Below are 124,195 nucleotides of genomic sequence, written 5' to 3'. Positions count from 1 at the left end.
ACTAGCGATTTACAAAAACTGATTACCAAAGGCACGCTTCCCTCACTGACATCTGATTGTGCACTGTGCTGAATTTGACATTGCCACGCAAGCTTTTCAAATCAAGTCTTATCAGATTAGTAACGGATGATGTAGAACTTAAATTTTGCCGTTCCAGGGCGACCGCATGTGTGATGCCGGACCATCACCGACGTTGGCAATAAACCCCTTAACTCCAACGTAGCATCAAGCAGCAGTCTTTCCCTTTGTTGCAGTACTGGACGCATGGGGGATCTCTCTACCCAGCATGCACACCAAGTTGCTCGAGGGTACGCGTTACATGCAATAAGAGTACTTATATATCCCTAGTGCATTACATACTCATTTTCCTGACAGGATCTGGGAAGCCACAGAGAGAGGAGCCCACACTGGAGCACATTTGCTGGCAGGACTTGGGACTCCACGGGGGTCCCACGCTGGAGCAGGCTGTTCCTGAAGGACTGCATCCCATGGAAGGGACTCACACTGGAGCCGGGAAAAAGCATGAGTAAGGCCTGCCCCTGAGGAAGGGGGAGAAGAAGAAACGTGCGATCAACTGGCTGTAACTGCGATTCCCTGGGGGTGGAGAAGAGACAGGGAAATCAGGAGTAAAGTTAAGCCCGATCAAAGCAAGAGCTGAGGGTAAGGTGTTTCAAAGATTTGGTTTTACTTCTCATTCTCCTACTCTGATTTGACTGCTAATCGATTGAACCTATTTCCCAGAGTTCCGTTGGTTTTTCCCGTGAAGATAACTGCTGAACGATCTCTCCATCCTCGCCTACGATTCACGAGCTTTTCATTATATTTTCTCTCCCCTGTCTGGCAGAGGAGGGGGAGAGATAAGGGGAGCTTTGGTCCAGCCTGGGTCAACCCATCACACAATAAAATTACAGCAGCAGCACAGGAAAGAGAAAGGGCCTCAGGAGGGGCAGGGAAGGCCTGGGACGCACAAGAGGAGAGACAGGGCCTGAAGGACCCAGGGCTCACCACAGCTCTCACTCTCAGCGGTGCCAAGAGCTTGTGACAGTTCAGACACTTATTTCTCCTTCTCCCTTTGCCTTCTGTAATGACAGTTGCTTGGCTGTCCTCCACCTAGGAGGAGCATGGCAAGAGTAGAACACCTAAGAGGGCAACAGCCCTGGTGGGCTTCGATAAACACACAGGAGATGGCATCACACCGCGATAGCCCCAGTGAGCATACAAGTCCCACTGGCTGGCAGGAGAGGCAATAAAATAAATATTACCTTTTTCTCCCCTCCAACAAATACATTCCAATCACCATTGAAAATATGGAACCAAATGCTAAAACCCTAGGTTTTACAGTGAACAATAAAAACCCCTAAAAAGCACCTCCGTACCATTTCTCCTTTGCCATCCCATGGATGGAAATTTCCTCAATAATTAAGCGTACACAACAACAAAAATTATCTGTGTTTATTGTGCGTGAAAGCAAGCAATACTTTTTCAGCTGGCCTATACGTTCAGACACATATCCAAAGAAGCTCCATTACTGTAACTCACAAAGAGCTCTGTGATCTTAAAACTTTACCTATAGTCCCCGTCCCCCTCCCCCTTTCCTCCTCCCCCAAGAACTGCAGAGCTGTGGACTCTCAGAAATACTGGGGCATAACTCCTGGCCCACCTGAGATGTTCAGGGGGCTCCCAGAGATCTGGGCAGAAGTAGAAACCGTTCCGGTTTTAGAGCCAGGCTGACTACAGCTGCAAGTTTGCTTTTGCATGCACACACCTGGAAGCCAAACCACAACAACTACACATGCAGCGAAATGATTGCTCGGCACGTCTACACCAACAGAGCTCCCCCAAAGCACACCTGGAGTAAATGATATCCCAAGCCAACATTTACAGTGCAACCTGGACACCAACTTTGAAACAATGTCATTTTGGGGTCAGAATGTTCCAAGCCTTTTCTCCTTACAAAACCAAAAAAATAAAAATAAAAAAATCTCCTTGGCCACATCAGCTATAGCACTCCTTTGGTTCAGCTGTAGCCGCATTGCAGAAAGAACACAACAAAGCCAAACCGAGAAGACATAAGCACAGCACACTCCTTAACAAGCACATCTGAACCTTAGGTATTCAAACTTTAGGAGAAGCCTAAGTAAGGGGAGGGGAGGGGAGGAGTGTGGAGGGGAAGGGAGGGGAAGAGACAAGAGTGGAGTCGAGGAGAGGAGAGGGAGTGGGGGGTTAGGTTCACTTTTTACTGTGTTCCCAGCAAGAACTATCTGTTTGTAATAGATCTTCCTAGTCTAATGACGTTCCAGTTACATGTCAGCTTTGCATAGCTTTTCTTTTCATATCAGTCGTTGTTGCCAACATAGCAAAAGACTTCTCCAAAGAGTTTTTTTGGAGGAAGAGCGCATAGCAGCATTCTTGCCTCATTTGAGGCTACTTTATCTTTGGATAGAGCAGGACCAAAGCAATGAAAGGGAAGGAAAGGTTAAATGACTTAAGAGGTACATTTTAGCAGCCTTGGATGATGTGCTTTTTTTCAAGGAAGCAGCTGCATGAAAATGTTCCTGAACATCCTGCCTCCTGCATGAAGAGGCCTCTTCCCTTACAGATTGAGTGTCAGTCTTTTGCAGATTCTGTGGTACCCCATGAAATGTCTCTTTGTGTGATGGGAGAGCCCTAGCAAAGTCTTTATTTTGGCTGGCTTTGCCAAAACTTAGTGTTTTGTGAATTTGTGAATGCTTTGTCCAGTTTGGTTGGAATTCTCTGCTGTGTTAAAAAATCACATACAAGCAAGGCACCTAGCCTGATCTGATTTCCCTTACTCCCTTTACTATAGAGGCTAAAACCAGGATGGGAGTGTATTTTTTTCTTCAAAAAGACAGAACTTGCTTTCAGCTTCTTGCAGCATATAATGTATGTAGAGTGGCTCAGGAACAACTCCAATTAAACTAAATGTTTCCTCTACATAATGATCCATTCGCAACAGTAATTTATCAGTATTAACATTTAGAATTTATTTCCAGAACCGATGTTTTAAAGCATGATTAATCTTCAACAAGATTAAAATAATTGCTTGTAACATTTTAACAGACTTTGCCAGGTGACAAGAAATTTGTGAATGTCAAATTACCATCAGAGGTTCAAAATGCACTCACTTAACTGTTTCTACAAGTGCAAAACAATCTTAAATAATAAATGCAAAATGTCAGTACTACCATCTATCAGCACATAAATTGTCTTTAAAAATGTCATTAGCTATGCCATTAAACTTTTTCAGGAGATCTGGAAGCAGGGTTATTTATCACATGTGGAGTCCACATTTGAGAGAAGATATCACAATATTAGAACCCTAGAAAGTGAGTTCCTCTGTTGTACTTGAGGTTATAGCTCTCAGAGTTCAACCTTCCCTTATTCTGCAAACTCCTGACTTTTCCATGTCACTTCCCATCTCACCTTGTGCACTGCATCCCTGAGCAAGTAGTTCTTATTTATGTCTCCCAAAGTGGGACGTTCCCATTGGACTGATTTGGAAACCATATTTAGAGCATATTATCCTGATGCTTACTCTGTCAGCTTTCATGGGCAAGAGTTTGAGACTTTTTTCTGTATTAGTTCTTTGAAAGCACAAATCTTGCTAGTCCTGAATTCTTACTATCATTGGTGCAATTGTAGCTTTCAACCCCTATGCTATCAGTGAAGTGAGATTTTCCTTCCACCCTCTTGAGCTACACAGCAGATAAAATCCCAGTCCTTTTCTACGTCAGGACCCTTGTACTGTTGTATTCTGCAGAACTAGGGGCAAAGGATCTAGGCTTGCAGATCCTCCATGGTCACCTCTGACTTCACTGAGTCAACATAATGCAGTGTCTCTGCTCTGTCTTGGGCAGAACTTTGATCAGCACATTTGCAGAGATAGCAGAATTTCAGATTGACATCTTGCTGATCTCTGCTGGACTTCCAAAACAGGGTATGAGTCATAAACTATTCCCTGTAAGGTAAGCCTCACTGGTTCGCGAGCTGTAAAGGAAGCCTGTGTTATTTTTTAAGGACAGAATTTTTCTTTCATTCCCTCCTCCCCTCCAGACACTCTCTCTGTTTATTTTTCATTCTGCCCCAAACCTTCTTTGTTTATATCCTACATTTTGGAAATTTCTTTTTTCTCCTTCATCTAACTGTTCTTTTATTCCACATGGTTTCTCTGAAGAGGTGAGCAAGATCTGGAAAGAATCAGACATTTACATTGATAATGTTCCACTTGGATTAGCAAATGTTTGGAAAAGACCTCGCGCTTTGGGCACCAACTTCTCTCTGATTGGGGTAAAACACTTTAATGACTGGGGTTATTGCTCAGCAGAGGCTTTTTTCCTTTACGGTATCTGGTGCTAGTTATTATCAAAGACAGATTGCTGGACTATGTGGACAGACACTGGGCTAGTCCAGTCTGGCAATTCTCATCTCTCTATGAATGTGAGTCCAGACACATTTCAGTCTAAGCTGGGTGTTCTTTTTGATGCATGCAGGATAAATAATGAGGTATACTCAGTAAAATTATTTTGCCACAAGAAATAACTGGTGACCTTTGTATCCATCAGCCCAGATACTTGCTGAACTGAATCCCCAGTTCCATTGGAAGAGAAGGAGCCACTGAGCTTTCCACATATTTTAAAATATATGTAATCACAAGGAACAAAGACTTAGCAGAATGCTTCAGTCATCTGGGTTTAGACATAAGGCAAGGTTAAATTCAAAGCCCAGACAACACACTCACAGCTAACTTTTTGACCTCATTCTATATGTGGGTTTTCTTCATTGCAGAATCTGTGTCATGAGGCTGAGAATGCCACACTTTTAAGATGGGGAGTTGATCCCTTAGGCACTTACCTAGCTGAACTGGAGTAATTGTTTCCTTTCCTCTTGTATTTCTTCAGGCATTTTTATATGTCGTAGTCTTAGAGTTTCTGTTGACCAGAGCAGGAAGTTGCAGCCAGATTTCAGGGACAAAGCTGATTAACTCTGGTGAAGCTCTAATGCAAATCCCATCCCATTTAATTCTTTAGCTCGCCTTCACACTGCATGGTATTCCCTCCACAGACACAGTCCTACTTTATACCGAGTGACAGAACACCACCAGCAGCCTCACATAAATCTTGCAGAGCTTGGGGCTACTGGTTCATGCCACACAGCGTTGAGGTGAAATTCCCTTCTCAGTACAGGGCTAAACAGATGCCGTGTGATGTTCAAGTCACTCAGGGCTCTGCAAAGCAAAGAGGGCTCCTGCTCTGCAAAAGGGAACTTACTGTGGGTGGGTTCTGTCATTGCTGGAGTGTGCTCACTTACTCTATGGCCTGGATAATGATTTAATAAATGTTGTAGTAATGGTGTGCATGAACACCATTTATAAGTGCACACCTATACCTAAGCAGTATATTCTATTATATAAAGTCTGCTCTGATGACACTGGTTAGAACAAAATTGAACTGCTACAAAAGTACAAATCACAAGGTTTCTACTGTTTTCAGGGATGGTAATATTTTTCTGCAAAGAGCTTTTGTGATGGCAGTGAGCTGCTAATACAGTAAGGAAGACAATGTAAAAACAAAAGAACCCCAAAGCTCTGCTGACATCTCTACATCCACATCAGCATAAATTAAATCAGAATGTAACTTCAAATTTTCAAAAGGTTATTAGGCCCATGTTTAATAGAAAGACCAATGTTGTACTCTGATTTTGACAAGGTTCAGGTTAATACCAGCTAGCTGAATTCCACAGACATCACCACACCTCTGGGAGCTGCATATTCAGACAGAGATGGTTTGACCTCATCCAATTTATACATTTGATCTAATGCACTGGAGGTCATTTAAAAAGAGGAATCTGTAGAGAAAGGCGGCTAATGCTACTGAGCCACAGACCAACAAAAGCAGTTCTCCCTATTCCAGTCTCTTTTCTCTGTCTCTACTAGGCTTCAGCTCAAACTTCCCTACAGTAAAAAAATTGCTTTTATCACAGATCCCCTCAGAATAGATAACTTCACGCTTAATAAGTCTAAAAGAAGATTTGTCAGCCCTTCATGAATAACCAGATGTTGGGAAAAGAATGGTGTGTCATTTCCCTGAACAAACATTCTTAGCATTTATGCATTTCCTCCCATATCTCCTGAAAAAATGACTGTGTGTAAATTTAGTGCTGACAAAACTGAGGGCCTGGGAGAAAATGGATTACTCATTCATTTGGTAATTATAGTTGGTCAAGGCATGGAATTTCTGTTTGCTGGGAAATTTGACATTGAAATATTACTTTTCAATCTGATCTGGAATATTTAAAGCAAAAATATTACCATACAGCCAAAATTCCAAGATAGTGTTGTTTCAGACCCCTTTTTGTTTGAAAATTTCAAAGCTTAGTGTTTCTTTCACAATATTTTTAGTTTTCATTACATGATGAGACTGATGGAAACTTGCTTTTAAATCATCAAATGCCACTCCTACATAGTGGGCTAGAAAAGATAAGATGTTTCTTTCAGTACTAAAGAGCATCTGGCAGTATTATTTTGAAAATGTGTTAAAATAGCATATTTCAGTTGTCCTCAATCATATGCAATCCTTCAGTTACATGATAACATGCCAGTAATAATGGTTCATTTACTCTAGCACAGCTATTGAAATAACGGGAAGGAAAAAAAGTTATTTTTAAGATCGCATTTTAAAACTGCCAAAACAAAACCACTTTCATTTTAACATTTTCCTGAAAATCTTATATAATCAATACAATTTCACCTGTAACAAAACAGTGGATCAAAAATACTTTTACAATTAGAAAAAAGGTCAGGAAGTCATTTACCTCTGTATTTCTAGAATTCTGCTCATGTCCAAACAAATGTTTGGTGGTTTATGTAGTTTTATGTGTATTTCGTATATATATATATATATATATATACACACCATATATCATTTACAGGCTTCCCACACAGTCATCCCCAAGATTACTTCTTTCAGTATTGGTATTTTACTGATAATTTCCACAGAGAGATCAAGCAATTAATTTACATGGGTGGTGAAATACTAACCATCAAGCTTCAGTAAATGAAACCCCAATTTTCTCATTTTATATCTGGGGAATAGAACAGAGTTATTAAAACATTGTCTATGAAATGAAAAACATTTCTGTGATTCACCTATATAGCAAAATGATTGAACACAATAACTCCCTTGGAACCAATGTACCATTTACCTTCTTCTGAAATGGTACTTGTCTTCCTCTCTTAATTTTGAGCCTGATTTGAGAAGGATGCAGTGCAGCAAATCCTGTATGGCTCTGTAGATTTAGTAATCTACTCGCAGAACCATCTATTGTAAGGATAATTACTCTCTCTTCACTGAAGTAGGCACAACTTTGTGACAGAAAGGAAGCAGAGCCAAGATTGCAACTGATAGGTATGCCTATTTTTTATGTGTGTGGATTTATCTTCCATGGGATTTTGCACATTGCATAACTTTTAAAAGTTGGATGTCAGAGAAAACCCCTGCCCAGAGCAGTTCATTAATCTACAACTGCCTCTAATAACTTCTCTCAGAGAAGAAAAATAAAAGTTAATGGAGCAGATTTTGTCTTCTGTTAAAAGTCACTACATTGGGAGTTTCCACTGATGTAACCAAGGCTACTGTATCTTTGCCAGGGTTTACGATGTTCTCATATATTTACATAAACAGATAAATTGATTTGAAACAAGACACTAGAGCAGAGCGTTAATATTCAGCTGAAGCTGAATCAGCAGTTCTGCTCTACTGATTAAAACAGTGCCCTTCACTCGTGCAATGGACGTGCTTGATGTGGTTCAATGGTTAGCAGGGGAGCATAGCCATCCAGGTGCTGTCCTGGTGCCAGATGGCACACTGGGCCGGGTACGTACTACCCTTTGTGTATCTTTTGTGCATCTTTGAAATATATTTTCCTACCTTGTAAGAGTATAATGATCTTCGGATGAGACATAATGTAACTATATGAACTGCTGGAGTCTCTGTTGTCAGATATATGCTGCCTAATGCTGAGCTTTGGATTTTTACTCAGCAGTTGAGATGAGTGCCAAGTCAAAAAAGCACTGCTGAAATACTACATTCACATTGCTTCCTACTCTGCACTTAAAAAAAACCTTTTTTTTCCACCTTCTTCCTAAGCTGACATTTCTTCCAGTGAGGTACCTGCCGGCAAACTCCCTTCATCGATCTATTGCCTGGTGACCCACAACTATCTGTTTGTCCACGTGCAGTTTCCCGAACACTCCAGTGGCAGCTCTTACCGTAAGTGTAAAGCGAGGCTGCCCTCTCCTGTTCACTCTTGACCGGAATGATCTGCTGCTAAGCAAAGGCTGCAGGACCAACCGTGCAACCGTGTTCAGGACCCCCTCAAGCTAAAATCATGGCCCAAAGAAAGTGTCCAAATTTTTCCTGTACTTTTATCAGTCTTTCACCGTCTGCATAAATAGTACACTATGGAAAGGTTCTTGCAAATTCTATTCCTTAAAATTTTTCCCTTCCCAACATTCTTTCTCTTTTTTTTTTTCCCCACCCACCCTTACATTCTTTGTTTACAGGTTGTTTGGGTTTTGTTTCATCCAAATAGCTCTTACCAGTCTCTTCTTCCCTCTCAGAGATTCTAAACACACTCCTCCACCAGACCCAGCTAAAAGAACATGTGCTAATTGCAATAAACAGCTCATAAACAATCAGAGGAGACGGTCAAAGCTTGGTTCCATTATTCGGTCCCTGAGATAAGAGTTTGACACAATAATTGTGCTAGCTCAGACAGCTCCCCAGAAGAGCCCATCAGGGAGACAAACCCCGCTTCAGGGGAAAGGGCAAATGTATGACAGCACTGAGGTCTAGAAGAGACAAAATAATAATAATTTGGTTTTCCTATTGTTCTTGTTACCACCCTCCTACTCAATAAGTTAAAATATTCACACAGCTCCTTTTAGGAACAATGCCCCTCACCCCCATTCAAACCGCTATTGAATGCATGTATAGTTCAGTCATTCTGAAACCAAATTTTCCAAACCATGGGTTGTGGGGAAAATTCAAAAGGAGCACGGAGGGCTTGAAAAAAATCTTATTGTTAATGTAATTGTTTAAATTATGATTGATTTAATATCAAAAGAAAACAGATAACTTAATTTCTGTTGCTCTTTTTCTGAAGTTTTATGCTGACAGCATCTCATTTTTCCCAGGGTAAGGGCAATTGAGAAGTGGCTGTAAATACTGACTGCAAGCGGTTATACTAATCAGCCTTTAAGTGCTGGCTGCAGCTCAGTCCCTCCACTACTGGGGAGAGTGTTCTGTGCAATCGGCCTGTAATTACGGCCAGTTCTCACTCTGCCCTAGAGGAGCTGAACTGCTCCTGCCATAGAAAGGTAATTAGCAATTTCCTGCCTAGGGAGGGGATGGATGAGCTCAAAAGCCTTAAATATCCACAGCACTACATAACTGCTGTTCTACTCCTTGGACGTCCACAGCACTAAATGCTGCTGTTCTTGGATGTCTACAGCAATAAATACTGCCGGTTTAATCCCTGCCCAGGGTCTGTGTGTCACTGCCTCGCTGGCACTGAGCATTTCTAGAGATGGGTTCTCCAGCCAGCCTTCTAATACCCTCAGGTGGGGAACTTAGTGCTGCCAAGTGTTGAACATCTCTGCACAAAAGCTGAGGAGTATCAATTAGCTCACCTGGATGAGAGTGTTACCCCTCTGCAAGCACTGTAGAGCTGGAGCCCTAGACGTGTCCTGACATCTATGATCATGTCTTTCCCTGGTAGCACATGCTAATTTAAACAAGAAGGATGGCTGTTGTGGCTGTTGTCTCTTTCTGAGCTCTTTTGAGGAATGCAATCATCAATATATAGTTCCTCTCTGATAGCTACTGGATTTTGTTCCTTTAAAACTGTGCAGGTCCTGGTGTGTGTTTTGATTAAAATTTCTTCAGAATACTCCTGTTTCCTTTCCCTCTGTATTCACAAATACCCCAAAATCTCACACACCTTTGCCTGTTTCACAAGGAACTCAGATTTGCTTCCTGAGCTATGCACAGGCACATCTCAGAATACCTTACCAACTAATCTTTCATTCACCTGGAGGCCACATAACAAGGCTGACTTCCCTGAGCATTCGCTTTCATCTGTCAGCATTGCTCTCAAGGTGTTCAGCGCTCCAACAGCATCGACTTCAATTGCAGTCTTCATTTGAGGCACGCCTGCAGGTCCTCTAACGCGCTGCAATGGAAAACTTTTTGCTTACATCTGGAATCATTGTTCTTGACATCTCGGATGGGGGTGAGGGGAAACCTTTATAAAGAGAAAAGGACAATGAAGCAAGATGTTAAGACAGCTAGTCGGTCAATGAGTCACAGCTACTAAACGTTTGGCACCAGCCACAAAGCAGCTAAATGTAACCAGCTTTAAAAGGCCCACAGGATGTCTCTTGCTCATTCACTCACACAGACATGCAGACACACACACACAGAGTTTGGACAAGCAATTCCTGGCTTCACATGCTCTTAAGACTAACTTTGTAAGCAGCCTGGGCTGCACAGGGTTCAATTTCCACAGGAAAATTTATTTTGCTTTCCTTCAGTTGATTTTCTAACACCCTGATGGAGATTTCTAATGGTGTCTTAGGGTCTGACTCACAGCCTGCTGAACCCAATGTGAGTCTCTCTTCGATGTTCAATCAAGAGATGACAGATTGAGCCCTTAGCGATCAGTTCGGGCCACATGTCCTGATGGCTCAGAAGGTAGATGCTGACAGTGTAAAACAATAGTAGAGGAGGCATAAAAGGGAACTTACTATCTATGTCCCATGCTGTATGACAGCTTCTAACGTCATGTCAGTTGTGGCCTCTAGGTGTATCATATAGTCACTACCGACGTGGCAACAGCTTTGAAGGGGAGAACGTAATAACTTGTACTCCATAGAGGAGGAAGACAAGAGAGACAACAGAGTGTTGAAAAAGAACGGTCAGGAGGACCGAAGGTCACCATTTCTGAAGGAAAGCAAAGTGGAATGTGTGGAAGCTGCAAAGGAAAAAAATTACAGAAACAGAAACCAAGTTTTCCTAGCCCCCCCCAGGGGTAAAATGCCAATAACAACACAACTAACAACAACAACGTATTTTCTTAAAAAAGCATACAGCATGGTGCGTAAATAAAAACAATTCTTGCAGTGATACTGTAAATAATTATACGGTGTTGGTAGACATGTCTAGCCAGAGCAAAAAGGTTTCTAAAAGCCCCAGATCACATACTCGAATGGGGTACTTGTGCTGGCTGTGTCTCTGTTTTTTGTAAGATTTCAGATCCTTTGAAGGGTCTTTTAAAGAGGAACTTCCTCAGTTCCCTTTCTATGAAATAAGAATAATTGAGGAATTATTATTTAAAACCTAGATGAATAATATGCTATCAAATTCAAGTGTTCTTTATTGTGACCCTGAGAGCTTTTTGTTTGAAATGTGCTGCAGGTTGGAGAACAGGTTTTAAAAGTCTAAATCTATTCCAACACCACCATGAATGGTTTTCTGGGAAGGAAAGATTATATATTACACTTGGTTCCTCTCCAAGATTTGTATGTCTTACATGAATGCTCCTCTGTCTCCTTCTGTGGTGACATATCTGAGATCAATTATGCCAACAGTAAAGTCTGGAATTTTTATAGTCCAGCTCTTTACGAGCATTTTCATAAAGAACTTATGAAGGCTGAGGCATAGGAAAAGTCCAATAATCCTGGCCTGTTATCTTCATCATCTCCAGCCCTGTGTCTTTTCCTCTTTACCCTCTCCAAGTGAAAATACTGGCTCACATGATACACATACTCCATTGTGGTGGTTTAAATGGCCATCTGTATGTTTATCTGAGGCCTCTGTGAATGGGCAGCCTCATTAGTGCTTGTGTCATGGACGGATGGGCCAACACAAATTCTGTTTGTGTAAGATAAATTCTCCTCTCCTGCCTTTATCTCTTTTGTTCATTTTGTGGTCTCCCATTTTTCTTTCCTCTCTGGGAGTTTGTTCTCGCTAGAACTCACTTCCCTTTTTTTCTGAGGTTGGATCCTGATGCCTTTACTTTCTTTTTGCTCTGCACATGCTTAGGAGAAATCTATCTGAAAAGATATGCATTTTTAACCTGACTGGCTTTTCCTGCAGGAGTGGTATTACTGAAATTAGTGTGAGTAATTGGAGAAAAAGGTGTTTTTCAGGATGAGAGAGGCTATCAGGAGTAGTTCCTAAGTAATAACCTTAAGCCATGACTAAGGACCTGAAAGTCTGAAGGCTGCCCTTGGGATTGCTTACTTTTTGAAATGATGAGAAGCGGTGAATCTGTTTTATTTGTCAATCATTGATATCTGCTTCATGTCATCTCCTAAAACTACAATGTCTGGATTATAAACAGTGAGGGAAGGTTTATGAATTATAAGCAGGAGGTTTTCATTGGACTGATCTTCTTTCATTTGGCTTTAGATTTTGAAAAACTTGTTTACAGGCAGGATGCTGAATCTGTCATGCTTAGTTGCACTGAGTAGCACTTGAATGCACATACTCCTACTGGGTGAACTGAGTATTTAATAAATTCTAAGGAGCAGTGTTGTGCTTTGCTGGCTGGGAAATCGGGAAGTGGAGAGGTAATTGTATTAGTCAATATGAAGGGAGGTCACCATCAGTGTTTTAAATCAAGGCTTAAAGAGAGCACATATTAGCTTTAACTCAGACAAGCAATGGTCCAACTGCAGGTGGGGTTTTGTCTCTGCACAGAAATTACAATAGTGATATACTGGGCTTCCAACATAACATTGCAGAATTTGCTGTATCATATCTGCTGCATGTAGTTCACTGCCTATTCCTAGCGCTGTCTGCAACCCGAACACCCTACTGCATCCTTTCTGGCTTATTCCTCAACATTAATATCAGCTTCAATGGGAATTTTGAATGTGGGTGAGGACTTAAAGAGGTACAGGAATGATAGCTGAAAATCACTGGGAGTCACACAGTCACTTACTCCTAAGTAGTTCTGAAAGCCATCTGCAGAAACTGAGATAACAGAATCCAGTTTTCTCTTTTATCAAAGAGAATGTTCAGGAAGGGTAATGGGACTAAGGAGGAATACATTTGCTTTCAACAATAAGTAATTATCTATGACTGAATATACATATGCAGCACATATGTGGAAGGAGGTACAAGTGTAACAGTCTTTTCCTTGGTAAAAATGCATTTGTAAAGTTTAAAAATGATTCCCCAGACTCACAGAAGGCATTGTACGCTATTGATAGCTTTTTACAACTGAACTTAGGTTTCAGTGTTCGGATTGCTTCAGCATAGCTGTGGGAAAATATAGTCCTGGTCCTAGGAATAGGAAGGAATGTCTATTTTTCATCCTCATGTAATTGAAAACTGACTGAAAACAATTGGCAGGAATCTAAATATTCACATTTAGGCAGAGACCAAACATGGGAAATTTCAGACCAAGGGAATTTTTTGGGGAAGATTATGAAGAAGTGCATAAGAATAGTATTTTTTTTAATGTTAAGTGTTTTATTAGAGGTGACTCAATGTATAAATTGTCCAACCGTTTTTTCCTGGTGCTTATTCTTCAAATGCTTCATTTATTACTTAGTATAAGAGTAACAGACAGTGTATCTTTAAATAGAAATTACATTCCTGTCAGCTTACCCAAAGCCCAAATATGGGACAGAGTGTCAGAGAAAAACACTAACATGAGGGATTTAGGGACTTGACAATGGTACAGGCTCTGTTTCTGCCTGACAAACAACTTACACTGACTTGTGCTGCCTGAACTCACATCTCGGGGCATAAAAGTAAGGGAGAAGCAACCCCTTGATTGAGCAACAGCACCGAGAGAGAAGTAAATCTAATGTAGGGTGAAGAAGTGTGGGATATTTGGAAAGTATAGGGCAACAAGGTATTAATATCCCATTTATTTTGGTATATTGCCACCTTGTGCTGAGGTTGATAAAGAGGCACATGGCTTCACTGGCAGAAAGATTTGGCCATGTGGTGTGAACTGTTATAAATATTACATAGTGTAGCTGAGGAGCTTACACTCCAAATGTCATCTACTATGGTTCAAACATTGAAGAACCACTCCATAAAAATGGCACTTCTCTGTTCTGCACATCTGTTTCTTGCATGTATTTTAAGAGTCAGATCTGCTTAAATAACACTTAAATGAAGGTTTTACTGTGATTTTTTTTAAGAAAAAAGCATCTGTGAGCCCTGCAGAGCCAATTTGACTGTAGGAAAGAGAGGTTGCTCTTCTGCAGTGTGACTTATAACTGCAAGATCATTGCTGCTGTCTATTTCTCCGTGTGTGTGTGCAGTGAAGATGTGGAGTCATGAGGATATGACTTGCATTGGCGCAGGACTGGAGAGAAGGGCGAAGGTTACAGCTGGGATCCTGGAGGCTGGTGTGAGCTGGTTGGGGCCCAGTTTATTTCAGAGCAGTCTCAAAGGTCCTTCCTTCCCTACTAAAATCCTGCCATCTTTTGCTGCTCAGCAGTGCAGGAGACCAGCTATACCCTACATAGGACTGTCCCTCTGAGCACATGCTGCTGGCAGGGAGAGCTTGCGTTACATCGGTGCCACCCTTGTGTTAACAATTCCTGCAGGGAAATGGCAGCAGCCCAGCTAGTGCAACGCTGCGTTCTTTCTGCAGTGATAAAGATTAAACTAAAAGCCTCCAAGGAAGTGTAGCAGTGCACAGTGCTCTGCTGGAGTACCAGTGGGACTCTGCACCAACTTTCTCTTTATTAGCAATCCCAGCTGGGCCCACATGTCTTCTCCCCCACGCATGAGAGATTCCTTCCTCACCTTCCTTCCTCACTCTCTCTCGGATTGGGATGCTTCCTGGCTCGTTGAAGGGAGCCTTGGCTACTCCCGCTGGTGGGAAATACCGTCACACCCTTTAGAGCCTTCTAGCCAGAAACTAGCTGTTCGATCAAATCCCTTTCCCTTCCCTCTCTGTTTTTACCAAGAAGCTCACACCACCACCAGCTTCCAATGTGCTGCTGTGATTTGAACTCGGGCAGCAGGAAAAGCTGACCATCCTGTGCCTGGTAGCTCACTGCGCCGAGCCACCACATCAGCTAGAGTCTAGCTCCTTATTACATCCAGATGCACAAACAGTTTGCCTGCCAAGAGCATGCTTGGTGCTTCATGAAACCCTATCACTGAAACAGATTAGTGTCAGGACTGCCAGGAGCAACTCTCAGGAAACATGTTGGGAGGGAGGAAGCCTCTGTACACATGGTACATCCACCTCAGGAGATGGGCTTGCTTCTGAAAACTGTCTTTCTAATCAGAAATAACTAAAAGCACAGAAGGAGAAAAACAAAGGAAGAGAGGAAGGTTTACCAAGTGATTCCAGATCATTTATAAATCAAAGCTCCACAAATCTGTGGCCTCTTGTAGCCTCACATCCAGGACCCTTCATTTCTGTTCTTGGTGCTCTGCTGTGCAACTCCTTTCACTTCGGCTCCTCAGCTCTGGGCAGTTCCATTTCTGCTAGGGTGGTATGAGTCTTCTTCTGCAGCTCCCATTTTACAGTTCACAGTGCCTCCCACCTGTCCATCTTTCTGTGCTTCTCACTTTGCTGAGGAGGGCCTTACTCTTCCCAAACCTTCATACATGCACTAAGATACACTAAGTATCTGTTGTTATAGTTGCTGCTCAACTCAAAATTTAGAAAATGTTAATTGAATTTACAGTGTTAACTATCTGAGAAACAGACTTAATTGCACTTATCTGAGTAAAACTGATAGGCTTTTCAGCTTGGGCCTTAGAGACTTTGGGACAGAATCTAAGGTTGTTTTCTGTTCTCTGCATAAAGGGTAGTTACCATCATTTGTGCAAAGCTTTGCACACATGTAGCCCCAGACTTGGTTTATCTTTCACTGTGAATGAGAATCTATGAAACAGAACCATTATTTCTGAACTTGTTCATTCATTTTAGTGATTCAGCCACCGAAATTGTGTGAAGTTCAGGCCTGGATCCAGATTTTGCTTGCAAATGGATAACAGCAAAATCCGGAGTGAATGTGAGCAGTTTTCAGGATATTCAAAAAGGGAATCTGAATTTTGAAAATGAAAACTACTTCCATAATAGTTAATTCTAAGGCTTTCCAGGGACCAGTATGCTGTGCAAGAGCTTCCTTCTTCAGCAAAATAAGCGATTCCTTCTTATTCAAGGCAAATGATCTCTTAAATCTGTAGGCTGAGTTCAGGCTGGTTTGTGGCCACAAGGGGACAGACAGTAACAGTCGAATAAGATGACATACCCCTGTCCTAGGTGGAATAAGTTCATTGACGGCAGTCAGTGCCACAGTATTAATTATTTCTGGAAAGTCTACAAAACAAATGTATCCTATGCAGTACAAATCATACACAAAAATATATCTGCTGGGTAGCACAGCTGAGATCAGAGAAATAAAGTACATATATATTCCAGATACAGCATAGGAAAAAATGCCATAAATATTTAAGTGCTTGTAATTAAAAAGTCCTTTAAGTTAGGAGATTGAAGGAACTTAAGAAGTGGTATATGGTACCTGTCAGACACTTTAGTCCTATAAAACAACCTGGAAGGAAAGGCATGAAGAGGAAGACTTAAAAAATAAGGGACAAATAATGGGATTTTAGGACCTCTTGTCTCATGTTCATAGATTCAAGTCCACAGTGCAGACTTAGTGTCAGTCAGGTACTACTCTCCGAGTGTAATCATATTTTTTTTAAGATCTTGTGGCACCATTGCTTGCAGCTCTGTGTCATGAGAAACAGTGGACCTCTGCCACAGCACCACAGGACTAATGTCCCCATCACCCTTTCTGGCTAACACCTCTGCAGGCAAAGAGCTTCATCCAGCCCAAAAACGTCAGGTCAGGGCTCAGTCTCCTTCATCAGTCAAATTGGGCTGCTTTGACCATTCGTTACTCTGTATAGTCACAGGAAAGCTACCTACTGACATAGCTGATTTCAGAGTGATTGAATTCATTTAGGTATTTCCTCTCTCTTCCTTCTGAAGCTGATCACATGAAGACTATCTTCAGTGCTTCCTGCATGAGAAATACCACTATACATACTTCATTCAATTTTCAGTGACCTTTTCTTTATATTTGTTTCATGAAGTACTAGATTCATTCACAGGGCTATTAATTAGTACTGAATTCAGTCATTTTGGATAATTTTGGTTTATTATCATCCTAAGGGTGGAGTACGATCTGGTGCAATAACTTGCTTTTATTTAGGTCCTTGGGAAAATAAAAGCGCTTAAACAGGGAGAGAAGTCAGCTGTAAAATAAAGGGAATAAAAATTGACCTTTCTTGACAAACTGTACGAATTTTCGTGACTTTCTCATGTCTTCATGCTGTGAGTAATGCAAGGAATGCTGCAAGCAGAATGCCTGCAAGCTCAGATAGTAAAAATAAAAGCTATACAAGCCAGTTGCAGTTTCCTCTATCCACTTTGAGTTTGCTCATTCTCTTTTTTTTTTTTTTTTTTTTTTTCTCCTTACAAGAAAGCAAATTCTGGAGATTGTTCCCATATGAAACAGTCCCCAACATGGGTCTGTCAGTGCTGTCGGGTCCCTGACATAACATCCCACTGCTCCTAAGAGATCAGTGAGCGCTTGCTGATACACCTTCGCCAGACTTCTCCTGTTTTATGAAAAAATACGGGTTTATTTAACTCCTTACAGACCAAGGGCTTGTTAGAGAGCTACAAAAGGCTGCAAAGCCCTTCCAACTGACCAAGGGTGAATTTCTGAGCATCTCCTGCCATCTTGTGGGATGGAGGAGAACATTCACTTTGCTTATTATCAGATGTCAGAGCATTTCTTGTGGCCCCCACTGACTAGTGAGCAAATGAGACACTGAGCATGGTGGTGCACCCTCTTCTGCAGGAACAGTTTGGGGGGAACCTGCTGACCTCAATGGGACTGCCCTCAAATTCTCCTGCTATGCCTGTGGCTGGGCTGGCCAATTATAGACACATTATCTAGTCGTTATTAGAGGAAGGGATCAAAGTATGTGGGGGCTTCTCTTGCTGTTGGTCATCTTGGGGGGTGCCCGTGCTGCCCACTGAGGAAAATCTGCAACGGTATTGCCTCTATATTCAGCAAAATTGCCAGAGAGGTCAAATAACTTGAGCTTGTGGTTGGAAGCCAGGGACTCCTGCGTGCAACCCAGCTAACCCGCACTAACCCCAGCTACGGCCGTATGGGTGGCCGTGGACAAGGCTCTGAGCACAGAGAAAGAAGCCAATAATTCCTGAGTGATAATCCCATGTTTGTCCTTTCTTAAAACTTCCCACAGCAATGAGCAACAGGTTTTCTCTGTGTAAATAAAGTAAGAATGATTGCCAGTACATGAACCACGCTGTCCTACAGAGCTCGTCGGTTGTGCAACAATTAAAGCACGGCAAGGCTTGAATACCAGTGGCCGGCCCAGATGAATGCTCCCATCTAACAGTGGGAGACTGGAAAAAGTCACTGTGGCTTGGTGTGACTCCTGAGTGAGTGGCAACAGTATCTTCAATGTGACAAATTTGTTTTTGCACCCATGTACACCATGAGCCAGCCTGTCGGCTTTTTTTTTTTTGGTGTCTCGCTAGATGAAGCTAGCTGAAATCAGTGTGTATATTTGTTTGCTTTGGGCTGCTTTGGTTGAGCTCTTCTGCAGATTTTGGAATTGCTTTGGGGTGATTGATTCTGCAATGTCAAAAATGCTCCTTTCCTATTTTCAGCTCGTTTTAACATTTGCCCTGTTTGAAACCACAGCCAGGCTGAATAGAAGAGATTTCCTGAGACCACTGGTGAGCCCTCACCAGGAAGAGGCTGTCATGGCTTTTGCAGATCAGTAATAGAAGGGGTCAGAACTCTTTTCAAACAGGTGTCATTGGTGCCCTGTGACAGTGGGGAAGCTGAGGTCTTGCTTGCTGTTCCAGGCTTTGGAGAGGAATATTCTTGCGGACATAGATTTATCCATTCATTCTCCCACCTATTTATTACCTTCCATCCCTATTGCTTCCAGACATAATCTTTCTCTGTTAGTTCCCCTCTCTTTCTGTGTCCTTAACCTACATTCCTCCCTACTCTTAGTCCATTGCTTGCCCTCCAATTTCCGTTATTCTCCCTGGACCTTGAAGAGTCCTCCACGAATCTTTGCCCACTCTGTCCCAGGCTATGTTGCTGAGATACTTTTTCCCAATTTACTTTCCAGACTTTATTTCCCATGTTCTTGTTTTGGGTCCTGCTGTAATGAAGAAACATTCCTTCCCCATACTGACTGGCTATCAGCAGGAGGGACAGACAAACTGCCTCCTTGCTTTCCCTTGCCCTTGTACCACTCTGGCACAGAGATGCTGCAAATGGGTAGCTAGCACACAGAAAACACAGAAAACTTGGTTGTCCCACATGTAGGCCTGGGCTGTGTTTTTATGAGGATGGCATATAAACATACAGGTCAGTATAAACAAAGGATCTGTGAAATTTATGCATGAACAGTTGGTCTGCAGGAGTGATGCATGCACAACCTTGGCACACAGAGGAGTTGTGGGAATGCATGCTCAGGATAAAATTCCAGCCATTAGATGAAACAATTAAACAACTGTACTGAAGACAAAGGACTGCTGTCACCCAATGGCTTTGCATTTTATGAAACATGGGCAGATTTTTCTGGGGAACACTGGGCCCAGGTAAAATTTAAACTCTCTTCTTCATAGAAAATGCTTCTCTAGCTTTCCTTTAGTAAAAATAAAAACCAACATACACCCCGCCGAAGAAAACAGCTTTTGTAATTTTTTAACATCAAAACCAACCCTTAGCCTTATTCTTAGAAATGGGTGGATAGTTTTGATTGAAGGTTTCCAAATAATGAGGTACTAAGGCTAATAGTTTTTCACCTAGTATGGAAAACTGCAACGCAGCAGGTTTGGCTGACAAATGCATAAGCAACTGAAATAGTTGCTTTGCAACGGGAAGCACTAGGCAGGTTTAAAAATAAGGAGTTCTATTAATCTTGCTTATTCAAAAGAATGTCTAGTTTTCTCAGGGCACATGTTCATTGCCCTGGTGAAGTAAGTCTGTAACTCCTTTTCACCTAACCTAGATGAAACCTTTTCCTGTTACCCAGGATTGCCAAATAATTGGACCTGCCTGTTAATTGGCTTATTTACAAGTAGTCTGTATTAGATGATGATATTATTATGAAGTTTAGAGGAAATACACAAAGGAACTAGTATCAATCTCCTGCAATAACTAGAGATGTCTGTCCCTTGTTGGAATATCTCCCATTACAGGGGACTTGCGGCATATGTTGCCATGTTTTCACTCATGGAAGCTGACAGCAACAAGGAATAGTTATGAGGCTGGACGATGCATAGGCAGTCTCTTTCTCTGAGCCTGATGTAAATCTAATCCTCACTTTTCTTACATTGCATATTGCCTGACAATGCCATCACTTTATATCTTTGGACAGCACAAGACAGATACTCTGGAATCAGTTTGGCAGCATCTGTCATTCTAATGACTTACCTTTCCTCCACACATACATATTGGGGGAGACTTAGGTGACATAAGTAATACTGAAAATAATCCTAGAAGTTATGATGTCTCTGAGTGCAGCATAGTAGAGGATTGAAGTAAAAGAGAATCTAATCCCAAAGCTGCATTAGTTCTCTGAATTCTATTAAGATTTTTGTCACATAATTTGCTGTATACTGAGAAACTGAAAGGCATCCCAGGAAAAAAGAAATCAGTATTTTAAGAGTTCAAGATACTTAATATAGTCCATACACCTATATATATGCAGAACTTTTTTCCGCCACCTCACAGTAATCAGTGGCTCATTTTTTTTCTTCTTCTAGGAGAAGCTGCCAATGTGACATACTAAGCTGTTGTAGCTTTGCAGAAATACAAGCAGAGGAAATCTGAGCCTGAAATGTTTGCCTGATATAATGAACACCTATGAGTATGTTGATGGTATTGAATCTTTAGAGTATAGATGCTAAAGGGTCAGTTATTTTGTGGCAAGTCTTGAGCAAGAACCAGTTATAAGCTTAATGGCCTAATTTTGCCTACATGCCTGTAACATAGGTGTTTTATGGAGAATTTGTTATCAATGCATAGTTCAGTGATGCAGAGGCTTTGAAGTGAAATGCACACTCTAAGGGAGAACAGAGAGTCCTGATTTTACCTGTTATTGATGAAAATTAATGTTCTCTCACTTTCTTTGTTAGTTAGAAAATACCAGGGCTATCTCTGAAATGAATATGAAATATATAAGTCTTATTGAGAAAGACAGGTAAGTGAAGCAAGGGAATTTAGTCTGTCAAGATCCCCTCACGTTAATTAATAGTCTGTATGGGTATGAACAAAAGATTTGCAATAGTTTTGATGACCGAAAGGTGATTTGAGAATTTAACCTTGGTACAACTACATTATACTTTTTTTTTCCTTTTCATTTCTTCATCTGTACACCTTTTTTAAGTATTTGTCTTTATATTGTCTTTTTTGTACATCACAAATTCATTTGTTTACAGGTTACATTAACCCGATGTGTATCTCGAGGCAGCTGCCTAGTGGCAAAACATTTCCTTATCCCAGAGGATGGTGAAGTTATAAACTGGGTTGCTGAGGCCTAAGTGTTAACAAGCACCTTCTGTTTGCAAGGAGTCTGTGTGGGATGGCTTGTCAGCTGATGTCCTCGGCTCACTTGGGGATCAGAGAGAATCCTTGAATCCCAATGTTCCTCTGGAAGTTTCAATGAGTTTGGTGTGTAGAAACTGCCATCTTACTCAGAAAGGCCCATCCAGTAATGTTGTTTGATAATTAGGAAAAAAATAAAGAAATTATGATTTTGTAAATAGGAACTTTTCTGATGCATGAGCTTTGTAGCAGCCACACCGAAGAAAGTAAAAGTTGTTTCATTGGACGCTATCAAATCTGAATCAGGTCTGACAATCAAACATGTACTTACCTTAACTTCTAGGTAGCATTTTAGCACTGGAGGATAGCAACTAATAAAAACTGTCACCATCTTTACTGCTGGTTCATAGTGTTTAAAGGTTACCCCAAGGCTGGACAGGACACAGTCATTTCCCATTTTATAGCTCATTCTGCTATTACAGTCTAGTGAAGAAACTCTTACAGTTTCAAAAGTAGTAGGTCTGGGAAACTCTGACATTACTTACTCTGGACCTGACAGGCTTTTTAAGGAGTCTTTTTTTTTTTGGGTGGTGGCAGATGAGGGCATATCCATGATGCAGCACTATCATCATTAATTCATCCAGCTCCCAGTAGCTGTGTATCAGGCCCTGGGTTTAAATGGGATGGCAACCTGTAAAAACAATTCAGAAACACCAGGTGGAAACATGACAAGGCAAAACAGGGAAGATAGAGACATGCACCATTATTAAAATGGACAACTATAATGACATAACAGCTCCTAGGGCTTTGATGTATAGGCAGTGTCTGCCAAATGTTGCATGGGCCAGGAATTAAACCTCAGAAATGAAGTAACATTGAGGAGGAGGAAGGCAGGAGGCAAAAAAGCGTTTCAGATGTACTGACTGGGACATGTAGGAATGAGGCCTCTGTGGTTAGCAACTAGATGCAGACTCACGTTTTGTTCTTCAGCTTGCCATAGGCCCCTTGACTGACCTTGGGAAAATAACTTCTTATTCCTCATTTCCAAACTGTCTCAACCTACTTAAATTTCAGTCATTTAGGGCTGGGTCTATGTACTCACAGGATGGAGGAGCTTATGACTTTATTGGAACTTATTGATGCCACTGTGATATGAATAATGCACCGTCCTAATGACAGTTTACATAGATTCCCTTCTTTCTGCAGGGAAGTGTTAATAACCTCTGTGGCAGTGATGGCTCTTTTCAATTGCCAAACTTTGCCTAAAGTTGCTCACCCAGTTTATGACAGGAGTGTGGTGTCTGCCCAGCTGGTAGGGTCGGATAAGTGCTGCCCAAATTAACTGAGCTGTCAGGTGGAGAGGAGTAAATAACTCGCTGGAAGCACGTGTATTTAAATGCAAGGCATAGCGATGCGATTCTTCATAGGGGAAAATAGAGGTCTGAGAAATTTCTGCCACAGGAGTTGCAGCCAAGGCAAAATACTCATGTCGATATTAGAAATAAAAAATAGATGAGAATGACAGGGAAAATGGAGGGTAAATAAGGCTTTTTGTCTCCAGTGGTACTCTGGGGTGACACACGGGCCCTGCTGTAGGTGGGCTGTGTTAGTGACAAATGGCATTCACCTGTATATGGTTAATAAAGGCAGAGGAAAGGGAGGAAGGGGTTCTTTGGTACTTCTGTGTTTTGGTAGGAAGAGCTGTGGTCCCTCTGAGGAGGCGGGCTGAGGGGAGCGGTGGCAGTGGTCCCTGCTGGGGGTCTGGACAGCCCTGTGCTCTGGCATTTGCCTTCTGGCAGCGTCTGTGATTTCTGGGCTGGCTCGGTGCTGTGGGCCACTGCAGGCCCAGGCTGTGTGCCTGGCAGGCTTTGGCTGGTGGGTAAGCAAAATGACCGCCTCATGCTGGCAGGCTGCAGTCCCCTTCCTCCTCTGGGGAGGTTTTTGGTGTCTCTGTATGTGTGAACGTGCTTGTCCTTATTTAAAATGAAACAAAACTCTAGTATATTTTTGTGGTATGTTAGTAGATCGCTACTTACGCCTGGGCTGGGTGCTGTGTGTTTTAGGGTGGAGGTAGGCTGCTTTGGGCGATGTTGCCCACTTGCAAGTAGGGCCAGGGTCTGTGGCTGTCTGTGCCGGGAGCAGAGTGGGGGTGACAGCCCTGCAGCCAGGGTGCGTGTCACCTGGCACCCTCTGTCCGCTCTGCACTGCAGCTCCTTGTGATCAAGGCTCCAGAGGGGCTGCTGGAGGCACTGCTCGCTTGAGGACCAGTCCAGTGGTTCCTGCTGGCTTTCTCCCGGTGTGAGCCATGTCCTTGCTGCAGGGATGAGGTGTGTCTATGGGCTCCTTCTTGGGAGTCCTCCCAGCCTGGGCTGGCCCTGGCAGTGGCGTCTGTGTGTTTCCCCTGCACAGAGCAGTGCCCTGTAAGGAGGTGGGTGTCTCATGTCCTGGCCTTCCAGAGGAGTGGGGCAGAGTGCTGTGAGGTGGTATGTGCCTTCCCTGTGCTCAGGGTGCAGGTCCTGGGGGCTTTCTGTCCTGCTGGCAGCTTGCTTGGTGTAACCTTCCCATAAGTGAGGTTCAAGGTCAAGTGTGTGAGTCTTGGGTCTGAGACAAGTGGTGTGGAGCCTGATGTAATGCTAAAGCTGGCTGGTGCCCTGGTGTCCCTCAGCCAGCAGGCCTGGCTGCTGCACCTGTGGTTTAGCACCCCGTAAGCAGGACCAAAGCCTCTTCCTCTGTGGCTGGTCATGCCCTGCCTTAGATGCCTGCCACAGTGTTGTCAGAAACTTGGCAGCCCTGGCTCTGGTCAAGACTGCTGGCCCTCTCTTGCCTGGTGGGTGAGCAGCCCTGTGGCAGCTGCTGGTGAGTACAGGAAGTTTGAAAGAACAGACCATACAGCTAACTGGTCTAGGTTAGTATATTAGGAGAGATTTGCTAATGTAAATTGATTTTTGCTGTCTGCAGAAGGCACTTTTGATTTCATGGAATTAATCTGACTGCAGTGTAACTTTAATCTGCCTGCAGTGTAATTTTTCCTTTCTTTTTCAGTATATGCTTTTCAGGGCTACCGGAGGACAATTAGAATGTAGATGTAGTCTTTAGGAGCTAAAAGTAAACCAGGCTATTATCTTCCCTTTGAGAAAGAGAGCTGCAGTTGTATTGTCTGACTTGTGAAGTTTCCATGAAAGTTAAAAGCTCAGCCTGCAACCTATAAAGATCATTGGTAAAGTTTTTCTTGATTTTTGGTGGGAATAGAGTGGCTGGGAGAATTAGCAGTATTGTAAAGAAACAGATTGCTCAGTGAGTAAAGATGAGCCCTGACAGCTATGCTCCTTTGTAGTGCTAGATGAAAAAGATTTCTCACCTTCGCTTGCGAAGTTCAGCTGAGGAAAACTTGCCTGATACATTGTACAGGCATAACTACTGTGGGTGCTTCGCAAAGCTCAGTGTTGCTCATTGTGAATTTAATGTTAGTGTCATACTCCAGCTGCTTTTAGAAATGCACTTAATAGGATATGTCTTTATGATAGGCTGGTGAAGTAACACAGTGCAAACTGACACCCAAGGTTCAATACATGTGTAGCTAGAGCAAAACAGAAAATGAAACTGAAGTTTTAAAGGTCTCCTATGCATAATTCCTGTAAACTAGATCCTACTGATAGACTGGTCCTGGAGGAAGTTCATTAGCAGGTCTTTTGGCAATCTACTCAATACTTTTTCTACATCCTTCTAAATCAAAGAATGTAGCTACTGTTGCTGCTTATGTCTTCTAAAAATGTTGGCATGTCTGAGGAGCTGCATGTCATGAATGGCTTACACCTTCACTCTACTTTATACATATTACCTAATCAGATTTCATGGCTAAAGATGCAGCTGGATTCACCTGCTTGGAAAAGTAGTGAGTGGGCTGAACTAATGTTGAGAAATATGAGGAATGATCTTTCTTGACTGGCTTGCTCAAAAAACATTCCCCCCACCCAAAAAAAACCCAACAAAACAACCAACTCAGCAACAGGCCCACAACATTGTTAGCAGTTTTGCTGCCTGACTCACCTGAGCTTCTGACTGAAATTGAAGGGTGAAAAGGTGTCTGAAACAGCAGTGTGTCCTGGAACTTTAGGGCATTCCTAAGATTTTTGATCTTAGATTTATGGGGCAAAAATGCTACCTTAACAAGTTGGAAGGATACTTTCTTAGGGCAAGTGGGGAGTGTAGTCTGTACACTCCACATATACATTCTTTGGGACAGCTAGCAAGACTACCTGAAAGAGATGTGACCAGTGTAGGGTAAATCCAAGCTATGATCTTGTTTTTGTGATGCAGTTTGAAACAGGGCACACGAGCTCCCTCTCCCTTGGCTCTGCTGATGCAGCAACACTTAGGGTGGAAACCAGGCCTCCTGTGTCAGCTGTACACAGCAGTTTTTGTCAGGAAAGTCTTTAATGGATGCGATCTGCTGATTTCTACTGGCTAAAAAGTATTAGCACTGCCACTGCAGTGGATACAGACCAGGGAAGTTCACGGCATCGTGTAGATAAACATCAGATATGTCCTTGCCTTGTGCTTAGCTGCATGCTTAGTTCATGGGAAAAGTAACTTGGAATTTATGGGAACTTGGGTTTGGAAGGGAGTTGGTGGAGTATAGCAAGTGGTTGTCTTTGCAAAGAGCACAACCTGCATAATCAACATGGATGGGTGACAGACTGCAGGGAAGTGCTCTCCTGACGTGCTGTGGTGTCTAGGTGCCTTAGAGAAGAAAATCTGTAATGTGGCGATGATGAAGATATGCTTGCACATGCTTTGATATTTAGAAAAAAATGAAAGGAAAAGCAAGGAGTAGAACAGAAAATTATTTAGCTTCTGAAAGGTAGTATGATTGCCTTTGGAGACAGATTAAATGGCTCAAGTTAGTTCATGCAGGGAGTGCCTGTCTCAACAATACATAGTGTGTCCAGGAAATTCTAGGTCTGACATTTGAACTTGCAAGAAGGTGTGACTGGAAGATTTGACAAGCTCTGCATGGTTGAACACACTTTATGAAACAACCAAGGGCAACCTGAACTAGGAAAATATTCAGTATCAATTTCATCCTCTTTTGAAAGATTTGTGTGGCTTTTCCCCGCACTGTTCTCTTAATCATGGACATAGAAAACTTACGTAATACTTTCCAAAAAAAGAAGAGCATATATTTCCCCAATGTGGTTAATTTAAGTGTTGCAAGGAATACTAAACTAGGGAGGGACTAGATGATAGCACTGTTCCTAACAAACTCTTCCCTGAAGACATAAGATAGGGCGACTGTGACTGCTGTAACTGTAGATAAGGTCACTGAGTTTCATCAGAACATGCTTTTTGTGTTTGGTGCTCATCGTGTTTGGGCAAAATCTTGATCTTCAGCAGCATTCTTAAAAAGCTTTAGTTCCAGCATTTTCTAGTTCTCCCATTTCCCAAGGGGATTAATGACATGGATGTTCCTGTTACAAATAATCCTTAAGCCAGCCGTGTGCTGTGGGAACAGTAAAATGCTTGGTGAATGTTCCAAAGTGCGTTGGCCCTGCTCAGGGTTGCGCCATTCACCTGAAGTAGGGAAGAGGCTGGAAAGGTGTTGCAAGCTGCAACTGATATGTCATCTAGACATTTGCTACACAAGGATGGATCAAGGTCATGATAATTCTTCTCATACTCATCTCAAAACAACAGGTTACTTAAATCAGTCAATGTTTGCTCTTCTGTGATTGCAGTGGGAAAACACACATCTAAAAATGACCTCCTAACAGTGACGTTAGGCTTTCTGAGGTGTGTCTGTCAATTGGAAGCCATGGGAGTAATTTGCTTTTACTGTGGTTAGGCACAAGCGGAAGCTAGTCAGGTAGTAATGAGTGCTTTCATATGACTTATTAAAGTGTTAGCATCAATTATTTATTGCAAATGATGGATTTGTAATCTAAAAAGATCTCATGATAATGGACACCTCATTATGTTCTTTATTAATAGAAGCGGGGGAAAAAGCAGAACTAGTTTGAATTGCTTCAGTCTACTGTGGTCTCACCAAGTGGTTGTAAACACATCTTTGTACGATATTTCACTATCTGAGCTGGAAATAGAATGGACACCGTTACCTGTAAAGTAATCATTACTGGCTTGATGCTGCTTGTAACTGTCTTCATTATAACTACGGAATCAAGTGTCATCTGCACTTCAGGCACAAAATCTCATTGTACTAGTTCTAGAATGACTATGAGTGCCTTATTGATTATATCATTATGAGGATTAGTGAACTTCAGGGTGTTTAATTTGTTACAGCCATACAGAGAATGAATGTTGAGCCTAAGTGCTAAGACCAAAGTTGTATTAGTTGTCCAACCCGGCACATAAAGTTTTATGTGGAACTTCTGAATGTTAAAATTTAATCAAAATCTTAGATAGCATCTTCCTAATTGCATAAGCTTGCAGATTTTATCAGCCCTAGACCGAATACACAGGAAAACTCAATCACTGGTAACCATGGATATTAATTTAGAAGGAGTGGTAAGAAGTACACATCTCCTTCAGGCAGCAGCAAACCTTTTCAGATTCTTAATTGGCATAAATCAATGAAGAGCACTTTGAGTGGGATATGTCCTCTATTTAAAAGAAACAAACTTCAAGAGGCAGAATTGCTGAAATCTGAAGAAACAAAAGGCAAAATTTAATTGCAGTGGAGTTGGTGTAACTGTTAAGGGCTCTGGTTACCTTAGAGGAATTAGTAAAATATCAACTAGGAAATAGTTACCTAAACTTAAGAGGAACACTAGCAGCTTAATTAAGCAGAAGATACTGATTTTTTTACAAATGCTTCAGTTTTCACTTTATTCTGAGTTCTGGCTTTCAACCAGAGACAAGTTAGCACTGGCCCATCAAACTGCAGGAGAAATTTAATCAGCACCACTTTCCAACTATTGTGCAAACAAATTGGCAAGATAAAATGACAAGTAAGTTCTACAAAGCTTGTGCAATTGGTAGTCCCTGGAGCAATTTGTATAACTATTCAGTTTCATGTCCCTTGGTGAAGGCCACCAAACTTTTGCAATTTTTGATTGAATGGACTTTTAATAATCAAAAATTAAACCTTCAAAAGAGGTGTAAACACATCTGGAAATGATCCTTATACATGATGGGAATGTTTGGACTGGTATGTGGACTGGGTTTGTCTCTGCAAGACAAATCTTCCTGGTTGGCCATGTTTATTTCAGGAGCGTGATCATTGCCTCTTGAAAGAATGTGGGGCAGGGTGAGATTGAGGGCTTGCTTTTCCCTGAGTTTGTGCATGCCAGATCTTCCTCTGAGGAGGGCTCTGCAGTGGACAGCTGATGTTCTGCTCTAAAAACGTTAGAGCAGAATAACTTACTGATACGTGGGAAAGTAGAGCTGTAATGAAAAGTCCTAGATGGTCTTGGGTAACATCGAGCCAATGTAATTATTGGGAAAGAGGAAGAATTTGCAGGCAAAAGGGGAGTGAAGAGCTTTAGCTATAATCAGTGATTTTTCCTGTGGTCTGTTGCTGGATCAGCTGGGAGAGTCTGGTGGAAATGTCTTTGTGTAGACTTGTGAATGCTCTGTGTAGACCTGGAAAAATTGTCTTCCCTGCCTGCTCTGCCACAGATGCAGGTGGGAGCTGGAAATGAAATCATGGGAACATTCTTAATTTAGCTCTGCAGTATTGAAGTTTCTGCTTTCTAAGAATTCAAGAAGGAATACTGATTTTTCTTTCAAGAATCTAGAGTAAATGAAAATCAAACCCATCGGAATTGGGTCCATTTCAACAAATTAATTTAAAGCAGTATTTTGAAGTGATAGAATTAGTTGGATGGTCTAGTAACTTTAAAAGCTCCTAGTACAGACATTGTAGAAATGGGAGTGTGGATTGATTGCTTCTATTTCTGTGCTACTGCTGATTTACTATATAATCTAAGAGTTCCTCTTAGTGCCTCAGCTTTTCCTGTCTGTAAAACTGCAAGTAACAACATTACAGGGTGTTGTGCAAATGTTAATTAATGTTCATTAGATTATTTTGGTAGCTCTTGGTAACATAGCAACATGAAGTTATTACAGGGAGAAATAATAATATGTGGCCCAGTACCAGCAATGTGCGAAACCGAATGAATATACCTGTTAAAGTTTTTAAAGCATAGATCCAATCAAATCAACCTTAAACAATGGGTAAAATAGACTTAAAGAAATCCTGTTACTTCTTACAAACTCTTCTCAAATCATTAATATGCACATTGAAGATGTAAAATTTCAGGTTTGAATTGCAACTTTAATTCCAAGCCTTTATTGACTTTGGGAGCTTAATTGGGAAGGTATGGGGTACATAAGGTCAAGTTTATAATTCTCCTGAGGATGTATACCCTACAAAACACCAAATGAAAATAACAATTGATGCTTTGTAGAAAAAAAATTCTGTATGGGGGGGTTTAGGATTTTTTTAATAAACAGTTCAATTGACCAAAACTACCCTTTCATTGAGGTCTGATAAGGTGCTTCCTCTGTGATGATACAATTCTACATCTTTGTACAGGTATAGCTTTGAAGTCACTGTTGTAGTTGGATTGCGTTCCCCAACAACGTCTTAGGTGTAACAGTATGAATAAATAACACAGAAACACTTCCATTCTGTTGTCTTGCAGGTTTTCTTGGCAACTTTTGTGCCCTGATATTTTTTCTGGCAAAGTTTTCTTTGGTAAAATGTCAATATATTTTGTATGTGCTTTTTCATCTGTAAGGTGTAGTTTTTGGTCTGTATCTGTTAGGTAAATTGGGTTACAGTCAGACTGTTTTAAGTTTACTGTTCATATTCTATTAATTTCATAGCTAAACTAGGAGAATACGACAGGATTATGTTGCATTCACAACATCTCCTTTGGTTTGCCAATTTATAAACAGTCCCTGGGTAATTATAAACACTTGTATAAACTTTCCAGAATGACATCATTGACAGTGTACCATTGAGTCATTTGAGGCATCCTATAATATGAATGAGTCAGAGCAGGAATCTTATTTGCTTTGTTTCTAGTATACTCTTTGAAGGATCTGTCTCTAGCATGTGTAGTATCCCACGTCTGACTTTGCAGTTCCTCTGCCATGTCTGTTTCCCAGCTAGGTTTTGTCACATGGGATTGCATAACTTGAGAAGAGGAATATGGTATTTCCAAATATTAATTTCTTCTCGCATCTCCAGTTAGGCTTTGGAGCATTTCTCACTCTGCTCTAGTGGATGATGAGGTGACACTTCAGTCCCTTGCTTTCCAGCAGCAAGGTAGCTATCTTGGCTCATTGAGACTCTAGCTCTCAGTCAATATTGGACTTGGGCCGTCCTGGCAATCCACATACCTCATGCACATTTATTACAATGAAATGTAGTTGGTTGTGGAGGGTTTGCCATGAGTCAAGCATAACTTTCATTTCAGGATTCAGTCAATGTTAATATTTGCTTAACTAGCAAATAGTTAGCGGGGCATTCTTTAATGTGCTTAAAGATTTTGTAATATTGATACCTGATCCTTATGAAAGTACAATAAATCAAGCAATGGGGCAGGTGCTGCCTCCATGCATTATCCTGTTGTTCTGGTATCATTTAGATAGTTTAAATGAACCGGTGCCTTCCTGTAGGTGCTGCCTCACTCCTCAGCAGGATGAGGCCCTTGTCTGAAGGAGCTGGAAACGGGTGTGGCAGACTGCATGATGCCCAAGTAGAGAGACACAAAAGGGAAGTGTCCAAGAATTCTATCAAGAAGAGGTTGCTATGCTTTTGGGGCTCCCACTGCACTGGTTTAACTGATACATCATGTGATATGGAGTGAGACAGAAATGGAAGCTGTAAGTGGTGAAGACGTTCTTTATTAGAAGAAATTGTCTGGGCTAGAGAAATCATACCTAGGTCTAAATTGCTCCTCTCTGAGACTCGCATGCGTATTGGAAAAGTTACGGAGGCTGGGCAAAGCAGGTAGGGATGCTCCATTTCAGGGCTTCCTGTCTAGCAGAGCAGGGACCTCACACACAGAGCTCATGAAGCCAAATATGTGTGAGAAGGAAGAAGCTCATCTAGGGTCTTCTGCTGTTTTATGCCTGAAAAGCTTGCTGTCATCCAGCTGTTTACTTCTAACAAATAGAGAAATAGTAAACTATGCTAGATTGCAGGCTTTTTTTTCTTAAGCTATTAAGAGGTGTCTAGGGTGACAAAAACCAAAATTAACCATTGTTTCTTTGGCAGAGACCGTCTGACAGGTTGGAGAGGACAGCAGGTGCCTATTTTCTACCTCTCAAGGGGTGAAAACAAAGCACTCTGTCGCTGTTGCTGTTTCTGTCTTTGTCTCTGGAGCTCTTCACCTTGCTTCTGGTCCTGACTTGTTGGAAATGTAGTTCTGATACTTTTGTTAAAGAATTCCAGGTAAGAGGTACCACCCAAGGTGAAACATGCCAGTTGGAAATGAGCTACAACAGCTACTGTAGGTGGTGACTGAATTGCAAATGTGGGAGCACATGTTTTTGTCTGCAGGACAATCAGGCTGGAAGAAGCCATCTGGCTTGGTCCTGGAATGCACCCACACTGCTGTGAGGGGGAGAATCCATTGCTTCACACTGAGGAGCCAGACACCTGGCCATCCCGCTTGGCAGATGGTTGTCTTTTCTGCAACCAAGCCTCCTCTCCACTGAGGTCAGAAATAAGAAGGGAGAGGCAGAGGAGCACTCCATATCCAAGGATGGAGGTGCACTGTCTTCACTCTCAAGGAAGTCGAGAAGGGTTAATGATTCCAGACTTGGGTCCGTAAGCTGCAGAGTAGAAGTAGGTGGCTGAGTAGGGGACAAATGTAAAGGGAAACACATCATCACCTTTCCAGATAAAAAGCCTAGCTCAGAAAGGTAATCAACCTTCTTTTGACAGTATGGTCAGAACTTGGAGGCAGCAGTGATCTGCTGTAGAGTGATTCTGCAGGCTAGCAAGTAGCAGATGTGGTCTGGAGAGACTGAAACACATGGCATGTGTCCTAAATCAACCAGGATTTTCAGGAAATCATAATAATCAGTGGAGATCCACAAGATGGATTAGATACTGTAGTGGCATCTGTTCAAGAAACTTCTCTAAGGGAATTGCTGTCAAAGTGTATTTATGATTCCTCTGTTTGGAATCTTTGATGGAACTTTTGAAGTCACAGTTTTGGATTAATCGAAGATAAAGTGGATCCTGAGTAAGAACTCAACTGAAAGGGGTAAGGGTCATGTCATAAGACGATGATTATGAAGGAGTAAGACTAAAAGCTGAAGTAAATAAGAACAAGAAGGAAACATTGAGATTTATCTGTTCCACCCTTTCCTTTCTTGCACTCAGAAGTTCTGTGGACCTAGATGGGAAACTCAAAATACCTAGTCAGAACCATAGATGAATGCCCGACTGTGGGAACACTGTGACCCCTGCTGGACTTGGTCTGTGGACATATTTGTGCAGACAGTCCCCTGTGTTGAACTTGGGTGCATTCAACTCAGTGGAGTGAGACTGCCTGGCTCCAAGAGCCCTTTAAGATCAGTTTCCCTGTTGTGGAACTGCTCAGCCCAGGCTCAATGCTAGGATACCTGGGAAGACTCTTAAAATATAGAATATGACATCAAGTAAGTGTCTTCTGACATGTCACTGGAAAAAAGCTCTAGAACTTTTTTACGTGAAAACTCACTTGGTACCTCTTCATCAGAGCATTGCCATATTTGGAGAACATTGCCTATCTGTGCTTTTCCAGGCATGGGCTTTGCCTTGTTAAAGACTGTGTCATCTGGATGGTTCCTCCTTTCCCTTGAGGAAAGGGAGTTCCAATGCATTGCCATAACTTGACACCAGCTCTTCATTCTGACTCTCACTCTTGTAACTCAAAGATGTTTATTCAAAATAGTGTGTGAAATGTGGGATAAACAGATCAGCAGTTTAATAATTCTGGAGTATGCTGTGATATTGAGACATCCTTTATACAGAAAGGCTGGAACAACAATGCTGGATTTGGTCTTGATAATTTTTTTTGTTGGGGGGGGTCAATTAAGAGCGTTATAAAGTCTCACCAAGCAATAGTGACAAGAGTTTGCTTCTCCAGGTGAGGCGATGAATACTATCAATTGTATGATGATATTTAAATGATTGAACAGTATCCAAAATTCTAAGTGGTCAGTTACAATTGTTTGGAAACTTTGTGCATTGTGGAGCATGCTTCCAGGAGTCTGCATTATCAATACATCAAGAACAATTTGCTGGAATGATTTGTGAAGACTTTTTTAAAAATGAAAAGCATACAGGAAAATTCTCATTGTTTTGCCAGGACATAAATTGAAAAGAGGAAGGAAAAAAGTAATGTGGATTATTTATCCTGGTTTATCTCGATTGCCAGATTTCGGATCCCTTTCAGCTTTTACAGTGGAATAAACAAACAACTGTTTGTGTTAGGTTTTTTGAAGTTCAACATTAGTCAAGCTGTATGACAGAATCTGAATGTGTATTTTTAAAAATGTTTTTCTTTTCTTCCAGCCTAGGAGTTTCATATTTTAAATCAAATTTAGCTTATGCTATGTCTGTTTTTCCCAATGTTTTCCATCTCATGTGTGAAAGCTAGAAGACAATCAGCTTGCTGAGGTGTATTCTGGGTGTCCCGATGTAACACATCTCAATTGCATAAATGGATTTTGTAATCTTTTCGCTCTGTTGCTTGCACAATATGGATTAAGTTAATTATTTATAGCTTGTCAGGGCAGCTGTTGAAGTGTCCCATGCAATGCAAAAGAAATTGATTCTGATAGGAAGCCATCCAACTGTGCCTTGTCAGTGCAGTTAGGGCCAGAAGACTTTTGAATTAATAGATGAATTTAGAAATTTTTTTCCAGAGAAACGAATGTATCCTATTTGTTCCATCGAATAATTTTCCTGTGTTCATAATTTCTTTTTGAAATGCTTTACAAGTGTCTCTGTTGCTCCCTTTAGCGACTGGCGGAGCAGCCGCCAGGTGGCGGGCGGCCCGCCGGGGCGCAGCGTGCCCAGGGACCCCTCACCAGCATCACTTAGAGGAGCGGGGGGGATGCCCCATCACTTTTTTTCTTGCAGGTCCTTTTTCTTCTCTTAATGTCTGCTGATGAGAGGGGTCACTGCATTTAAGCTGGCCTTCACAAACTCTTAGCCTGGAGGAGCTGCCATAAGTGGATGGTCAACTGTATCTCACCGTTGGGGTCCCACTGTGGAGTGAGCAGGGCAGGCAAGAGAATTACCCTGGTGGTGCCCCCCTGGCCATCCCTGCCTGCCCTCACCGGGCACAGGGCCCGGGTGCTGCCTGCCAGGCCCTTGACCTTCTCCCGCAGTCCTGCCGCTGACCTCTCCAGCTGACCAGCTCTGGGATCCGCTCCCCCTCCTCGCCCAATAGGGGCTTGCTTTTTGCAAAGTCGCTGCTGAGTCAGGCTGTCACAGATCAGCAGACACTGACCATGAAAGTTCTTAATTATTTTTTTTCTGTAGTTTATCCTGAACATCGTGTCATCTTTCTGCGTCCAAACTTCCTCTGACGTCAGTGCAAGTAAGGGATCAGGGTCAATTTTTTTTTTCTTACAAGAAATGCTGACCTGAACACTCATCAGGTTAGGAGACCTGAGAAACTTGAAGCGTGAGAAAAATACCTCATAAAATCAAAGATGTCGTCAATGGTGCCCCAAAACTGGTGGGTACTCAATTTTATTTATATATGGGTTTTTTAGTGGTTTTAACGTAAAAACCATTTCTTGTGCTAAAGGGATCTTCCTGAGATACAAAGAAGAGATGTGAATAACTACAAACTAAACCAGTTTGTATCTTAGACTGCAACATTACTTGAGTTGAGTGGCTGCACTCACTACAAATCTTTATCCAAATAAGATGTAATGGACATCTAGGACTTGTGATAACAGATTATACTCTGAACTCTCTAAACTCTCCTGCTCTTGGAAATTCACTGGATTATGCATTATGGAATAAGCTACTCACTCCATAGTTGTTTCTTAATTGAGAAAACAAAACTGTTCCAGGAAAATTGGTAGTACTTGCGCTGTTCTTCAAGCTTATGTTGCTTTCTCAGTGTGGGAAAACAGTCCAATGTGTTTACTTTTGTTTTAATTGATCTTTTTTTGACTTTGCATCCTTTTTTCTGGGACGTCAGTGCTGGGAACTGTAAACACAGTGAAGATATGTACATGTTATGTTTCTGTCAACAGAGTATAGGTTCTGGGTTCAGATTCTAGTCTCAGTGAAAACGGTGGGTGGTTTCCCCACTAGGTGGAATTCAGAAAGCATTTGATGTTTTATTTAACTTCTCTCCCACTGAGTACAGTGAGAAAGGAGCTCAGCTCTCAGTACTCCTGAAAATTTCACCCTTGATGTCATCACTATTTGTCCTGCCGTTTGGTCAGGTTCTCTAACTTCTCTGTACTGCAATAATTTCTTCAGTAAGATAAGAAACTCAAACTAGCTCTTTTAAATCCATGTAGAAATGAGAAGTGTGATGTGTAAAAAGGCTGGTTTTATAAGAATGTTCCTTTTCAAGGGATAGTTTTGTACATTTTATGATACTAGGAAAGTTAGATATAACTAAACTTTTTTTGTCCAAATAACAGTCCTACTCATAGAACTCATACATAGTGCAGACTACTCAATGCGTGACTCCAATAAATGGATCAAAATAGGTGTTTGAAGGCCAGCCTGGTGAAAGTCTGCATCCCATAAAGGAAGAGGCAACTATTAGAAATGGACCTTGCCTTTGAAGAATAAAATGTAGCTTCCAGAACAGTCTAGTGAGAGCCTGTCTACCATCACTTTTTGCTATTTCTAAAGTAACAATCATCATGTATCTAATTGGCTGCCACTCCTTGATCTTATGGGTGTTTGCTAGATTGTGATTCTTCCCCTAGTCTGTAGCTGCTTTGTCTAAAGTGGAAGAAGTGGAAGTGGTGACGCAGATAGTCCGTGCTCTGAACTGCCGAAGAGACTGCCAGAGTGGGGCCCTGTTCTTGATCTTTGTTCAGTCACAGTAGAAGTGACTGACAATAATAAACTTCTGGACTAGGGGGAAAAAATTTAAAAAGTAAAATCTATGAATACAGGCAAATATTAGCTGACCAGTTCAACAGATAAGTTTCATAAAATAAAGATCTGATTAAAAAATTGCTTCTGCCATGCACAGCTGTGATGTTGTGGTGATGGAAAAAGATCTGAGTACTTAGTATCTATGGCTTGGTGTTGATGCTAGAATCCTGTCAGTTCTTACTTATTTCACCTGTCTGTGCAGGCTACTGTTTGTATTTTTGTGCTTAATATTCTGTCATGTGTGGAATCTGCAGGAGGTTGCATGTTACAGACTCTACTGGCTTCTAAAAGCTATTATCTGCTGCAGTAATCAGTATCATAAAAATAACAACTACGTCTTTCCTCTGGGATCTCATAGCCTTTTTTTTTTCCTTCAGAGGCTTTTGGTTTAGTAGTTTAGATTGCAAACTTTGTGGCACAGAAACTGAAATGTCTCCCTCTTATTGGAAGTATTCTATTGTGGTAATATACCCAATAATACTATAGAACCACTGCTGCAACTCTCCTGGGACAGAAATGTCAGAGCATTTATGTATGGAATCCAGTTTAGGATTAGAACCATCAAAGTCTTCAAGGGAGATGGATTTGAAATTCTGGGTTCAACTCCACTGTGTTTCTATTTATATAAAATAGCTTCTACTTTGTTCAAGGGAATAAAAGCTTTCTGTGCCATCTTTAATAAAGTGTCTAATATTGGCCTCTCTGCATGCTTGAGATGCATCTGATTTATCTTCTGGAAGGATCACTGAAAAAGCATTGCAAAGAAACCATGGGTTTACTCAGCAGAAACCAGACAGAGGTGCGATCGCACATTCCTGTATTGCTAGTAAGAGAGATAACAGAGAGCAGAAAACAGCTAGGAGTTGGTTATCAATTTCTACAGTCCCAACCTTGTGTAACCATTAGGGCACACTTACCTTGTCCTGGGAAAAGCAGCTTTGAGAATTCCTATATATGCATATCTTTATACCTTATCTTCTCTTTTATCATTTTTCTCAAGTAGTTTTCTAAGCTGTTTGGTTAAAGCCTATCTTATCGTCTTAAATTAACAAGGTTGGTAATCATGTTTACATCGAGATACATCAGCAGCATTCTCCTGAAAGTACAGGTATATCTGTACTCTAGTTAGGTGTCTGCATTAGTCATGCTGGATATTTTATTGCAACAGCCCTGTAATTCATTTGTTGGTAAATATCTCAGCCTTGTTTTGCTGGCTTGAGTTCTACAAAGTAATCTCCTGCCAACCGTGAAAACTGTCAGCTCTGTCTTTTCTATGCAGATATAAAATAATACAGGATACAAAATAAGTGGGGGAAAACAGTTTTAATAAAAAAGGAAGCCACTCCAGTTCAAAAGGGAGATGAAAACAGTGGTATTTGTCATCAGGTGGTATAAAGGGCAATCATGGTAAATGATCAGAAATATTTTGGGTCTAAGTTCATCATGCAAATATAGGAAGAAGCATAACAGAGGGAATACATTAATTTCTATTTTAACTGGTTTTCTAGTGAATACTTGAAAAGTGGAGGTAACTTATTCTTCATGAATTGGAAAGCTTCAAGAATGATGAAGATGTAAGCTTTCTGTTTAGTGCCTTTAAATGCCCATACCTGGGCACAAAGTCTGTCACTGAAAGCAGCAAGTCTGACTGAGGTACTTATAAATGAAAATAATCCAGGTAATTAATATATCTCTTCTGAGTAGTCAGGGATTTGTAGACATGTTTAAGATGTACATAATTCCAGGCTTTCCATGTGCAGTCATCTTTCTTCCCTGTCTAATAAAATAATTTTGGGAGTATGAAGGCTTTTTTATTCCAGGTTAAGATTGTAGGATATCAGGAACGTGACTTAAGAAAATCTGTCTTTCGGGTGTGAGGTAAGATTGAAGGGGAAACACAGGACTTGAAGTAATTTGAGTAATATTTGTAACTTCTGTAATATATGCACAACATATTATCCAGTTTGTAGGCTGTTCAAGGTTCATTTTGAAAGCAGTTCATCTCTTCTTTCATGCACTGCTCTTGGAAGGGTGTTCTTCAATGTTACTGCTATAATGTTTATGGCTTTTCTATTTTTCACCTTAAATGATTCATGCTGAGTTTGTAGCAATTGATCTTGAGCCAGCACTGCCCATGATTTTCCAGTGGGTCTTCTGCTTTCCTGCCTGATGTTTGTCTGTTAATATTTACGTAGTGGCAAATTATTTAAAATGAATTTGTTTTGAAGGTAAATCAGTCTGGGTGATACAAGCTGACCACAATGGCTGTAATTGAGACAACTATCCTGCTTCAGTGATGATGATGATGGCATCTGCTCTCCTGCATTATACTGGTAACAAAACTCTCCTGAAATTCTCTGGGGGACTGGCTTGCCATACTTGTTCAGTCTAGAAAAGTACTTTTGCCAAGTGTCAGTCTTCTTAATGGTAGAAGCCAGTTGGGACCTATAAGGAAATCCTAGTACAAGGTACTAAGAGGTACAGGTCTGTGCAGGGAGGCAGTCTTTTTCTTAGACAAACTTAAGTAGCTGGAGAATGCTCACAAGCTTTTGGTATGCAAATCCTTCCTAGACACAGCAGTCAAATATTAGGTTGATTCAGGAATCCTTCTTTTGTTAACAGAAGCAGCTGTGGATGATTTATTTTGAACAAACTGTCCACCAAAATACTGCATTCTAAAATGAGAAAGTGATTAACAGTGAGATACACAGGGCAGCCAGAGGAGTTGTGCAGATGCCTAGACAGGTTTAGGACAGTATATTAAATAGAAATTTACATCATATAGCTGGTACCACTGTTTCAAAAAAGGAGCTGTGTGCTGGACTGCATCCGGTGTATAGACAAGAGAAAACTAGATTAAATGATCTCTTGAACAAAATTCACCCATCCCTTCACCGGGACAGAAGAAAATAAGTGAGGCAGACCTCTGTGTAGAGACTGTCTCCTAGGAAGAAAAGCAGTGGAAAATTAGCCATGTAGGGTATGGGGTGGGAACAAGCTTTTACTGACTTAGGCTGATCCAGAAGCTCCTACTTGCCTGCTCAGGGATCTTGGAATATCAGGGCATTATTTGATGCCAGAGAGGAGGTGCTTTAGTAGCTGTTCAGAAGAATGAAGAGCTTTACATGGTTGTTGCAGCTGTCCCCTCCCCTTTCCTCCTTGAAATGCTGGAGATGGTGCTTCCACGTGTGACAAAGAGCAGCCAGTCTCTGCAAGAGGACTCTGCTGCTTTCATCCTAGGACAGAGGTACTCCTAGAATGTCAGCAGATGAAAAGGAAGAAAGGCCAAGAAGAAAGTTTAAAATACCTTACTGATTTTATTGAGTTATATTAGCAGGGCAGGGGTCTGCAGTTTCTCTTTCATGATACCCTGGAAGCAAGTAAAAGATGCCTGATAGGTGTCAAGTTAGCTGCTGCTGCTGAAGACAAGGAACACGCATTAACATGTCTGCTTGGAAAGAAGTTGCCTTTTGGGTCAGATATCTGAAACAACCTTTATTTGGTCTGCTGGAGCTAGGTAATGAAAGAAAAACTGCAAATAGAATTAATGCAAAAGTCTTGTTTCGCTAATAGTTCTGAAAACTAGTGACAACCGGTACTTCTCAACAGAAGGCAGAATTAACTAACTTAGTTCATTTCTTCTTGCTGCCAGAGGAAGCCAGGTGGTAGGACAAGGAAAAGAACTATAATTAAACTCCACCCATTTTCAAATGCAGCTGAAGAGATCATAATTCATGAAATTAATCCATACAATTAGACAATATTCATACAATTATAAACTGAACACTGAATGATTAGTGATTCATGAATAATGAGGTAGTATCCACTCACAAACCTCATGAGGAGATCCAATTTGTATTTGCTTTGTGACCATGATCCTTTTTAAACCTGTATCTGTAACCAGCAAATAATTTAGACACCTCATAAGAAAGTGCATGAAACTTAGGGTTTTTTTTTTTGTTTTTACTCTGAGAAATGCCTTTGCAATAAGAAAAAAAAATCTATGAAATTGCCATATGAGTATGAAAGTAAGGTATTGCGTATTTTTTCAAAGTAGCAAGTTTACTGCCTGGATTAAGATCCTGAAGATTCCATTTCTTTGAGATCTTTTGGGAGACTTTATTGGCAAAGTATGAATGTTCCTATCCAGTCAGATAAAAAGTCCACTTATTTCAGGAGCCAGTCTTCCACAGTGGTCAATAGGTGATGTCAGGGAGATCAGGCATCCTCAGGCAATACTCTGCCTTCACATTCACAGTCTATAATCAATACTATGTGATTATTTTTTTTTTATTTACACAGAGAACGCTCACAAGAAAACGCAACCACCAGTAGTTCATGCTCTGAAGAAGAATCTCTAAGAAGTAAGATATGGTGTGTAAAGCCCTAAGTAGCCTGGTGTGCCCTTATAACTGACTCTGATTGCAGCAGGTGGAGATCTCTTGAGACGTCTGGAAAGAGTGCTAGCGCATGTTTCCAGAAAGGCTATCTGTGCCAGCCACGGATCTAAAGCAAACAAGTTGTTTCCACTGGAAGGTGCTGTACACATGCTTTAGCAACAGTAGATACTTCATAAATTTGTAGAAGTAGTTTGACTATTAGAGAGAGGCAGCAGGCCTGCAGAGTTAATGTGAAAACCCTGGAAGCTTGATGCATGGGATACTGCATCAATGACTTGGGACTTTTTCTTTACTATTTGCTTTACAGAATTGCTCCTCGTAAATCCCTCCACAGAATCCTTTTCAGAACTGTCTGTTCTATTTGTTCTTTCCTTCTATTTTCCACAAAAGGAACAGGAGAACAAAGCAACACACCACCTTACCTTTGTTTTAAACCTTTTCCTTTTCTACCTCTGGCACTGGTTTGTTGTACTTTCATGTGTTTACCTAATTTTGTCAGTAAACTCCTTAGGTAGGAATGGGGTTTCTGTAAATTTTACCGTATTTATTGAGCTACACATATGGTCATCTGCCGAACAGATTATCATTATGATTGCAACAGCCAGGTCTGTGGGATTAATCAGTAAGAATGAGAAAAGCCAGCTGCTTTTTTAAAAAAATATTATTCTTGACTAATATCTATTGCTTTCTGAGCTTTTTACTGAGAGAGACTGCAGAAAATTTTGAGCTTCTAAACCATACCTATCTCTTAAGTTATGAATGGGCAAAGGGATGGTTTCTAAAATGGGAAACCTTTTAGACTTTGACTGACTGGTAAGTCAGAATGCTTTGTCTCATAACCAATTTGCATCTGATTGGCAAAATTTTTTAGTTTTAGCTCACTTGAGTTCTACACTAATAGAGATGTTCTTATGTTATAGAAGTTTACTGAGAGTTGGTGGCCTTCCTTTTTCACTCCTTTCTGTCACTTCTGGCAATCCATTGTTCTGTTTTGGGTGGGTTTCCAAAAATGGCTAGGAGACATCAATAGCACAAGCACTCTCATGCTCCAGAGTTATTTAGAGGATTTGGAAAACTCCTCTCCTAGGTGTCTTGGTTTGCTGCCTGTGAAATGGGTATGGTAATAGACTATCCCATCAGGTTGAGGACAGAATGAATGGATTTGGTACTGTATGATCAGTGACACTGCTGAGGACGGGGTCTGAAGTTTTATATTACGGTGTAATCTGCCTATAGAGGTCACTATTACGGATGTGTTTATTTTTATATTGCATACATCGGAGATTGATGGGTCAAAAATAAACATTATGATGGCATATCACAAGATGCTGTTTCTGGTTTAGCAGAAAGGGGTATTTTAGCTAAGGCTAGGCAAAAATTTGCACATGGGATTCCTTAAAAAAGAGATGACTTGATTACAGGTGTTCTTTAAACCTAAGAACAACATTATGCGTTATGGAAAACACAGATTAGGAAATTAAGTACGTTTGATTTTGGTGTTAATGCTGTAATGGTTAGTTGCTTTAAGATTGCTGTAACACGTTACCTGTGGTTATGAGTAATAATTATTTAAAATATTTCAAAACTACTTATGAGTACTAGGCTTGTACGCTAATTTTGAGATTGATGCTTGCTACGTGAGGGTAGTGCTTGTGTAAATTTGCACAGATAAAAGGCAACACAGCCAAAGATTTCTTGGAGAAAAGTGTCATTTTTCCAATACTCTTACACCACAAAGTGGGAGGTGCCAGACAATAGGTGTCAGCACTAGTTCAGCTATGCACAACTTTACTGCAAATGTAGATTAACAGCTGGTGTTAAGCACAAGTTTGCTGTGAACTATGCTTTCAGCAAACTGAATGCCTGTAAGGAAGTGCTGAGACAATGTTTGACACTTGTTATAATATAGCTTTTCTAAAGGATAAACTGGGCAATAGAATACATGAGTCAGAAGAGAAAAGCTGGTAAAAATAATGTGTGTATTGTATTCACTCTGACACATTTCCAAAATACTGAAGGAAGGACTTTTTCTTAGGCTTATGATGGGACTCAGTGATCTTAAGGGTCTTTTCCAACCTAAATGATTCTATGAAAATAATAATTTGATTAGGTTTTGTTGTTTTGTGAATTGTTCAGAGAGGTTCCTGGGAGGAAGACTTTGATGTAATGCTTTCCCAGGGACTTTAAGAAAACAAAAGGAAACCCACCTAATTGAAACTAACAAGCCTGGTATGCTGAAGAAGGAAAGCAAAGTCACAAAAATCAGAATGGAGCAGACAGGATTAAGTACAGTGCTAGGAAATTTCCATGAAACTTTAGAATTGTTGTTTTGTGGAAGAACTTAAAACTGGAATTAGGGGTTTAGAGTTCTTGTTTGTGAAACCAACACATGCCATATTTGGCATCTGTGGACAATTCTGTGAAAATTTCAGAAGAAAAACCAGGAAAACTTTATGCAAAATGTATGGTTGTGTAATGGAGAAACCAGAAGAAACCACCACCAAGAAACTGAAAGACAAAACATTCTTCAAAGAATTGGCTTTCCTTTTTGTTTCGCTGGCAACATGCAACTAAGTTTGAGGATGTGAGGATTAAGCTGAAAAAGGTAAGCCTAAATGCTTTAAGAACCCAGTGAAAACATTGTGGTCTTAGCCCAGCACCTCTTTTGAGGTGCTGGATCAGAATGTCAGTTCTGTAGAATTGCTTTTATCTGGACAAAAATACATGTTTAAATTATGTCCTTGCAGATAGTGTACTGTAGCTTTAAAACTGTAAGGAAAATAGTGAATTAGTCTTGTAGTCTGTCTCCTGGCTGATGTGCATGTATTGAAGAGTTTTTAGATAAGCAGGCGCTCTTGTTAGGGATCTGGGCATGGTGGATGCCCAGTGAATGGCTATAAACAGAGCTTTTTCTTGTCAATATTCAGTGAGGGATAGTTGGGAGACACACACGCACACCCCTCCTCCGGAGTTTGCCTTGTATTGCAAAATACTGTGAATTCCTGGCAGCTGTTGCAGTGGCACACTGAGTGCCCCAAGCCTGGCAGTATACTCTAAAGGGAATGCAGCTGAATTGTGATCTATTGCTATATAAAAGGGGGCGGGTCATTCTGCTCTTTCCAGCTCCTTTTCTGTCATTACTGCTGCAGAAGCACCAACCAAACGCAGCTGGCACGCCTCTTCGTTGGCTCTTATATAATATGGGGTTACACAGGGCAATGATGTAGAAATAAAGTCAAACATTCTTTAGGCAGACTCATATTACTTGTCGTATCGCTGGTGCTCACTTCACTGTGGGGCATAGGGCTGCTCTTGGAAGGGTGATCTGTGACCCTATTTGAGTGAATTTTGGAAAGGTGTGCAGGATGGCTCCAAACGAGACGGGGGATGAACTAGTGTTCTTTGTGAATGGTAAAAAGGTAAGGAAGATTCCAGCTTTCTGTACGGCTTGCTCCTGGAATGTGGCTTGATTACTTATTTTTTCTAGTCATCTTTTTCCTCTAAAGTTTTCTGATACTGTCACAATTGCCATGGCTTTTAAATATTAAACTGTGAAGACTATTGGTTTGCTAAGTGGCTTTTTTCTCTTCTTTGACTGACTTTATGTTCCTTTTACATTTTAGATTTGTTGGCAATTTTGTTGCAGAATTTACTGCAATTCTGAGAACTACTTTTTAAATAAAGGTGCACTGATTTAATACAGGCATTTCCAATAGAAATAATTTTAGTAATTACAACAGATCTGGAAAACCTAACTCAAATATAAGCATCTATATATAATTCATATGTTCAGTAAGTAATTCTGACATTTGATTTTTAAAAGGGATTTAAGTAAAATCAATGTTTGTTCCGTTTCTGTTTAAGAAGCTAGAAAACTTTAAAATCAAAGCCCATGAACTGATACTGTTTCCTACACCAACTGCTGATAACTACCTAAGAAGGGGCTGTGTCTCACAGGAGTGTGGGGTTGTCCTTGCACATGCTGGACACCTTTGAACAGTTTGTCCCAGAGCCGCCTCTTTCACTTTGGGCTTCCCCTGGCTAGCATTGCAGCCTTGACTCTTCAAAAGCTTGTAACAAGTCAAGGCTGCTTCTTTTATGAACTACTAGTGCCAAGTTCTGTTTCTGAGCTCAGCTCAATGCTAATCTTGCCCCTCGCGCCCCCTCCTTGCCTAGATACTTGGGCAGGGAAACTTATGCCAAAGCAGCTTCCAGCTGGGAAGCTTGGGGAGGGGAGAGGGGTGCATGTCTACTGCGTACTGTGGGGCTCAGAGTTTGTGGACCTTGCCTGTGCCCTGCTTAGGGGTAAATTACATGCAGCACTAATTTTGGGCTACAGAATTTTTTAATTCCTTGAGGGATCGCACAATATCCTTAGTTGGTTAGAAAGCTCTGTGCCCTGCCCTACAGACTGGCACAGGATTATTACCAATTTTGCTTTTGTTGATCTTTCATGCTAGTTTAGTCAAGTGTAAACGTGGATGAGATTGTTGCTACAATTAGGGTATTATAGTTATAAATTTGATCCTAAACTGGATTGGAATTTGAACTTTCCAAGGTACTAAAATATCAAAGTTTTGCTTTATGTAAGTATTCATAGTTAGGTGAAGAATGAAGTTTATCTAGTATGGATTCTAAGTTAAAGAGCTCTGAAATGTAATACTAATGTGGAAGCCAGCCCCGATTCTGAGGTTTTATAAAGAAGGACTGAAGAACTGAAGCTGTGTTCACACAGATTAGTAATGGTTCATATGTCAATGTTAATTGACATATCAGCTATTCATTGTTTCTAGAGAAAGGTGGAAACTTGAACCTCCATGTTAATCGTGACTAGCTAATTGAGTCTGGCAATCGAGATAGTGAAGCAGTGGCACAGGATGATCTGTGAATTTGATGAATTTTCTGCTATGATGGGCACAGATGGTATACCATTAACTTGTCTTCTTGCTCTGTGAATATTTTGGTGACTCCAGATCCCTCCTCTGTGAACATCAATTTTTAGGTGGAAAACTAGGAGCTTTTTGAGTCTTGCAGTAGGAGGCTGCCACAAGTGTGCTGGGCAATCCAGATCCTGATACAGACCAAGTGTGCTATCTTCTTTTCTTTTTCTGGTATGCTCTAATGAAAGAGAATTGTGGTTCTGGTGCTGGACCAGCTAAGATTCAAAACCAGTATGCCACTCACGGTAGGTATGAAGAGTTTATAAACAAATTCCTATATATGTTTACAGCTGGTGCTTCAGCACTGGCTTGTGCTCAGGTATTGCAGGAGCTCTGTGTAAATCAGTAGAAAAGCCCTTCTTCTTGGAGGAGACTCTGGGCTAACATATGAAAATGTGTATTAGTTAAAGCAAAAGAGAAGATGCTGAGCTGCACAGAACTGGATCTATGGGACCCTCTTCTATGCATGTGGGGTGAGGCAGAGAAGGGGAGAAAGAGCAGCCTAGACCCTAAAGGCTAGCAGCAGAAGACAACTAGTTCCTTTTATATCTGTTCTTGCTATGTCCTGGAGCTAATGAGCATGCTGTGAATGGCATTGACCTTGGTGTGTTTCAGCAACTTTATGGAACTGCAGTTCTTGTTTACAAGAGCCACATCTTGTAGTTGACCTTGTGCACGTGTAAAGGGATTTATCACAGTGTGATCTTGCAGTTGTTGGCTAAAAAAATGCACCAGGGAACGATTAATACTACCAACGGTACCAACTCATTCCACGTGTCCAGATTATCTCAGCATCCTTCCCTGCTGGCTCATGGAAGGGGCAGTGCTAGCAAAGGAGCAGGTTCCACTTGATCAGAGAGGAGAGGGCTTCCTGGGTTGTGCTCTGCCCAGAGCCTCTTTTTTTTTTTTTTTTTTTTTTTTTCCTATTCCCTTTTTGGGTGTGCTGTCAAAGTGGCTTGAGGTACACCACCACCACAGCTCCCCAAATGCAGGTTTAAGAGAGAATTGGACTCATGGGGCAATCTGATTTGTGGCAACAAATGTGGAGTTTGTTGGGATATTTCTGCACACGAGAGGTTATGTGATGGAGGGGGTGGTGGGAGTTGGCCGGGCAAGGCTGCTGAAACAGCAGGAAAGCAAGTTAGGGTATGGCTCCATCCATCTGGAGTCCTGACTAAATACTCCAGTCAGTTCCCTGCAAAGAATGTGATAGCATGGCCAGTGGGAAAGGTTACTGCTGTGTGAATTCGTGACAGCTTGACATTGCTAATGGGCTGCTGATATTCTGTCACAGTACAAAACTGCTTGATAAGAGGTGGTTGATAAGATAGGGACTTTCACGGCAGCAAATCCTTCTCCTGCATTAGCTCAGACTGCAATGTTGTCATGAAAAAGTCTCCTCAGAACAGCTGAGCATACTTCACATTCAGGATTGTTTATTTTAAGCACCTGTTTACTTCACTGGGCATAAAGTTTGGCACACTGCTAAGGCAAAGTTATCTTGATAGCCTGCCTAGGCTAGAATGGAAAACACCACACACAATTTAAAGCTAATAATGGCAATTTTGTTTTCCTCAGCTGACGAATCTGTCTCATGCATATGTAGCAAGTAATTTTAGTTCAAACATGTGGAGTCAATATTTCAATTTCTATCCTGAATATTAAGAGGGGTTCCGTGCTGGAAGCCACATTAGACCTCTTTCAGAGCCTATGGATCTTTGATTGCAGATAGGAGCAGACAAAATAAAGGATTTTTTTGAGCTTTGGGACCCTCTGGGTCCTACACAGTGAATTACAAGTTCTCAGTTTGTTGGTTTAAAGCAGACAAAATGTTCTCGTGACCAGTAACAGATTTACATTGTGTGGTAATATTAATTTTTTTCATCTCTGTTCTTATCTTTTTCCCTAGTAAATGAATTTGAAATCTCTTAATGACTTTAGGAATACATACTCACAGATTTTAAGGTCCTAGGAGACCTTTGCTGTCAACTAGTCTAATGCTGCATGGCAGCCTGGTTAAAACCTTTTACCTTCCCTTCTTGCAACTAATTGAGTAACTAGGGACTAGTGATTGAATGGGAGCTTGTCATTCAGAAAAACATCTGTTTCTCATTTATAGACCCTGGCTGATGGAAAGGTTAGTGTGTTGTTTGGTAAACTGGGAAAGTTTCTGTTTTCTTTTCCTTTTTGTTCCTTTATTTACCTTGCACAGATACTGTTCTTTCAAATTAGTATACCCAGAAAGTTAGAGAGGATTTTTCAATTTAAATATGATGCTTTATGTAGTAAAAAGTTATCTGAGTTAGTGAAAAGCTGGTAGAGAAGATGGCAAAGAAAATACTGAGAGCCAAGATTTGTACATGAAATCACGGGGAAGTGAGCTCAACACCTCTCTGGACCACCAATGGGCTCTAGGAGTGTGGAGTACTGCTTAGGAATTTGTTCCGTGTAGTACTTGAAGCCTGAAGAACTACAGAGCCAGACCAGGCTCCCTGCTGAGATGATCTGAGTGCTTAGATTCCTAGAATCAGTGGACGAATAGATGTGCAGTACAGAGCAGATCTGTTGGGAGTCATGACTGTCAGTGCCATCCTGACACTTCCGACAAAGTTTCTGCATTTGATTAATTTTTAAGCTACCACATACAGTATAAGCCATAGTTTTGAATCTGTCAAAATGAAGCCATCAATCTGATGCAATATGAGGTTTGGTTTAAAAAAAACAAAACCAAAAACCTGAAATCCAGTAACTGAGCAAAAAGGAAATATTTATTTAATCACAATATCTAAGGAGGCCGATCCTACTCCCACTGAAGGCAATGGATAATTCGGTTTCTGTACAAGGACACTGATGGAGGTGAGAAAGAATTGTTTTGATGGGTAAGATATTCAGCTGTGAATCATATTGTTCTGGGCATCAGACAAGAGAAGATGTTATCCCCACCCACAGAGTTTTAAAATATTTTAAGAACAAATCACAGCAGGTGATTGTAACAAACCACTGGAGGAGTGACATGTTGCAGGATAAAACCAGCATCAATGACAACGAACAAAAGACAGGAACAGAGAGACTCATAAACAAGCATCCCTCCGTCAGGGATCTGAGGGCAAAGAAATGACCCCTTGCTCTCTGATGTGTGAGATTTGGTTTAATCCAGAACGCTCTCCAAACTCTTACCCCTTATCTCCCTCCTATCCCAAGCCTCTGCCAATATTGCAGATACACAGCTGCAGTGGAGCAGTTTGAAGTGACTGAAGTAGGAATCCTGGGCTATTGGTTTGAATAGGGTAAGAGTGTGGATTTTTCAGGATGTATTCTACTGCATAGTGGGAACCACTTTCTGATAAAGGTGAACAGAAGTTTGACTTTGGGACTTAACACATGCTCAAGTACTTCATTACAAGTCTGTGGAGCTGAGTGGCTAAATGAAGGCTTAGGGCTGCGTTTTCTTTCTTAACTTCCTGAAAAGGAGCCGTTGGACCAAACTTTTAATGGCTTGATTTGAGTACACAATGCGAGTGCTTCTTGAATTCTTTCCTTGAAAACTTCTTGAGACGTTTTCTCTGATCTAAGCATAGAATAATGTCAATGGTCTTTAATATTCTGAAGCTTTTTCTCTGTGCCTGGCTATCTTGGAAGCTGCTTTGGAAGGGTTTGCAATGGCTGTTGGCACAGCCCTGAGGAAGCAACTGAGTTTGACAGTGAGGGTATGAGTTGCTGGTGAAGGGTCTTTGCCTGTGAAATGGCTCTGAAAGACCTTTTGTCCATGGGACATTTTTGGAATTATGTGCTCATGCCTGTTTACCAAACTACTGCAGAGGCATATACATTCTTAGTTTGAAACAGCTGGTCATGAAAGAGCCAACGTATGCTCTTACTTGGTTTTATGCATCCAGAAGGTGAGGGAACAGGAGCAGTCTGCTCTGAATAGCAGCAATATGAGTGCTATATGATTTACAGGGAGACATCCCCAAGCTAGAGGAATGAAATCTTGTTTCCTTGTAGATTATTCCCAGTGTAGGAATCAGATGTGCAAAAAGTGACCAGTTGTGTTTTGTAGCAGTGGCTTTATCAGGTATGATAAAAATGTGAACTCAAATAGGATGTATTAACTATGTCTCTTTAGAATAACCCTGTCACATGTAAAGGAATAAAACTGAAGCAGTACACAGGTTATGGAGGTTTCTTATCGGTAAGAAGAAAGGCTTACACGAATGACCTCTGTTCAATTTGCCCTTCAAACTGGGAGTGATTAATTTAAACAACCCGTAACTATTGTACTTAGGACTTGCACATGCGAGAGCCAAGAACACATGATTACATTCTGGCACACAGTGAATATGGAAAAGTTTCTTGATGCTCTATTAATAACAGAAAAAGGGGAAGACAAGCTCTGCAGCCATTTGGAGGCAAGGGGCAGAACTTTGGTTTCTGACCATTGGGCAGAGGTTGAGGTAAAATCTAATTTTATGTCTAATAGGTAACTACTAATAGTGTTGTTCACTAATAGCATGGAGCAGACTCAAAGTGCAGAAAAAATTTCTCCTTGGTTGGAATTCCACATTCCTACATTTAAGATGGCTACTAATGTCACACTGATTGATTTAACATTAGCAGGGAAGAAAGAGAAAATTCAAGATAATTGGTACTTGCTGGCTGTCCTGCAGCACCTGTATTGGTCATGTTAGGGTTTCCACTGTCATTTTTTTTCTCTGTGAAGTCTACTATTGATGCAGTTTCTGTCATTCTGTTTATCTGGTCATTTTCTCTGTCTCGTAATAGTGAGAAGGAGAAGGGACAGAGGTCAGTTATGCATGGTCAATAAAGATGAGATGCTATTTGGGGAGATGTCAGGAATTCAAAAGTCAAGCACAAAACAGTTCTTTCTCTGCTCACCACTTACTCTGTTTGCCATTTTTGTTGAAGGGTTTTTTAAAATTTGCATCAGTGTGCCATGGCTGAAAACCTGACATATATAATGCTTATACTTTTCTTTGTCACACTAAATTCAGGGAAATGTCGTGTCTGGATACCTGTGCTGAACATAGTGAGGGGAGTTAATCACTGGTTCTGCTTCCTGCTTTGGAAAAGAAGAAAAGGCCAAACTTTCTCCTTCCAACATACCTGTGTTGTAAAGCCTTCTGTGTGTAACAGTGCCTTTCCCTTCTTGCAGGTGGTGGAAAAAGATGTGGACCCAGAAACAACTCTTCTAACCTATCTACGAAGAAAATGTATCCAATGTCAGAAGAAATAGCAGAAGGGTTTAAATGCCTGCAGTATTTCATAATTGTTTACTGTTCTGCCTGTCACTTGAGTGCTAGGCAGAACTTGTGCGCAGAGTTTAACCCGGAAAAGATTACAGCTGGTATTCTAAGCTTAAGCAATAACAAATTTTAAATAATATACTTTAAATAAAGTTTAAAGAATTCATTAGTGTTTTAAAGGGAAAACTCTCCGAAATTCTAGGAATTAGAATATGATGGAAAGAAAGCAATATTGAGATGACAATAAAATTGAAGGGAAGTTTAGTTTGTTCTACGCAAATTGTAAAGAAATTTCTGGCCAAAACATTACAGCCGCTTGAGCTGCTTGCTGTATCATCCAATAACTTGGTTATTACCAGATAGTTAATATCCAATAGCTTGGTTATCCTGTGGCCTGTTTATCAGATGACCTAGGGATGCAAACTCAGAGGCAAGGGTTCCCACCACATACTATGGGCATGTTTACGTGAGCGGATGCAAATGGTCACGTTTCACTCCTGTTTGAAACTGGTCGCCTCATGAGTCAGATTAGCCTCAGGAGCTGGGTAGCTATTACTGTGATGACCAGGCTGGCTATACCAGGTCTAGTTCAGTAGGCAGTGTCATCCCATCTTTTCTGAGTTTTTGTCTGACCAGCTGGGTGTGTACATTTGCCAAATGGTTCACATCTGTGTTGGTGTATTTCTTAAAAAGAATCATGCATATTTCCTTCACCATGCTGCCATGTCCTGTTTGTCTGGGTTCTGAAAGAAGTATGGGGGTGTAAAACACAATCCTCTTTGGGGTTTCCAGCAGATCAACAGCCCTATTTTGTCTGACTAACTTGGGTGGGTAAAGTTCAAGAGGAAAAATAAATGGCATGACTTGTGCCTGTGTGCACTTTTACTGCTAGACCTGTTATGTTTAAGTTCATTATTATCTAGTGCAAACAGCTTTGTGAAGAGGTAGTCGGAGCTCTTCAAAAGCTTCTGATCTTCTACTGACTTCTAATGGCTGGTGAGCTTATTTCATAGATATCTGGTCAAATACTTTGAGAAATATGTTTTATTGGGGCAGATTAGCACTGTTGTCAAGAGAAACGTTGAAAGGCATAGGAAAGCTGTATTTCTGCTGAAGCAGGGATGTGATTGTATGAAAAGTAGACATGGTGCTTAGGGACATGGTTCAGCGGTAGACTTGCCTGTTGTGGTTGGACCTGATGATCTTAAAGGTCTTTTTCCAACCTAAGTAATCCCATGATTGCTACGATTCTATGAAAATAGCCTGTTCCAGAATCTTTGCAGTAAAAAATTATTTGTAATTTCATTGTTACCAACGAAATTACAAATAATATGCAACATGAATTTTACACACAAGGAGGAGTCATCTTTGCAACAAGTCGAATTCTTGTGGTAGATTTCCTTACTGACAGAATTGTTGAATCGTTACTCATAAAGTTGAGCTCCTGCTCAACATTACTGAGTGCTTTGTCTCCCTGATTTCATTTACTTTTTTGAGTCTAATGGAAAGTGGGAACTGTTAAAGTTCAGAATTTTTTTGTTTATTCTAAGAATCTATTGGAATGTAGAATGCCTCCATATTAGGGCTTTGGGTGTTGATCTCAAGGCTCACATGCCAGCACTTGAAGCTTTGCTAATGTTAAATCATTAACATAACAAGAGTGCTTGGTTTCCAGCAAGAACTCCTTGTTAAGCCTTGATTGACACCTGTTTGAGCAGGCTGCTGCCAACAGTTTTTGTGTTTTCCTTGATTCCTGGTCTCTCAGTGGGCCTATGTGGAACCAAACTAGGCTGTGGAGAAGGTGGATGTGGTGCTTGCACTGTTATGATATCCAAGTATGATCCCTTTCGGAAGAAAATCCTGTATCCTTTGCAATTTGAACTCTTCAACAGAGAAATGAAATGAGGACACATCCAGGTTTTTGACATTCCAGACATGGTACTAATTTAAAAAAAAAAGTTATATAATGTATGTTTCTGCCAAAACATAATTCTTCACTTTCAGAGCATAAACTCAGAAGGCTAATGTGAGAACATATTTTTTTCTACAGCATTGCACAGTGTTGATAGGGAACTATTTTATTGTGCCCTAAAATATCTGCACTGACTCTAGCATGCAGGCTATCTGCTTTTCCCAATTCAGAAAACCTTTATTTTTTTTCTCTTGTAATGTAATAAACTTTTTGTTGTGATGACCCAAATAATTATTACTGTGATAAAATCTTTATTGCTGTTGTATTACTATAATAATCTGGTTTCTGTATGCCAGCAGATACTAACATTTTCTCTACTTCTATTATAACCTTCAGAATTACTCGTATTACCTGAAACAAACTTTCTTCCTGTTCTTACTTTAATTAATGGAAGAGTGAAGCAATGGAATCAAACAAAAAAGGGAATGGAAAGAGAGGATAACCAGGGATAGGCCAGGACAGGCCCTGGTTTATTTTTACTGGGGGGAATGGAAAGCACTGAAATCTTGGATTTATTTGGAATAATGTTTGGAGCTACTTTGACTTGGGATCATTTAACTCTAGTGGTTCTGCTTAGGAATGTGGCCTTGAATAAGGTATCTTTAGGGTCATTATTCTGCCTTGATAGAAATGAAATAAAATAGCTAGTTCCTGTAAGAATTTTGGCAACATTATTCTGTTTTCCTTCAGCCTGGACTCCTTCCCCGTGTGTACCATCTAGAAATGGTTTCCTAGGTAAAAGGCCAAGAGCTCTGTGCCTTTATGTAACTTTGTGAGTGGGCCAGGCCAGCTGTGTGACATCTTGGTATTTGTAGTCCACCCCTATAAATTACTTACATGGGTTCTGTAGCTTAACATGCAATGAGAATGTTTAAAGTTGTTATTTCTAGGTCAAACCCTACGGTGCATACTCAGTTTAAATTTCAAGCGAAGTTGATGAGAACTTTGGCTGACTAGGTGCTAAAAGATTTGCTTTGTAACTAATACCTGAATCGGATCTATTTAAGTTCTCCTATTGTGTCCACTGCTACAGTTTCTGAGTACTCTTTAATCCTCCGGTTCCCTTTTTTCTTTGTTGAGCAGCAATGTCAAATGAAGTGACCTTAATTTATTATTTTAGTCACCATACTGCCAATGCTTGCCTCTTCCCTGTTTGTGCTCTGCATCACGTAGCTGTAACTACTGTTGAAGGTATAGGAAACACAAAATCCAGGCTGCACCCAGCCCAGGTAAGATATTAATACCGGAACTTTCAAACCCTCTATTCATGTTTTCTTATGTTAATCCTGTTCCAGGGTGCTGGGACTTCCATCATGATGTGAAATTTGGGAGTGTGACTTTCCACATGAGTAGTCTTTACTTGCAGGAATGATTAAATGATGGAATCAAACTCCCAGGTCAATGCTGGAGCTCTGTTTTGCCCTAACAAGTTAACTGGCGCTATCCTAATGGTGCTAATTAGCACTTAACTGGTGCCAATGATTTCGTTCTAGGGCTACATGGCTGGACTTGGTCCAAACCTTCGTTCTAGGGCTACATGGCTGGACTTGGTCCAAACCTGGACAAATCCCGGGAACTGGGAAGACTGATGTGGTGAAAGCCTATATAAAGACTTGGAGCCAAGAAATCTGAGTTAGGTTTTGGCTTTCCTATGGCCTTCCATGAATGGCCTTGACTTCTTGTCTTGCATAGTTAGGAACCTTCACTGCAGTAACATTTGGTTCAGCAACGTTTCTGGAGTCCCAGAATATTTTTTGTGGGGAGGAGTGACAGGAATGCGAAGCCTTGCTCATCTAGCAAGGTGTTATAATGCACTTTTTATGGAAGCAGACGTGCCTCAGCGTTTTCAGAGATACTGCTCCTTTAAAGGGAAACTATGATTTATCTCAGTTGGTACAGTGGGCAGGACTTGTGCCAATAACTATCTAAGACAGTAAACAACAAAGTGAAAAATAAGTTAGACACGCATGAATGAATGGCACCTAGTTTGACCTTTGTTTGCTTGTTGTCTTTCACTTCCCTTCCCTGCAGATTCTAACGGCTAAGCTTTGAAATTCAGACTCAGGTCTATACAGGTAGCTCCAGCTTTTCTAGCATGGTAAATCTGAAGAACTCCTAATCTCATTCTACTCCAGTCTCATAAGACCTTACCTGGAGTACTGCATTCAGCTCTGGGGCCCCAAGCATAAGAATGACCTGGACCTGTTGGAGTGAGTCCAGAGGAGGCCACAAAGATGATGGGAGAGCTGGAGCACCTCTCCCATGAAGACAGGCTGAGAGAGTTGGGGTTGCTCAGCCTGGAGAAGAGAAGGCTGTGGGGAGACCTTATAGGGGGACTTATAAGAAAGATGGGGACAGACTATTTAGTAGAGCCTGTAGCTATAGGACAAGGGGTAGTGGTTTGCAACAAAATGTTCATAAATTTAGATTAGCTATTAGGAAGAAATTCTTTACTACAAGGGTGGTGAGACACTGGAACAAGTTGCCCAGAGAGACTGTGGATGCTCCAACTGTGGAGGTGTTCAAGGCCAGGTTGGATGGGGCTTCGAGCAACCTGGTCTAGTGGAAGGTGTCCCTGCCTGTGGTGGGCAGGTTGGAACTAGATGATCTTTAAGGTCCCTTCCAACCCAACCCATTCTGTGATTCACTGGAGGCTTCTAGTCGCTTTCAGTTACAGTGGGAGTTCAAAGCATAGATGCAAAGTGTTCCCTTCTTTGAAGTCTGCTTCACAGATTAATTGACCATCTCATCAGAGAACATTTGATGATAATCTCAGCTCCTCTAGCGAGATTGTATTTTAACAGGGATGTTACAGAAACAAGCACAATAAACTCACATTGATACTATCAGCTGATAATTGTTGTTACTTTTTCTCAGGAGAGAATAGCAAAAAGTCATGGGTCCCAGTGTGGCTTCTGCACTCCAGGCATTGTCATGTCCATGTATACGTTGCTTCGGAACAAACCTGAGCCCAGAATGGAGGACATAGAAGATGCTTTCCAAGGTAAATGCTCATAGCCCTGCAAGAGATGAAACCTGCTTTGCTTTCATTACCCCTGCTTCACCAAAAGGGATGGAGGTGCACCTTTGTTTAATGTATTTTGTTAAAGACAACTGATTATTATGAGGTTAAGAACTAGCTTTTCTGCTAGGAGATTGGCCAGGTGCTATGAAGTGAACAAAAATGGCCTGTAGAAGATCTCACAGAAGCTCATTGTTTGCTCTGAAGCAGGCACAAGTGGCCTCAGTCTTGGATTAGGACCTCACTAAACGGAGACCAAAATGTGACCTGTTCATGGGGGGGGGGGCTTGTAAGAGCCTCCACACCTTCTTGTTTATTCATTGCTGTCACAAGAGCCTGCAGAGGTGACAGAGAGCATTTGGGCCAGCCAACCTCAAGTAAAGGACCAAGACAGCAATATAGGTGATGGAATGGGGCAGAATCCAGCTGAGTAAATCACCTGAGAGGCTGCTGTTATCGCTGAGCTAGAACTGTTACCATGCTTCCAGCAGTGACCTGAGGGGAAATGAGATGCAGGAGAAAGCAACCTCTTTGTAATTCAGGAGTTGGTATACTGATTAGGCTCACACAATTGAGGTAAATGAATACTGAATAGGGCAGACTGATAATTTTTTTTTAATTAATTTCAATTTAAAATTTCAACAAAAAGGGATGGTGGGATTGTTGCAAGATTACTAATGAAATTTTCCTTCTCCCGTTTTTTTTCATTAGCTTTATCTAGATTTGACCAGCTTTTGTGAGAAACAATAAAAGGTTCTAAAAGAAGAGAAGTTCTCAGCCAAATGACATAAAATCTTTATCCTTTTGTTTTGGCAATGCAGGGAACTTGTGTCGGTGCACAGGGTACAGACCAATTCTGGAAGGATACAGGACATTTGCTAAAGTAAGTGGCTTCAGATAATGTTTAAAAAAATACACCACGAGCTGAAATGGGGAAGAAGGAAACATACATGCTACAGCCACCCAGCTACAACAACACTGCTCCAACTCTTGACCCCTTTGTGTGTACTTCATGCATTAATAATGCAGGAAGACCAACTCTTTTACTCATTCCACTTGTTGGAATTGCAGCACTTTAATAAGATCTGCCCAATTGTCCCTTTTTTGTGTGTCTCTGAAAAACTCACTATCTCTGCATAATACAGCTTGCAGATAGATGATCCTTGACGTGGAAAAAGTGCAAAGGTATGGTGCATGAAAATGCACATACTGTGGGGGGGAATCTGATGAGAAAGTTGCTTTCTTGGAAGATCAGCTGCAGAGCAGAATAGCTCTGGAAAGAAAGTGGAGTCACTTCTGTATAGCTCCTGACTGGAATTAATCTGTTGGTTTGGGTGAGGTACGAAGCTTTGCCATAAGTTTTCACTAGTCCTTTTGTTCCTGAAGGACTACTGGAGGCTGTGAAGAAAAGTAGATCATTAGGTACTTCAGTGATTACTAGCCACTTGTGAGGCAACACCGGTATTAAATGTCAGAAGTAAAGAATTTAGAATGCTGCCCACTAATTCCGTTTCATTGTCTGGAATGATGATCACCAAAAGAGAATACAAGCAGTAGTGAAATCTATTACAATGGCTGGTAAACCCAGTTGATACAGTTGGGTTTCCAACAGGCTTTGTACAGTGTCTCACCAAAGGCTTTTAAAGACAATAAGCAGCCATGGGGTAAGAGGGAAGATCTCTGTATGGATGAAACATTGGTTAAAAGGTGGGAAATGACAGGTAGGAGAAAATGGTGTAGTTTTACAATGAAGGGAGGTCACTGGTGGATTTCTGCTGGGAGCTGTGGTGGGAGCAACGTTGTTCATGACATCCCTAAATGCAGTGGAAAATTGAGTAGTGATGTGAGAGAGTGAGTTAACTGATGTCAAGTTAGTCTGGGTAGTGAAAACAGTAACAGATTTTGAGGAACTTCAGAAGGACTTTATGAACCTGAGCGACTGAAGAACGGAATGGGATACAAAGCTCAGGGCAAATAAATGTGAAGCAAGTTACAGAATGAAAGGCAGTCCTCATTTCACATGTAAAATGACAGGCTGTGAGCAGACACAAGATCATCTTCCTGTTACCATGCAGGAAGATGATCTTGGAGGTATGGTAGACAGTTCCACGGAAGCATGAATTCAGTGCTCACTGGCAAACAAAACAAGTCAAAGGCTAGAGAGCAAACCAGAAAACACTGTCATGCCACTGTCTGCATCATGATTCTTCCTGCACTTGAGCGCTTTGTGCGGTTCTGGTCCTCTCATCTCTAATAGAGTATAGCAGAATAGGAAAAGATTCAGAGAAGTGGAATAAGGATCATATCTGTGGTAATCTGGCTTCCATACAAGTAGTCTGGGATGCTTCAGCCTGGAAAAAAGATGCCAGGGAGGGGAAGGGGCTCTACACAACCCTTACAGCGGTTTGTGTTGACCTCTGACAGAGAGCTACAAAATTGTGACTGTCAGGTGGAATGTGGACAGGCATCTGCTGTTTGCTGGCTCTTCCAATATAGAAGCAGTGTCAAGAAATGAAACTAGTAGGAGTAAGGTTGAAAACAAAGGCAGATGGTCTACCACCAGGTAGCTGACCTGCAGAACTCACCAAAGGGTGTTGTGGGTATCAAAAACTTACAGAGGCTCCAGGGGACTCTTAACAGGTACTTGGACAGAGCTACTAAAGAGACAGAAACCATACTGGGCTCAGGTAGTCCCCTGAGCTGAATGCAATTAGATGCAGGTGGGGTACCAGGGGTTGTATTGTATGTGCTGGTCCCTTTTCTCTGGGTATATCCTTTCAGCTCCAGCTGGACCAGAGATACTGGCTGAATGGTCAGAGTAGTTCTAAACCAGGTCTATCAGTAGACTGGATATGACCTAGACATCACGCTGCAGGACACTGCCTTCCACTGGCAAGGGAGACACCTACTTGCTTGGCACCTTCCATCTCCCATTCCTGCTTTGGGTATAATAAACGTGGGATCAATTTCTCTCTAAAGCGAATCAGGTCTACTTCATTTCTTTGGAATCTGCACGTTTTTTTCTCAGAGTTTTTGTCCCCACAGGACTTGAATTGCTGTGGCAGAGTAGCCAATGGCACTGGATGCTGTCGTAGTGAGAGGGAAAATAGCATGGTAAGCTGAATTTTAAAAGCCATAACCTCAATTTGCAATACAGTACTAGAGTTTTGATGCATTAGTCACCTCTCTGGCCCTACTGTGGTATACTGGCACATATTCAGAGCTGTCTGAGCTGGTCTGAATGTCTGCTTCTTAGAAAACACTGTGACTGCATATGTCCTGGTTAGCATGGCTAGCCATCATGACACAGGTTCTACTTCAGTGTGCTACATATGTTCCTTCTGAATCTGTGCGGTGCAACGCTTTCGTGAAATAAAATGGTGACAACTACAAGCAATGTCACTAGCTTCTGGTATATTGAAGTGATCCATCTTTCTGTGAAAACAGATCTGAAACCCACTTAATTCTGCAGTGTAATCTTTCTCAAACTTTGTAGTCCAATGATGAATGAAACCATTTAATCACCATTCCAATAAATTGCACAATTGGAGCATTTTGGTGTATCTGAAGGAAAAAAGTAAATCATATTTAATGTACTAGTTGAGGCACAAACAATGGAGGGCTGAAACCAAGGAACTGGGGCATAAGGTAGTATGAGTATAAAATGAGTTTAGGAAAGAGAGAATATAATTAAATTATTTTCCAGGAAATTTCAGTGAATTCCTGTGGATTCTTTTTTAGGAAGCATCCAGCATTGCATGGATTACTCCAGCAATTAAGGCTGCTTAGAGTTCTTTAGTCAAAGTAGTTTATTAATGAAAAGTATTACTGCAAATTTTTGTGATTGATAAAAGGGGAGGAATATATCCTGTAAACATTGGAATGTTGTGACTGTGTAGAATAGCTGAAGCATGCTTGTTTGTTCAGAATGGGGGCTGCTGTGGAGGGAAAGCCAATGGTCCAGGCTGCTGCATGAATGGAAAAGAAGACAATATGGTAAGGTGCCTCTCAAATATTACTTTTTTCTCTATTTCTGATGTTTTGAAGTCTTAGCTCTGTCTTGTTCTGTGCCAAAGCTCCATACTTCTAATTTATCTGTATTTATGTAAAGCAGTTTTTATATTTTATGGTGGTCTTGCCTCAAAAGAGGTACCTAAGATGTAATTTAACATGCCAATGTGGAAGTGATATCACTTTTGATTAGCAAAAGCCTGTTAGTGTGTTCAGGGTTCAGGTTTCTGACCAGACATGCGCTGTTATCAGAAAAAGATGACTGAAGAGCCTGAAATGCTGGTTCAGGTGGTATCTTTACACTGCATTTGCCATTCTTTGCTCCATGAAATAATAATAGGGATTTGACTGGAAAGAGGAATGAGTTAGGGCTGTATGTGGATAGCTTTCTCTGCTGCCCAGCCATTTGCTTTTTCTCCCTCGTAGGCAATGATCTCCTCCAGCCTCTTCAACACTTCTGAGTTCCAGCCATTGGACCCTACACAGGAGCCAATCTTCCCACCAGAGCTAATGGTAAGTATATTCAAACAGAAATAGTATGTGGTTCCTTGGTTTTGTTGCTCTGCCCAGGGTTTGAGTGCCTGCAGTGTCTCTGCCTTGAGGAAAAGGCAGTACACAAGATGGCTGCTGGTGAAAGAAGATGCGTGGGCATGAACGTTCCTGTTTTATAAAAGGGAAGGCTTTTAAGCCAGGGTGGCTTGAAAGATACGCAGGCCAAGTGGCTGCCCCAGCTGGCTGGCTTTCCTCTCTTTCTTACCATACGTGCTTGCTCTTGGGTTGCCCTCCTTTCCGGTCACTGCCTCCCCAGGGGTGAAACAGTGGCTGACATCTAGATTTCAGTTTAATAGGTCAGATGTGAACTTCTACATTAGACAGCCGTATCTGAACTAATCACCCTGTGCTCCCTTTATAGTGTAGGAAGAGAAGCATGAGCTATGGGATGCAGCTGAATGTTTCAACTAGATGACCTCCCAAAAGCACCAACTTCTCTCCACTCAGTGTAGCAGGAGTAGAAGTTGGCTGGCTCACACTGACATAAAAAGTTAAATGTGATTAGTTTCTCTCCAGGTTTCGTTCCTGTCTTTTTTTGGGGGTAGTTTTCTCCTAAGTAAATGTGTCCCAGACAGGAATCTAGTCCAGCACATGGCATGTTTACAGCTTTCTTCACATTTAACAAACAACTGAAATCCAGTCCTTAGTTCTGCTGCTGCACCCAGCCTAAACATGTCAGGAGCTGCAGCATGAGTAGGTTCCCATAGACCATAGCATAATATATATTTAGCTTGAGGTAAGTCCCCTCTGTTTCCTCTCTTAGACGTTTTCCTACCTAAGGTTGATCTAATGTTGCTGGGAGGCAGCCATGTTAGGCTGGTTTCTTCAGTCACTGGATGAAGGAATTAAAAAGGGAACCAGAATGTGGGCTTGCAGCTAGTAACTAAAATTCAGTGGTGCTAAAGACTGACATTTTTGCAGTGAGATAAGAATAGAAAACCCATTACTTCTAAGAATGCTGAAGCCATGGGCATCTACCAGAACTTTGGTCAGATGGAGCTTGCTGGAGAGGTCTTGCTGGGGAGATGTGGCAGCAGGATGCACCTGGCAGTATTAGGAAGGGAAAACTTTTGTCAGCATGAAAAAGACCCTTGTCACTGCTAGCGGAAGGATGGGGAATGGCTAACTGCCAACAGCAGTGTGGATATCACAGCCACCTATCAGTAACTCGACTGAAATGGAGCTAAGCCTGGCATAGGCGTGGGCAGCATGTGAGCGGGGATTCTTGGCTCGATGTAGGGTCTGAGCTCTATCTGAACTCACTTTGCAGACTCAGAGTAACAAGCAGCAGAAACAGATGTGTTTCAAAGGCGAGCGTGTAATGTGGATCCAGCCTACAACTCTCAAGGAACTGGTGGCTCTCAAATCGCAGTACCCCAGTGCCAAGCTTGTTGTGGGGAACACAGAAGTGGGTAAGAGCAGTTGGAACACTTTACATGGAGTATTTTGTGAGAACAGTGCAAATGTAAACCTCCTTCATGCCATTGCTGTTAATAATCTTTAGGATGTATGTAGGAACAAATTTTCTTCTCAGGTAGATTAATCTCACAGTGATGTTTTTCCATGGTGTTTGCTGTGTTGAGCAAAAAAAAAATAAAAATGTGGTTATCTAGACCTGAGCTTTTGTGCTAGTTTTGTGGAATTTTGAGAAGAGGGGAGTGACACAGCATTAGTGTCCTTGTAATCGCATGAATTCAGATGTGAAACCTGTGTTTTGGAAGATTTTTCAGTGAATAAACTCAAAACTTGAAATCTTACTGTTTTTCCCCTGAAAATATATACTCCTGCATACATACATGCTGAGGAGGAGAGTTCAGATGTATTAGTAATTCTGTTATCCTGAGCAATTGGTTCAGGAAACAATCCTCAAACTTTGTATGGCTGATTGTATTCATTGTTCTTTCCTGAAGGATCATGTACAACAATAGCCAGGTTGCACAAGCACTAAACAGTGTATTTATGATTATTGTAATCCTAGAAAAGAGTCTCTAAAACTTCTCTGATGGAATTCTGGTATTAGTGAGAAAACAGCTTTTAGTCTGGTATATCTGTGACCTTACATAGTCTCTGTAACAGATGGTCAATGAACTGGCTCTTTAATAGTCTTGTTGCCATTTCTTTGGGAAACAGTTAACTTAAGCTTTGTCACCTGCACGTAACTGAAGGACTCTTCTTTTTCCTTAAGGTATTGAGATGAGATTAAAGAACATGCTGTATCCAGTGATCATAGCACCAGCATGGATCTCCGAAATGAATGCTGTTCAGCACACTGAAACAGGTGAGTAAAAAAGAGGCAGAATACCTGTGAAGTGAGTGGGGACTCCACAGAATGACAAAGAGGATATGAAGGAAAATCCCCAGTCTAAAAACTGCTTTCTGTATGCATTGATGCCTCTCCTGTGCAGGGAATCGAGTGAGTGATATATATATATATATAAAATGAGAATCAGAGGGCTTTCACTAGTATATCAGACATTTTATGTTTGGTGTTTTACGTATATTGACTGGGTTAATAATGGGTTTCAGTGGACAATCTTTTTATTTAGAAAGATTTTAAAATTAGTAACTGGGGGAAAGATGCTGGATTTGACAAGTCTAAGTGACTAAGTATTGCATTTATATTTGTGGTGGAAATAGGTCAACCTTACAAATAAAGTAATTAGGACAATGTAGTGCATGTGGCCCAATGTCTGGTAGCATGTTTAAGGTGTAGAAACTGGAGAGGAGGTGGAGTTCACTTCTTAAAGGCCAAACTAATACCTATAGGAGGGTGATATCGTTCATAATATAATACACTGAGGCAAAAGGGCGGTGGGTTACTTTCATGTGAGGGGCAGTACCACTATAAGCTGTGACTTAAATGTGATTTTTTTACTGAGAATGTGATGTTGACATGCAGTGTATACAACATAGTCTAGTGTGACTGAATGTCTTCTCTAAACCCTGCTCTTTGATTAGACTCAGTGGCATCTAAGTTTTATAGATAGTTATAACTGTCTTCCTGTAGCTTAATGTTTGGGAGAGCAACAATTCTTTTTGTTTGTTTACAGGGGTAATCTTTGGTGCTGCCTGTACCCTGAGCTCAGTAGAGGAGGTTCTGAGAAAAGCAGTGGCAGAGCTTCCTCCTTACAAAACAGAGATCTTCCATGCTGTCCTTGAACAGCTGCGCTGGTTTGCAGGGCCACAGATCAGGAATGTTGCCGTAAGTGACTCAGGAGCATTAGGGACTGGAATTGAAAGAGTCTGAGCAGCTGGCCTGCCTCATCCAGTGTCGGTGTGCCTTGTGCTTCTCGCACAAGAGCATTTGCAAACCTAGGCAAAGCAGCTAGTGCACATAAACCAACCCCAGGAAATGATAGCAACGTAAGTCTTAGCTGGTGTCTGTGCTATACTGGTATCGCAGACTTAGCAAGCAAGGGAAACCTGGCAGTTGTCCAGCTATTCCACTTCTGTTATCAGGATAAGTAGGGGAAACAGTAGTGAGATTTGACTAGTTTAACAAAAATGTATTTAGAGTGCTGGAAAAACTTCAAAGAAGCAGGAGTGTAGATTTTTGCCAGCTCAACTATGGTAGTTGTAGTGCTAATGTATCAGATTGGCCAAATTTTCCTCTAGTTTTAAAGGGAAAAGAGGAAGTGGGTTTGGTGTGTTCAAACTAGTTATACTAAAAGAAAAAAATATCAAGCAAGCAGATGAACCAACCTACCAAACACAAAATTTTGTTCCACAAGATACTGTGCCATACACTTATTGTAGCCAAAAAACTTAGGTTCCTGAATGTTACTGAAAAGATGCTCTATACTTTCATGACTCTTCCTTTAATTGCAGCTACAGTGATTGAATTTTGGCATTGTTGGGCGTATGTGGTTTGAGCACGAGGTGGTTTTGATGCGTTACCCAAAGACTGTTCCTAAAACTGTTTTGGGCGAGTGTTAGTATTGACTGGGACAGCAATTGATTTCATGGGGTTTACATTTTCCCACTTCATTAGGGGCCTAAAATTGCTGAGTGAACAAAAAGCATTTATCAGAGCTAACCTCTAATGCACTGTGTATGTAGCAGTGCAGGATTACAAGATACTATGACTGTATCTTCAGTTTTTTAAATATTTATCTGATGCATATATTATCACTCTAGGCTCTTGGTGGTAACATAATGACAGCAAGCCCCATCTCTGACTTAAATCCTGTGTTAATGGCAAGTGGAAGCAAACTGACTCTGGTATCAAATGGTGAGTTCCTTAATTTCCTCGTGGCACTGTGGGGAGTTGGATAGTTAACAGACCTTTGCCATGGATTGTTAGGTCAGGTCAGAACTTGAAAGTGGAAGTTAACATTAAGTAAAATAGGCTTAGTCTGAGTCTGAGCCCTTTTAAAGGCTGAATTCCTAAAGCTAGGCCTAGGTTTGGCTTCCTAAAGCATTTTGAACTTCTATGCCATAATGAATTGCTGGTACTGTGTATGTATGTGTATGTTACAGACATGTCCTTGTGAAGAGCTGGTTGTAGATGTCTATTGATGTAAAAAAATAGACATGACATTGTTTCTGTCACTATCATACCTTGATCATTGTGGATTTTTCAGATAAAGATTTGTTTTTTCTGTGAAGAAGGCCAAATGTCTCAGTATTTGCTCTTAGGAAGATTTTTTTTTTAATAGATTTCTTGAAGTGGACTGTCTGATCAGTGACTTTCTCTTGTACTGGTTTGTGTGCAGCTTAGGGAAAGGGGAAAGAGGGAATTATGTTGGGATGTTGGAAACTGGTTCACCTGGAGGCTCAGCTTTAATTAGATAAAGGAGGGAGGTCTCTTTGATCAGTTCCTGGGCAAACAAATCGTGTGTAGGCAGAAGATGTCATAGATTCCATAAGGACCAAAGTAAATCTGAGAAAATCCTTCCTGATTTGGTGAAAGAGGGTGGAAAAATGAAAACTGCTATCATATCATGAGTAATTTGTGTAGGTTGAAGGCTTTCACGCATACAGTTTCCGTTCTTCAGCTAAGTTGTTCATTCATCTGCCATTGATCTCTCCTTGCTGTACAGAGGGCAAAAGGACTATCACAATGGATGAGAAGTTTTTCACCGGATATAGAAAGACAATAGTTAAGCCTGAAGAAATACTTCTCTCTGTTGAAATACCCTACAGCAAGAAGGTAAGCTTGTAGGAAAAGACTTCAATGTCCATGGAGCTAAATCACTGTTATCTGAGTGTAATTTTTAGCATTAGGCACCTTTTTCCATGGAGACTGACCTCCAAACGCAGTGTAGTTCCAAGTGGACCAGGAAGCAGCTAAATTATGTCATAAAAATCTAGCAACATGCTGGTTTTGGCAAGCAAGGAGAACTGGGCTTCATGGTAAAATACACTAAGCCCAAGTGCAAAGAATATAAATTTCATTTTGTCCGAAGCTTTTTGAATGGATTCAGTTATGATGAAAGGTGATGTTCCCAGAGGTCTCAGTTTTGTTGGCAAAATAGTACAGCAAAGGTGCTAGCAGTTCCTGAAGTTCTTGCTTAAATTCTGTGAACTGAAATGGGGAAAAGAAGTGGGGAAAGGTGTGTATGGATAAGAGGGAAGTTCAGTATCTGCATCCTTGCCTTGCAAGACTGAAACTACAAGGACTGATTATTGGGGCAATGATTAGCAATAAGGACCGATTATTATTTTGGCAATGTGGAGTTGCAACTTCAAATGTGCCTGCAAAACTTCCTTCAAACAGAGCAATGAACACCTCTTCTGTAGCAGCACTAACCATAACTAATTCAGAGTGTCTAAGAGAGAAACCTCTTTTTCCCCTTTAGGGCTGAGAACATCAGGCTGTAGTTTTATGGCTGTGAAGGTATTTACCTTTTTAGGGCTTAGAGCTAGAAGATGCAAGGATTCACAGTGTAGTGACACATTTTCTTTATAAATGGAAAACACTGACATACTTGAAATGTCATCATTTTATGAGGTAGAACCAATAAATCCTTTGTCTATCCTTTTTAGTTTTTCTAACTATAAAGAAAACACAGCTATTTTGTTTATGGTGTTTTCCCATCCATTTCTGAATAATTCTTCTTTGATCTTGTGATAATTGCAGGAAGCATTGCCTTTTGCCAAAATCAGAAACATGCTTGAGGTAGTCAATGGAAATCACCATATTCCTCCACCCATATGACAGTCATGGCAATTACCCAAAACAAATGTCTTGCAGCAGGGCAATGGCTTCACCCCTAGGTTATATGCAGCTCATTGATCTGAAAAACTAAAACAACTTTTGAACTTGCTACTTCATGGTTTCTTGGCTGATCTTTGCTCACAATCATCAAGTCAGAGAGACTAAAGCTCATCAGAGGATGTCTGAAGGTGCTGGCACGTGGCAGGCAAAGTCTTCTGGAACTGTGATTTCCTCACAACTGGAAGCAGAGCTGTGTCAGCACACAGCTAGATCAAATTTTTTGGTTTGTTTGTTTAAAACTGGTGTTGCCTCTTGCATTGATGTGGCTTGTCACACCAAGGGTAAGACTGGTGAAACAGACAGAATTACGTTAAAGAAGTTTAGTAGTTTATGAGATTCAGTGTTACTGCAGGGGAACTGAGCTCCAGGTAGTTTTTATCGCAGAGCGGCTGTTAAGGGAGAGGAGCTAACACCTTTATTTCCTGCAAGTTTGTGTGTCAGATATTTAAGATATTCAGGGAATAAAGATTTTTGAGTCTATACTTAGAAGGGGATTGAAGCTGAGCAAAGATAGTATTTAGAAAAGGAAACAGCTCACTGGATTAGAGGTAAAATATAAACAGATACCAGAAAAGAAAATTTGTATATAACAAGGCATTCCTAGAAGGACATAACCTTTGTTTAACAACCCTCTTTCTCTTCTGGACTATAAAAACATTCCTTGTGTTCCAGATAATGTTCGCAAATGTTATGCACCACTTATGATATTGCTTACTTAGCGACCATCATTTTTTTTATGTCCTTTCCCTTGCATACATCTTTCTCTATCACATTTGTCACTGTTACTTGATTTTTATTATAATAGTGTTCTATATTGCATAGATGTTTACTGGTTTTCAAATAGAAAAAGCCTGACAACACAATACTTATCTTTGAAAACCAATCTTAACCTACTGTTTGCTCAGTATTCCTGTCATAGGGTCATAGTATTGACCTGCTGAAGAGGCAGAAAGTAGTCATAAAGTCTTACTTCATCCTTATAGTTAGTATCCTCCAACCTTCATCTGTTATTGATCTCTGTATTCCACAGGGGTAGACTGAAAAAATTGACATGGAAACAATGTTTTTGCAGTTATGACTATTGCCTATGAATCTTTTTGATCCTGTGGATTTCTTTATGTGCTCCTACCTGGGTTTGCATCTTATCCAGAAGGCAAGAGGGGAGACTAACCTACGTCCCCAATATGCAACAAGGGTTTCTTGGTTTTCCTGTGAGAATAACTAACAGAAAAACTTAGAAACTTTCACTGTGATAGTTTAGAGGGGACATGCTCTGTTGTTTTACCAAGAGGTAGGGAAGACATGGACAGCTGATGTGATGGTTACTATACCTACACTTGGTAAGGAAAAATACACAGTACCTTTCCTCCCACAGAACTCTGTACTAAGAAAACTAAGGTGTCTTGTGAGGAGTGAAGGCAAATATTGGCCTTTTGTTGTAGTCATAGTATTGGAAGTCTTCTCTGAAGTGTGCAGTGAGAGAAAAGGCTGCTTTTTCTCCTCTTTAAAATCTAATTGGTTTAACAAGCAGAGTTGCAGAATGTCCTCATTGGGAGGATGCTATTGATGCTCCTCTGCTATTATCTGCTGGCTGCCTGCTAATTACTTGAATTCAGGAAATGAAACACACCCTTTGGTTATATCTCCAGTAACAAGTTCTCTGTGCACAAAAGGGGTCTCTTGTGAAACTCTTTTCATTGCCAACAATAGAGGAATTGTTCTTTACAATAATGAAAGAATTGCTGTCCACTTCTGATTAGAAATAATTAATGGAACAAACTGCTATGCTCTGCAGAGTCACTTGGATAAGCTATTAGAGAAGAAACTTGGCAGAAAACTCTCCAGAAGGGCTGTACAAAGACATCAGATCCGATTCCTCTCTTAGTCTGCAGGATGCCTTAACAGCAATTTGTCCTAATCTGCCGGACAGGCAAGGGGAAAAACTGACTATACTGTGACTCCAGGATGACACTATCACTTGGCGTAGACTGGTGGAGTGTTAATCTCATATTTACTGCCACTCTTCATAGGAGAGCTGCTGAGTTTTGTGAGTTGTAGTCACTGGTGGATTTACAAGAATTTCCCCACTCTGTGGAGATCAGCAGAGGATTCAGAGTAGTTACTGAGAACTGTATTTGCAATAACAGATTGAAATTGTCTTATATTAATTAGTCTGGTCTGTTCTAGAACTGTGAGACATCTGTTATTATTTCAGTTCTTGCAGAGTTGAAAGACTTCTGAAGGGGTTTAGAATATGAGTTTTACTGATTAGGTTTCCATCTTAGCAGCCTGGAAGAAAGAAAAAGTTGCTGAGGAACTGTAAGCTTGTTTACTAAAAAAAAAAAAAATAAAATAATCTGTCTTGGTTCTTCCTCTTAAGATATAGAAAAAAATGTGATAGATGCAAGCAGATCTGTCAGAGCTCATTTCCCACACAGTCCTAGGTTGCTAATAACCATTGTTCCAATACATTGGAATTAATCATTGAATGATGTGAAAATATACAGCGCTACCTGAACAAACACGTTGTGCTTGGCCCTGCAAGATGAACCAACCAGATATAGTTCCCTGGAATAGCTCATTCATATAGAAATAGGTTAACACCTTGTCATATTTATACTCCAAAGCATGCCAAGGCAGAGAATAAATAAATATTTTCCTGTCTTCTAGGGTGAATACTTCTCAGCTTTCAAGCAGGCTTCTCGTCGGGAGGATGACATTGCTATTGTGACCTGTGGGATGAGAGTCCTGTTCCAAGATGGCACTAGCCGAGTGGAGGAGATAAAACTAAGCTATGGAGGAATGGCTCCTACAACGGTCCTGGCACTAAAAACTTGCCAGGAGCTTACTGGCAGGTAGGAATTTTTCTGTGATAAGAAAGGCTTTCTGATGTGAAGGTGGTGAATTTTACAGGATACTGTAAATACTATAAATTCTTTCTGATAGGACACAGAAGGAGCAAGTGGAAGAAGCGTAGCTATACTTCTGTGGCTGGCTGTGTTTTGTGTGATGCCCTGCTGACTCCAGTACTCCTTACCCTCAAAGATCCATGTCAGTCCCTCACTGAGCACAGTTTTCTTGCTAAATTTGTTCATCCATTGAAGTGGGCAGAAGCTAGATGTGGGGATGACCTACAAAACTGATTTTCTTTCAAACTGGGTTAAGAAATCTGTAGTCTTATCATTTAATAACTTTGCCACATCTTTAGAAAAGATGATAGGAGCTCAAGATGAGAGCGAAGCTGACACATATACTATAAACAGAGATAGAACAGGGGGCTGTTGCTTGAGAGCTTGCGGGGGCTGCCATGTCAAAAGAGTTAGTCTTTCTCCATGATATTTAGGTCTGAGTATGGGCTCTGTCACCTTTGTTCCCTTGCAGAGACTGGAATGAGAAGCTGCTGCAGGATGCCTGCCGCTTATTGGCGGGTGAGATGGATCTGTCTCCTTCTGCACCTGGTGGGATGGTGGATTTCCGACGCACGCTTACACTCAGCTTCTTTTTCAAGTTCTACCTGACGGTCCTTCAGAAACTGAGCAAGAACCACAATGGCACTGTGAGTGCTGCTAGGGAAGGCAGATTTTGGGAAGAACCACCTGTATGTACCGTCCTGTTGGGGAGGCATGGGGAGGGTTCAGATTCAAGCAGAGTCATACCTGATGGTAAACTCCATGTTGCAATAGCTGCCAGAGCTACTCTGCTCCTTATGCTGCGCAACAGTGACTAGTCTATCTTCCCACCTGCTTTCCTGGGGCATCCCCGCCTGTGCTGTGGAAGGATGTTGATTTGTGGGTTCACAGGAGGATTCCTGGACTTCTCCACTTGGTTGCATTACAGCTGCCCTCATGGGTCTGTGGCTGTTCTTTGCACAGAGCCTGAGCTTTGTTTGCCTTTCACCCAGTAAAAGTTGAATTATCTTCACTGGAAGATGGAGAATAGAGAATATCCTGGGCCACTGGGGAACGTGAGAAAGGGACCGGCAGGGAAGATGATTGTTCTTTAATATGTCTCTGGCAGAAAAACCTGTGTGAGCCCATCCCCCTGAACTACATCAGTGCTACAGAGCTGTTTCACAAAGATCCCATTGCAAATGCCCAGCTCTTCCAAGTAAGTAGCAGTACCTGCATGATGTAGACCCAGGCTTTTCTGCGCTTCTCCCTTCTCAGGTCGTCCCTCTGAGTATGGGCAACACATGAACTTAATAATGCCGTTCCTGAGGCTTATATTTGGGTCTCGGTCCCTTCCTTGCTTTAGGGTACAATGTCCTTTCCTGTTGTTGCCCAAGACTGTTCCTGACATGTACAGCTTCAAAAAAATTGCTGCAGGTAGCACTTTCCTCTTGCAGCCAGCTCCACATCGAAGCTCAAATTGTCCTGCTGCTTTTCCCCACTTACAGCCTGCTTTTCTTTGTATCTCTCAGACTTCAGATTCAGGATATATCTGCTTCCTTATTTCTCTGTTAATGACCTGTTCTCTTCAGCTTTCAGAATAGAAACTAGCTTCAGAACTTGAACCTTTCATGCAAGCTGTCACATAGCAGTTTGAAAAACCCGAATCCCTTTCACTTCTTTCTCTGTAGCCCCCTCTGTGTAGCCACTCCATCTTGTTTACCATTCTTTCCCACAGGGCTGAGTCCCCATCCCGTTCCCCATCTCTCTAGAATGTCTCATGGTGCCTTTTGCTCTCCCATCAATGCTTCTGTCTCCTGCAACCTAAGCAGTAGTAGTCAGTTATGTGTTTTACTCCAGGAAGTGCCCAGGGGGCAGGCAGTTGAAGATATGGTGGGTCGGCCTTTTGTGCACGTTTCAGCAGCCAAACAAGCATGTGGAGAAGCTGTTTACTGCGATGACATCCCTCACTATGAGAATGAGCTGTATCTAACACTGGTGACCAGCACCAAAGCCCACGCTAAGATCCTGTAAGTGTTGCTTCTGAGTTTGAGCTGTTGGAAGCATCCAGTGCCTGGTGGCTTAGAAAACAATGATCTGCCAAGTTGTGGGTGATGGAAAGGTTTTTGCCTTAGTGGGAACTCCAGTTCATTGCACATTGTTACGTGGAGGAGAGCTGTATGTGTTACAGCTGCCTTGCAAGTCTGCATGTGTAGGAGTATGAGGGAATTAACACCAGACTTGGAGCTTTGCTGAAGCACAAATCCCTCAGCCCTTGGCAACCTTCTTGCATGTCCCATCTCTTCTACTCAAGCATGAGGATTAAAAAGGAGCAGGGTAGGAAAGCATCACAGTGTCTAAGGAGATGCCGTTTTAATCACTAACCAGAGCATGCAGTTTGAATGTGCTCTTTCTACCTGAAAATTTAGATTGTAACGTGTGGTTCCACCACAGCACTCCAGCTGGTGAGTCAGCTGTGTGTGTACTGTCTTCTGGTTTTTGCCTTGCACGGTGCTTGCTTGCACTGACTATGATCAAGCCCCCTGCATAACAGTCCTATGTGAGTTAGCTTCAGCTGTTCGACACAGACCTGTTTGTGCTTCGCTGTAGCAAGGTGGATAGGTCAGTGTTTGGAAGTGCAGCTGTCTTTGAATCTTGTCTGTGCGGGGTATGACCGATGCATAATTTATAACAGTAGTGACTAACCAACTCTAAAATGCCTATCCTGGCAGGTAATGTCATCTATGTTCTCGTATGAGTTTTAATGCTGTTATGTCGCAGGACTGATGGCCCCCCACAATCCTTGATTGTGCTTATGCTGTGGTGGCTCTGCGGGCTCTCATCTGCCCTCAGCTGCTTTGGTGTGGGACATCGCATTACATTGCCTGGTGTCACCCTCAATAGCATTGCAACGTGCTGTTCATTTCTCAGGCAATACTTCCTGCCTATTTAAGCTTTGTGTCCAGAGGTTTCCCACAATGGTCAAACATGGGGTGGGCACCATGGTGGTCATGGATGCACAGATGTAGCAGTTGACTCCCAGGTTATGAAAGAAATTGCTCTGTCATCATACTTGAACCATAGGTATTGCAGTGTGGTCATTGGTGAGGGCTGCAAATGCATAAGCATTATTACTACTTCCAGTGCAGATGGGGCAATAGAGAAAGCACCTGTGCCTCTGACCACAGTGTTTTCTAGAAGTTGCTGTACACATTCTCTTGCATTTGCATTGCATGCTCGTATTTCAGGCTGTGAGCCTGTATTGTTCTGTAAAGGAAGTACTAGAATATGTCATCAGGTGACGGAAGTATGTCAGCCTATGATTTTGGCACTCAAAATATTGGCTCTGAAAGCTTCTACTTCACCCGCATCAGATTTTGACCACTGAGTGGAAATTAGAAGTCATCAGCCTCTGTATTTCTAACTAAAGGAAACTGTCAGGGGGCTGTTTCTCAGGCGTCACTGCAGAACCACGGGAAAGTGAACTTTCCAAAGAAAAATAGCATTGTCTTCGGTTCCTGGTGTCTAAGAGTTCATGTGGGAAAGTTCATTCAGACATTTAATGTCTTTTTGAAAAAGTCTGTAGCTCACTGGGATGCATAAACAGCTACTTTCAGGCACAGTTTGCACTGGAGTTTCAGGAATCTAAACAAGCATGCTGAAAAAATTGCAACAATTTACAGAAAACAATAAATCATTCAGCAGAGACAAAGCCACAGCTTTTCTATTTGCAACAATTCCCTTGTAAAGCAAGCCAATTATATAGCCAGTGTACAAAACATTGCAAAAGAAGCTTGAAAGTATTTTGTAATATATTTTTTATGAAGTGCTGCTTATAAATTAAATTGTTTCACTTTTCTAATTACTTTTTCCTGCTTGTCAATTAGTTTTAAGTCTGTAAATGATTCAAACGATTTTTTTGTTAGATACCTCTTTTGCTACCGAAGAAAAGCCTTTCGTGAAGCTTATTGGCTCTTGGAGCATCATTTCATCCTCTTGGAGCATCCTTTTAAATACCCTACCACTTCCTCGTGATTGATACTCAACTTCTCCCTGACTCACAGCCACATTTTTTTCTAGAGTTGAGCCCACAGTAGATGATATATTTCTGCAGTAAAATTTCGTGTTTATGAATAGACAGAGAGGAATCTTGCCTTAACAGAATCATGGCAGCTAAGACCACAGTGGAGACATGCCATCACTAACATCTATCTGTCTTTGCTAAAGGGTATCAAGGGATACAGGTTAGGGGTTAACCTGCTGGGAGGCAGCTCTGCAGAGAAGGACCTGGGAGTGCTGGCGGGCAGCAGGTTGCCCATGAGCCAGCAGTGTCTCTGGTGGCCAAGGCGGCCAGTGGGATCCTGGGGTGCATTGGGAGCAGCGTGGCCAGCAGGGCGAGGGGGGTGACCCTCCCCCTCTACTCTGCCTGGCGAGGCCACACCTGCAGTGCTGTGCCCAGTGCTGGGCTGCCCAGGTCAAGGGAGACGGGGAGCTACTGGAGAGGGTCCAGCGGGGGCTGTGAAGATGATGAGGGGGCTGGAGCATCTCCCTGCTGAGGAAAGGCTGAGAGCGCTGGGGCTGTTCAGCCTGGAGAAGGCTGAGTGGGATCTTATCGATGCAAACAAATGTCTTCAGGGCGAGTGTCAAGGGGACGGGGCCAGGCTCTGTTCAGTGGTGCCCAGCGACAGGACAAGGGGCAATGGGCACAAACTGCAACACAAGGAGGTTCTTCTGAATATGAGGAAGAACTTTGAGGATGACAGAACACTGGGACAGGCTGCCCAGAGAGGCTGTGGGGTCTCCTGCTCTAGAGACTTTCAAAACCTGCCTGGATGAGACTGTGCAACCTGCTCTAGATGAACCTGCTTTAGTGAGGGCTTGGACTAGATGATCTCCAGAGGTACCTCCCAACCGTGACCATTCTGGGATCTATAGTACATGTGGTAATAGGATCAAGTTCAGGTACGCCTTAGGGAAAAGATGTATGATACAGTATAATCCAAAGAAGCAGACTAGTGATCAGACTCAGTCAGGATTCAGATTATCCATATAGATCCCAAATGATTTTAGTCTAATGTTGCCCTTTCTGCCTTGGTCTCACTTGATATTCAGGTGACAAATTCCTTCTCTTCTGCAGAACCAAACTTCAGGGAATCAAGCCTGAAAATGTATTGGTATCTCATAAGCGCTGTCAAAAACAAAAATGAGAAATAATAACACTGCCTCTCCTCCTTTCTTTAGTTCTGTAGATGCATCTGAAGCCCAGTGTGTTCCTGGGTTTGTGTGTTTTGTCTCCGCCAAGGATGTTCCTGGCAGTAACATCACTGGCATCGGTAATGATGAGACCGTCTTTGCTGAGGACGTGGTATGTGGTTAAAAATAGCCTTTTCCAATCACACTGCTCAGGAGATAGGATTTATTTCTGTATAAGGTAGAGGAGTTCACTAGACAATAAGAAATCTTAACTGCCTAATTCAATAAGGCCTGAGTCCCTTTGCCCCACACCCCTCTCCTCTGTGTTACCTGCTTTATTCTTCTCTAAGCTGTAGGCTACTGGGACAGGCTCGTTCACTTGGTTACTGTCCAAAGTTGTTTGTGATTGTTTTCCCTTGACTGGTTTTAAACAGACCAGTCTGAACAAACCAATGAAAAACTGCCCAAAAGGAGCAGATGAACAGAATTATCATGAGCCTCTCAGTAACTGCATATATACACTCCAAATAACGGTGGGTCCTAATCTTGCCTGTAGGTCACTTGTGTTGGTCATATCATTGGTGCAGTTCTTGCAGACACACAAGAACATTCCAGAAGAGCAGCTAAAGCTGTAAAGATTAAGTATGAAGAACTCAAACCTATTGTCACAATTCAGGTAAGATGGCTCAGATCTGCTTCTGCATTTAGCTTGGGGACCCCCTGGTGTCTAGTTAACTTCTGTTCTCACACATGGTTATTTAGCCACATCTTTTGCTAGTCTTTGTGGGTGCAGCAGGATTTAGATAGAAGGAATCTGCATATTTAAAGAGGACACACCTTTATGTGGTACTGATTGGGTGTACGCTAACTTGTTCTGTGTTATTTAAAGCCAAGATAAACCAAACTCTGGTATATAAATTGTGCTCAGCAAAAATTTGTTTAAATTAACAAGGTTACTATCAGTTACATTCTTACCTGCAGGTGCTTGCTTTCAATAGTCTCTGGTATGGTCCTGCTGACTTCATTGGTATTCATTCATTCTTCATTCTCTGGTTTATAACACTTAATAATAGGATGTGAAAACATCTCTTCTAGCTCTCACTGCACTGCTTTTCTCAGATTTCTGCAGACCACTTCTTTAGTTTCTAAGCTCATGAAATTAATTTTCAAGACTTCACTCTCCACTGTGAACATTTCCACTGACTGTATGGACACAGCCCTTAAGTGGCTTTTCTCAAAGATGAAGAAAGTAATGTCAACAATTTGTGTCATTTCATGCTTTTTTTTTTAACTAGTAGAGTTGTTGACAAGATTTCCTTAGGTGAAAGTAAAAGCAAATGATAATATCTAATACAGCATTCACATCTAGAAATGAGAAACACTGTATGAAGCTGTTATTGGGTAGAAATTAGGACCATGGGTTTCTAATTATTTGTTTAACGGTCAGTATTTCATACCATGTATTTTGTAATGTGAATTGTATTCATGTAAATACAAAGACTCTGAATTGTCTAGTACAGACATTGGTACTGTCATCTGTGGACAGAGGTTTTGGGTTGTTTGTTTGATTTCTGGGTTCACAAATGTGTGAGAACTTTTCCTTTTCTGAGACTTCTAGTTGTTTATTCAACCAGAGAAGATGAGAGTGGAGCCAAAAATGTGCTGCTGCTGATGTTGTTTGATCGTTCTGTGGATCTGGGTTGTGTTGTGGGTTTTTTTATTATGGAAAGCTTCAGTTCTGGCAAAAGTGAAATGTCTTTGTAGAGCTTCCCCAAGAAAAGTTATTGTATATTAGCTCAGAAGTTCTTGTGCTTTTTATCTTGGATATTTTTTCCTCAGTCAGAGAAAGCTTTGTTTTCACCCTGCTTCCACAAAAATTTCATTGTGTCATTGTTTCCTAGGAAGCCATTGAGAAACAATCCTTTCTTAAGACTATAAAGAGGATTAAGAAGGGAGATGTGAAGAAAGGATTTGAAGAATCTGATCACATTTTGGAAGGTGAGAATAAGCATTTATACTTCTTTTAAAATAGGATAGTTTGTGACAAAAGTCGAGCTATCAGCCTCCTTTTTATGCATATGAGACAGAATTCATGAAGTGAGGCTTGTGGGGCTAAATTAGTTTAATATTAAGTCTCAGCTAACTGTTTATATACAAATAGCTCATGAATGATTTAATTTCAATTTCAAACAGACTTGGATGCTCCCAGCTGTGCCCCTGTAAACACTCTCTTCCAATGAAAGGACACCTTTTTTTTTTAAAGCAAATATTCTACAAAGTGATTTATTTTTTTTTTTGAAACTTATCCATATAGGAGCTTTTTGGCTGTCCATACATAGTCTGGTCTGAATCTTCTAGACAGTCAGATTCCTTTAACCTGGTATACGATTGTATTTTATGAAAATGGGACATAAATGCATCTGAAAATCTGATCCACTAACATTGGTGGCTGTAGGTGTCATGAAGAACATGGCACTGCCCTGTAACGCTTTCTCAACATTGACCGTTGGTCGGTCTCTGAGGACAGGTTTTTTTTGGTGGGCTGCTTGGTTTCATTTAGTTGGAGTCTGCCGAGCAGGCTGTACAGACATGGGTTAACACAGCAATTATCAACAGTTGTTTAAAATCGTTGAGTTAGAAGGGGAGAGTGCCAGAGCCGTGAACTAGAATATTCTGTCAGACCAATGTTATTGCTTGGTGTATGTATCACGATCAATAGCTCCCGAGAGGAGGAGTCTCAAACATCGGACCTTTTGAAGGATTATGTATTTATCAATAAAAGGGTGTTGTATTCCTCTTATAGATCTGAGAGGGAAGTTTAATCAGTTACAGACACAAAGCCTGCTATGAAGGGATTATCTCAAAGATCACAGGGAAGCAAAAACCCCTTACCTCCTTGTGGAGGAAGAGGGAAGTTATTTAACAGAAACACCCATTTCCAGGTCTGTTGTTTGCTGTATTTTGATAGGCATTGCTGAGACTTTGCTCTGCAGTCAGCCACTGGCGCTGGCACTTCAAAGGTGTCAGAAGCTGTTAACTGTTTCTTGTAGTGCACCATATTGCACAAAATGAAACCACTGTGCCAGGCAAGGCAGAAATTGTTCTCAGCTAGAAGAATAGCTTATTTGAAAGGCTGCAGTACTGTGTGAATGCCAGGCCAACCCCGTCGAGGAGACAAGAGAAGGGCCCCTGCTACATATCAGAGTAGGCGTTGTCTCATACACGTGCCCATTTCTCACTGATGTACCTAACGAAGGCAGCTATTTTGTTGTTGCTGAATTGAATAAAAGGAAGAGAGGAACAGGATTTCACGAACTGCTCTGAATATTAATTTTGGCAGCTGAATAGACCAGGGCCATGACTGAGAAAGGAGGTTGATTCTGACATTTAATAGCATGTAGCATGACTGGAAATTGTACCCTCAGCACTGCCAGGTAGGATGTCCTGGGAAAGAGCCACTGGCAGTGACAGAGAGATGATTCGAAGTTAGATCTTCTTAAGGCATTTTGGCTTTCTATTTTTGTTCCCCTGTTTCAAAGTGTGTAACCTTGTACTTGACCTGCTCAGCTAAACTATGCTTGATTTATTTTTATCCTTCATCTCAGTGGTGTTATGAGGGCAGTCTGAAAGGCACCAAATACTGCATCTTAAGGGATGCTAGGTTAATGGCATGGCGTGCAGGATTATTTTTGAAATGCCAGCCACTTCCACTTGTGGTTTTGGACTGAAGATTTCTGGAAAGTGGAGGTAGGGGGCAGTATCTGGGGTGCTTTTGGGTTTTAGGGTTTATTTTTGTAATGTTGAACCAGAAGTATCAATTTTAGAGCTAGGGATATCCAATGCTGGGCAATGCAAAGGGATTTCATTTTACACTTGTCAAAAAGGCAATAGCTTACGAGCAGTATGTGACAAGAGACAACTTAAAACACCAGGGACACCTTATTTTTGAGGCATTTCTTTCCATTTTCTAGGTGAGATGTACCTTGGTGGGCAAGAGCATTTCTATCTGGAAACTCATGCTACTGTGGCTGTGCCAAAGGGGGAAGATGGTGAGATGGAACTCTTTGTGTCAACACAAAACCTAATGAAGACACAGGTACTGCCTCGTTGACCTGCTACCTAAAAGGCATTTGTTTCTCAGTTTCAGACTAGATAAATGGTTGTTTTACAGTTGGTCCTATCTTGTCTTGAATTAAAAAAAAACAAACAACCAAACCAACAACACCACATAGACTTAGAGTTGGGTACTGGATCCAAAGTCCGTATCTATCCCACTTGTGTCCTGAATCTGCTTCCAGGTGACAGAGATGTTTCTGTTGGCGGCACATCTTTGTCACCAGGGATTGAACGCTTAACCCTTTCTAGAGAGGGTGCCAGCTGGTCAGTAGGCATGGCTGTTGAATGACATGTCAGAAAGAGGTGGTATAAGCACTGACTACATATACCAACTCTGCCATCTTGTGAGAGAGGCTGCTGGCACTATGGGGTGTCTTTGGCCTGTTTACTGACTCACCAAGACTGCCCAAAGGTCTCATAATAGAGTGAGGAGAATGGACAGAGTGGTATGGATGTCAGACTCTGTGCTAAATGAGACCTGTGTCTTGGTAACCTCACCTCATGTCAGTTTCTTCCTGAATCTGGTGCTGTCTGCTGAAGCACTGCGTGCCTTCCCACCTCAGAGATGAAATACTGAACTTACTGGTTCCAATTGCACCAAATCCAATTGCAGGACCAATAGGACTTGCAATATAACGGAGTATTTGCACTGCTGCTTTGATTGCAGAAAGGCAATATCTTGGTATCGTATCTAGTTCTCAACACAGCTCAGCTCTGTACGTGTTCTGCTGTTCCATTTTCCTTTAGGAGTTTGCTGCTAATGCATTGGGAGTCCCATCAAATCGGATTGTGGTTCGAGTGAAAAGAATGGGAGGAGGGTTTGGAGGAAAAGAGACTAGGAACACTATTTTGACAACTGCAGTAGCTGTTGCAGCCTTCAAGTAAGTTTGGGTGTGGGGAACAGGGCTTTTCCTTTCAGACTGGTCCAGCCTGCATCTTTCTGGGACACTATTTGCACTGGAGCACTTTCAAGACTCTTCATGCCTTGTTACTGTAGAGCTTATAGCAAGCCTGGGATTTCCCAAAGGATGTACCTAATGGCCTTTTAGCTGGTAGGAGGAATTGAACCAGCTCGGAGGGGCTAATCTTATGCGTGAATGTCAGCTTTTAATAGCAAAGGGGGAAAACTCCTTACTCTGCTCTGAAAACTCTTGTATCACAAATTATCTGCCTCTCCATCACAAACCTTTTAAAAATCCAGCACTAGCCATGCTTGCTTTGTGTAATAGGGTATGAGAGTCTCTTCCTTGCTTTGAAACTCCACTACACCAACCTTGGACCACTGTTTCTCTGCTCTTCTACAAACTGTCTCTTTGGTTTTTTGCCTTGGAAGGGTGGCAGGCCACTGAACAGAAATCCACACTTTTCAAACCCCTAAAAACTCAGGGAATGGACCTAGGCTATAACCATTTGTGAAGCATAGATTTGAAATGTTCTTCTGGTTTCTGAAGTTTTGATATAGGCTCGTCTTTAACTGTGCAAGTTTCTGTGGTTGTGAGGGAACACAACCTCTGAGATGACATTTGTGTAGCGTGCATAACACCACCCTCCCCAATACGGCCCTTGTAGTTCAGGATGCATCCCACTGGCAATGCTAGGTGGGTCTTGCAACGCAGTAGCAATTTAGTAAAGTACCTTTGGAAAAGGAGAGCCAAAATGAAGCTCCTGTACTTAAATCAGCTTTGTTTTTCCTGCTTTGAGCAAACCACCTGCTTTCTCTCATTAATCAGTAATACATCTGCATTTTTCTTTCCTTTATCTCCGCCAGCCAAACTGCTGTTTTATATCCCAAAGGTTATGAAATAAAATCTATGGCATTCCCTAGATATTTGTACAACCTGAAGAGAGTCACTGGGAAGGCAGAATTGTTAGAAAATGAAGAGCAACTCCTCTGCTCCTTGTTTTCCTCCTTGGATAATAAATAAGCAGATAAACAAGGTCAAATTGAAGGCTAGTTCATACTTAGCATTATTATATAACTCCGTATGGCCTTCTCTTTTGCAAAGCTGAGAGAGTGCCTTGAGAAATAATCTGGAAAATGGTGATTGCTCAGTTATTAGCATCTGTCTCTGTAAGAGATTCTTTTTAATACAAGAGTCTCCACAAGAGTTTCAATGAACCAGGTCCCAACCTGAAGTTCTTAATTTTTTTTTTCCCTTTTTTCTCAGTCTTGCCATCTTCTTAAGAGGAAGATATGTAAACCAAGCAGTTTACCCCTAACTCCCCATTGCCACTCTGGAAAGACAATGCTCACCAAAAAGAGGAGAGTCTTGCTCTGTAGGGCCTGTATTGTGGTGTGTTTCAGGCTTTGCCTGATAAATATATCCTTTAACAGAACTGGCCGCCCAGTAAGGTGCATGCTGGATCGAGATGAGGACATGCTGATAAGTGGTGGCAGACATCCCTTCCTGGGGAGGTACAAGGTATGCATACATATGAAATGAATGCATGTTGACTCGGTGTCGTCACCTGAAATGTCAGAGTAGTAAAAGGCTGTGAAAAAATTGCTGCTCCGGTTGTTTCACTGCTGCTCTCCCCTGCTGCAAACAGATCAGGTCAGCTGGATTATAGCATTTTTTCTGTTAAAGTACTGCAGAGGTTCTTTTGGCTTAGATGGTTCCCTTCTTGTGACCTCAGCACAAATACTTCCCTCTTCCTTGTGACTGAGGTTTTGCCCCTTTCATAATCCCATCTCTTTTAGATGCTCCCCCATTGTTTATGGTATAATTCTACTGTTTGTTTTGACAAATTTCCTTTCCTCTTCAATCCCTATGCAACTGCTTCTGCTCTTCAAAACAAAAACCTGTTAAGGAAAGTGTGGCTGTGACAACTGGCCAGCACTTATTTTAGAAGAGGTCTCTGAAGCAAGATTAAGATGCATACGCAGACCCTTTACTGGGAAGCTTCCTCAGCTGCTGCCTGTGCTTGTCCTGTACTGCAGCAGAGGACAAGCCAGCCTTTTGCCTGCGTAAGGTCCATTCAGTTTTTGGAGGGAAGCATGAAACGGAGCATTCTATAGGAAACAGATCACTGAGGACACTCTCTTGACAGGTTGGTTTCATGAAGAATGGGAAAGTCAAGAGTCTGGAGGTGTCATACTACAGCAATGGGGGCAACTCTGTAGACCTCTCTTATGGTGTAAGTAAAACTTTGATGGCTAACTAGACAGAAGATATTTCCCTGTGCAACCTTTTACTCTGACTTCAGAGAGTTGTTGGCTACAGCATTGCTTGCACATCTTGCTCTCTGACATGACTGAAACCAGACCTTGCTAGGTTTCTGAAGCTTCTACAGCTGCTCTCTGTGCCAACTGACCTGCCTTGGCATGTGCCACGTAATTCTTATGGATGCTGTAATAGCTTGGATTAGGCAAAAGGGTCAAGAAAGTTTGCTTTGCATTACAGGGAGCTGTGATGGGAAACTTGTTGCACAATGCAAGATGACTGACAGTTCCCCAGCTTTGGGAAAAGCTAGTTCCTTGGTATTAGAAACATCCAAGTTAGTAGGCTGATCAGGGCAGAGTGCCTAAATCAGCAAGCTGCTTAAGGACTGGCTAAAGTTACCATTGCATTCACAGGCACTAAGAATAGGCCTGACTTACACATTTGTCTCCAAGAATTTTTGTGCTCATGAGTAAAAAACTTTCCTTTTCTGTTGTCCGAGTGACCAACCCAATAGCCTAGCGTCAGTCAAGTTTATTCTAGCTCCCTTTCCTAGTCCACTGAGTCTTTGATCATTTTCTGCAAAAATGAATCAATTTTAGTAGGAGAGAACTGCAAAATCTCTTGACCATAGCCAATTTGACGCTAGCAATGTGGTTGGTGCTGGGCAAAGCAGAATTGCAGAGAACTGTCTTTGTGTAAACCAAGGGCCTGTCTGAGAGTACATCTATGGGAACTGTCTTTTTGACCGTGTCTGAATCGGGGAACTAGCAAGTGCTCCATGTTGAAATAAGGTTGGGGTGTGCATAATCTCCTCTCTGTGCTGCTGCTGGAAGGGAGATCTGGGAACACAAACCAGAAAGAAGCTCTCGTCCTTTCCCAGTTTGGACCATTAGAGGACAAAGATCTCAAACCTTGCAGTTTAGATGTAGCTACTGAAAATCTTTATTTCATATAGCTGCCCTTACTGCCATAGCCCAGTTGCTGAGTCACTTAATATCAGCAAGCTTTCTTTTCCAGTAACAGATTACTCAGTGTAATTAAAAGAATATTCTGGTTCTTCCAGGTGGATAATGGTATTTAGTAGCAGTTTGGCTCAGCATGAGCCCGTGGCCAACAAAGGACTTTGAAGCTCAATCTGTCCCAGGGTCTCAAGTCTCAACAGAGAAGTATGCTTACTGTCCTGGCCTTCAGGAGGGTACCACTTGACACACCATTGCAAATGGACGGAGTACTGACTGCACCGCAGTGCTCATCCAGCTGTGGTGACTACAGAATTGCAGGATACAAGAGAAAGTGCTGGTTGTAAATTAGCTTCAGAGCTTTCTGTCTGGTTTTGATAGCTAGTAGGAAGTCTGACATGATTCATGGAAAATGTATTCACCCCCATTTTCCTTCTCTTCACCAGGTTATAGAGAGAGCCCTGTTTCATTTGGATAACTCCTACAACATTCCTAATGTCAACAGTGTGGGCATTGTTTGCAAGACCAACTTGCCTTCCAACACAGCCTTCCGTGGCTTTGGAGGGCCCCAAGGAATGATGATCGCTGAGTGCTGGATGAGCGACATTGCTCAGAAGTGTGGCCTGCCACCTGAGGAGGTACAGATCCACTGACACATTTCAGGGTGGTGCTGCCTTTGAGTAAGCTCAGGGAACTGAACTACAGAAAATCACTAAGCAGAAGAACTTTTGCTTCATTTTTGCTAAGCCCTTAGCAGAATCTCAAACTTTCTGTAAATCTGCCACATTATAGCATGGATTATCTTCTGCTTCATTATATTCCCTGAATAGCTTCAGTTGTGAAACACCTGCTTTAAGGATAGATATTAAAAAATAAAAAGTCCAAAGGCACTAAGTACCTTAATCTTATTTACAATGTGCTTAAGTCCGAACCTCTACTGAAAATTCCCAGCCTTAATGTTTTAGTCCCCCTTTCCCATAAACAGATACATGTCTGTTAATTCTATTGTCCTGTAGAGTGAGGGGAGGAATAACACTAGGAACCAACATGTTTTTGATGTCATCTATTAAAAAGACCTAGTCTGAAACATTAAACTTGGCATGTCCTTCATATGTCTCTTTGGGAAGGTGCGAAAGCTCAATCTTTATAACGAAGGAGACCTGACTCATTTTAACCAAAAGCTGGAGGGATTTACTCTACGAAGATGCTGGGATGAATGTTTGTCAAGCTCTAGCTATCATGCCAGGAAGAAATTAATTGAAGAATTCAACAAGTAGGTGTTCTGGAGCTGTCCTGTTACTGAGTGCGCCTGTTGCCTACTAACCTCTGAAGTTTTCTTAGCAGCTTGAGTGATATGAAGTCAGACCTTATATTTGCATTGACTTCTAAAAATTTCTCTGTTTGAAATATATGCATGTTCACTGTGGGAAGAAACTTCTATCAGTGAGCTGGTAGCTTAAATAAGGCAGAATTCAGATCTAGCATGACACAAATTTGTAAGGGAAATGTAGAAAAGGGAGAGGGTGTTTGCTAAGTCCAAGTAGGCTTTTCAAATGGCTATCAAGGTAATTTGCTTAGGCTTTCCCCTGCCTTATAGTCTTTTTTTTTTTTTTTTCCTAGTTGGCTTGTATGCACAACTGAATAGTTAATAATCCAGACAATTGCTTCTATAATGCCTCGGGAACACCTTCAGTTTGGATTTCTTCCTGTTAGAACCCATGAACAAGCCAATTTTTCATAAAAATTACTGATTAACTCAGTCTATATTGCATTCAGGTATTTGATTTCTGCTTTGAAACCCAAGCTGTTGGAGGGAAGCGTAGTATTGAACTGCGATGAAAGCCTCATGAGTATGAGTAATGTTCTTTCCTTGCAGGCAGAATCGCTGGAAGAAGAGGGGGATGTGTATCATTCCTACCAAATTTGGCATCAGTTTCACTATCCCATTTCTGAACCAGGTCTGTAAGTGTCATTCATCTTTCCAGTAGAGAAGCTAGATTTATGCTGCCTCCTCCAGGCCCTCCTCTGTTTGTACCAAACGGGAGCCTTTCACAGAAGTAGTAAATTAGTGAAGAGCACGTATTTTTCAAACCAAAATGAGCAATGCAACAGTTACCAGTTTATATTGTCAAAAGACACCACAGTGCAGCTATGTTTCCATGGTATTGTGTTGTGTTAATTTCCCTGCCTATTCCTTCTTCCTCAATAGACTAAACACTGTTCCTGTATTTGACCTGACTTGATGGACTGTCAGTGGTATTTGCAAGTTTAGGTGAAGGGGCAGATTTAGGTTACTTCACTGGCTTTCTGAGCTGAAAATACTGACTGAGGTTTGTTGGGTCGTTGGAACTTCTAGTGAGTTGGTGAGATTAAACCAAACTCACCTCAAGTGTAAATTAGTGGCTTGAATTACACTGAATAATGATTTTGGTCTAGTTCTGCATTAATTCTCTCTATAATTTGTAACTGAAATCTGCTAAGGATTTCCCTAGATCATTTATGATGACTCTTGAATTAATGTTTCCTTTTATAGGCTGGAGCTCTGATTCATGTGTATACAGATGGCTCTGTGTTACTTACACATGGAGGGACTGAGATGGGCCAAGGACTTCACACCAAAATGATTCAGGTAATAATGAGTTTGGAGTTAACCACATGAGACATCTTTTCAGAAAAATTACACTCACTGTATAGTACTGCCTCAGACAGTTTGGCACTTCCTCTATGTGCATGCATAGGGTAAAAAATCATGACTAATTTCTCTTAATTGTTTCAGCAGCAGTGCTAGATTTCCAGAGTATTCTCACATTTAAGTATGAGAATTAGATTCTTCATCATCTTAACTCTTATTATCTAGATAATACAGTTTATGCTCACAATCTTCTTATGCTTACAAACTTCTGTGGCAATTTCATTTCATCCCATAAAAATATAGTTTACATATGCTTGCAATATGACTTTTTAAAAAAAATATATCTATCTGCGTATGCTAACAGCTTTGTACTTAAAAAGGCCTAAGGGAGCAACACTGCTTTGGCATGGAAATGAAAGGGGAATCTAATAGGCCTCTTTATCCTCTGATTCTTATAATTGTTGAGAGAGGAATTTAGTCTCACAATAGTGAAGTGAATGTCTGTGTGGCAAAAGTGTACATGTATGTGCTTGCACACATTCAGTCTGTGAAGGGCAAACCTAACAATGTTCTCATTAGCTTTCAGTCACCAAATTAAATGGGACTTGAACAAAAACGAAATTTGGGACGGGAGAGGGTAGAGGTTGCGGTGTGGATCCTAGCAGTGTAAGCAGTGAATGATAATGCTCATGTATCAGAAGAGCTGCTTACCAATTGTTTACCTTTGCTCTGCAGGTTGCTAGTAGGACACTGGGCATCCCAACCTCCAAAATTTACATCAGTGAGACCAGCACAAACACTGTCCCCAATACCTCCCCGACAGCCGCATCTGTCAGCGCGGACATCAATGGAATGGCCGTTCATGTATGGAAACGGAGTTATTTAAACTAGCGGGTTATAAGCTAGGACTCTAGAACATGAGAAGCTGATATGTATTTACTGCTTAAGGAAAACATAACCATCAAAAGGCAATTCCAGGCTAAGGATACCTTTAAGTTCTTTACCTACTATAACTACCAGCGGTGTTAGGTGATGAATGACCATATTTTTTTCAGGTTGTTCAAAATGAACAGAACAAAACATCCATTTAAATAGCTAGCTAGCTTCATAATTAATGCAGCCTTATCTATAACAAATATATTGTGTTACAAATATTAATAGTAGATGGTTTGTGGGCTGTGCTCCAGAACCTCTAAGTGTTGCCACACTCAGCTCTGATGTAGTGGTTACGGATACAAATATTTGCAGGGTATGTGACTTTTCCACTGAAAAAAAGGAATTTAGGACTGCTCATTCTCAGCTTTAAAGAAAAGGGGAAGAGTAATCCACAAAGTAAAATAATCAGGCTGTTTTTATTCTCTGCACAGATTGTCTGAGTAGGTTGAATTTTGCAAGGTATTTTTTTTGTGTGTTACAGATAATCTTGCTAGATATGTTAAGATGTCCTGCTATGACTTGGCACGGAAAAAGTTACTGTATAAATAGGTGGACTTCTGATATTTTGTGTCATGCTATGGGAAGTTCTGTGCTGTATTTGGGATTTCCTTCTGCTATCGGCACAGCCAATCTGCTTTAAAATCTTTTTCAGTCAACATTTCTTCCTATATAGCATGACATCTGTTAGTGAACTTTATTCCTTGTTGTGATACACTGAAGGCAATATTGATTTAAACAGAAGGTTCTTTGAAACTCTTACAGGGCTCTTAATACTATAAGCTGACTTTTCAAATCTTAAAATACTGCTTCTCTCTCTTTGTTTCTAGAACGCGTGTCAGACTATCTTAAAAAGACTTGAGCCGATCAAACAGTCTAATCCCAAAGGATCCTGGGAAGACTGGGTAAGCTGTTTGTGTCTGTCACAAGACAAGGGGGCATTGTCAATGATCATTCTAATTACCAAACCCTGTATGCAGGTGTATTCGCCAGGCCTTCTGCATCTTGCTAGCAAAGACAGTGAAACAGAAACTAAAACATCAGTTATGACTTTAATACTGAGATTTCTCCCAATCCTGGGGCCTGCCTGTGACAAACTTGACCAAATAAGTCTTGAGTGTTTATATATATCTTTCTATTTAGGCTATAGTCTTGGGCAGGAAAAAATCTGATTTGTAGTGAAGGGATTCTGTAATAAAGATGACTTTTTGTTGAGCTGCTGTCCGCCTCCTGTAGTGCTCCTTGGCTGCAATTTTTCTGTACCCTCAACAGTAAGAGATCGGGGTGCTGTAAGCCTCTCGGGCCATTTTCGGATCCAAGGTGGTCTTTTCATGGGAGAAGCTTTGACTTTATGATTTGAAAGTCAGGAAAAGATTCCCTGTGGCCTCACTGAAGTCAAGATGACTGTCAGTTTAACCTTTGTCTCTGAGGTTGAAAGTCTAACCTGTAGCTGAGAGCTGAATAAACAAGAGCAAGTCTTATCCCTCTGCCAACAGGCAAGTTCTGGCCTTGGTAGCTGCTGACGGGGCTATTTGGGGAAGCAACTGCATCATGATGTTTCCCTTGGCACTGCTGGTGCTGGGTAGCATGACAGCTGTCTGTCACTAGACACCTTCTATTCATGCTCTCCTGGAAATGTGTTTGAGGCAGCTATTTTGCAGGGACTGGCTGGGCAACTACTGTTTTCAAACTCTTGTTCACTTTCCCAGATTAAAGCCGCCTATGAGAACTGCGTTAGCCTGTCGGCCACGGGGTTTTATAGGTGAGTGAATATTCACACTGCAGAGGCACAGCTTTTACTCGATTGCATGGGTTGCAGCCAGGGAAATTCTGGGAGGATTTACAGCCCCTATCCCCCCCGTCACTGCTCTGATTTAGGGCTGTGTTCCCTTTCCTACCTAGAAATGTTAAGCTGAGGAGAATCGGTTCCTGATGGAGCACAGCCCTGGGGGCCAAGTTGAGATCTCATGTAAACCTGAAGTAGATCTAACTTCACTCTAGCTGACCTAGGTCTGAGAAGGCATAAATGAAAACAGAGCTTTGCCTGGGGCTCTGCTCTGCATCAGCCTCGTGATTAGATTAGAGCTGCACTAGAACGGTGCAGGGAAAAAGGGGGCAGGAGTTGTCCTTGAGAGCAAAGCTGCTTACGGCAATTGGCTGGAGTGAGTGTTTTCAATTTCATTCTCCCATTTAAGCTCTTACTGGTTCCTGTGCTGTTCTGAAATGAGGCACTTTTCTTAGTCAGTTTTGTTGCTGGAGGAAGAGAGATCCATCATCTTTGAGGCAGAGGGATTGACATAAAAAACTAAACACAGTTTTCAGATAAGCCTATTTAGGACTAAAATACACTGTGAGCTCATTTCTGTTGCATCTCTGAAATGTGTTTTTTCTCTTAACTAAGTGACTGTCAGTATTTTAATAAACGAGTGCTCAGATAAGGTATTAATACCAGATACAAAGTTTGTCTTGAACTGTGCTTAAAATCCGTTCTTGGCTTAATCCAGTTTTTGGTTCAACTTGATTACGCTCTGAAATTTCATGACCTCCAACAAACATTCAACTACACTCTAAATGCGAAAGATTTCTTACTGGATTGGTGGGAATGAGGTCATAATGGTCATCGCAAGCACTAAGATTCATGGGAAAATAAAGATGGCTGAAATAGTTTGATAGTTTCAGTCAGGGTTTGGAATACAGAACAGGTTTAGCAGATTACTATTTACAGTTTACACTTTTCATTTCTGCATGGGCTTGATGGAAGGGATGAAACAAAAGTGAATAAGGATTTCAACGTTGCAATGTATTTGTATTCAGTTTGACTGTTCATGGAAGGCTTGTGTTCATGTGGCTTTGTTTTTCTTTGCATCAAGAATTCCTGACCTTGGCTACAACTTTGAAAAGAATGAAGGGAGACCATTCTGCTACTTCAGTTATGGTGTTGCTTGCTCCGAGGTTGAGATAGATTGCCTGACAGGTGACCACAAGGTGAGGGGGTCAGCAATGAAATAACCCTCTGTGTTTAGGTGAAGGAAACATTCACAGGGAGCTAGAACAAACACTGGGTGTCAGCCTGTTCCTAGCTCTGCCATTGGTCTGGTGTGACCTTCAGTAAATTTCTTAACTCCTCTGTTCCACAGTGCAACAATCCGTAAAATATAATAAAATGATAATTATCTACCCAGTGGCAGGGATATTAGGAGGCTTAATGAATGATTGCAAAAGTTATTGGATTTGCTTAAGTAAGAGATAGCAGCACTGTGTTAGCACAAAAGAACAGAAACATACTGGAATTGAGTTAATGATTAAAAATAGCACTGAAGACTTTTAGAAAGGAAAAAAAAAATAATCAGAATCTGACCTAGTTGCTTATGCTCAAGTACAGAGCACTGGTGCTAGAAGCTTGGAACTGATATAAATTGGGTCCACTGGATCTCTGGGGAAAACTGCAGTGAGTCCCGTTGATTTACTTCAGGGATGAACTCAGATTAAAAATCAATACAAAGAGTTGAGCTGAAATAGATTGTTGAACACTGACCAAGTGTGGGTGGTAGTTGGATACCTTACTCGTACAACACCATGGTGTACAGATTTCAGTGTTCTGTGCTGATTTATTCTTTATTTCTGCCTTTTAGAACATTCGCACAGACATTGTTATGGATGTTGGTACCAGTCTGAACCCAGCCATAGACATAGGACAGGTAAGCAAAATAGTGCTGCTATTTCCACCATGTTAAAGCGATCATACTGCTCTCAGGCTTTTCTAGATAAGCCATTATCCCTCTCCAGGTTGTGCCTTTGCAAACAGAGCACTTTCAGTTTGGGCATCCAATGAGGTGTTTTAGGCTAGCTATGAAAACAGTTTGACCTATGCTTAACTCTGCAATAGGCACAGAATTATGTAGGAAAATATCCTGTTGGGGCTTTTTTGCCTTGGATTTTAAGACTACAGGATATTCCCCAGTTACCACCACATTGATGCTTTTTAGCATCTGCCTTGCCTAAGAAATGAATCCAGAGAATACTTATATGATGGAATGATCTCATCCCAGGCTTAATTTCTACAGTGTGACATGTGAGACTAAATCCCACACCTGGATTTTTTTATACTCCTATCTGTCAATATCAAGTCCTACTTAACTCAGTGAAAATTCTGTGAATAAAGAACTAGGGTGGTAGATTTTGTCCTCCAGCTACTGCTGTGTAGGAATCTCAGTAGAAAATTGAACCAGTCACTTAGCTTGCAAATTCCTTGGGCAGGGATAAGTTTACTTCCATATTTTGTGCGGTAATAATCACAATGATACCTCTCAGCAAATAAAGGTAATAAACACAGGGTTGTTTGATACACCAACAGATGAATCATTAGACACTCACGTGTGCTCATCTAGCCATCTTGGCTCTCTTGCGAACTTTAGATGTTGATATGGTGTAACTCCAGTGAAACTGCTGCAGGATGTGGGGTTTACAGGAGAGCACAAGTTGCAGAGCTCTGCTATAGTTAAAATGAAACTTCTTTGAAGTGACTTTTTTTTTTCTGAAAGAGACTTTTTTTGGAAGTGGCCAAGGAGACAAGGAGCCTTCCTGTCTTCACAGCCTGTCAGTTGGGTCTGGGAGTAGAGAGATCTATACAGAGCCTGTCAAAGGAGTCGTCTCCATTTCCTGTGTCCTTACATGAAACGCTGCAGAGGGTCTGGGGGCACGGGAGAGAGAGGATCTGCTGTGACTGGAGGAGCACAAGTACACAGAGCTGGGTTAATGAATGTCTGTGCCAAATCTTTGGACTGATCTGCCTGTCAGATCTCTGTGGGTGCAAAGCTTCTTCACATAAGGTTGTTCAGGCACATCCTCCTCTCATAGCTGTTCCCTTTTCTCTTTTTTTTTTTTAATTATTTACTTTATTCTCCTAAAGTTGACAGTAGAAAAATTATGCAAAGAAATCTTTAGTACTTGAATGGATCTGGAGGTGTTTTTGCAGGTGTCTGTGCTGATGACCTGAGAATGTGCAGGCACTTAGAAAAGCATTTATACTGAAATAGAAAGTGTAAAATAGTTTGTCTTCAGATATGTCATCTTCAGTCCTTTTAGTCTTCTTGTCCTTTGAATTACCAGCAAGTACAACTCAGTGTTAATCTGCCTGTGAAGGAATCAATATTTTGGCATTGGGTTTTTTCCTTGTTTCATCAGAAAATTCTTGTCCTGCATTTACAGTATATCTGTTTGCTTGTATTTGTAAACTGCTTCACCCGACAGTGAAATACAGTCACATCCATATGGGAACACAGGAATTGTGCAAAGTGCTGAGCTGTACTCAGCAGAAGGGACATGAGACAAAAACTGGGGAATTAGGAGGGGAGGGCTGAAAACTCTGGTGGAAATTGTTGCTGCTCTTGTGCAGGGAAGAACGACAACAAAAAAAAGAATGTAACTTTGTTTGGATGCATTTGTAGATAGAAGGAGCATTTGTCCAAGGCCTTGGGCTCTTCACCATGGAGGAGCTGCGCTATTCCCCTGAAGGGAACTTGTACACTCGAGGACCTGGGATGTACAAAATCCCAGCATTCGGAGACATCCCAACAGAATTCTATGTGTCTCTTCTCCGTGACTGTCCAAACAGCAAAGCGGTTTATTCATCCAAGGTATACCTGCAAGAGCTGCAGGCCTCCCACTGCTCTAGAATTATGTGAAGCTGAGTGATAATGATGCATGTGTGTAAATAGTTAATCTTGTTATGCTGGCTTTATTCTGGTGTCAGGAAGTTTTCCCATTCCTTACCAGAAATATTTACACTGTCCCTTATAGGTAGGAAGAACTGAAATAACCAGCACAATGCCACCCTGATTGTCCACCAGAGAGAACTGAAGTGGCTTAGCTGTGCCAGTTGTGCTGTCACAGAGGCTGCCAGCCTTCCCCTGCATGTCAGCTCCCTGGTTGCCCTTCCCTGGCACCGCAGCCACCGCTACGGGATAACATTTCCAGCACTGTCGTCCCCCAGATCTGATATACCAAGATCCTGTGTCTGAGTTCTCACGTTTTGCTTTCTTTACTGTTTCACAGTGCTTATATCACCCTTAAAGCTTCATTATTAATCCACGTGTCCTTCTGCTGTTTCCACTGCAGTCAGTGCTGTTCTCTGCAGTTAGCGAGGGCTGCACAGAGCAGGGCTGAGTGTAGAGTGTCAATGAATTTGCTTTACTTATGGTTTAACGGTTTAACAGCGCATTTGGAGAGGCCACCCCTATCTGTATATGCCCAGCCTGCCTCCTTACAGTTTCCCATTTCCCTTCCATCCACAGGAACATCTTCATCAATGAGGAGAACTTTTTGGGTGATTGGTGCTGAACACTTTGGGTGATAGTGCTGATGACAGAATTAAGAAAAATGGGGCTGGCAGGGACCTCAGTACTAGATAATACTTGTATAAACCCCAAGGGAAGCATTCCTGCTAGTTTGCAGGGACCTTCAGTGATGGAACAACACACTTTCTGGCCAGTCAACTCACCGCTGTCTCCTTATCTGATTCCCTTTCCTGCAGTTTTGGCACCATCCAAAAACCTGTGAAAATGTGTTAATCCCTCTTACCTTCACAACAGCCTTGCTGTGTCAGAAAGCTTACATTCTCCTCCTGTCTCTTCTTTAAATGGACTGGGTGTTGTTTTAGCTCAGTCTTTCCTCACTAATCACACCTGGCAGACTGGAGGCTGTTTCAGCTTTGTGTTTCCTCACAGGTAATATCAGGTAGACTGAAGTTCACTTCTGGAAGGCAAGGAGCTGTTTTGGCTTGGCCTTTCCTTCCTGATCACATCTGGGAGACTGAGAAGTTACAAAAAAGGAATGAGGAGTGGGAACAATTCCTGATTGTCAGTGGGGCTTGCTCATCTTTCTGTTAGCTCATTAGTCTTTCCAGGGCCAAGACTGTTTTGGGCTGCAGCCTCACTCTTGCTTGTGCTCTGTCTAGGCTGTGGGAGAGCCACCTCTGTTCCTGTCTGCCTCAGTGTTTTATGCCATTAAAGATGCCATCTACTCAGCGAGGAAGGAGTCTGGCCTGACTGAACTGTTCAGGCTGGACAGCCCTGCCACCCCAGAGAGGATCCGCAACGCTTGCGTGGATATCTTCACCAAAATGGTAACAGCTTCTGGTTTCACAGCCTGCTCCCTAGCCAGCCTACCCCACGTGGAATGTGTGTACTGGTCACAGTGGCCCAGGTCTGGGATTAGAACAGGATGGGGAGGCTGTGGCCCTGCGTAGCAGATCATTTTTATTTCAGGGATGTTACCCTTCGTTAAGATGCCACCAAATAAGAGAAATCCACAGAGTATGGGTCCCATTGCTAGAAGGGCTGCCGTACATTATCAATGGAATTGCAGTTCATCCTCCAAGTGCTGTCTGTAGAACAAAGGCACTAACTTGTTATCCTGATGCTCCTGATTATCATCTCTTGGGGGATCACCACCACTAACATACCTTGCAGGTCCACTCTGTGATTTAGTGGTATCCCTCAGGGAGGAAGGGAGGGGAAGGTGTTACTGAAAATGCTTCCTTCTCTGGAGTATTGTAACCGCAGAGGAGCCTCCTTAGACGACATCTGACAGAGTGCAGGAGTTAACCCTGTCACTGTCTTTTCATGGGCTCCTCCTCTGTTACAGTGTCGTGACAGCACATCATAGGCGTGAGGCCCCACAGAGTCCTGCTGATTCCTGTGTGGCTGATAACATAGCTGTCTTGTCCATGCGGGCATCCTTCAGGCTTTCGTAAGCTTGAGCCCCACTGTGGTTAATTGCAAAACCTGTATGTCTTAGTCCTCCTCGCCTAACACCTGCATCACTGTCTGGGGAGAAGGACTCAGAAACGGTTTTGAGAATTTGTACAAACTGCTGGTTGTCAGGCCTCCAGCTAGAGCCAGACACAGCTGCTGACAGGAGTGCCAGGAGACAGACACCTCTGTGCTTTGAAAGGCTGGGATATCAGCTCAGATCTTCAATGGGACACAGTCACCCATCTCAAAGGGAGTGTGGTGGGGCATGCTGAACCCAGGCCAGGACCCTCATTTGTTGCTAACTTTTGTTTTTTCTCTTTACAGTGCCCTTCTGCTGAGCCAGGGACCTTTAAACCATGGTCTGTGCGTGTGTAAATGGGAAGTCTGCGGAGTAAACTCTTCCTCGTGAAAATGAGCTTACACCAGAGGGACCACAATACAGTACGACTGGGGGGTGGGGGTGGGGTGGGGAAGAAAAAAGGAAAAAAAAGTAATCTGTGTTCATGCAGCTCATCCACTGATTAACGGAGCTTTCACATTTAAATGTCCAATCTTTGTTTTCTCTAGGAGAGGGAATTGCTGCAAGATTATAGCTGTGATGTAAATTCAAATGAAGAGTAAGTGGAAGATGATATTATCCAGGTGTAATTGAATAATCTTACAGGTTTCATTTAAAATTGCTGCAAGGACAGGAGACACACTTATTGCCAGTGTGAAATGGCAGGATGGTTGTTTCTCTTTTTTTCTATTATGGGGAAAAGATGGATCACCTTGTGATGCTATGGCAAGAAGGACTTACATGCATTGAACCCAGACAGACAGTTCTTTAGCTGAGATGGGGGAAGGCATGAGAGGCACTGAGGGCTGGACCCTCCTGTGTCCCCTCTGCACACAAGCCAGATAGGAGGAAGAAGAGGAGGAGTTTTGAACTAATGAAGATGGTCTTACCTATGTAACAAAGTGGTTTAGAGGAAAACCCTACAACGTGACCAATAGCTGATTTATCCTAAGTTAAATGATGATTGCTTTGCCTGCATCAGGGCTTTAATGAATTCTTAGTTCACATGCTACCTTGCCTTCTCGATTAAGGATAAAAACTAGAGATACCAAGAGGACTTCCAGCAAGATGCTGCTTCGTTTGACACAGCCTTTTCCTGCCCCACACCTCCGCGTCTTTCCCCATCTTTTAAATAGCAAAGTGCATCACAGACCGCGGAGCGACAGAGAAAGTTACTCATTGTTGTTCCCAAGGCAATTTATACCGGCCCAGGCGAGGAACAGAGGATGGACACAGCTGTGGCCTAGCTGGCTCTGGGTGCCCTTTAAGGTCAATCCCTTGCTGTCATGCTATGGCCTTGCTTTCTTTTCAAGACAACTTGTAGTTTTGCTGAATGTAAGAGAATGGATACATTTTGCTGCAGGGACTGCTGGTCTGAAAAATGTGCTGACTACATGATGACCTCATGTCTTCTGGGTTGAATGCATTTTTCATGTTGGATTTAATGTTGGGCATCCCTCTTCACAGGTTTTGTCACTGTCAGGTTTAACACTGTAGCATCGTGTTATCTCTAGATGATGTCAGCCACGTACTGTACCTGCTCATCATGTGCAAACTTTTATCTGTTTCTCTGGCCCACAGCTTTATGAAAATGTCCTATTTTCTATTTTTGCACTCCCAGGGCCATCAAAAAAATATGGTGCATGAGGATGTAACTCCATTACCTTATATGAAATTTTGCTCACAAACAAACTGCTTAAAATTGGCCTCCATTGTAGGACTTAACAATGCGTGCACAGTTTGAAATATTTTTTTCAAGCACTCCGGGGTATATAGCTTGGAAATGTGTGGATTTATTTCTCAGCCTAAAATACTATGGTTCTACCATCTAGAAGTTGTGAGTTGCAGAATGTATTTTGTGTCTGTTGGGCTTGCTATGTAATTATTTTGTTAATTGAAATATGATAATGGTGTTTCGTAAGCTCTGAGGTACTGGGTAAGAACACATTTTTGTTCTGAAAGTTGGCAATATGTAAAAAAACCTCTTAGAGAAGAAAATGTCATCATTTGTGTGCAAGAACAGCAATGGGAGCCAGCATATTCATGTTCTTGGATGTCCAGGGAGGGATGCAAAATACACAGCCTGTGAGGCAGAGTGGTGCCAACGCTGTTTCTGTGGCATCTGCCTCACGGGATCGCTGTACATGCGAATTCAGACCAGGCCAAGAAGAAATACAGAGGGAACGTAATGTGTGTTAATGCAGAACGCGGGAGCTACAGGCAGAGCGCGTGATACTGAGGAGCTTCCAGCGTCATTTCTGGGGAAAGCTGCCAGCATTCACCAGAGGCCCCCTCCCTGTGAGGGTCCTGGGACGTGACAGGGTGTCACTAGCAGGGTGAGTAAGGACTCTTGATCCCCCCCAAGTTCTGGGGGCACCTTTTTCATAATTGCACAATGGGTTTGTGGCATCTCACATTGCCACAGTAACTGCCTGGTCAGGTGAAAATTTTTAAATTAGATGTATCAAGTCTCTCTTCAGTGATTTGCTTTGTGCATTAATTTGAAGTGTATTTGCCAAGTCGTGTGTACATGCTGTGTTCAGAGCAGGCTGCTTCAGTGCAGACTTTAGCCTGTGCAGCCATTTTTGCTGCAGCATCACGAGCCGCTGTTTCCCAGGCGCCAGTCCTTGCCCACCTCGAGCCCACCCCAGCCCAGAGCCCTCTTACTACCCTTCCACAGCCAGTAGCTGATGGAAGGAGGAAACACCTTCCTTTTGGGGTGCACTGGGATTGAATGTAGATATCAAACACCTGAGGGGGGGCAGTGGTATAAAAGCAGGGTTGCAAAGCACTCAGAGATACGGGTTTTAAGGGTGTAAGGAAGAAGGGAAGCTTGAGGACTAATAGGAATTTACAGTGAGATGATGGTAAAGCCTGGTTGGGCTGTGGGCGTGACAGGGACCCTAAGGGACGCGAAGCTGAGACTTTTCATTTCACCTCTCCATCTTTAACGTTTCATTACATTGCTTTCCCATAGAACTAAGTGCCAGGCACCTCAGGGAAGGACTGAGACTTGCTGCAGAGGGCTGGCAGGAAAAGATGCTGCTGTAGGGTAGCCCCACTTAAACCGTGGCCTGTGCCACAAAGCGGTCCAAGGGCAGCTCTCCTTTGGGAGTGCACGGCGCTGCCCTCCGCTGGGTGCTGCGTCGGATCTTGTCACGCACATCGCACATCTGGCTGCACGGGATTTCAGCTTGCAAGGGACAAGCTGCTTACGGAGAGAAAAACGCTCCTTTCCTAGTACTTGTCAGTGAGATACAGCACGGATGCTTGACTCCAGTGCTATGTGTGATTGGAAATTTGCTGCTTCTCTCCTTCCAGAGCTGTGCCCTCAGAAGGGGAGCAATGCCATCTTGCTAAACCGTGAAGTATTACGCACAGTAAAGGCACTTCAGTAACAATGGCTGTAACTGGATAGTTTGAGGGAGGGTGAAAGGTGGCCACCTGATCTGATGTCTTCATACTATTAATTGCATGTCCCTCGATGAGAAGGGGAGGCCAAGTTTTCAATAAATATTTTTAGATCAGTTCTAATCAACAGCTTTTGCTATTGTTCTTTAATGAGCATTGTCAAATCAATGTGTCTTTGTCACATGAATGCATGCGGGATTCTCTGTGAATGTCACAACATTGCAAAATAAAGCTAAAAAACATTCTGAAAACTGGTATGCTCTGGTAAAAGTCTGTCACAATTTGAAAGCTGGACAACTTCATCTCATCCTTGGTGTTTGGCAAGGACGGACTCTTTCCAGAGGCTGCGAGGTGGTTCACCTCTGTGGCCACAGCTGGCAGAGGCCAGGTGATTGCTCTGGGCTACCCAGCGGGACACAAGCCAGCTGAAGAGCCAGGGTGTCCCCCGGCCACGCTGGCAGCCAGCTCTGAAAGCCAGCAGTCAGCCCTCATGCTGCTCTACCAGGAGGAGCTTGCAGCAGGGAGCTGCATCGTGTTTTCCACACAGTGATGCATCCTGATGCTCTGAGGCACCTTCACGGGGCCTGCCAGCTGCTGGGACCAGGTGGAAGGCTGGCTGGCCAAGTGGTGTGGCTGCTACGTGGTCCAGGCTGCCGAATCCTTGTCTCGTTGCTAGTGAGTAGAGCTGAAAGCCAGGCTTGGGCTCTCTGAGTCAGCCCTGTGAAGGAGGGATCCTCACCCAAAACTTGCAAAGGGAGCAAGCGTGAAGTTGCATCCCTGGGGCCCTCTTGAGCCTAAACGCACAGATGTGAGGTCATAAAACAGGAACCGTTGACAGAACAAATAAGACCAAGTGAGGGGCTGGGCTGGCCTTCCTGAGCATGACAGGATTGGGAACATCACCAGTGGTTCCCCAGGTAGGTGTCCCACTCTGTGTCCTCTCTCACCTACCTGTACAGAGTAGACAGGCTCCAGGTGACATGCTCCTTCGGGAGCACTTCTTGTTATCTGCACGGGGAGGGGGGGGGGGGGTGTCATGAAGAAGCCATTGCCAAACCTCTTGGCCCAAAAGGGAGCCCAGAATGCCAAATGGTACAACAGGCAGAGGGTGTGCGAGTGCTGCTGTGGCCTGTGGCGGTTCCACCCCACCCCAAACCACCAGGTTTGCCGAGAGCTCTTTACCCCAGCACAGTTCAGCTCACGCAGTTTTCCGAGCTCCAAAGCCTTGTGCTCCCCTAGTGCCTGCTTTTGCTGTATTGAAACACAATTCAGCTGCGTGAAGAACGTTGACTCCCTGTCCGTGGCCTGTCCCTGCTCTCTGATGTGCTGTTTGGAGCTGTGACATGGACAAGCATGCTGCCTGCAGCTGTGGTGCAAGGGTCTGTCTGTGACCCAGCTGGTATCCTGAAGCACTTGCGTTTGGATTAACGTTCTCTGAAACAGTCCCTCCAGCCGGGGTACTTCTACCAGGTCTCTGGGGTGCTGAGGAGGTCTGACAGAAAACTGCTAGGAAATGGGAAAGCAGCAAGATCCCCGCGATAGAAATGAGACAGTTGCTGCTTCTGTTGGAGGGACAGCTCGCTGAACATCTGCTCGGATAACCAGCTGTAGGTCCACTGCACTTGGGTGTCAGTGAACTTGGAGAGGAGGCTGTCCGCGGGCAGCCCAGCCCGCCGCAGCAGATGAGCCAGCTCCTGCCTCAGGAAGCCAAACACCACCACGTAGTCATACTGCACCAGACAGGGCCGGCAGAGGCTGACCAGTGGTTCCCAAGCCGCTCCAGCCTTCTTCTGTCCGCTGTCTAAAACATCCTGGACAAAGCTGCTGAAGGAAGGGTTGGTGCCCAAGCCTTGCATGAACGTGGAGATCAGCCTCTGGAAAGGGTCCCTGACAAAGAGCACCTTGGTGTAAGACCCTAACATGGCCTCGATCTCCGTCAGGTTGAACTGGCTCAGCTGTGTCTTTGGACCGTGCCGCCAAGGGTAGGGAAGCGGTACTGGGAGTGTCACGTTCTCCTCCTCCTCTAGCTTCTCCAAAAGCTGCTGCCATTCCTCCATCCCTGTCGATGGCACTTGGCAGTAGAGGAGGTCCAGCTTGGTGCTTACCCTCAGACTCGAGAGCAGGTAGGCTTTTTCCTCCCTGCTCCTTGGCATCCTGGTGACTTTGCCTGATCGGCTGCAAAAAGCTCTCAGTCTCTTCTTCCTGAGCTGCTGAACGTGTAAGAAGGTGTCCAGTGTCAAAGTGAAACCCTCCTCCGCCTCGGGGGCCAGGTCACCTGGAAACACCATTTGGAGATGAAGGTGAGGAAAGTCCGTATTAGACCTCTGCCCTGAGCTGGCACCCAGTGCAGGATGCTGTAGCAGGCTCTTTTCCAGTTATTCCAGTGTGGAAAGGACACAGCATGGACAAAGAAGATGGTGAGGAGAGAGGAGACCAGCCCCAGCAAAGGGCTCAGGTTTGCTGAGAAATGAGGTTGTATCCCCATGACCATGTGAGATCGTGGACACCCGGACCCCCCTTTCCCCAAACTGCTGTGTCCCAGAGGCGATCTTGACCGTAGCTTTGTGCCACAGACCTGTTCTCCACTAAATCAATTATTGCTTTGAACTCCTCACTTCTGACTGGGCTTAACTGAGGTGAGTTTACCAAAGACAGTCAGAAATATTCTGAGAGACTGAGTAGTAGTAAATTGGTTTGTTTTCACAACGCCCTGCAAAACTTTTTTGCATCTCTTAATTGGTTAACAGCTATCAAAGATCTGTGAAAGCAAAAGATTATTTCTAATGGCTGGGGGCAATTCAAGGATCCAAATGACGGAACTTCTTGCCTCACTTCCATATGTAAATTTTTTCTCCTGTAGATAGAAAGGCAAAAGCAAATAAAAAGCAAAAAGCAAATAGAAGCAGGAGGACAGCAAAGCAAATATAAAAGGCAAAAGCAAATAAAAAGGCTCCATGACAGCCTGTTTAATTTCTCAGATTTCAGCTTTGCTCTTTACTCTTTTTCTTATTTTTGATGTAAAGAGGCCATAATGAGTTTGAATACAGACAAAGAATGCCTGCCTTGCTATTTTTTTTTACTTCTAGCAGCAGCTAATCTGCCTCTCCTGCTCAGTGTAGGCATTTGGCAGCCCTGTGGGGGCGGTTTGATGGTTTCTCCTGGCTCCTTGGGAAGTTAAATATTTCACACTGATTTGGGGACGCTGCTGCACAGGGAAGAGAAGCACAGTTAAAGTTAGGAAAAGGACACCAGGAACGAAGGCACAGCGGTGCCTGAAGCTGTCCTGGGCTGCTCGTTGACTCACCCAGCCCCAGACTGACAGTGTCTGCAAAAACTAGCGATGACTTTGTCCTGGATTGACCAGGACTGGAGAGGGGAGGATGCGCTTTTTAGGTAAGAGAGGCATTAATCACTGACGTCCTTGCTCCCTTTGCCTCCCCAACAGCATTTCTGCCTTCCCAGCGAAGGTTTTGGGAGGTACCTCCAGCAGTCTGACACCTCCTTTCCCCACCACACCTGAGATCGGTGGCCTCGCTAAGGACATAAAGCTGCAGGGCTCCACAGCGGGGGCTTTCTCCACAGGTTATCCTGCCCCTGGCACTGTGCAAACAGGGTTTTCTGTGCCGTAGGCATTTGCCCCCCAAGGACCTCTAAAAAAAAGCTCTGGGATATTTTCCCCACAGCATAGACATGCTGCCAGCCCTGCAGAGCTGTCGCGGCGCCCAGGTGTTACCTCCTTGGCCGGCAGCCGGGCTCTGGAGAAGCAGCCTCCAGCTCAGGAAGGTGGCGATGCCCAGGGCGGCTGAGACGACGAGACGTTGAAGGAATCGCATTTTTCAGGTGCTGCTGTGGCACTGGGAGCCCAAGACCATGCCAGCAAGCAGGTGGGGACCTGGAGGAAGGTTCTGGGGAACTTCCTGTGTTTATTTAGGCAGAAACACACCCAGAGCTGGGTTAAAGTACTGTTTGGGCAGCAGCTCTGCTAGGGGCAGGGGAATGGCCTGAGCCACAAAAGCTGCCCCCTGCCCTCTTTACAACACGAGCTTTTGAGCCAGAACCTGCCTCTGTATTCAAGGCCTGTGATACCCACAGTGCTTGGCCACGCCAGGTGACTATGGTCCCTGTGAGAAATGAGCCCTGCACCCACAGCCCCGTGCAGGTCCTGCAGAACCTGGTGGTGAGGTGTCCCCAGTCCCTTGATGCACCTGGTTCTCCACTGGCTTCGCTTCTTAGGGGAATGCCTCTGCCGGGACTGGGGATCAATAGGTGGGCCGTGGGTCCTGCCTTTGTGGTGCTGGTGGATCTTTTAAGGTAGAAGCTAGGGCAGGGGAGGTGATGCGATGGAGCGCATCCAGCAGGTCCATAACTAACCAGGGAGTGGAAGCGCTGAGCTGCTGCCTGTGCCCTTTCTGCTGGGGGCTGCTTAAAACTGGTGGCTGCTGCTTGTTTTGTGAGAGCAGCTGGAGACCCCAGGCAGAGTGGCAGCCCCGTTATACCGAGAAGGGGGGGCACACGCATGTGGGCAGCCACATGTGCTGTTCCTCCTCTTCCCCAGGGAGCCACAGCCAGAGCAGGGAGTGTGACAACTGTGAAGACCAAGGTAAAGGGGACTGCAGCGGCCTGGGGAGCGTGACCTGCTCCTGTCCAGCCTCATGGTCATCCCAGCTACAAAGACATCAAAATCAGAATGATTATTTACAAATGACCTTGTTGTAGCGAGAGTTGCCACCTGCTGCCAGCAGCATCCCTCTGGCAGCCAGGCATGGGCTGGCGTGCCGCAGGGACGAGGTCTGGCTGAAAGACCCCGCAGCAGCGAGGGGCTGCGGTGGCCGAAGGAGAAGGGATCGGTGCCCCAGAGCTCGGGGCGAGCAGGTGGGCACGCCGGGCACACAGACCGGGACACCGAGGCAGGCAGTGCCCAGCGGGTGGGCCCCGGGGCTGGGCTGCATGGGGGCCTGCCGGTGACAGCCCCCCTCCCAGAGACGGGGCGGAAGCCAGCGCTGTGCCAAGGTGGGTTTGCTCTCCCTTGGACAGCCGCGACTTTCCCACCAGAGGGCGCTCCGCACCCGAGGACCCCCCGCCCGCCTGCGGGCGGTGGCCGAGCTGGGCTGGGTACCGTGCGGCAAATGCTACACGCAGCTGTGGCGTAAAGAGCAAACCTCACGGCCATCGCAGCCACGTTTGTGACTTGTAAAGCCTGCTGGGTCTCCTTCGAGCCTTGGGAAAGCTGCTGGGACTCTGGGAAAGGCTGTGACGTGCTTTCCACCTCTCAGCTAGGAGGGCAGCTTGCCTAGGTCCCTCCGGGTGGTGGGATCCCCGTGTCGGCAGGTCAAGTCTCGCGGCCAGACCCTGCAGCCTGTCCCCCCAAACCCAGGAGAAGCACGGGACAGCCCGAGGGGGGTGCACGGGGGCAGGGGTGGACGGCCACCCTTTTCTTCCCTTCCCAGCAGAAGACATGCATTTTACTTCAAGCTGCAGTGCCACGCTTACTCCTCCCAGCCCGATGGGTCTTGGGGCAGGAGGGTGGCAGAGTGAAGGGTAAATATTAATTGAAAAAAAGCGTTTCTTGTGTTACTGTAGTGCTGATCGCCCTGCAAGGGCTGCATGGTCATCGGGACGTGACCGCAGCGCGAGGTTCTGTACCAGGCAGCACACCCTGCTTTTCCCTGGAGCAGGTGAGCTCTGTCAGCACAGAGGTTAGCAGGTTAGCCAGTGCAGAGAGCAGCTCTGGGGGACCAAACTGGTGCTCAGCAGCACTTCTCTGCAGCTCCCAAAGCTGCTCTTCGGCAGCTGGGCAGCATCATCTGTGGCCTGGCCGCACGCGGGAGTGGCAGAGCCCTGCAGGGGCTGCAGCAGGAACCCGTCCAGCTGCCAGCAGACCCAGCTGCAGCACGAGGAGGTCCTTTTTGTTAAAGGTCTGCAGTGAGGTTAATAAATAAAAGGGCAGAAGGAACTCTGCAAGTCCTCTTAGCTAAGCAGGTGGCAGCAGCACGTGCCTTCCTGTGTTAAAATATAACATTTCAGCAGGGGCTGTCCCAACCGCAGCCCTGGTGAGCTAAAGTGCAGCTGAAACTAGTAGAGAGAAATGCAATTTATTTTTATTTTACAGTCATAAGGTGAAAGCAAAGATATGTTCTCTGAGGGAAGAAAAAAAACAGGGAAAAAAAAAACCCTTTGCTTTGCATTGCCAGAAACAGCCCTTGCAGTTTTATCAGTGTGGGTCTCTTCAGAGTACAAGATAGAGCAGCGTCTGCGGTGCCTTTGGGACCTGCAAACAGGACGAAACTGCTCCTGAGCTGCTTGGGGCTGGGGCTGGGCAGCAGCTGCTCCGCCGGGGCTGCTTCAGGAGGGGCTGCCCAGGGGCTTGTGCCCCAGATGCAGATTTCCCTTTGTCAGCAGATGGTAACTGGCTCAGTTCGGTAACTGGAGGTCTGATTCCCTCTGGGTGCAGGCAGTGCTGGGGCTGCCGAAGCCCTGTCGGCCAGCGATGCCCGTGGGAGCTCCTGTTAGCGTCCAAGCACCACTCGGATGCTGCTGGTGGTCTCCGTCTTCCTCCTAATCAACAGCAACACTAACGGGCCGCGGGGTACAAGGACCTGGCACATCTGGCCTTACCCCATGGCTGCAGAGCCACCTCCCAAATCTGAGACTGCTGTGGAGGTGGATACAGGGAAGAAAGAAGCAGGCAAGCTCTCCTCAGCCATTTCAATGGTTAATGCAGTGATTTTCTGCTCCCCACCCCTCCCCGGTTTTCTTGTTGGGTTTTTTGGGTTGGTTTTTTTTTTGGTGCTGCAAAGTTTTCCCAAGTGTCTGTAGACACATTGCATTTAAACTTACTGCTGGGCTTTCCCTGCTCGTCTTCCATTCACTGCTTGGAGGTGGTCAACAAGGCTGAGGCTGCAGCTCTTGACCTGGAAGGCTTCCTGCCCTGCGCCCTGGGGAGGCAGCCCCCTCCTGGGCACAGGGGCTGAGCCAGGCATGGAAAGCCACTTCCATCCTACTATTTAATGCAATCACACAAGGGAATTAATTAGGAAATTCATTTGAAGTTTCACCTTATTTAGGAAAACTCTTACTGCTGTGAACGTGAGAAAAAGCTATTATCTTTTTCTTTCCACCAGCAATAAGATCGCCTGAACAAGGATTTCCAGATTTAGCCCCACTGATGGCTTGAACTGGATTGCCTCAAGCTCCCTTTTTTTTTTTTTTTTCTTATAGGACACAAACCCTTTGGAGATATTCTTATATGTTAATAAACATCCTCGTCTTCAGCCTTCCCGCATTCCTCCCACACTTCCAAATTTTGCAAAGTATTGTCTTGTGTGACCATGACCCGCGGGCACTGGTGTGCCGGTCCTCCCCCGCCCGCCCCTGTTCCTTGTTCCTCCTCTTGCCTGCCTGCGCTTGTGGGAATGTGAACTTTGCAAAGTGATGGCAAACACCGCCATCAGCGAGGGATGTTTTTACATCGAGAGCAAAGGAAGAGCAGATAGGAAACCTTCTTCTGCTGCTTCTTGTTTGAAAACTCAGATACGCCGTCCATGTTTTGGCTGCGCAGCTGGGCCCGTTGCTCAGCAGAAACACAGGAGCAGCCGGACAAGGAAGGAGCTGCCCCATTCCCAGAGCATCATCTAACATAGAAAGTCATTTGCCTTCCAGAAGGACAGTCCTGAGAGCAGGGCTGCCAGGCTGCTGGCTGGGGATACGTTGCACTGGCTGGAGGAGGATTCCTTGGAATCAAACCAAAAAGTCAAGGGGTGGGGGTGGGTATTTGTGGATAAACTGGGTGCGCTGCAGCCTGAGCGGGGAGCCTCTTCTCCATAGCATCTCCTGATTCCCTGAGCTCTTCTCCGTGTGCTCACGGAGAAGCTTGGCTGCCCAGCTTGCTTTGGCCCCAGGGCACAGAGCTCCCCACTGCCTGCCCACAGGACTGCCGGAGTCTCAGGGGTTGCTTGGAATGAGGTTTGGTGTCTTAAATGCATGAACTAGAGCACATCTATAAACATCAGCTCTCGTGGTCCTCTAAGAGATTTGGCCAAAAGCATCTGTTCTTGGCTGCTTCCTAGTGGGGAAGGTTTGGGACTTTCTTCTACCTAGCTCCTGCCAGCTGTGGGCAGCTGTGGGGTGAGCCAGCCTGCCCAGCACCCTGGGCCCATCTCCATCTTCTCCAGTGCTTGCATTCAGTGCTGCCACCGAGCTGCCAGTGTTCGTGGTGGGTTAGAAAGGGGTGTCCTGCTGCACCGGACAGAGAGCGCCAGGCTGGCTTTAGGCAGGTGGGGAGAAGCTGGAGGCCACAGGGACCAACCGATGCAGCAGCATCCTGGGACTGGCCAGTTCTGGACCAGAAATAGTTACGCAAGGCAGAAAGGAAAGGAAAGCAAGTTCACATTGCACCCAAGGAGCGGAGCAGGTAGGACAATGTTTGGAGTGGTTGTACAACTCCGGCGCTTCCTGTTTTCCCGTGGGCAGGAGCTGTGATTGTCACTTCTTATTCAGCTCCTCATCCTGGGAGGAAGGCAGTATCGGGCTGTCCGGGGCAGCAGGATGTTTATGTGGTAGGCTGAGTCAAGGTGCTGCTTTTAATACTCCCCAGAGCAGAGTCATTGGGGGAAACATACATTTTAAATATTTATTTTTTTTTTTAAAAAAAAGGCTCATAAACACCCAAAGCGCTTTGGAATTGCCATGCTGGCTGCGTGGCTTGCTGCCAGCGCCAAGTGTCATTTTTTTTTCTAAGGCTATTACACAAGGATTTTACAAGGTGCCATGAACTATTGGTAATTTAGGGAGGATTCATGTAATTAGCGATGCTATATTGAGAAGCTTTGCTTAATTACTACATAAGCTGTTAAACTCTGCATCGACTCCAGCTGGGCCCGCAACAACGTGAACACCTAACAGTGGTGGAGGGAGGCTGGGGCCGCCACACAACCTCCACCTCATGCCTGCCCAGAGGAGCCCTCTCTTCCTTCCCTCTTTATTAAGGACAAGTGCATTTTCCTGGGAGAGGGGCACCAGGGGACTCCATGGGCCTGACCTTCCTAAAAACTGAGGGACTGCAGTCATCATCTCCCCGTGGAGGCAGATGGGAATCCCATGGGAAAAAAAATACAGCATGTTTGGATCTACACATGCAGGGGAAGGATGCTCATGGTGATGAGCAGCATCACCTCCATCCCATCATCTGCCACGGGACTAGCAGACAGCTGTCCCACCACCTCCATCCCATCACCTCCCACGGGACCAGCAGCCGTCGCCTCCATCCCAGCAGCTCCTCATGGAGCTTTGCAGTGCTGCCTGAACAGTGCAGGACCTTTCCCCGCTGAGCATTTCTCTAACCAGATCTCAGTCCTGCTTTGTGTCCCGGGTACCTCCCAGCTCCTCCTGGCCTTCCTCTCCCTTCCTCTGCCTGTTACAACACGGCAGCACTGCAGGGAGAAACCCCAAGTGCTCGCAGAGAAACCAGGCAGCACCTGTGCATGCCTGGTAATTTGGAAAATCTAGTCCTCCACCTTTTCTTTCTCGTTTTTTTTTACTATGAAGCAAGCCTTGCCCTGGCTGTTGTGTTCCGTGTGCTTTAGGGTGCGACTCCCGGCTGCCCTTTGCGTTTTAGGGCCCTGACTGTGAGCAATTAGTGCAGGCAGATGCTTCTTTATTTCATCCAGATGCTTCTCCTCTTTGGACCACTCTTCCCTTTGGGACCACAGGAAGAGGGGGATTCTCAAAGCGCCTTCAGGAGCCATTTCCCCACCCCACCAACGTGGGGGCAGAGCCTCTGCTCGGCCCCCAGCTTCACGGAGGTTGCAGGGTATTCCTTGGCTGGCCGCAGCGGTGCTGCTGGGGGCTGCACAGAGGAGACTGGGCTCTGAAACATCTCAGGACCTCCTGGAAAAGAGGTGGTAGTGGTGAAAAATGTTGGAATAGCGGGAAGGAAACCTCAGATGTAAAACGTCACTCACTGGAGCCAGACTTTGATCTCCCTCCTGCAGTCCCTGAAGGGAAGGGGAGGTGTGGGCTGAGAGGAGAAGGGCAAAGCAAGGTGGGATCTCATGGGGTTTGGGCTCCTGTCTCCAGTGGGTCCTCTTTTCCTGAGCCTTGGCTCCCTCACTGAAAAATGAGGAGCCCTTCCCCAGGCTTCACACCCTGTGCCTGCTCCATTTTTGTGGGGGGAAGTCCTTTTGCTTTACCTTTACGGCAGCATTTTTCCCTTTTCGCCTCTTTTTCTGTGCCGCTGCCTGGCTGGGTGAGGAAGGCTCTCGCACAGCCCGGTTGCTGGACATGAGGGGATGGTGTCTCAGGAGCTTTTGGCCCAGGGCCTGGCTTTTCCTCGTGCTCCCCAAAAGCTGAGCTTGTTTGAGGGCTCAGCCAGACGCCTGCCCCTCGCTCCTGGCCTCTCCCAGGGGATGCTGCCACACGATGCTGCTGGCTGCTACATTTACTGCCTTGCTGGTTGTTTCCACTATTCATGCAGCAACTCGTTCAATATTCGGAGATCTCTGACTCTTTCTGAGTGACTTTTAGAGGAGGCAGCAGCACAGCTCGCTTGGGCTACCTCCACACCTGGCTCTGCGGGATGCTATTTCCGATGAGCAACTTTTTTTTGGAATTCTTGAGTCTCTGTTTTACTGTACCAGAAGTGGCAGGGGGAAAAGGGTTTAAGGTCTGTTTGTTTTACTTTTTTGTCCAGACAATAAGCCAGCAAATACTCCCAGGTTGTTTATATTTGGATAAGGCTGCTCTGCGTCCTGTGAAAGGAAAATGACACATCTACTTCTCCTGGGGAGATACAGCGTAGGACAAACGGACCTCGCTGCAGGCACGGAGGCCAGAAGCCTCTTGATGCCACTCAAGTGATGCACAGGGTGGTCTGGCCACATTGGTCCAGACAGGGAGGGCACAGCAGGCACCGAATGCCTGGTTTTTCCCTGTTGGTGGCATTAAGGTCGGGGGCAGATGCACAGGAGGGGCAGAGCTTGGTCCCCTGCACTAGCCCCACGCTGCTGCTGCTGCCTCCTCTCCCACTGTCTCCTGTGGGATGCAGGGCTGGGGGCACTGGGACGTGGCCTCATCGTTTTGCCCATCCAACAAGTTGTTTTCAGAGTCTGGGATGCGAACCACAAACCAAAATCCTGCTCCTCTGCATTTTTCCCAAAAGTGCAGCCCCTCTTGGCATGACGCTGTGTGGGGAGAGGACAGGAGGCACCGCAGCGATCCAGCTGCAGGGCTCTCAGCTGGCTCTGCTCGGCTCCCACCGCCCCCCCCCGGGCACTGACCCCACCTGGGGACACCCCCACCCCTCAATGGCCCTGAGCCTCGCACCTTCCCGCAGCTGATGGGATTTATCTGCTGCAGACAGGACTGGCAGCAAAGCCAGGACCCAGCCAGCGGGGGTCAATGCCTGACGCTACACCAGGCAGCTGGCGGAGCCCCTCACCTCAACACAGACCTTCTCCCAGCGTCAGAGACTGCAGGACTCATGTGGGGATGCACCACACACAGCATCCCCCGCGGTGATACCCTCCCAGGGCCAGGCCCCGGGGACTGTGCGAGCCTCTGGCCCCCATCCAGCTGTGCAGAGCCGAGGGATGCTCTGCCCTCCTCTCCTCTCCGCTGCCAGGCTCCCGCAAACCAAACACAGACCTGAGATGCTTTCACAGGAGCTGGGCAGCCCCTCCCGGCCAGGCACAAACAGCAATGTTAGAAAAACAACCCCAAAACATTTTTTTTTTAAATCTATTTTTTAAATTACTCACTTGGAGACAGCACTAGCTGCTTGCCTGACAGAGAAAGGTCGGGAAGAGGGAAAAACATGCGACCCCAAGGCCCCACCACACCACCGGTGCCGGGACGTGTCAGGGGAGAGGAATTTTCTTGGCTGGGGATCGAGCGCCTGGTTTGCCCTCGTGGAGCCTCGGCAGCTCCCGGGTGAGCTCTGCCAGCTTCACCCTGGAGCTCAGACAGCTCCAGCTGCGCCCAGCAGCGTCCTTCTGGATCTCAAAATTGGTCAGAATTTTTATTTTTTTTTTTTAAATTTCCTCACGGTTATTTTTATCTAAAAGTGAAGAAAAGAGAAAATTCTCTCTCTATTGTTTTTTCCCAGAGTTTTTAGAAGAAGGAAGAGGGGAAATTACTTTCCTCCCTCACTCAAAGCTGGAAAACGCTGCTGAAAATTGCCTCCTCCTCCCATTATTTTACTTTTATTAGTAAACCTTGCCTGACTGTCTGTAAATTGGGAATTTCTGCAGATATTGTCATTCTGTGAAAAAACCCTCTCCCCTGCCTCTCCCCTCTGAAGAGCCTACATGGCTGCTGGAGATCCAGAGGACTGCTTTCCATGAGCTCAGGGCTTCGATGGACCCGTCTGGGGGTACCTGGGGAGATGGGAATGCAAGAGCCCTGCACTTCTATCACTCCTGTTTATCCACATCTTCATCTGTACATCTCGGCTGACAAGAAGTTGCCTCATTGCAAAATCTTCCATCACCGGCTGCCTACCACCCTCCCAGCCACCTCCGCCGCTCCATAAAGGACATCGCCAGCAGCATGGCTGGTCACCAACCCCGACAGCGTGTGACCCCTCCGTGCTGCCTCCTCCATTCTGGGGTGCAGCTATTACAACATGGCAGCATACTGTGTTAAATTACATGGATTTAAATATGATATATTCTCCCTATCCCCCTTCAAACAGTTGCTCTCAAACGGTTGTGACAATATTTTTCAGTGGGATCACATTTATGTCCCTGCAGGTGCTGAGGTGCATTTGATTTAAATCTTTCCAAACAGGCTGGAGACAAGGGAAGAGGCTTCTTATCGCCTGCAGCACTGCAGAACAAAAACGCGATGGTATGAATGAAAGGGCCTGGAAACACTGAAAAATCATTTGAGAAGAAAAACCATGCAAAAGAGCAAATGGCCGTTTCACACACAGGGATGATTAAGGAAGTGCTAGATCCCAGAGTCAAGGCAGTCTGGGTCTGAAAAAGCCCGAAGGATTTCAGCTCTGCTTCCCAGTGCAGGGCATAAAATGCAGCAGCTGTTAAAAGTCACGCTCTGGTGCTCCACCTGCCCCGTGTGCTGAATTCAAAAGCAGGCAAGGAAACTCTTAACAGGGCAAGAAAGGTACGAAATGGAGGAGCAGAGACCTCCGTGCCTGAAGGAAAGGTCCAGGAGGGGTGAAGGGCTGTCCCACCCCAACAGCTGCCTGGATCTATGAGCCTTCATCTTCGCCCCCACCTATTTCCACTGAAGGTGGCGGGTGGGAGCAGGTCCCATTTTGGGAGCTCTTTGGAAGCAGGGATTTCAGAGGCACCATTGGTAACACTTCCTGAAGACCTTGCGGCAGGTTTGGCCTCTGGGAGCTCATGACCCTGGCTGAGCATCCTCAGCTGATTCTCCTGGTGAAGATGAAGAAGGATGCAAAGAAGATGGGTGATGGAGAGGTGGGTCCCTTGGGAAAGACACCTGCAAGCAGGCATTCACTGCTTGCTTCAGCCCCTGAAGGAGGGCAGGTCAGCAGGGAAGGGGTGGGAAGGTGCAGCAGACCCCATGCCAGAGCAGTGCTGCAATGCTCTGAACAGCTCCCGAGCGGTGGGAACAGGCATCACTGCTGGCATGGAAGTGCCACCTCAGCTCCCGGGGTTTAACAGGAACAGAGGACTGACACGCCCCTGAGACCTGGCTCTTGGGTCCTCCTGGCTTTTTTAGACCCTTGGCTGGTAGTTTGGTGTTGCTCCAGCACATTCCCTCTCCCTTGCTCCTTCGCCAGCAGCCCCCTTGCAGAAGACCATGCTGGTGTCCCCAGAGAGCTGCCGGTGCCAGCTGCCTCTATAAATACTCCTGCTATAAATTCAGCACGCTCGGTCCCTGACAGGCACAGCCCTGCCTACGATCACCGCGTTGCAGGGTGCTGGGCTGGAAACACCGAGGCTGTGCGCACTGCCGCATGAGAAACAGCTATTAACATCTTGTTAGAAGGCTTACATTTTTATTTGCAATAGATTAATAAAAGCGAATGCAATGGTGGCTCTCTTGTACTGCAACATTTCTGTCCCCTTGGTCTTATTTAATTCAAGTATTTTGATTTTTCTACCAGAATAAATCGTATTTAGAAAGCAAACTAAGACACGGAGGCACGCAAAAGCACTGTAGGCTCCGTGGCAATGGGCTGGGCTTAGGTGTAGGTGTGCTGGGGTCACACCTGTGGGTCTTTCACCATTTCTTTGAGGAGTCAGCGTGAAGCTCCCCCTGGTTGCAGGATACGTCCTCCCATGCCAAAGGCTGGAGAATCCTCAGCGGTAGGGGGCTGAAGGCAGCTCTTGCCCCCCTGCCCCACTCACTCTCCCCAGCCTGGGGAGAAATGCTGCCACAGCAGGATCTCTCAGGGTCACCTAAGGGACATTTCTTTGCGGGGTCCTTGCCCAGATTTGCTTTCTGAGCCTTTTCACATGGCGAGGCCAAGCACCCAGGAATGGCCCCACTGGATTAAAATCCCTGTGAGGAGGAGGAGGAGGAGGAGAAGGAGGAAAGCCTCGTGCCCACATGTCTCTGCGAGCCCCCCCCTGGTTCCAAAGGGTCTCAGGGCTGGGCTGCAGCCAGAGCCGCTCTCGGTCCCGAGTGCCACATTTGCTACATCCACAGCCCCAGTGAGAGAATCGAGATTCATTCTTAAAAGGAAAAGACCATGCACTCTTCCTGTTCTCAGGGAAAACTTTCGCTCCCTTTTCCTCGCTTGCCAGGAGGAACAGCGTGCTGAGGGTTGAGGGAAGCTGCTGCTCGAGACCCAGGAAACATGTGAATTCCTTTTCACGTTCCTCTTGGCGCAGCTCCTTTTAGTACTTGAGGATTTCTTCCCTGGTTGTGGAGAAAAGCTGGCAAGAAGGCAGTAGGAGCCGGCAGGTGGCAGAGCCCTTGCTAGCCTTGTCCTTTCCTAAACGATGCTACTGACCTTGGTGGCTTTGAAATAAGGTTTTGGGGTGTGAGTGGCTGCCCAGGGCAGACATAGCTAAGAAGAGCAATGCTTTTGTGTTACAGGAGACTGGAAATCATCGGCATCCACGCTCAAAACCGCCTGTCCTGAAGTTGTGGTACTCCTGTGTCCTGCAGAGCATGGGCAGAGGTGGGGAGCAAACCTGGGGAGCATCCTCACATGTCCTGGTCCTCCATGTAGCACCGGGAGCTGGGCTGGGGAGCATGGGGGCTGTGTCATGGGGGAGTGGGAAAGGTGGCGGAATGACTGCTCTCCTGTGCTTAAATTTATCTCCCGATTGACGATCAGGCTCAAAAGACAGGATACACCTCCCTGGAGCCTGACAGACTCACAAACATCTACCTGGGAAGGATGGAAACCCAAACCCTGCTACTAAAAATACTCAGGCAAACAGAGATTTTCCAAAACAGAGTTCCGGAAATGCTAAATTTGGTGGCGATTCATGGAGGGAGGGGGATACAGCTGCTTTATTTTTTTTCCCTAAGACGAGCGGGAACAATGTAAATCCCAAACACCGTTCATCCTACCCCCTTGGCTGGGCTGCAGTGCTTTGAAGCGCCCATCAATAACCACGTAGGCACCGAATTCCCAAGAAGGCAGATTTGCTGCAAAAACAGGAATCCCTTATCGGGCGGCAGGAAATTCTATTTTTACATGAAGTTCAGATTAAAAATAAAAGGGAAAGATAGACACCGCGGGTGCCAGCTAAAATTAAACCTTGAGCTTCTCCCCTGCTGGTTGGCTCCTGCTGCTCGCCTGATTGAGAAACCGATGGTGAACACCAAGGAGCCCATTGTCACCAGCTGCTCTTGGTGGGATTTGCTCTGCTATGGTGCGTTTCTCCTCCCAGCGAGCTTTGAGTGTGGCTTAAATAAACCACCTTGGACCACTCCTGTGTCTTGAGCAAGTGGGAAGAGGCTCTTCAGTGTCTTCTTCATGTGGCTCCTTGACATATTTCTGAGCCAAAGTCTTCAGTTTCTGACTGCTTGGTGAGCTGCCCTGACCTACACTCAGCTCAAGCCTTTCTTTGAACAAAATTTCTGGATCCAGGTGGTCCAACATGATGTACTCATGCATCACGTGGGTTCATCTTGCTCGAGTGGCTCCACCATTGCTAGCTTTGCTCTGCTCCTCTGCAAGGGATGGACCAGCACATCTGGTCTGTATTTTGAGCATTGCTTTACGAAGTTCCTTGTGATCCTCAGTAATGAAACAAGCCCTGAACCACAGTCCCCAAATCGCTTCCTTTCCTGCAGTCCAACACTGAAAAGCAGCTGCCAAAACAGCGCTGTGGCCGTGTGTTTTCATTACCGCTGTGATTTGTACAACAGACACGGCCCGTTTGCAGCCAGGCTTTTGCTGTTCGGCACCTGAGGGCTCTTCCAGCTGGAGCTGCTCTCAGGGCTTTCCTCTGGGCTGCACCAGCTTCACCGGCAGGGTGGCAAGTCCCACAGGGACCGTCGGTGGCGAAGGTGGCCCTGTGGCACCCTGTCAGCAGCTCTGTCAGGCAGCTCGGTGCAGGCTTAGCTGTACAGGGCCTTGGACTAAAAGGCTTTTTGCTTGGCTTGCAAAAAGCAATTAAGATGTATCCAGAAAAGTCACCTCGTAAAATAAATGCATGAGGTGCACATCTCCTGACTAACCACATTATTTTTTATGTATATATATATACATCTATATGTATGTATGAGTACAATCTACCTCCTGCCTTTCAAATGTCTGTAGAAAGCAGGAGGGCTTTAGAGCTCAGGTGGGGGCTCTTTGCACCACCACAGGGTTTCCAGCTGGGTGAGAGATGCCCAAACACCACAGAGGGCTAAACCCAGCTCTTTAGGGGCTGCAGAGGCAGCAGGACACCTCCAGCTCACTTCATTGTCACGAGGTCAGGGATGAGTGCTTTGGGGACCAGCAGCACGGGAGCACAGCCTGTAAACGTTGCCGCAGCCCAGAGAAGCAGCGGGAGGAATGCAAAAGGCAGGCAGAGATGATAAACTGCATGTGCAAGTCCAATGTTTTGAAGCTCAACAGGAGCAATGGAGCCAATGTTTTGAGGTGGAGGGCCTCAGCCACCGCTTGCCCTGGGGGGGCCACCGCCAGCTGTGCCCAGGCTGACCCTACACAACTGTCCCCAACAGCTCCTCCGATTTGCCTGTTCCAAGAGGGGGCACGGCAAAAGCACATGGTGACCTTTTTGTGCAGCAAAGCTTTGCCCTGAGCCTTTGGCTACAACATACACCCTGAAAGGTTGCTTGGCTTGGGAGAGGTGCTTGAGGGCGCTTGCAGCCTTCACCAGGAGAAGAAAGGCCAGAAAAATTGAGTGGGGCAGCCTGAGTTAGCTAGAGCCCTGGAAATGCTCAGCAAAGGCTTGGCTGGCCAGGTGAACAGGAGTCGGAGAGCAGAATTTCTTTCACCTGAGCTGGTCTCCTCCTACTTAACACAATTACAGGCAGGTTGGAAAGGCTGGGGAGAGAAGACTGGTGTTGGGATGCTGCTGAGAGATGGGTTGTGCCATTGGAACAGCCTTTGGAGAACAGGTAGGGAAGGAGAAGGCGGGAGGGTGAATGATGACAATATATTTGGTGCTGGTTTTGGATACTCTTGGATGCTCAGGGTTGGTGGAAGCTGCCTGGGTTGGTGGTTCAGCCACAGGGTCTTTTTTAGAAGATGGCTTTTTGATCATGGAGATGGTAGGGATGCAGTACCTGTTGCTGCTTGGGTTTGTGGCTGGCCTGGTCAGCTGTGTGTGTTGAAATTCAATGTTGTAGCATTGTTTGCTTTGCCTGTTGGCTTGTGCGCTGCAGCAGGCGTGTGGGAAGAGCCCTTGCCAACCTTGCTAGCTACTGGGGGCAAGAAATTAAACTGTGTTGGGCAACCTCGTGTGTGAATTGCCACATGTGGCTTACGTGCAGTGGAAAATGGATGTCTAAAAGCCCACAACAATGTAAGTCTGTGATCTCTGCTATGTTGTGTAAGTTACTTCTCGCTTCTGTAAGATGAAGTGGTGAAATCTGGCTTAAAGGAAAAGTGATGTGAAAAGGTGCCTGGTCTGATTTGGAAAAAACTACCGATCAAAGGGCTGCTCTTCCTCCGTGGAGTGCTCTCAGTTTTGAGCTTCACTCTGTACAATTATCTTGCTTATGCATAAAAGGTTTTGCTTTGCATGGTACCACCTTGCTGTTTTGCCCCCTTGAAACCACTGTCACAACTGTCCAGGCTGCTCCTGTGCTGCAGAAGATGGGGGGCTCTGCCACTGCCTTCGCCCTTCCCAGGGGCAGGGGTCACCTACCAGAGGATAAATGGAGCACTTAAATATGTTTTTACTTCATCTTCTGGAATATACTGAACTTTTAGCTATCTATATTTTGTTGAATCAAGTGCATGCAGTGATTTTTTTTTTTTCCCTTTCTGAAGAAGAAAGGTTTGTGAGGCCATGAAAACAGAGGTGCGCGTGAATGCCTTCGGGCTGGGACTGGGGTGGGGGGGGAAAATCCTCCACCAAAAGCCCCCTGGGCAGGGTAGCACTTAGAGGGGAGGGCAACTGAAAGGTACCCCTTTCTCTGATACAGCCTGTTCAGCCCAGGTAGAGGAGCAATGGTCTGACCCCAGTAATCAGGAATAGTGGGTCTGGGAGGTGCGGTGAGGTGATGGAGAGGAGAGGGCTTCCCACAGAGGCCGTTGGGATCCCCGGGCTGCTGCGAACACAGGGCAATCTGCTCGGGAGCGCTCGGTGGCGACTTTGGGCTTTCAGGTGAAAGCCTGTGTCCGAGATCCCCACGGGAATGTAGGGCAGGCTGGCAGTAAGCAGGAATAGTCGCCCATCTAGTGGCTTTCCTCAAGCACGCGTATGTGCCCCAACGTGACGGAGGTCGTGCCGCCCCCAATGAGACCAGTAAATGCAGAGCTCGCGTCCCTCCAGGTTTCAGCTGCTTCTGCCTGTGCTAGAAAGAGTGAGTGTTGCTAGAGGCGGTGCGAAATGCAGAACTTGAGAGAGCGCGGGGGAGGACCAAAGGTGTGTGCCGAAGCTGATCCATCATCCCCAAGCGGTGATGGACTCTGCACGCTCCTCTCGCCTGCTGCCTCAGCTGACGCACTCAGGTTTCTTGGACCTGGTCCCCATTTCTCATTCAGCAAAACAGAACGGATTTTGCAATACAATGTGTTTGGGGGAGGAGGAAAAAAAACCAACCAAAACCTGTCAGTCCTTCCTTTCTGAGATGTTTGAGAGAGTCAATTTTTATCAGGGGAAAAAAAAAATTAAAAATACAAAAAACCAACCCAAAACTGAAAACAGGAAACTCTTATCAGCTTGCCAGGAAGCTCTATTGCTTTGTGGAAGTGTTACGCTACGGTCATTGCTACTTTCAGTAGCTGTTTGTGAGTAATTTATGGCTTTAAGATGGGCGTCAATCTTCCATGCAAGCAGGGGAGAGGCCCTAAAGCTGGAAGGGGTAGTGGTAGGAGCGGAGGGTGGAGGGGAAATACCAAGGAACAGGATTTGTATTATCTTACTACATATATTTACAACGATAAGATTTTCATTGTCTTCTATGGTAAATTATGATCCTGTTTTTGTTCTGTATTTGGATCAGGAAACAACAAACCTATGCCTTCAAAAAAAATGCCCAGGCTTCGTCTTAGTGACTGTTATTCAGCAGAAGTAATTGAGGGACTCGGGATGATATGTAATTTCTTGGCAGGGGAATTCTGAAATTATTGCCTTATGAAATTCTGTGTGCTCGTATTCCAAATGTGTGCAGGTGTCTCTGTGCAACTATATATATATATATATAAAAAAAAAACTTCTAGTGAGGTTTGCTGGTGCTTTTTCATGCCCCAGTTTTGGTGTGCCCATCTCCAACACAGAGGGCTTGTTCATGCCCAGAAGTAACTTCTTTTAAAATAGTGTTCGTCCAAAGTGCCTTTGGATTAACAAAAAAAAAAAAAAAAGTGATATGCAAGGTAGTAAAAAGTATCTGAAAACTCTGTGTGCGTGTGTTATATATAGAGCTCCTGAGCTCTAAATTCGAATCTGCTGGGTAGTTGTGCTGAACAGTGCTGGCTCCTTGCCCATTATTTCTTTTTTTTTTTTTTTTTTTTTTTTTTTTTTTGTCCCTAGTGTATCTGTTCAAGTGCTCTGTGGATTGCTGTCACCCAACATTATGGTCATCTTTCCAACAGAGCTATTTCATGTCCTGCGAGCTGTACTCGGCAGACCTGATGCGAAGAAGGAAGCCCAGTGCTTCTGCCAGGTTATCGGCTTTGTCGCCTTGACTGCTGACTAAAGTGCTTGTTTTATCTTTTAATTTGTGCTGGCAAATCTCTTTTGCTTAAAAACAACAATTAAACTTTTGTCTGGAAAGCTGAGCTTCTGGACCATGAAGGAAAAAGGGAATTTCTGAGTACGTAACCCATGACCAGCTCTCGTAAAGGCGGTTTGGCAGCGGGGGGCGTGCGGGGGAGCCCGGCCAGTATCCCAGTTAAGCTTGCTGGGTGCCACCAGCCGTGCAGAGCCCGGTTCTGTGGGTTCCTGAGCTCTGGCCTGGCATTTAGCAATGCACCATGGTGTGACCAGGCTTTGGGAGTGTGGGGAGCGATGGGTTTTCCTGGGAGCAATGCATTTCTCTGCACGGCTTGGGCTCCTTCTCGGCTGCAGGAGCCCCTGTGAAAGCAGCATTGGCGAGGTTAAAGATCTCCATCCATCCGTCTCATAACAGATAACGAGCACGCTTTGAAAACTGGCTTCTGGCCCAATACCTCTCTCTGAAATGGATACTTAAATAGAAAGATCAACTTCCCCCCCTCCCCAGTTTCTAAATGATGCTCTTGAACCTCGTGGCACAGAGCGCCCTGGGTTCAGCATGTCGGCATCCAGCGCTTCTGGGAAGGAGGGTGGTTCCATTGCTCCGGGTCTCTGGGCAGGCGTAGCTGATACGCGGAGGTGCAGCATAATGACCGTGCTCGTGTGTGAACTCATTTTTCCCCTTTAATATGCACTTATCTTTCTAATAGCGCATTTGAAGACATTTGTCTGGAACCCAGTAAGCAGTGGCCTTTTTCTCTCCTTGGATGACACTCGGTGTTTGCAGTAGCACTTTGTTAGGAAGTAAATAGCTGTTTGCTGGGGCTGTAAAAAAAATAAAAATAAATAAATCCCTCTTCCTTTCCTTGTACCTTATCTCGTCTTCCTGGGCAAAAGTCAAGAGCCTCTTTCTTTCCCCCCACCCCTTCCCTCTTGGATATACAATCGGATACAAATGATCCAAGGGCTATGACATGCCAGGTATTTTGCACACTCATCTCTGGGAAGCTGATAACAGCAGCCTGGTTTTCTTGGAAATGGCCTCTTGGCCTGCACGCTCTTGCTGGAGTCAGCAGCCGCTTGCGGGGCTGGGGGGTGCTCCGCTCCCTCACCCCTCCCGTGAGGCGCTTGGGGGCAGGCGGGGAGGTTGCATCTCGGTGCCTCAAGAATAATTAATGCTGTTAGCTCATTAGTAGGTCTGGTGGCTTAATTGCAAACCTCCATCCAGGGTGGTGGGGTCCTTAAAAGGTATTTTCTCAGGCAAAGGAGGGGGGAAAACTGGACTAAGAAAAGATCTGACCAGCTGTGGAGCTGGTGGGAAGCCAGGTCTGAGCATCCTCTGTCTCCAGGTGGCTGAGGTGAGCCTGCAAGCCCTGTGTCATCCTGACCCTGGCAGACTTTCCATGTAAATCACAGCTCGGACACTCATGTCTGCAGCAAGATGCTGTATGAGTAAATACCCTTCTGCGGAGAGGGGAAGGGCTGCAGCCTGCTCGGCGTGTGGGGGGACCGTGCCAGCTTCTGTTCGTAACCGTCCTCCTGAAAGGAAGCGGTGAAAGGCCGCCAGCCCGTCCTTATTTCTGTGAAATGAAGTGAAATGAGTGAGGCGACCCATCGGAAGCAGATCATTAGAAATATTCGTGACCTTATGTGATCCCTACAGGGCTGGGATAGAGGCTGCTGGAAAGGGTAACGTGTCCTCGTTTGTCACATTAGCAGTATATCATCTCCTGCTCTGCAGGGCTTAGTTCTCTCCCCTGTGAAGGAGAGACCCATGTTTCCTGCTGGATGTGGAGTAGCCACTCCAGGATGGTCGGGCAGACCCTCCACAGAGGCATGACCTGCTTTCAACACACTACTTGTACCAGCCTGCATGGACGTGGCACCTTGACCAACTCCCAGGAGTTTCTCCTTATCTCTTGGTCCCACCTCTGACCCCCTTGGGCTCCCTTCATGCCCGTGGCAGCTTCTCCTGAAGGCTGAGCTTGGAAACCACCTCAGCTGTGTTGCTTTGGGACCTGGCACGGACTGGCTTTCTTCAGGGGGCTGCAGGACAAGGGCCATCACTCTTGCCTGTCTCAGAAGGTCTTTGGCGTGTCAGGATAAGCACTTTTCTTGACCTCCTTCCCACTAACTGTGTAGGTTAGAGGGAGATCTGTACGTCCCCAAAGCCCTAGTGGGAGGAAAAGGAGGACAGAAAAGCCTCGAGAAGAGAAATCGCTATGAAAAACCACACAGAAGGCCTGTAACTGCTCCTTCCAGGTTCTCGTGGGAGATGTGGGACTCTGACCTTGGGTCTGTATGGAAATGCTGCCAAGGCTGAGATGATGTGATGCTTCTGGGGTTTGCCTGAGCTGTGTAGAGGACTGACTGAGAGGGAAAAACTATTCAAGCCTGGATTTTGCTGCTTTATAGGCAGCACGTGGTCTCTTCTCTGTGCTTTTCTACTGAAGTGCCTGAGGCTTGGCAGAGTCTCCTCCCCGACATCCCCTCTCCTCATAGACATGGGAACGTAGCTTGGAAGGCTGGGAAAGTACTGCAAGTGAAGGGCTGGAGCAATTGAATCAGCAGAGTTTTTCCTCTGAATTACTTATCCTCAAGAATTACTCAAGGAAAGTAATTCTGCCAGACCTCGCTGCCTCATCAGCCACCTCGCCTGCAAAGTGTTTTTGGGGAAAAATCCCAAATGACCGAAACCTCCACCACCATAAAGGTCACATGGTTGCACAGTCAGCTTTGAGACCACCAGTTTTCCATGGACTGCAGTGTGCTCCCTGTAGGCCTGGATGTTTACAAGGCAATCGGCCACTTTCGTTGCGTGGCGTTGCTGTACTGGACGGCTGCAACTGGTAAGGCGGAGGACCTGTGCGGCTCTGTGAAGAGCTAACTGCTGGCTGTAGCATGGACTGCCTACCTTGGGCTGAAGCAGGTCTGAACCAGAGCTTAAGAATGTGGTCCCAATGAATCATCAGTATTTTATCCATGTATTGATCAGGATTCCCTCTGAGACCTGGGCTGACATTCACCACTTGCGTAACTCTTATTCTGTCAAGACCTCTGTCCTCTCCTGTGCATGCAAAGCATCTCCGGGCAGTAAAACTTCTTTCTCAATTGCTCTTCTAGTTGCTGGATTATCTAGTGGCCTGGAAGAGCCTACAAAGTTCCAGACCAGCATTGAATGGCAACCACTAGAACATATCCTTTCCCCTTCCAAGGCTGCTCAGTTTCAGATGGAAGAGTCCGGTGTTGCGTGGCTCAGTGGGAAGAAAAGTTTTAGGTGTGCTTTGCAAACCGATGTTGGTGACGGCTGGTGGGACCCTGGGAAGCATGCCACCATTTTTTTATAGTTTAGTTTGCAAGCTGTGATTTCTTGGCAGAGAGGATGGTCATGGGTCTGCTTTTATCCCTTTGGCATCCCTGAGTCATTAAAATGATGATGATATTAATTGGAGAACTAATCTTCATTTGCGGTAAACGGCATGGGTTTCCTAGTTCGCCAAGTGTCTAGTCCACACTAGAACTGGATCGGTGGGTGCTATTAGTCGTTATGGCTGCTTAAACTGCTTATGATCTTTCTGTGTCTATAAAGGAATTAAAACTCCTAATTGGCATATGAAGGGACTTTTTACTGAGGGATTGGGTCCTTCCACCTAACCAAGGAGCAATTTTGCTTTTGAGAATTTAACATACCCGTTAGCTGCCAGCTGGGAGCCCAGCTGCGCAGTGCGGTACACACTGGAGTTGCCTTTGCTGTGTGATATACAGGATTTAAAGCTGGTTGGATGCAGACGATGCCCCCTTGCCTGTTTTGTGAACGGCTTCAGCATGGTCGGCAGGAAACGAGCTCTTATTTTGATACCTTTCCACTGTCTTTAGGAAAAAAGCTGCTGAAAACTAGCAGTTGAGGGAGTTAAGTGGCCGGAGAGCTTTCCCTGGGAGCCGTGCTTTCTTCTGGACTCTGCGCTCCCAGCACCTTATAGGGACCTTCTGTGACCACCACCATGCTGATAAATGCGTAGGGTGGTAGACTGAGTGGGGGGTAAAAGCTTTTTAGAGTTTTGGGTTGGCGTTTGCTTGCAGTGATCTTGTGCGGTGTAAGGAGAAGAATTCTGTGCATAAGCCCTTTGTTTGTCCGTGCAGCAGCGGAGGCAAGGAGGACAGTATAATCCAGGACCTATAAATATCTCCCACGTCCGTGTCTTCGGAAGACGTTAATGGAGCCCTTGCTGGTGCCTGTTTACACAACACGTAACTAGCTGGAGAAGAGCCCATTTCAAACCTAGCAACTCGTACAGTGTTTGAGGTGTTCCTGGCCAGCGGAGGCATGGGCGCAACGGGCACGCTGCGGAGAACGTGCGCTGTGCTCACCAGGCACTTCTGTCCCTTCGGGCAGAGAGGAACTGTTTCGAAGCACATTTGTCCTGCTTTCAATACCGGCTTTGTCACGCTACCTGCGGTGCCCAAAGGGACTGGAAAGCTACCCAGCCATTGACCTGCCTGCACTAGCCGTGAACTTATGCTGGGTTTCCAGACTTAGCCTTGTTCACCCCCACCACCCTTGCACAGACTGGGAAGAGGAGGGAAAGGCTCATAAGCACAGGGAAGGAAAGGGAAAGACCAGAAAATAATAGGTGCTGTATTATGAAAACTTCACAAAATATCTCGGGTGTTGTAGTCAAGCTGCTCCTCTGGAATAACTCAGTGCTGTTCTCCATGAGTGCTCCCAAACACCCACCTGTCAACCTTTGAAGCACTTGAGGGCTTCTGAGCCTAGGAGGGTGTTAAACCATGTCCTTTGATTTGCTGAAGCCTAAATGGGGGGTTACCTAATCCCTCTTCCCACATCTTGTCCCTATAGTAAGAGAAAGATTGAGATAAACAGTAGCAGAGGAGGAAGCGGTCAGTGATGCAAGAGGTATAGCGTGTTCCGAGGTGAATCCTGGAGCAGCTTGCCCTGGTTCCTGCTGGGCTTGAGGATCAGTCGCTCTGTGCAAGGTCAGCTGGCCCATCACTCTGTGTCCCCCACCAAAGGTTGCTGTCAGATGGACAAAGCATTAAGGCATAACCAGGACAGCAAGTTGAAAGAAGTTTCCAGGCCTGAATCTGAATTTTATTGTTGTGTGAAGTTTATGAAGGAACTTAAGATGATGGAAAAACTGATTCTAACCTTCCCTGTTTGATTAAAAATCCCTCTGAGCTCCAGCACGCTGGCTAAATTCCAGCTCACAGAAATAATTGCCTTTTCCTAAACTATGCACCTCCTGCCAAATCTTATTCGGGGAACTCGGTGTAATTACTATCCTTCCCCTTCAAATAAACGGTTGTATAGCACTGTTGATCCAATCTGCCTGTCATGTTCTATAGTAGAGAGAACTTAATTTTTCAACTAACTCATATAGCATGTAGGTACAGATTTTTCCTCTCTAAACCCTTCCCAGAAAGGAAGAGAAAAGAAAGACCAAATGCAGTTCCTTCTAGAGGAAAGAGAAAGGGATTCCTTGTTCTTCTGACCTTGTGGAAGCTCTTCTGTCCGAGGATGGGTAGAGAGGGGCAGGAGGGGATCAGGAGCGAGCGATACTGGCATGTTCATGTGATAATCCCCCACCCACGGGCATGAGCAAATGAAT

At 43.9% G+C, this 124,195-nt stretch overlaps 2 protein-coding genes across 3 annotated transcripts; one reads left to right on the top strand and one right to left on the bottom strand.

Annotated features, from left to right (window-relative positions):
* The first annotated feature begins 35,229 nt into the window (after nucleotides 1-35,229).
* Nucleotides 35,230-95,279, top strand: XDH (xanthine dehydrogenase). Of its 2 annotated transcripts, XM_056357025.1 has the most exons (38): nucleotides 35,230-35,397; nucleotides 39,023-39,127; nucleotides 51,308-51,365; nucleotides 53,164-53,260; nucleotides 54,491-54,599; nucleotides 56,248-56,374; nucleotides 57,214-57,275; nucleotides 59,438-59,506; nucleotides 60,320-60,388; nucleotides 60,830-60,916; nucleotides 62,226-62,367; nucleotides 63,141-63,233; nucleotides 64,006-64,157; nucleotides 65,093-65,186; nucleotides 65,998-66,107; nucleotides 69,846-70,030; nucleotides 70,557-70,731; nucleotides 71,193-71,282; nucleotides 71,924-72,093; nucleotides 75,305-75,428; nucleotides 75,813-75,932; nucleotides 77,158-77,254; nucleotides 79,228-79,352; nucleotides 80,120-80,253; nucleotides 81,708-81,795; nucleotides 82,424-82,510; nucleotides 83,942-84,133; nucleotides 84,623-84,768; nucleotides 85,372-85,453; nucleotides 86,029-86,124; nucleotides 86,863-86,991; nucleotides 87,891-87,965; nucleotides 88,770-88,822; nucleotides 89,931-90,045; nucleotides 90,693-90,758; nucleotides 92,508-92,696; nucleotides 94,016-94,183; nucleotides 95,139-95,279. In XM_056357025.1, the coding sequence occupies exons 4-38, from the start codon at nucleotides 53,223-53,225 to the stop codon at nucleotides 95,187-95,189; spliced, it is 3,909 nt and encodes a 1,302-aa protein (XP_056213000.1). In that variant the 5' UTR covers nucleotides 35,230-35,397; nucleotides 39,023-39,127; nucleotides 51,308-51,365; nucleotides 53,164-53,222; the 3' UTR covers nucleotides 95,190-95,279. The 2 variants fall into 2 exon arrangements, with proteins under 2 accessions (XP_056213000.1, XP_056212998.1); XM_056357023.1 differs by lacking the exons at nucleotides 35,230-35,397; nucleotides 39,023-39,127 and adding an exon at nucleotides 44,367-44,613.
* Nucleotides 95,280-98,400: 3,121 nt separating this feature from the next.
* LOC130157450 (carbohydrate sulfotransferase 9-like) lies at nucleotides 98,401-103,235 on the bottom strand. Its single transcript, XM_056357026.1, has 2 exons — nucleotides 102,017-103,235; nucleotides 98,401-100,558 (listed from the first exon to the last, which is right to left on the bottom strand). The coding sequence occupies exons 1-2, from the start codon at nucleotides 102,114-102,116 to the stop codon at nucleotides 99,747-99,749; spliced, it is 912 nt and encodes a 303-aa protein (XP_056213001.1). The 5' UTR covers nucleotides 102,117-103,235; the 3' UTR covers nucleotides 98,401-99,746.
* Nucleotides 103,236-124,195: the final 20,960 nt, after the last annotated feature.

The sequence above is a fragment of the Falco biarmicus genome, chromosome 12 (genome assembly GCF_023638135.1).
Source record: "Falco biarmicus isolate bFalBia1 chromosome 12, bFalBia1.pri, whole genome shotgun sequence".
NCBI lineage: Eukaryota > Metazoa > Chordata > Aves > Falconiformes > Falconidae > Falco > Falco biarmicus.
This window is presented reverse-complemented; position numbering and strand designations above follow the sequence as displayed.

Coding starts and splice junctions, on each gene's coding strand:
- XDH (XM_056357023.1), top strand. CDS start 44,560: ATGGCTCCAAACGAGACGGGGGATGAACTAGTGTTCTTTGTGAATGGT. Junction 64,158..65,092: donor CACAGATCAGGAATGTTGCC/GTAAGTGACTCA, acceptor TTATCACTCTAG/GCTCTTGGTGGTAACATAAT. Junction 75,429..75,812: donor CCGTCTTTGCTGAGGACGTG/GTATGTGGTTAA, acceptor TCTTGCCTGTAG/GTCACTTGTGTTGGTCATAT.
- LOC130157450 (XM_056357026.1), bottom strand. CDS start 102,116: ATGCGATTCCTTCAACGTCTCGTCGTCTCAGCCGCCCTGGGCATCGCC. Junction 100,559..102,016: donor CCCGGCTGCCGGCCAAGGAG/GTAACACCTGGG, acceptor TGGTGTTTCCAG/GTGACCTGGCCCCCGAGGCG.